We start from the raw sequence: 121640 nt of genomic DNA on the forward strand, positions 1-121640 counted from the left end.
CTAGCTTCCTTCTAAACTCGTGGCCTCAATGTGGGCGAGCTGTTCCTAATAAATATGATCACTGAGTAGTGATTCATGTTTATCATCACATGCAAATTAGCTGCAAGGACGAACTGTTAAGGGCAATTTGTGCCACTTGTGAAATGCATCCTGCTAGTTGCTGGCAGAAAACTTCCCTGGGAGGCTGGGAGCCATGAAACTCCTTGAGGAAGCACAGTCCTGGGACAAACCTTTCCTCTTTGCCACTTCATCCTCCTTCAGCTCCCTACTATTGCTCGACATGGGGCCAACAGATGCTGTGTGATTTATTTCAAGACAATGGGGGGGTGGCTTGGTGAAGCAGCCACATGGGAAAGAGGTCCCCACTTTGTAGGGAGGCCGGGGTTAGGGTGTAAATCTGCTCTGAATTCTAGAAAGAACAGGGACCAGGAAAGCTCTACAACTGGTTCCACTTCTACAGCCAGAATTCCACGGCCTGGGGAAGTCAGTTAGTTCATTTCTCTAGAACTCCATTTCCTCAGCAGTCAGATGGAGAGACATTAGAGAAAACCAGGGGTGGTCCATATTTTTCCGAGAAAGGCAAATTGAAAAGCAAAGAAATCTGGGTAGTCACATTTCATTCATTCATTTATTTTTTTCATTCATTCATTCATTCATCCATCCATTCAACAAATCTTTAGGAACATCTATTGTCAGACACTGTTCTGGACAGTAGGGAGAACTGAGGTTTCTGAAATCAAGTTTACAGTTTCGAGGGGGAAGTTAGATAACAAACCAGTGAACAAATACAGTAAATGAATGAGTAGATTCACCTAGTGGCAAGTGGTGTGAAAAAAAGTAACGTGGGAGGATGACTGAGATGGTCAAATGCTTCAGACTGGGTGTTCAGGGGAGACACGTCTGAGGAAGTAACATCTGAAAGCAAAGGCAGCTCCCTGCAGAGGGAAGAGCAAGAGAAAATCTCCCAAAGCTAAATGTCCCCAATGTCAGCTTTAAACACTCTCCAATTATTGAAGTGTCAGGCTCAAATACAAAATTTAACCTCTTGTACTTTAAACCGAATTAGTTAGGCAAGGGGCTAGCAAACGTTTTCTGCAAAGGACCAGACAGTAAATATTTTATTTATTTATTTAATTTTTTTCTAAAAGATGACCGGTAAGGGGATCTTAACCCTTGACTTGGTGGTGTCAGCACCACACTCCCGAGTGAGCCACGGGCCGGCCCAGTAAATATTTTAGACTTTGGGGGCCATACCTTTTCTCTGTCACTACTCAACTAAATTCTGTTATTGTAGCTCAGAGCAGCCATAGACAATATGTAAACAAACAGGTGCTGGCTATGTTCCAATAAAACTTTATTTACAAAACCAGGCAGTTGGCTGGCCATGGGTTTCCAATCCCTGAGTTAGGCTAAAAATCAATAGAAATATGAACGGGGAAGGAAGATCACAGAACAAGGAAGGAACCCAGGGGAAAAAAATAACAATGTGCACTGGCTGGTTCATTGCCATGTAACACATTATAGCAATAACACGGAAGGAAATCAAACTGCCAATGAGAGAATGGCCAAGCAAGCTGGGCGTTGTATGCAAAGCAAAAGGAAGTGGCCATGAAGAGTGACAGGTTACACAAAAACACGTAACAGCAAACCTGTTGAGGGAAGAAAGGACACACCTCAAGAAGGAAGTGCTAATTACAGTATTAAACTGTACATTCTTTGATCCTGGAACACGACTAAAGAGAGATAACTGGAGATTTAGGGCAAGGGGGGACACTATGTTTTTGTGTCTGTCATTCTGCCTGAATAGACAATCAAAAACAATAGAGACAAAACAGTTTAGAACTGAAAGGAACTGTAGGGAATGTTAGCTGCACCCTGTCACGCTAACATCATATATACTATGAAGTGTTTTGTTTGTGTTTCTTCACAACTAGAGCTGGAGACAAGGACTCTGTTTTGCTCAGTGTTCGATCCCCAGCTGCTAGTCCAGGACCTGGCATTCTGTAGGACCTAAAGTACAGCGTAGGTGCTCAAATATTTGCTGAGTGATTAAAAGAATAAACCTTCTCAATTTGACAGGTAAAGAACAAAATAAGATGATGGATATAGAAAGAGCCAGACACCCCCAGGCTGAATCCCACTTAAGGAGCTGGCTGCCCTTGGTGAAGTCACATTTCTCTGGTCCTGTATTCTCGTTCAGAGAAAGGAGGTGATAATACTTTCCACATAAGGTCATTGTGAAGAGTAAATGCAAAACGTTGGGTTACTGAGCTCAATGCCTGACACACAGTAGGTGGCCAGCCAATGGTGGCTCTTTCTTCATGATGACTTCACTATAAAGCCCCATATACATGATAACTTTTTTGTTTGTTTTGTCTTTGGCAGCTGGCCAGTACAGGGATCCAACCCTGGACCTTGGTGTTATCAGTACCACACTGTATCCAACTGAGCTATATAAAATCTAACGTACTCTTACTATTAAAGCCTTGTTCTTAAGACCAATCCACAAGAAAAGTAACTCAGAAAGCCAAGATTGCTAACCACTGACATTTGTGTTGAAAGAATTTTTTTTTTTTTTTGGTGGCTGGCTGGTTCAGGGATCCAAACCCTGGACCTGGGTGTTATAATACCACGCTCTAAATGACTAAGCTAACCGGCCAGCCCTGAAAAAATCATCTTAATGGAACCAAATACAAAACAATACCAAAAATATAAAGATTTGTTTGCCTATCACTGAGGGATTTTTCTTTCTTCACGCTATTTTTGGTTGTAAATCCAGCAACTAATAAAGTTGTAGTTGGAGGGTCATAAGTTGGTCACGGCTGGAGCAGATGGTCCAATGTTCTCTCAGCAAAAGAATTTAGTAATTCTGGAGATAAGAGTTAATATTATAAAGATGCTGAAGATGCTAAGTCTTCCCAAACTAATAATTCAGTTCAATGTCAATCATAATCCTAAATAGACTCTTAAATAGAACTTGACAAAATAAATCTAATGTTCACTGGATTGAGAAAATATATAAAAATAGCCAAGAAAATTTTAATAATAAACAATAATGGGATTATATAGGTATGTTCACTTTGACAATTCAAAGAGCTATTCACTTAGGATTTATGAACTTTTCTGTATACAAGGGTACTTCAAAAAGATCGTGGAAAAATACAATTAAAAGATAATATGAATCTTTCCATAAACTTTTTAAAGTACCCTCATATAAAGCACTTCTATAAGAGCTTACAAAATTGGGGGGAGAATATAGAAGATGAGAGATAAACTTGTCTTATGAAAACATACTATAGGGCTATAATAATTAAGATTGTGTAAAGCATAATAAGACAAATAGGTCGATGGAATGGAAGAATCTTGCTACAGAATTTAATGTATGAGACGTTGGCAAATTATGGATTATTCAATAATACTGTTGAGACAATTAGCAATCCATTTGGAAAAAAACAAACTTGGACCCCCTTCCACTACCTCTCATCATACACAAAATCAATTCCAGGGTATTACAGATATAAACAGCATGGTCATTCATAGATGGTAGAAGGATTAATTCATACTGCCTTTTTGGACAATTTGATATGTTCCATCATTTAAAATGTGCACATCCTTTGCCCCAGCAATCTCATTTCTTGGGCTCTCTTAGGTTGGCCTACTCATATATGTGTACATGGATTTTTTGCTGTGTTTTTGTTTTTTGGAGGCTAGCTGGTATAGGGATCTGACCCTTGACTTTGGTGCTGTAACACTGTGCTCTAATCAACTGAGCTAACTGGCCAGCCCTGTGTATGTGGATATATGTGCAGCTGTGTTCACTGTGGTACATATTATATAATGTGATAGTAGAAAACTGGAAGCAATCTTCATGAGCATCAGGAGGAGAATCATTAAATAAATTTATATATATTGATACAATGAATCACTATATGCAGCCACTGAAAGGAAAAAGACAGGTTCAGTCATTCATTAAACGAATACAAAGGATTCTTCAAGAGAAGCGCTGGGGATCTGGAGTGCAAGGAGCGGCTTAAAAAAAAAAAAAAGAAAACAAAAGTTCATGGAAAGATTCTTCTCATTATCTTTTTTTTTTTTGGCAGCTGGCCAGTACGAGGATCCTAACCTTTGACCTTGGTGTTATCAGCACCACACTCTAACCAAGTGAGCTAACTAGCCAGCCCCCTATTATCCTTTAATTCCATTTTCTCACAAACTTTCTGAAGTACCCTCATATTTATTGAGCACCTACTATGTGCCAGGACCAATTCTTGGCACTGGGGATAGAGCACAGAACAAAACAAACCCTCTCCCTACATTTTAGCGGGGTTGACAGTCAATGAACAAAGAGCAATAAAGTATAATAAGACTCAGTGAAAAATCTTCTGATGCAATATAAAGCAGGGCTAGGGGCTAGAGGAGGGATTTCACGTAAGACTGGGAGATCAGGCAAGGCCTCTCTGAGGAGGTAACATTTGAGCTTTATTTGAGGAAGCTTGTATCATGGGAGCCCCAAATCTGAAAGGGTACTCATATAGTGTTCACCTGTTCCAAAGAAACTCACCCAATATTGCAATAGGTATAGACATCGGTTTATTAGACTTACGAGAGGTGCTGATTGTAGCCAGTCAAATAGAAATCTGCATCGCCATGGGGTACATACAACAGTTATATAGTGAACGATCATAGGAGAGGTGTAAATCATTTGCATGCTTCTGCGTAGACCCTCGCCGTAGTCAGAGCTCACAGGAAATCTGGCTGAGTAGATAAGTTAACTTACTTGTTACCCCCCTGGCTCTAGAGTAGTTAACATCAGTGTTCTCACTCCATTTACATGACAATTCATTTACTCAGGGATCCTGCTTCCTACTGTCTTCCATTTGTCTTAAAGGAGACGTGCCTTTCCTTAGGTAAACTACCCTGTCCAGGGGTAGTTTCTCAGTGGGGAGGGAGAACTCTGGTATGCACGGGGAGGGGGATTATAAGTCTATGTCCAGTATTTACCTTACAAAGTTCTACAATCATGGAAAAGAGGTCTCCAGGACTATCAAGATAATGAACCAAAAGTAATTGCAGGATGCTGTTGGGTTTTAACTATAAATGTCTTTATCTACTTATACATACATGTAGGTATTTAGGAATAGACACAGACATCAGCCAAAGTGCTAACATTAAAGGTGAGAGAAATTTAAAACTTTTTTTCCAGGGCTGGCCGGTGGCTCACTCGGGAGGGTGTGGTGCTGATAACACCAAGGCCATGGGTTCGGATCCTATATAGGGATGGCCGGTTAGCTCACTTGGGAGAGCGTGGTGCTGACATCACCAAGTCAAGGGTTAAGATCCCCTTACTGGTCATCTTTTAAAAAATAAAAAAATTTTTTAAAATTTTAAAAATAAATAAAACTTTTTCCAGCAAGCATGTACTCATGTCTTACTTTTATAATAAAAATACTGTTTAACTGTGTCTGTGAACAAAAGCTATTAAAAGCACCTATGCAGAAAAGAACTTGGGTCAGAAATAGCCTCGGGGTTAAGAGCATCTTCCCTAGGGTAAAAATATCTGGGCTGACTCAGCCTAGCTTTGTGACCTCAGGCAAGCTCTATGGCTTCCCTTCCTCTAGGGCAGCTGTTCCGTGGCTCTCCCTGGGGTCATTTGATAATGTCTAGTGACATCTATGTTTGGCACCTGCAGGGTAGAGACCAAGGGTGCTGCTAAACATCCTTCAACACACAGGACAGCTCTCCCACCCCCTTACAAAGAATAATCCAGCCTAAAACATCAATAGCAAGGTTGAGAAACCCTGCTCTAGGAGAGGGGGAATGTCTACCTTGCAGAGTTTGGGACTAATTGTGCACAAATGTGCTTCGCACAGACCTGGTGCACAACAAGCACTCTATAAGTGGGAACTACTATCTTTATTACTGGACTTCCCCCAAATTAAAAACATTTTGACAGTGGGGAGGAAGTGGTAGTACAAAGAAACAATTCTGCCAAATCCCAATTCTGGTGACTGACTGGAAGGGATCCTTGCCCTTCCTAACAGCAATGCTTGTCTTCACAGGGTGTTCATGTCTGTCTATGAGATAGCATAGGAAGAGCTCCCAATTCCTCCTGTTGGGTTTTTTTTAAACCTCATTTCCTGCCACTAGTTCAGAACCCTGCAGGCTCCTTCCTTGTCTCTTGTATACATTCAGCTATTTTTTTCTAGTGGATACTCCCCTATGGTTCAAAAACACACTCAAGCCTCTCTTGTTGGAAAACCAAAACCCAGCCCCCCCCCCTCCCCGGGCCTCAAATCTTCCTCCAGCTGCAGCCTTCTCTCCACCCTTCACATGAAACATGAGGCAGTCTGCACTCACGGCTGCTTGCCCCCTCTGTCATGCCCACTCCAGGGTGGCTTCTGCCTCACCAGGTCAGCGAAACAGCTCTTGCCACATCACCAACACCATCCCCCCTGCCAACTCATTGTTTTTCATTCTTCTCCTGGGTCATTTCTTTGCTGCATTCAACACTCTTGACCACTCTCCCTCTTAAATTTCCCCTTGACCTTCCTGACCCCATTTCCTCCTGTCACTCCACTCACCTACCCTGCTCACTCACCCCCCCTTCTCAATCACTAAGAAAGGGAGTTGTGAGAGGGTCGGGCCAAGGCCACCTTCTCTTTTACACTATGCTTCCTGTTCTTAATCCCTGAGCAATGCTGTCCACTCCTGGAACTCCACTTACTTCCTGCCCCCGGAGACTCACAAATCCTTCTGTGGTCTGGACTCCTCCTTTGAGTCCCTAAACCAGAACATGTACAAATGCCCATTCGCTGCTTCTTGGTGTCTCAAAACTCCCCGAACTCAACGCAGTTGTAATTGATCTCATGATCGTCCCTATGAACTTGGTGATTCCAGTGCCCCATCTCAGGAATGGCCCTGATATCAAAGCATGTGGGGAAGCCAGCAGTTCAGGATTCCTCCATCCCCACAATGATCCCTAGCAGGTCTGGGGTCCTACCTCAGCATCTTCCCAGCTCCTCTGTCTTACCTGCACTCCCCTAACTCATCCCCTACTTCTTTGCTTCTCTATAATGCCTTGCTCTGCCTGCAGCAGCAGCCAGCTCTCAAATGCTATCTAATCACATCACACACAGCCCCACCTGCTGAAAACTCTTGAACCCATTGCTCTAAGGATAAAATCCAAACTCCTCACTTTGGCCTACAAGGCCCTGCACTGCACGGTCTGGCCCGGTCTCCCCAGCCCAGCAACACCCGTGTGCCCTTTGGCCTTTTTGTCCCTGCTCCTTCCTCCCCACCACACACTCACTGCCTGCAGCCTTCTCCTTTAGAGCACTTATTATGGTTGTAATTTTAATTTAACCATGCCACACACAGGACATGAGCTTTATGAGGCCACTCATCCTGTCTAATTTGCATACATTATGTCCCCCAGCACCTAGGCATAGAACTTTACACTCTGTTAAATATCCTGAGTGGTAAAAATTCAATAAGCAGAAGCTTTGATTACAATCTCTGAGCAGAATCAGGTCAACAGCAAACTCTGGACTGGCCCCAGAGAACCTTCTGGGACCAAATCCATTGACCCTCATTGCCCCTCTTCCCCAACTCCTCTCATCCAAGTGATCCTCTCATCCTCTCATTCAATTTTATTGCCATTACCTGGGTGACTGACCCTTGAAAGAAAACCCAAGTGTAGGGGGTGCCTGGACGGCACAGTGGAGCCCAATGTTTCTACTACAACGTGGCAGCTGGCCTGTCTGCAATAGTTGCTCAGGCAGTATTTACCATGGGGACATGCAGGGGGTCAGCTGAACTGCTTAGCTGAACTCTCAGGAGAAGGGAAAGGAAAGGGCCCCAAGGAGCCAAACTGTCATAGACAAAGAGAGACAATCACCAAGGTTTGGTTCTTGAGTATGTATTTTTTACTGAAAAAATCATTCATAAATTAACATACAAAAATGTACAAACACATGAGTAAATAATGCAATGACAAAGGACTATTTTTGTGAAAAGTGTTTAAAACATCTTTAGATTTCAGTGCAAAAATGTACCCCTGGCACCTCTTAAAACATAAGAGCAAGCTCAAAAAAACGCACTGATGGGAGTAGGCAAGCTATGCTCAATGCCATTGTCACCGGTGAGTGGATACAATCAATACATGTGGCTGTTGCTCAGCTATTTATTAATGTCGGTGACAGAGAAACTCTGACAAGAGTCCCTGTTATGTCAAAATGAATATTTTTGCAAATGACCCCCACAGAAAAACAGCGTGAAAGGGGGAACCTTTCCCTGCACACAGCAATCAAAGACAAGATTGACTTAAGGACTCACTTATCAGTGGCCCTGAAGAATTTCAGCTGCCAAAATATGCACAAGGTCACATTTGGTTCTTTTTTTTTTTTTTTTTTCTTAAACATGAGAATTACACACTATTAACAGCGCATGGGCCTGGCTGTCTGTTTTTAACTATTATATTTCCCATATGATATTCAACTCGGTGGATAAGTGACGCAAGAGTGCACATTAAGATTCCACACTAATGAGATAGATATGATTGGAAAAGAATCTAAGTGGCCCTATTTTAAGCAGTGAAAACAGACCTTTCCTTTTGTCCTCAAATTAGCATTCTCTTTTTTAAATCAGGTGTTAGCCTTTTGCCAACAGTCTGTGCTTGGTGGTAATTTTGGTCATATAGAGCTTTCATATCATCTTACACTACGGCCGCATATACACTCATCATCCTTAACCAATAATGAGTATGTCCCGGCAAATCCTTCCAAATGACATCATAGTTTTGTCACACTGAAAGCAACTCACAGCCTTCAGTGACAAAAGAGAGGAGAAGGAGGTTGGCACAGAGGCCGGGGGGTGGCGGACAAGGTGAGAAAAGCAGGAAAAAATCTTTATTGCTATATGCACCATAAAATAAGGAAAATCAAATGAACTTCTATATGTAATGTTCCCTCGTGAAAGTATTTAAAAGCACAAAATGCTTAAAATTCTTTTAAAACATGATACAGCTTACCAGCATTCTCAAGGGCAGGAGCCTGCTCTCTCATATGAGCCGATAAGAGCTTTGCAATACAATTTATTTTCTAAATATCACTCTATTCTTCAAAAGAACAAAAACACAAAAAACAAGGCCTGGCCAATCACTCCCACAGTTTGTGGGGATCATATGTCCACAGAACCAGCACATGCAATGGAAAAAACCCAACCCACACATATATACACATACGCCCCTACACACACACCCATGTAAACCATGAAAATTAAGCAAGTTGAAGGCAAACAAGGCAATTAAAAAAAATATGAAGTACTTTTCCAAAAGTACTCCTAATCACAATATATAAATATGTTTTATGAAAAAGGAAGGGGAAAAAACTGGCATTCTCCAGAATTCTGTAGAAGCTGACAGGGACTATGACTTGAGGGCTTTGGCTCAGGGAAAAACCAAGAGGCACAAATTCAAATGCAGTTTTGAACCCAACTTCAAAAAGCACGTGAGGGTGTGAGCAGAGCACTTGAGCTCTTACATTCTAGAGCTTTGCTGGTCTAATTTCAAAGGTTTGATTTGGTCTTATCCGGATTCCGGCAGACCCACAACACACAAGTGTCACCTGCTCCCTGGCTGAATTCTTCCTAATTTAATTGCTCATTAGTTCTATGTACTAGTTAATAATGCTGACAAAGAATCTTTCCAGAAAACAAAAAAAGAAATAGAGGAATCACTGAAGTCAACTGGTAATTTAGGCACAGCTTTCAGAAATTGTGGCCAAGTTCCACAAGAGAAAGAGGACAGGAGAAAACTCCACACACCCCTCTCTCTTTATGATGATGAAAGGACAAAAAATAAAGTCCAGAGAGCCAGGGTGTGTGCACAGCAAGCCCTGCAGGGTTTGCTTTGAGCAGGGAGAGCTCGCTCCACAATAGCAGGAGGAGGGTGCACGTGACCACCAGGGAAGAGAGAAAGGAGGGCAAACATCAAGATTTGAGGGACGAACACAGAAGGAATCAGCTAACTGTGATAAAGACTGCATTATTTTGTTCTTTTGTGATGTGCCCTACATCCACTCCCTTCCAAAGTGACAGCAATCTGGGATATATTCTTCAATTGCATTTTCACTGAATTCACTGAATTCCTGCTTTTACCAACCAAATAAGTGATCTGATGTATAAATCTTCGGTTTGAATTGGAGCCAGCTATAAAATTAAATTTAAAAAAGGCATTTTACATGGCTTATTTACAATTATACTTCTTCAAGAAGTGATTGCTATATATTTGTCTATTTATCTTCCCCAGATCCCTCCCCTCCACCCTCAATCCCCACCCAAAGCAGGTAATTTTTTCAAAAAATGAAACCAAAAAGAGAACACCACAGATGTAGAAGACTGGTGTGTGGTGTTTCATTTCTTCTTCCTAAGACGCAGCTGCCCTGTGGTGGGTTTGCCTCTGCTCCGAAGGCCCAGAGGCTCCAAAGGTCAGGCGTAAGGACAGGCTCCACACAGGACCATGGCAGATTACAGTTCATCACGGGTTCTGGAGGTTGTGGCTAAGACAGGATGCTGGGGTAGGAGACAGGGAGAGAGCAGCAGGACAGACATCTGTCTGGTGAAAATAGAAAGCCAGTGCTGATAAAGAAGTCCTCAAACTTCCTCCTGCCTCAACCCCAGCAGGTGAGCATGGAGAAGGCGATTTGTGCGTGTGCTCTGTCTCGTTCTTTCCTTTAACCCTGCAATCCTTCACGAGACACTGTTTTTCTATTCTCTTCCTGTGGAGTCCCCCAAAACATCTCCTCAGACCACTTTCTTGGTGGGGGTGGGTTAAGCAAATGCTCATCTCAGTACTCATTCACCTGAGCCAGCTCGGGTGTCAAGTTGACAGTTATGTTTTTATACAAGGCGTCATATGTGATGTTTGCAAAGTAGTTCAGGTTGTTGAGCCCATCCAGCCCTTGTCGTTCCTTCGACTTCCTCAGCAGAGCGTACCTGTTTAAGCAGAGAACAGAGAGGCAGCTCTGAGTGAGGACCCAAGCCTCCTCCCAGGGCAGCCCACAGGAAAGGACACAGCCGAGGCAGGACTTCTGAAGCGTGGGACCATGCACCAGCCCTTCTGCTACCGCAATCTAAACTTTATCATTAGAAACACCTCCTATTTCATGGCAGGTGCATTACTTATTACCTTATTTAATTTAATGTCTCCCTACACCCAAGCCAATGAAACTAAGGCTTAGCAATATTAAGTGACTTGTCCAAGGTCAGAGAGTGGGGATGTGAGAGGTAAGATATTAAAAAACAAATCAGATGAGAAAATTCATAGTTTGTACTCAGTGCCCTTTAACTCCCACGAAAGTAGAGTTTAAGCAATTAGAACTTAATTGCTAGAGAATAGTCCTCCCAAAAATTCACAAAAGACAAACAACAACAACAACAACAAAAACCTCATGCTTGAACGTGCGGAGACGTCGTTCGGTACACATGCCCCAGCCAGTACAATCTGGGATTTACTCATTGAAAGAAAAGGGGGTAACACAGCAACCGCAACCACACAGAAGCACAAGAACAGTTCGGAACTGGAGCTCACAGAAAGGGTGCCAACTCTGCTTTTTTAGCGTAAGACACAGACCTTTACCCAAGTGGAATTTTCTCTACCTCCCTAAAGGCTACAAGAGGAGACCACATGCTTAAGAAGAAGAAAAAGTGATTTCCTTGTAAGATCTTACTATATCAAAATTTTCACCAACGGTCAGATTTCACCCCCAAATGTCCACCTCAGAGTTAAATTAGAAAATATGCCGCAAATGTAAAACAGCTGTCAGCACAGGTCCTTGAGGTGGGGATGGGGAGTAAGACAAGGGGTTGTAATATGCTCTAAGACATCTGGAAATGCAAAGTACAGAGAATATTTGTAAGAGGAATAAACAAACTGCACCAACCTTCCAAGAAATTGGACCTCTCCTCGATGGTGATGAGGAATGGACTTGTACTTTCCTGTGTCACCTTCTGGCCGGCTCACAGAATAGCCTGCATTGTGCACTCTGTCCAAGACCAAGAGAATGGGCTTTCAGATACAATGGTCACATCCCAGCAGTGACCAAAGCCTAAAAGACACATAAGCTTACCCTGGCAATAAAGCACAGGAAAACTTTCTCATTCACCTCCAATTAACTGATCCACTGGGCCACTGTTTAAAAACTGAATTAAAACTCTATTGTAACTCAAAGTTTTTAACTGAGGCTCTCCAATCCCCTATAAAGCACACTGACTGATCTCACTGTGAGTGTTTGGTGTTAACAGGCCATTCTCTCATAGGCCTATACAACTCAGTTCCCACCAGGACAGCTGGATGCTCACCAAAAGTCAGCTGTACATCATCCTAAACTTTTTATTAACAGTTTAATTAAGTTATACATAAACTTACAAAATATAGCAAAAAGACTGTTTCCATGAAAAATAAGCTGACTGCTTTGGAAAGACTTGATAAAGGCAAGTTGATTATTTAAAAAATTCTAGTGAATAAATTAGGTATGGGTGAGACAACTATAAAAGACTGAAGGGAAAATCATAAATATTTAGAAGCATTTGACACTCCTTCTTTTTTATTTACTAGAGCCAAATGTCAGCTTATGACATTCAGATTCTTTTAAAGCTGTTCTCACTGTACTTTAAAGAGCCCCAAACTAGAAAGTGTGTTTGGAACATTGTGAGTTTGATTTCAACAGAAGAGAAAAGTCCAATCAGTGGAGCTGTGATCAAAGGAAGGGCCACAGCCCTAGATGAAAAAGCTGGCAAATAAACGTATGTGTATAAACCTGAAGTGGAAATAAAATACTTATGACTCCTTTACTTAACCAACTGATTAATTTAAACCAGCAGTTCTTAATTAGGGGTTGGGGTGAGACAACATCTTGAGACATTTCTGGTTGTTACAGTGGGGGGTGGCTACCGGCATCTAGTGCATGGAGGCCAAAAACACTGCTAAACAACTCATGCTGCACAAGAAAGCCCCCCATAACAGAGAATGTTCCAGCCCAAAACATTAATTGTGCCAATGGTGAAAAACCCCAAATTGAACAACAGAACAACTTCTGCATCCAAATATTCAAACTGCTTATCCTCTGGATAAATTTGCAATTTAAAAAAAAAATCTACAATACTTAAAGTTTTGAAAAAGGAAAGAAATTGAAAAGAAACAAAATTCTTGGCAGTGGGGTTTAACTCAGGGTCTCTGTGACAGGGAAAACAGTAAGTGTCCCCAAAGTGCACACGCACTCCTTCCTCTTGGCTGGCTTGCTGGGGTCCTTCCTATCAAAACCATTTTTCTCACTGGTTTACAGCACCTTTCCTTTCCACATCCTACTATAAAGCTATTCAGGAAAGCCAAAATCAAAATGTGTTTTCCTTACAAAGTAGAATTTACATCTCTCCCACCTCCCCCATCACCACAGGGATGAACTAATTTACATGACATGCTTCCGATCTACATATCCAACGTCACAATTTCTGAAAAGTCACTATGCACCAACCAGAATTTAGAGGAAGTTTTCAGGATATTCATCCTTAATATTATAAAGGGAAGATTTCCCAAGCTGGGTTTATGGGAAACTTGATATGGCTCTAAGAGACAACTAATAGATGCAGGTAGACTGGATATCTATGTGAAATTTATGGACGTTTTCCTAGTTTAAAACTGTAGGAGATTATTGTTTCAAGATCCTCCTCTACACTCCCAACCATACTCTCACTTTGACACGTGAAGATGTGTTCTCACTCCAGGCTACTGTGTGCTTGGAATTGTGCAGGGTGCTGGAGAAAACCAGCCACAGTCCCTGCATCCAAGGGGCTCCGCATTGAACATGATGACATCTATGACAGCTGGCTTGGAAGAGCTCAACTGGATCTAAGGACCAGTCAAACCCATTAAGTGTATGGAAAAAATGTTCATCCTCACTAAATTTCTAAGAAGTACAAATGAAAATGAGATGCTATTTTTACCCATGAAATTGACAAAAATGTAAAAAGTTGTTTACATTCAATGTTGATGGTAGTGTAAGAAAATGGGCACACTAATGGACTGTTGGTCGAAATCTTTTTCACAGGAAAATTTGGCAAAAACTACTCAAATTTAAAAGTGCATGTACTTCTTGACTCTGTAGTTCCACAACTAGGAATTTAATTTAAAGAAACACTTGTACATGTGAACAGAGATTGTTCAAAATTATAAACAGCTGATGTTCATCAACAGAAGAGTAAAATAATTTACTGTATATTTACATAATGGACTATCATGTAATTGTTATTAAAAAATAATGAAGTAGCTCTCTCTATACCAAGACATGGGTGGAAGGGTAGAAGGAACATGTCTTAATTGTCTACATGTAAATAGAAAAAAGTGTAGAAAGAAACAGCTTGTTAAAATGGCTACTTCATGGAATGAGACAGGATGGCAATGGGGATTAAGACTTGTATCCTTTGGTTTATGCACTTTTGTATCCCCTGAATTTTACAATGATCATATTCTTTATTATAAGAAAAACTGTGAAATTATCATTTAAGTTTATTTTTGCATGTCAAGGGAAAAAAAATAAAAATAGCTGCCTTGGTGGGATGTAGAATTTGTTTTTTTAGGATGGTAAAAGATTTCTGTTTTTAATGTTATAACTGCATAATTTTCTAAATGAATAAAAATCATTTCTATGATTCCAAATACTCTAGTCTCTGTCATAAAAGATAACTAACAGCTGCTCCTAAAATCCAATCTGAGAAAGAACTGTAGGAAGCTGCTGTGTCCAACATGGTGGCCGCAAACCACATGGGGCTACTAACAGCTGAAATGTGACTACTCAGAAGTGAAATATGCTCAGTGTAAAACATTCCAGATTTTGAAGACTAAGAAAAAATGAATGTGAAATAACTCATTAATATTTTATGTTGATTACATGTTAAAATGGTATTATTTTGAATATACTGCATTAAACATATTAATGAAATTAATTTCACCACTAGGGCCGGCCCGTGGCTCACTTGGGAGAATGTGGTGCTGATAACACCAAGGCCACAGGTTCGGATCCCTATATAGGGATGGCCGGTTAGCTCACTGGCTGAGCGTGGTGCTGACAACACCAAGCCAAGGGTTAGGATCCCCTTACCGGTCATCTTTAAAAAAAAAAAATAATAATAATAATTTCACCAGTTTTTTTAATCCATCCATCCATCCATGTATTTATTTATTATTTAAAAAAATTTTTTTAAAAGATGACCAGTAAGGGGATCTTAACCCTTGTCTTGGAGTTGTCAGCATCACACTCTTCCAAGTGAGCTAACTGGTCATCCCTGTATAGGGATCTGAACCCATGGCCTTGATGTTATCAGCACCACACTCTCCCAAGTGAGCCATGGGCCAGCCCTTTTTTTAACCTTTTAAAACGTAGCTACTAGAATATTTTAAATTACACACATAGCTTGTGTTATATTTCTATTGGACAGCACTGGTCCAGAGGGCTGAAGGCAGCATTTCTAGAAGACACCAGATGAAGGACAGTACCTGTTCCAGAGGTCATCATCTTCTCCACCCCAACCCCAAAAAGCATTAGGAAAGCCATTGATTTTCCGAAACTGTTCCACCGTTAAGCCGCTCACTCCGCCAAAGAACTCAGTATAAGGAAGCCTAAAAGGAGATATAGAATGTCAATCACCTGTGTGTTAAAAGGTGATTCTTTTTTTCCTAGAACAGACCATCTCACTTGAGAACTAAAAACAATTCTCTGTGCCACTGCCCTCAACCATCTGAATTGTTTCCTCATGCTGACATGTATCAACCAAAGTAGCTAACTGAATTTTTCCTAATTGATTTTTAATAAGTTTTATTGAGATATAATTGACACGCCATACAATTCACCAACTTAAAGTGTATAATTCAGGGCTGGCTGGTTAGCTCAGCTGGTTAGAACGCAGCCTTGTAACACCAAGGTCAAGGGTTCAATTCCCAGTACTGGCCAGCTGCCAAAAAAAAATAAAGTGTATAATTCAATGGTTTTTAGTATATTCATGGAGTTGTACAACCATGACTACAATCAATGTTAGCACATTTCATCAGCCCCCAAAAAAGCCTTGTATGCATCAGCAGTCACCAACTCAAAACAATTCTCCCCTCAAACTCCCCAGCACTAAGCAACCACTAATCTAACATTCTGTCTCCATAGATTTACCTATTCTGGACATTTCGTATAAACGGAATCATACAATGTGTGGTCTTTTGTGATTGGCTTCTTTTGCTTAGCATAATGTTTCAAGGTTCATCCACATTGTGACATATATCAGTATTTCATAGTATTCCATTGTATGGATATACCACATTTTGTTTATCCATTCATGAGTTAGGTGATGTACTTCTGGGTTGTAGCTAATTGGATTTCATTATCTTTGCATCTCTCACCATCCTTTTAGATTCAGCCTCTTTAAGAGGAAGTGATACTCACAGATACATATACTTATCCAATTTTGTTGCAAAGTGCCTCGGCATCTGTCCACATCCATAATAGTTACGATCACTTTCTGGTATATGATCCACATCATGAAAAATCAGACAGTCCCAATCTAAGTCCTTCATTGCTTCTTGAAAACCAACGTTGAAAAGCATGGCTCGATTAAAGGGTTGGGTGCCAACCTAAAAGAAGAACCACTTTATTTTTAAAATGACTCTTGAAGCAAAATCTTCACTGCCTTTGCCCTGCCTAAAGAAGACTTATTGGAACCGACTGGAAAACATCACTGGACTAGTGTGACTAGGTCCAGCATCACTCACCAATGACTCACTCATGGTATGACCCCAAAATTGCTTTGACCTCTGGCCTTGATTTATTCAGAAATAAAAGAGCTGAAGGAAAAAATAAAAAATAAGAAAGAAAAGTGGTAAAGCCAAGCTCCGCAAGGCTGTTGAAGGCAGAAATTCAACTATATAACAGCAGTTAGAAGAGTACCCAGCTCCACAAAGGTAAAAGAGAACATTATCATTTCTACTTTTTATTACCACATGACCTGATACTTGCCAATCATTCTCTTCAGCATATCAACCAATCTTTAGCTGTTCTCTTTTATAAACCAATCCTGGTTAAAAAAAAGAGAGGTTTTTGTTTCTTCTATCTTGCTTTCTTGTGAAGGCCCAACTAAGACAAGTCACTGAGCACACCAGGGACTCATGCCTGTGCACAAAGAATTCAGTGGCTCATGGAGAAACCAGCTCAAATCAGTTATAGCCTAACTAATCTAAATGCTAACACTGACTCACCCTTGCCAGTATCAAAATACCCAACTTAGGATAGGCATATAGAGTGTGATATTTAATCAAAGAGAAATATCTGATTTGATATTTAATCAATAGGAAAGACTTTATAATATAATCTCAACAAGCCACAGGCAAAACAGAAATGAAAATTACTTTCTAGAGAGCTTTGGACTACTTTATCTCATTCCCAGATGCCTTCTCTTTTTAGAATAGTGGTGCTCAGACCTTTTTCCCTCATTACAGTATAAGACAAGCCACACAATGACCACTTAGAGCAGCTCAGGCAATGAGTCTCAAAAGTGTGCCCGTATGGAGAGGTAAGTTTGCAAAAAGGTCCTCAAAGTTGAGAATCAAGGTATTAAGGGGAATCTGTGAACCTTTCATTTTTCTATAGAGCCTCTAGTTCAAGGATCACATACTTAAAAAATGCCTGCAGAAGCCAGGTCAGCAATGTTAATATGTGAACTAGGCCAGGCAAGGGACAACAATAGTAGTGGGGACTGAGGCCAACTGGACAGTCATGTTCCATCTAAAGCCAAATTAAAAAATACCATGCAGGACAAAAAAAAAAATTATAGTCTGAATTTGCCTTATGTGTCTTCAGTTTGTGATCTCTATATCTAGTTCAATCCCAATACTTTTAAAAGTAAAATAAAACCAAATCCTGAGGCTTACAGAAGTCTCAGAATGCCCAAGACCACATGGTTAGTTAATAGCAGAAATGGGACAAGAACTGAGGTCTCCTGACTCCAAGGCCATGTCCTCTGTTCTGGACCCTGATGCAACTCCTTTCCTTAAGGAGATAAGGAGTTGGGTCTGGAGCCTGAAGACACCACCCAAAGCAGGCAAAACCACCATATAAGAGGCCTTTGTTCACAAGCAAACAAAGCTCCCTCCTGGACTCAAATTTGCCAGTACTGGGCAACACCTCAAACCAGGAGCACAGAATGGCTCTCAGCTCCCCTTCCCACCTCAGTGCAACTCAATCCTCAGATTTATTTTACTGGCTCTTCACACTAAAGATGGATTAGCCTGCAGCATTCTAAATTGCTGTCTCAGAAGAAACAAAAAGGACCACTCACTTGCTCAACCACATAAAATGCAAACCGCAGGCGCTGGCGCTGAAGCATGGGAATCAGGTGTCTGAGCAGGACTGGGAGGTGCTCATGGCGGTTCCGGAAGGGGATAAGGATCGCCACCTGGAGTGGATCACAGCAAAAGAAGCCACTCAGTCCCTGAACTTTTGCTTCACAGCAGGACACCCCTGCAAAATTGATGACCAACCTTCAGGGAGTTCTTGGAGGCTGGTTGTCTAGTTCTCAACTTCATCTGAATAAGATCTACATTGGCAAGTTGACCCTGGGAACTAAATGGATCTTTTATTCTTACACACACCATACTTTGTGTGTAAGAATAGAAGGCCTGTTGAATGAATTCATTCTAGACCACAACCCATAGGAAGATATACATTCTGCTCAAATACATCTATAGATATATAAAAATACAATTAAAATAAGCTTCACAAAACAGAACTTCCTCTTATAATGTGCGATGTGTGCGCACACACACACACACACACACACAAAGAAGGGGTCTAAAAGTTCATGGAAAGATTCGTATTATTTTTTAATTCTATCTTTCCATGAACTTTTTGAAGTAGCCTCATATGTATGATTGCCGCTATACCACCAGTATCTGACAGGGCTGACATAGAATAGACACTTTAATAAATACTTGTTGAAAGAATGAGGTTAAGCCGGTGTCATAAGCTTGATCCACACTACTGATGTCTCCTGACTATGGTCACACAGAAAAACACTAAACAAATCTCAGCTAGCTAATTGCTTTTTATTTCACTAATCTTATAGTAACCAATGGAGAATAGGCATAATGCACTGACTTTGTGGAGATGACTTCTGCAAATATGTCACTAGAGACCTACCAACCTCCCTACCCTCCTGATTTGCTAATATTTCTGTTAGAAAGACAAAGGGTTTTGCTCAGTCATCAGAACGAAGAAAATTTCTGTGCCTACAGGAGAGTCCTTGGGGAAACCCATTCCTCCAAAAAGTTCTATGAAATGCAAATACTTTGCATGGAGGGGGGGGCAGTGGGTGGCAGGGTGCAAATTACAAAATTCATACTTAGTGAATGGCATGTTGATTCAGAGCAATGGCAAATCCCAGGTGGGTTTCGCAGCACTTCGAGTCTGACTTCACACCCTACCTTCCATCGAGGCATGCAGTCAGAAGGCTTCCAGTGACCTCCAAGCTTGATGGCTGGGTCTTTGGAGAAGATTTCATGAATGTAATCCATTCCGATTTCACTCATGTTTATGTCTACTGGGCCCTCTAATCAGAGAGGGGAAAAAAAAGATTAGGAGGCTAGAAAATGACAGATTCTTTTCCCTGTGTCCAGGGTTTTATTCTCTGAAGAAGTTTGGTGCTTCTTCAGCAGACTATTTTTAAAAGGGACAGGAGTCTCTGGCTGTGCTTTCTATCTCACTGCACTTCAGTTCATCACTGCCAACTGAGTAAAGAAGCAAATCAAGGACTTAAGACTTTAGAGTTCTGCTTTTACCAATGGTGTGGCAAGAATTCAAGACTTCGCGTAAAACAGCAGCTGAACTTCACAGAGGAGAAGGAAAAAGGCAGCCAAGCTTGGCACCATGTCAGTTTCCTCCTGAAGCAAGTACAGATAAACTGTCTCTCTCCATTCACTCGCCAGTGAGTTGATGGCTCTGACTGATCATGTCCAAACTCAGAACACTAGCCACGTCTGACTTAGCTCAAGAAATGAAACTAGGTCAGAGCATGATGCTGGTAACACCAAAGTCAAGGGTTCGGATTTCCATACTGGCCAGTGGAAAAAAAGAAAAAAAAGTGGAACTTAAAAAAAAAAAAAAAAAAAAAAAAAAAATCAAAAAATGCTTAAAAAAAAAAAAAAGATGGCTTGATAACATTAGTTTTTGGTTTGTCAACAGCCTATTTCCTAGCCTTCCCAAACTAAGCTTACTTGTAAATACAGACAAACAGATTTTAAAGGGAAGACCTGTATATTTCATGTGGTGAGACATGCAAATGAAACAGCAAAGCTTCTAACACAACTTAATACGCATAATTAATTATTCATGTATGGATGAAAGTATATCCAAATACCGTGCATGACTATTTCTAACACTTCCTCTATTTTCACTATGATTGAGCATAAAAGTCAACTCTGCAAACGTAAGATTCTCCTTTTCCTGCACATTTCTTTAAAAAAAAAAAAAAAAAACTTTTTAAAAGAGTGGAACTATCTAAAAACTCAAAAGTACAGAGAAGGTATAAGTTTACTGTCATTGTTTTAGATTACATGTGGGATTCCAAAAAAGAAAGAAAAAAAGAAAAAATCCAAGAATATTTTTAACCAGCACTTTGTTAAGAAACTGACTTCCCTAATATGAAACAAGTAGAAGATTTATATTAAAAAGGCAAAGCTGGTTGCCTATACTTTCTGCAGGACACCCTAACAGACCCCAAGTTACAAAAGACGGACATGTACAAAAGAAAGAGTGAAAATACAGAAAAGGTAGAAAACAGCACCAAAAAACATAGGCAACCTTACAGGAAGCTGTGCTGATGAGCAGCCAGGAGCACAAATGACTTTCACAAACCCTGTTTCCAATGGCAGGGAAGTGTTTACATTCTCTACATAGGTAGAGAGATCAAGAGCACTCTCCCTTTTATTTTAATCAAAAAAAAAAAAAAGTCTGTTTTAAAAGCAGAGGAAGATAAGCTAGAGCTCTACTCACTCATGGAAGGGAGCCTTTCAGGGCAGGTATGGTTTGCAAAGTAGGTGAAGTCTTCAGGAAGAAATGTTGTGGTTTGCAGAAAGGTTTCATTGTGGTTCAAGTCAAGAGGATAATCTAGGGAGGTAAGGGGAAAAAGGCAACTCAGACTGGTACATGAAATCAATCCTGCAGTTTTCAGATACCTACCAAAGAAGTGTTTTTCTTAGATGTCAATTTGGTGGAAGCAGGTCACTATAGCTAAAAATTTAAACCCATCAATAATGTTAACCAGATGATACTATTTTAACCAGCATTCCTATTCTTATTGGTATTATAGGCTTATGTATACTCAGTTTATAGTCAACTGTAATTAAACATAATTTAAAAAACCAGCAGTCCCCCTTCTCCCATTTCTTATTCTCTAAAACAACTATTCTCGCCTCTTTTAGCCAACTATTTTAGCATTTATATTTAGTATTCAATCCCATCAGCCTGTATAGCTAAGCTAGTCTTGATGTTTCCATCTTAGGTCTTATGGGGGTGGGGGGGAGAAGAGACAAGACATTACAAACTTTAATGATTCTACTATTTGGTGTTTGAAGACATAAAAAAATCCTTCCTACTTCCTTTAAACACTGATATAATCCTGGTAGTAACCAGCATGAACTAAAACACCACTTATTTTTTTTTCTGATTACTAAGTTAATAACAGGTCTTTTTTTTTTTTTTAACCCTCAAACGCACAACTCCAGAGTGAAAGTCCTCCATAACCTTGCCCTACACCTTGGAGGGAAACAAAACCCTAGTTTCCTCATTTCTAATTTTAAATTATTTAAATAAAATTTTTAATGAAATAAAATCTACTTTCTTAGTAGCAGTAGAAACCTTTTAAAGAAGTGAAAGAGGCAGAGGAAATTAATTGCTCATGACCGGGTAAAACTGTGCATAGTTACTAAGAGGAGTCCTAATTTTTCTCCTCCTCCAGCTACCTACAAATGGGCAGGTTACACTGCATACTCTCCCCAGGGGTTCTGAACTTTAATTTCTTACTCTTTTAAAGCATGTACTTACTGAATGAGAGAACTGCTGAGAGAAAAAACACAAGCTTGCTGAATATCTAAAGCTATAGCTTTTTTTTTTTTTCTTTTAAACCGAACCCATGGCCTTGGTGTTATTAGCACCACACTCTCCGAAAGCACGGGCTGGCCCCTCTAAAGCTATAGCTTTACTTTACAATTTAAACAATCTATTTCAAATCAGGACATGTTCTAGCAAGGGAGGCAGAAGGGCAAAGAAGGAAGCTGCTTTTATACTTATAAGATGGGAAAACAACAGGCCCCCTACCTATAAATTCAAATGGCCATAAAATTCATGGGGCTCATAGGCCAACATTTCTGTCCACCAGCTGCCGCTTCTTCTGCTTTGCTTTACACCAGTGGCTTGGTAGCCTTGGTTGTACATTAGAATCATCTGGAAAGTTTTTTAAAAATCCTAACTCCCAGGCTATACCACAGACCAATTAAGTAAAAACCTCTGGGAGTTAGGTGCAGACATCAATACTTTTCAAAGCTTCCCTGGAATTCTAATGTATAGTCAAAGTCAGTATAGCTACCCTAATACATGGCAGTGGCAAAAATCTGTGTTATCCCTTGTATTACCACATCCAATTGAGTAGGGACTGGAAAGTACTGACCAACAGATTCTAGAAAGAACCACCTCTTACCCTTCCCATATGAGAAAAGATCAAACACTAGCCTCTCTGCTTGAAAAACAAACTGTGGAAATTTACACAAGTAGAAAGATGTCACTGGGACAAATATCTGTGAAATATGAAGAATTAGTATTCTTCAAGAGTCGTTAGCATGCTTAAGAATGACAACCTACTGGAAGAGTGGCCACAATGAAGACTACGGACTGGGCACCTAAAACCAGAGAGACAGAGTGTGATGTTATAACACCAAGGTCTGAGGGTTCGGATCCCCACACCAGCCAGCTGCCAACTGCCAAACAAACAAAAACACAGAGAGCAAGAGATTAAGAATATACATCTCACTGACTACATCACAAGCACACTGGCATGACTGCACTCATTTTATGGCAACAGACTTGTTTTGAAGCTTGTGGGCAACAGAACAGTTTTCTGAGTAGGTGACTAGAAAGGGAACGGGACCACACGTCTGGGGAGGTGTGTGTGCATGTCATATGCATGTGTGTATAGAGGTACAAAATTCTCCAACACCTCAGGTTAAAAGTTACTAAGGAGAATGGCACCTGGAAACTCATATTAAGAATGAGAAGTGCCAGACCACTCAACCACTCGTTTCATCTGTAAAACTAAGTGGCTGGACTGGGTGAAACCAGAGAATTCTCTTCCGATGCCAATATTCTTTTTGAGCATTCCCCCCACTGCTCACAGTTAAGTTTTGAAGATTCACAATCTCACATACCAATGGCTTTCAGTGACAACAAGAAGCTTCTCCAGGTCCCTCTTCAGGCTTATTTCCAGGCTCACAATCCTGATTCCCTAAAGTACATTCTTACTAGACAATTACCACTTTAGCTTTTAAGCTTAAAGAAACCAACATCACTGAACTGTGATACTAAGATTTTTAGCTACACTTGGCCTAATGAAGGCTTTTGGATGTGGGTACGTGCCTCAGCACTATTTTGGGGGGTGGGGGAGCACAGTTTAGGCCATCCTCATCAAGCCAAAGGTGCTCCAGGCAGGAATGGCCAGGTCAGAGGTGGCAGTCACCTGCCTGTCTCAGCAGCTTTAGGCCCAGAATACCCTTTCTCACTGAGCTAGGCAGAGAAATGCTTTGAAATGAATTAAAATGGTGGGTTTTCAATGGAAACACTTCAAATGAAATGCTTACTCACCTTGGATGTGCTAGTAACACAGAAGCCAGTCAAGATAATAATCTCATTACAAACATGCTACAATACGTAAGATGTGTTTTCTTGTTAAACCCATTCACTCATGCTCTCCAAAATAATTTTCCAAGTGCCTCCTATGTGCTAGAAGTACACAAGACACTAGGGATACAAAGACAACAAAGGCAATGAAGGTATTGCTAGGATCAGAGGACAGGCATGAAATCAGATAGTCACCAAGGTCTGTCACTTCTGTGTGCCTTGGTCCCTCCATCCCTACAACAGGAACATAGTAGCTATCTTCCTGAGTTCTTGTGAGGATTACATGAGATAATGCAAATAAAGTATCTAATACACAGCAAGACAGTCCCTGATGGCAAAGATTTCCAATCTTTAACATTAAACACAAAATAGGTGATTAACTACTCCAACCAGAGGGATGCCAGAAAGAATTATTTTGGTGTATGATATTTGAGAACAAAAGCATGCAAAGTCAAATAAAAATGGGTCACTGGATAGACCTTCGAAGGATGAAACTCATTAGAGGAATTAGTGTTGTAAGACCAGCAATGGTGTGGGGATGGGGTCCTGCCATGTGCCCATCTAGTTTCTGAAAGAACTGACCATCTCACCAAATGCCCAGATGGACGTTATAGCCTCACCTGACCTCAGAGAAGCACGAACATCTGAATTGGATAAATGACTTGAGAGCACAAATGCTCCTTTATCCAGAGTGATATACAGGGGAAAGAGCTGTAGAGTAGCAGTCAAAGACTCCCTAATTTCATCACTTAACTAGAAGCAAGTTTTTAGCAGCGTTTAGGGAAAGAGTCACACAACCAAGTCACTCCATCTCCCCCCAAATTAGTTGTACTACATGTGAAAAATGGAAGTGACTTAAAATCCTGCCTTACCTGACAGAGCCATACCTGAGCCAAGTGAGATAACAAGTGTGGCCATCATTTTCAACACCTAACACCACACACAATGAATTAGGACAACAAGAATGTCCTCAGCGTTCACATCCGGTTCAGAACTCAATTTGTCCCAGTGTGACTGTAATTTATCTAAAAAGCTCTGAAAAGTCCTTCACTTGCTCTTTGCAAACAAGAAGAAAGGAAGTATCAAAAGCTTATCAGTTTGTTTACTATGGTCCTTTGTTGCTGCTAAACTGGCCAGCGGGCAGACTAATAAATTAGGATGTGGTCAATTCTTTTAAGGATTTAACTTCCCTTTGAGAGGTAATGCTTTCTCTTGATTTCCCATGAACCACAAAATAATTCTCATCTGCAACCTTTGGAAAGCAATTTCACATTTATAGTAAACTTCGGACAATCTTAGAACTTATTACAGAAGAAGAGAGGACTGATTTAGAGGAAGGAATGTTTTCAAAATATGCATATTTTTAAATACTGGCCTTGGGTGAAATCAGTAAGAAGCCACAGATAAGCGCATTACATCCCAGTTAAAGAAGTAACAGGCAAATCATGAATGCTTGGTAAAATAAAATCTCAGAATCTTTTTAAAAAAACCATCTCTGGAATGGAAAAGCCTCATGGCTGTCCCACTTAACCACATGGATATACTTCCTATATTCGGTTTTTGGAAGAGTTAAAAAGAAAGAGAAAAAGTTTTATCTCAAAGGTGTAGAACTTGCCTTGCACAGTCTTTTATAAAAATAGCTTAAGTCAAAACCATGATTCAGAGGGCTGGCCTGTGGTTCACTTGGGAGAGGGTGGTGCTGACAACACCAAGTCAAGGGTTAAGATCCCCTTACCAGTCATCTTTAAACAACAACAACAAAAAAAACATGATTCAGAAACAAGTTCTTATAATGTTGGGCAGGCCATCTAACCTCTGTGTTCTTTTTTCCTCTTTATACAATTAGTGCTTATAAGATAATAAAATACACAGGTAAAAGTCCCAAAGACTGAGGCAAAAATATTTTCTTGTGTCCATCACTGCTATGTTCAGTTGAATGGTCTGAAAAACTTTCTTTTTTTTTTTTTTTCTTTTTTGTGACCGGTAAGGGGATCGCAACCCTTGGTTTGGTGTCGCCCACACCGCGCTCAGCCAGTGAGCGCACCCAGGCACCCACACACAGGATCAGAACCCGTGGCGGAAGCGCCGCACTCTCCCGAGTGAGCCACGGGGTCGGCCCTGAAAAACTTTCTTAAAAGAGGAATGAGTCTGACCACCAAACTCAACCATGTAGCTGGGATTAAACCACAAGATGAATACCATACCTAACTAGGGAAGGTAAACCAGGTATCTATTAAACGTTCCTTCCAGAAGTTGCTTTATAACTCTTAAAAATTGTCCCCAGATTACATGATCATTATAAAATGGAAATTTGTTTCACAGAAGCATTCATAAACAATGTGGAAAACAAGTCCAAAGGGGTTGAACAAATCCAAGTGGAGTGCAACAGGAATAACAGAGTTGGAGCAACTCTTCTTGTACAGCAACCAGGGTCTAATTATGACTTAAGTAAACTTTGAAGACATTGTGGACCATGACCACTACCCACCAGGTGTAATTCAAAAAAACAAAACAAACAAAACCCACAAATGTTAAGCAATGAAATAAGTGTAAGGAAATCCAACCAAGTTCTGTTTTGCCCCTCTGGCTATACGAACACATTTTTAAAAATTAAATATCAAATTACCTCCCCAAACACCTTCTGGTGCTTCTGTTTTGCTGGTGTCCTAAGTATATGCTTAATCTACCTACTGGCGAGATACTGGTGGGAATTACATGAAAAAAGGGATTTTGAAAGATACTCTGCACCTCCCTGAAAAGTATCAGGAATGAAAATGGAGTCATCCAGTCACCCTTAATAGATTGTCAGCAAAAATGAACAAGGATTCATTTGGCAAGAGCTTCTTTTTTAGTAGTAAGGTAAAATTCAGCCAAATTTTTCCTCTTTAACAATGCACTTTATCCACAGAAAATAATTATTCAAACCAAATCTACCTCTCTTGGGAAGAGACTTTCTAAACAGACCAACTCTTTACTAAAAATATACCTGAGTCATTTACGCTGCTGTTCCTCTTGGCATAAGCACTCCGAAGCACCTGCTCATAAACCTGAGCACCTATTGTTCTCACGTTGTCCCGGATCAGAATGCCTTGAGCTTGCATCATGAAGAGGTAGGTATTCACTGCGAAAAACAGAAGGGAAGGGGAAAGAGAGATGAATTCCAAAGCAATCATAAAATAAATTTACAACATAATTTTGCATTTCTTTTGGACCTTTAAAACCTCTTTCAGCTTTAAAACCCCACAGGGCCATAACTCTATTTTCCATACCAGGTTTAATGTTTTCAGGACACCAACATTCTTCGGGCAGTAGTAGGGCTCAGGGGCATTTGTCAATATGCAGCAATTTTAGAAAAACCATAAACTTAAAAAATTATAGTTCACCTGGTCTCCAAATATCCAATCTGCATTCAAGCACTGAGATGATCAGAAAGACCTTTATGAATCAATTAAAACATTTTTTAAAAAGCTTCTGCTCTCTTTAAGTTCCCCTTTTCAATACTTGATGTCTATGCTCAGAGAAAGGAAACAACTGACCGCTGTACTTATTGGAAACACTTAAATCTAGGTCTGGTCTTGGCACCTTTTTCAAAGTGGTAGACTAAGGCTTCAACCACTTTCCTTTGGGGTATTTGGAGAGAAAAGGGAGATAATAATGAAAGAATGTCAGCAGTCCTCACTACATACCCAGCACAGCCCAAATGTCCAAAGCAAGGGGGAAAGAGCAGGCGGCATGATCCAAGTGTCAATTAAAACACACTCTTAACAAATGAGTATTCAGACTAACTGGCCAATCATAGTCATTTTTGGAGTGATCTCCACTTGGATTTTCCTGAAATCTCTCTCTATGATGCAAAACTAGGAGGTCATATACATATCAGAATGTAATTCTGTAATTCCTGTATTCCATTTGCAACCTCAAGTACTATGCCATCTATTTTCAAGAAATTGTAAGGTTTAAAAAAATTTTTTTTAATTTATGCGAGTCACAGTGAAGCAGTGTGAGTGGAGAAAGAACAAAGAAATCAGTAATTGGCTGTGATCACTTAGTTGTAAACACCACCACACTTGGACCTGCCTAAAAACAGTTTCTTAAACAGCCATTCTAACTTACTCACTTTCCTCTGATCATTGTGAAAAGGGAAGCCTTACAGCAGCGGCACACTTACAAACTAAACTCTGTGGGTGTTTTGCGGTGGAATCATCTAAATACTTGGCTGGCCTCCAACCAGGCCCCAGGCAGTCCAGGACCTAATGCCTGGGCCACTCACCCACACTCAATTTACCTGGGCATCAATTCTGGCTCTTCAACAAGACATGTTCTGTTTTCACATTATTATCCTAATGTCCTGTACATAACAGGGAGTAAATAATGGCTGAATGCATGAAGCTTAGAAGTCAATTTTCTTTATTTCACGCTATTATGTTCAGTGCTTATACTGGTAATGGTGACAGTGGTGAGATTGGGGAAAAACCAATTGGCACGATGTCAGAAAACCCCAGGTAGCCAACATCGAACAAAGACATAAAATCTTACAAAAGGTAAATCATCTCTAAGGTATATCCCAAGTCGTGAAATAACAAGCAGAAGTCAACGGTCAGAATGCTTTCAGAAATGAGGTAGTGGTTTCAGATTAGGCTTTGCACTGACTGGAAGACAACCACATGCTTAACTTCTGGCATTGCCAGAGAATAGATCAGATATAGTGTTTATTCTTCTCTAGTAGCTAGAAAAAGTTGTGAAGGAAAAAAGATAGCTTCAAATCCTTAAAAAAAGTATAATTCTGTGAAGCCTCTGAAAACAACAGTAATACCTCATTTTCTATTTCCAGCATATAACACTGTGCTCAATCACAGTAGGTGGGCAGTCCATAAATATTTGTTAAGCAGATTTAAGCTTCATCTAATATCAAATCTCCAATTTGGTTCTGTGGTATTTTTATATCATTTGGGCTGTACAGTATGTTCCCACTACCCTGAGATTGTCTTTTCATCACAACATACTACTAAATAAGTGTCCCTATTAAAAGTCTTCAATAATATAAAAACAAGAATTTATTGAACATTGTGTGCAGAGCTTTTAGTTAGGTGCTGCAAAGAATTCACTACCTCCCTTCCTCTGCACTGCAAAGGACACAGTCGCTTAGTCCCTCCTTAAAATACTTTTTCTTAGCTTCACGTTCTAAATCCCAACTGTAGGATTCCTCCAAGGCAGTTTTTCTCAAACCTTTCCTTGCCTATTCCCCAGAGGGCTTTTTGAAGCCCATTTCTGCGACCCCACCCCCAGAGACTCTGATTCAGCAGATCTGAGTGGGTGGGGGTGGGGGTGGTGAGGTGTCCATGAATTTGCACATGTGATACCAATGCTGCCAGTCTGAGGACCATACTTCTAAAACCACTGCTTTAGGGAACTTCAGCTATGTAATAAATAAGAATAGTAACCAACATTTATTTAGCACTTAATTACATAATTCTTTATCTCATCTAATCCTCATAATTATCCTAAGAGGCAAGTAATACTATCCAATTTACAGTCAACTTCTAGGCTTGTTTCTCTAAGTATTTTTACCAAGGTCATCTGAGAGCTGGGACTTGAACCAGGTGTGTCTGTGCTCTTAACCACTAAGCTTTAATACTTCCCTCATCTATATTCTAGCCACAACCTATCCCTTTAAGATTTCAAGCACCCACACGGTTTAAATGATTATTCTTAAGGAGATAGCTCTTGAATCTTTTATCTCCTGCACAAAGCTGCCAGACGGATCTTTCTTAATTACAGACTTATCCACACTGCTCCTGCTCAAAAGCCTTCTACGTCTCTTGCCTGCATCCCTGAGCTGCTACTGACCTGCAGTGGATCTGCTCTTTCTACCATGCAATTCTGATTAATCCTTCAAACTCCAGTTCATATACTTCTCAAGGAAACCTTCAGTACCATGCCAGTCATCTCCTTTCTCAAATTTATGTGATAGTCTATTACAGACCACCAAAATTTTGGCTTTTGTTTACATTTTGTCTTAGTTTGCTAACAATTATCTCATATGTTAATCTTGTCATTCAACTAATAAATTCACACAGACCACATATTATTAATGCTTTTTCTAATTTCCCACAGGAACCAGCACAATGCTGAAAAAGTAAAAAACTGATGAAATAAATACTGCCAAACAAAAGGAAATAATTACAAATTCACAGACTTGGGATTGGACGGGGTTTTCAAGAATACTCTTCTCAATACTATCTACCGCTTCCACGTTACCCAGAAACTATGACTTCAAAGAACACAGAGTAAATTATATGTAAAATACAGCCATCGGCAAAGAAAATTCTACTTTGGGATGGGTCCGAAATGTCTCCCAGTCACTTTTACCCAGTGGTTCTCTTTCTTCAATCTTCCCCTGCCACCAGCCCCTCCTGCCCCACTTCTATGTGTGCCCCTGCCATGGCATCATCACAACTTCCCACCCCATCCTGGCTGCTCTCTCTGACTACTGGCCCTGTTGTCTACACTTGCCAAAGGGCAGTGCCCATGCTGACAGAGTGGTCCAGGTGCAGTTGGATGACCAAGCGAAACCACCAGCAGCCCTGTTCCAGCTGTTAGCAAAGAGCTCCCAGAATAGAAATGTCCAATTATCTCACCCACCCACCATTTCCCAAACTGGAACTTTTGCCCCACATAATACATAGTAATATCAAGTGATTCTCAGCAGAAATCACTATGGGAAATTCCGTTTTGGATATTTCTATTAATAGATTTTAAAACTTCTATTACATGGTTAGTAATCAATCCGTATTTGCTAAATGTTGTTGGTAAACAGCAATCACACCACATTATTGATTCATATTAAGCTTGCTGAAGGTAAAATCTCCTTAATTTACTAGAAATGTAGCTACCAAGCTGCTCTTCAACTGTTCTGTGCTCATGCAGTTTGTTATATAGCTCAAACTGTAGGACCTTACAAGTTTCCCTATTAAAAGTCTTGTTACTAAATTTAGCCCACGGCTCTGGCCTAAACTAGGAAGTATATATGCATACACACGTTGTCATCTCTGTGGAACAGATTATCATCTTGATTTTTTACTTTAGATAAGTCAAGTTCTCCAGAGGTAATTTGCTCAAGGTCATATGGTTAGTGAAATCAAAACCAGAGTTTTGCCAAGTTAGGTGTTCTATAACATTTTGATGAGCTTTAATTTGAAAATTTTGAAAAAGCAGCACTTTCAAATAACGTTGTCCTATAAACAGTGGCTGACTTACAGTTTAGAAAAAAATTTTTTTTTTTAAAAACTGGCAAATAGTTGTTAAATGCTCCACTGTTTCAATAGTTATTTGTTGAGAATCTACTTCACTGTGTGTTTTAGGTACAGTACGAGGTCACTGGGGGTCAAGAATGACTAAGACAAGACAAAATAAGGTGCAGACAATTAAATAATTATAATGCAGTGTGATAAACACTAAAATAACATTTAACACAAATTCAGTCTAATAATTTTTTTTATACTTTAATGAGACACTGTAATTGTTATCCAGTCCCAGTATCTAGACTGAAGGATCTCCTATAACCATAATTCAGGTGAGAAAAATAAGCCCCATTCAGGTTTATGGGATCAGAAATTTCCATCCTTGGGCCGGCCCGTGGCTCACTCGGGAGAGTGCGGTGCTGATAACACCAAGGCCCCAGGTTCGGATCCCATATACGGATGGCCGGTTCGCTCACTGGCTGAGCGTGGTGCTGACAACACCAAGTTAAGGGTTAAGATGACCCTTACCAGTCATCTTTTAAAAAAAAAAAAAAAAAAAAAAAGAAATTTCCATCCAGATGCCAGTGTTGTACGCAGCCTTGGGCCGTGGCTTTAAATGGAGCATTTCCTGGTCTCCTGCCCTTCGGTCACCTCTTTTCCACATGACAGAGCCTTTCCTCCTCTTTGTCCATCATTCTAACAGGAAGACATACTTTTCCTCTCTCCACTGGAATTCCAGTCAGCCTCCATATCCTTGTGAATCAGGTAACACAATTTTCACTTGCACACATACATTAATAATGACTATGACTCATAAAAATTCCTCACAAGATATGAAATCTGACTGTCCAGATTACGAGCAAAATAATCTGACACAATGAACCCAAGATTCTATATACTTAAGAGTTCATAATTTTTTATCCTAAACATGTGTATCATTATACTGTTTGTTGCAGTTCGCTTGGTAAGCTGAAAGAGTTCAGAAACAGAAAAGAAAGCCATTCCTATCCTGACCACTCTTTATAATCTGTGTCTTGCCCCCAACATGTGCCAACATACCACACCCACACATGTATATACATACCTGCACACCAATCACCCTTCTCTGCTTTATTTTTCTATTTAACATACACTTTTTTTTTAAAGATGACTGGTAAGGGGATCTTAACCCTTGACTTGGTGTTGTCAGCATCACGCTCTCCCAAGTGAGCTAACCGGCCGTCCCTAGATACTATATATTTTAAAATTTATCTTGTCCCCACTAGTAGAATGTGAACTCCAGGAGGACAAAGACTGTTGTCTACTTCCTTCAATACTGTAACCCCCAGTGTCTAGAACAGTGTGTCTGGAACATAGGAGATGCACAATAAATGCTGTATTTGAATAAAAAAATAAGTTGAGACAACACACAATTGAGTCTCCTGAACTCAGAACTCAGCTATGCTCAAGGATATGAGATTTGAAGCTTTTCTCTTTATTTTGCATTAGCCTCCTACTGCTTTCTAAGAGTAACCCCAAATGCAGCAAGTTAACTGTCTTCACTGCACTACCCTGTTCTAAAAAAAGCTCAGCAATTCCTTTTCATCAATCGAGCAGTGCTGTCAAATAGATTAGCTTCCCCACCCCCAAAATGTTCCCTGCTACTCTCATTCCTCTTGAGACTTTAATAAAAAATGTTCCTTACTGTAATATACAAGTTTATTCAAAACCCTGTGCAATGTTACTTGTAATAGAAAAACACTGGGGAAAAAACAAAATGTCTATCCAAAGGAGACTGATTGAATAAATTATTGTACATGCACATGGATGGAGTACTATGAGACCATAAAAAAGAATGAGGAACCATTTATAATAGTCCAAAACTAGAAAGAACCTAGAAGTACATCTGTAGTAGAACAGATAAAGTTGTAGCTTATTCCAATCTTGGAATATACAGCAACAGGAATAATGGAAAGGAAATTCATCCAAATGGGTGAATCTCTCATGCATCACATGGAGTAAAGAAGCCAGACAGAAAAGAGCATGTGTGGTATGATCCCGTTTATAAAGTCCCAAAACAGACACAACTAATCTACAGTGCAGAAGTCAGGAGAATGGTTACACTTGGGTGGGGGAGGGTTGAAGGCAGCTTCTGGTAATCTTGACAGGGTACTGGCTATACAAGTACAGTCATTTTGTAAAAATTCACCAAGCTGCTCACTCACTTGTGCACATTTTAATACCTGTGTTATATTTCTCTTTTGGGGGCAGCTGGCCAGTATAGGGATCAAATCCTGGACCCTGGTGTTATCAGCGCCAAGCTCTAACCAACTGAGCTAACCAGCCACCCCTATGTGTTTTATATTTCAATAAAATGTACCAAAAAAAAAAAAGGAGGAAAATCTATGCACTGATTTCCAGGACATACTGTTAGCTGAAAAAAAGCAGAGCAATAGCATGGGGGTATAGGGGGTATATTATGCTACTTATTGCTTAAGAAATACAGTGTGGAAAATAAATAAGGAGAAATTTTATATGCACTCACATATTTTTACAAAAATAAACACAAGAAAGGTAAACCAGAAACTAATGAGAATTATCTATAGGGAACGGGTGAGACAGGGTGAAGGGGAAAGGGACAGGATTGAGACCTGAGTACATCTTTCCATATTTTGGACATTTTACACATTTAAATAAATTATGTATCAGAAAGGGAAAAACAAGCAAACCCTAAAACTGAATACAAACAGAAACAAATAATTCTAACTGTATATCAAAGTAATTCAAGTAACTTTTGAGATAGTACCCTGTTCATTTTTGTGGGATATACTCTAGAACCATAAAGAAACTGGAACTGTGATTTGTAGGTGTGTTGTTCGCAGTCATATTTGGGTCATAATCATGACACGGATATCAAAGGATGCTAAAACCCCCAGGTGAAAGGGTTGCTGGAGAAGAAGACAGTCACACACAGTCTTAATGCATCACCTCACATACTATGTGCTGATTACAAAGGAAACATGTAACTGCGCTTAAAAGTAGAGAGATCTAGCAGGTCACCCTTTTACCAAATGTTCCATCTCAGCAATCCCAATATTAGAACAACCTACATTTGTGCCTCCTAATGTGGTGCAAATAAGAGAACCCAACACCTCCTATATAATATGAAGTGTCTCCAAAAGTTCACAAAAAAATTCATATTATCTTTTAATTCCATTTTTCCATGAACTTTTTTAAGTACCCTTTTATTCTTGCTAATCTACTTGAGAGGAAACAAGAAAATATAGACTGTGGGTCTTTTTTTTGGTGACTGGCTGGCAAGGGGATCTGAACCCTTGACCTTGGTGTTACCAACAAAGTACTCTAACTCATCGAGCTAACTGGCCAGCCTGTATGTTGGATATTCTACAAAACAATTTGTCTGAACTAAAAAAAATAAAAATAAAAAAATTTGATTGTTCTAGCTTTACCAAATGCAATGCATGAACTTTGATTAAATCCTTAATAGAAAAAAAAGGAGGGGACTAAAGCAGATATTTTTGAGACAAGTGAAAAAAACTGAATGTGAAATGTATCAGATGATATTACTTTAATTGTAATTACTTTATGATTAATATGTATTCACAAACGTTAAGGTTCTTAAGTATAATCATAGTGTTGTGATTATGCAGCATGCCCTTATTCTTAGGAGATGAATATTGAAATATTTAGGGGTCAAGCATCATGTTGCCTACAACTTTACTTTCAAATGGTTCAGAAAAAGACATGTGTATATGTATGTATATATGCGTGTATATAGGTACATACATGTATACATATAGAGTTAAAGCAAATGTGGTTAAATGCTAGCAACCGGTGAATATAGGTGAAGAGTATATTCACTGTACTATTCTTGCAATGTCTCCATAGATTTGTAATTTTTTTCCAAAAGAGAAAGTTGTTGTTAATTAAATATGTTGCAGTTGTCAGGTTAAACAGGTTACTTTTCTGCTGGACTTAGAGCTTTCTCTAAGAGGGGAGGATATGGAAAGCAAAGGTTCCCAAACATATTTAATGAAGAAACCTCGTGTCCTAAGGACTTTTTACACTTTAAAAAAACATATAGAACACCAGCCACAAAGAGATGATGAACTTTTTTATAAATGTTTCAAATTGTAAAAATACTCTCAGAAGAGGTGACTAGAGTATAGCTGTGAAGGAAGAGCAGTGAAATAGGATAGGGAAGAGCAAAAATGAAGACAAAGGGGCATAAAAGGGGAAAATACATTTGAGAACTAAAACCAGTTTGGTGTGGCCAAAATGAAGGGTAGATATGGAAAACTGTGAGAGGGGACGACAGCAAGATCACAAAGGGCTGTTTGTGCTGTATCTGGGGGTTGGGCTTCATTCTGAAAGCCACGACACGGAAGAAATATCCACGACTGGATTTCGAGTGGGCCAAACAGGAGGTAACAATCCAAACAAGGATTCACCTCTACTCAAAATTCAAGGCTCCTGATAAAGGACTGAGCTTTTCAATATCCAGGCCTAAGTTCTTTGAATTAACTGAATAAGGTTCTGTGTGCAGCATCCCATTTGGTTACTAAAAGTTGGGTGCCCAAATCTTATCAAAGACTGTACTTTCTCTCTACATTTAGTAGCAGGAATTCCATGTCTTCCAACTCCTGAAGATGTGAGCAGGAGTGGAGTGAAGATATCAAGATCAGCCAGAGAGAACTCCGGGTAATTGGGGGGGTGGGCTGGGCGGGGAGACAGGTTTTGACAGTCGGCAAAGGCGCTGCTTAGTGTACAGACCTATTGGGCTAGGTTTTCTTTCCCTGGATTTACTCACATCGTATAGCTTCATCCTCAAGACCCCTTACAGACTACTAAATGTGTGTTTTATAATATGGTCAAGTAAATTACAGGAAACATTGGTGCCCATCTATGGACCGGGGGTTATACCTCATTCATATGTCTATACGAAATAAAATAAATGACACAAAGAGGGAGAGCATACAAAGAGAACAGAAGCAGAAAAGGAATAAATAGAAGAAAACAGGGGAAGAAGGTTGCTTGCTCTCACTCTCCCAAATGCTGGCTCGTGCTCTCTCCCTCCCCCCATAGGATACACATACAGGATACAATAAACATTAAGGGAAAAGAAAGAGCAAACTGTGTCCAAGGAATGTTGAAGTTTGATTTTTGCCATGCTAGAATATCTGCAAAACTTGCACTACCTTTTTTGACCAATATTTTTTGAGAAAAACCAGAACCTGAAAACTAGTTGAACCCTACCCCCAAACAATCGAAGATTATCAATGTTCACTGCTCTGCACAAGTGTTCTGTAAAGAATGAAAACATTTATTCTGCTTATAAAGAGATGGATTACTATAAAAATAATAATACATTTATTGAGTTCTAGGTGCCATTACCTATATACAATACCTGTGTGTGTTATCTCATTTCATCCTCACAATAACTGAGAGGCAGACTGTTGGGAAAATAGAATCGTTTGGTCAGGACCCTCGCCTCAGGTCCAGTTGGGTGTGGTCCAGCACATCCTCTGTAGGCAAAGAGTGTGTGAGTGTGAGTGTGAGTGTGAGTGTGTGTGTGTCATGTGAAGGGTTTGTGACCCAGTCTGTGAACGGGCTTGAGGGGTCTGTGAGCTTCAGACCCAGCCTGAGCCCAACAACTGGTGTAGTCGTTTAGCTTTACGCAGGTTGTTACCCTCATTTTATAGATGGGGAACTGAGATCTGAATAAATAAACCTGACCAGGTGGAGTCAAGATTTCACAACAGGTCTTTGTCTTCAGAGTCCAAGTTTTTAACAAATACGTTCTATCATCTCACAGCTCACAGGTTCTGAACCCACAGCTATTAATTCCCACATTTTGCTTACTGATTCCCTTTATCTGGATCTTTACTGACAATATCTCACACATTAACTGGCTTCCAATTTATTAGTGGGTGCCAATATTCACAACATAGTATGGTGCATCCAAAAATTTTATGTTTTATAAAATTTTATAAAAAAGCTTTAATGTGAATTTAGATTAGTAAAGGTAAAATTTTCCTACTTAAAATGTTGGATACTCATACTATGTATTGGGAGTTATCAACACATTTTAAAAAGAAAACATAGCTTTAGTTTTTTAAAGATGCAAAGAATTTTTGGCAACAAAGTTTACACCCATTGTCACATCTATTTCAATGTTTTGGAGCAACTACGTGACAATTTTACACAAAAGGTGTTTAAAGAAAATTTGGGGATGGGGAGACTCATACACACACATTAACAGAGTAAAAATCCCAAAAATTATTTTGGGGGAAAAACTCGACCTGGTGTATCTCTTGCTTTCCTAGTCCTTCCCATTTGAGGTAGAAGAACCACCAAGTCAATCATGGGTTGTTTTCCACCCTCTCTAATTATTATTCCCAGCTACTAAAAAAAAAAACCACACACACAAAAACCCAAATGGTAAAAATTAACAGCAGAGAAGTACCCTCTGAACATTTCCACTGACCTGTTAGCCTATTATCTGTTAAATTACTAAACAGTACATGAGATTAAACATGAAAATGCTGTCTAAACAGATATTAACTGACTGGGTAGTCTATGATAATCTAAGCTTCAGCTTGGTGTTTCCCCCAAATTCCTAATAGCATGAGCAATTACCAACCCTCAGAAGTACCAATATCCAGATACACACACCCTACAAGAGAGGCTCAGCAAACGAAGATGCCCAAATCACATGCCACATGACTGGAGGAACCCTGGGTCAGAGTTTCTTGTGTTTTTGGCATTGAATGCCTGCATCCACCAAAACACACCCTGCCAGCACTGGGGAGAAGGTCACAGTGTGAAGAGGCCCATTACCAGTGACAATGTGCTAGAGGCAAAAGACCAGCAGAGAACACTTCTCTCCAGAGCTGACACTAGAACAAAGGCTCTACCCACCTCTTTGGCCTAATCTCTCCCCCTTCCCCAACCGCGTCTCTGTCCATGATTTGCCTCGTGATTTCGGCTTCCTGCCACTGCTGACATGTCTCCTCTGTGTGAATGCACTCTGGCCACTCACACTAAGCTATAATGTCATTTTTCTTAGCTTTTCCTGATATCATCCCACCCCCAAGATTACATACAACTGTCCACTCCCATCTTTGGGCTCTTTCCCAACTGATATGTAAACTTCTATCCATGACCACTATAAATCTGAGCATGTCTCTCTCTTCAAACAGGCTGAAAGCTCCTTAAGAGTACAGACTGTCTTACTCCATTTTCCATCTACAATGTCTAATGAACAGTAGCCATTTAGCTATTTATTAAATTAATGAATTACATTTAGCACACAGCCCACTGCTATGGCCACTCAGTGGAGGTGCCTTGTCTTCTCTAGTTAGAAGTGTACTGGTTTTTCTGTAACTACACAAGAAAGAATCTATAAGCCAGAAAAGCGCGCAGTGAAATGGGTGCTTTACTAACTTTGCTAGTGTAAGTGTAAAATTGGTATAACTCTTTGGGAAAACTTTGCAAATTCAACAAAGCCATAAAAGTGCTCCTACCTTCTGATCTAGCAATTTCAAGGAAATTACCCCAAATATGAAGACATTCTATGCACAAAGTTATTAAATTATTTCTAAAAGCAAAAGCCTGGGAAACAACTCAAAATCAAGAATAAAATAACAGCTAAGTAAACTGTAATATACACACTTGATAGAACCTTACATAGCTTTAAAAGTAAGAGTACTGATAACTCCAGGGTCCAGGATTCGATCCCTGTACCAGACAGCCACCAAAAAAAGAAAAGAAAAAAAAGTAAAGCTGTGAAACCTTATAAACAGAACAAATGTATTATACCTAGCATAGACTTTCACACTTTTAAGAACATGAAAAAACTTCTGTTATATTAGCTATCTACTACTAAAGAATAAGCACATGCATAAGGCTAAAAAAGACTAGAAGCAAATTTACCATAAGCTTAGGTGTTAGGAGGTAATAATGATGTTAGTTGACTTTTTTCCTTTTGTTTCCCCAATTTTCTCTATAACAGTTTGTTGTTACTGTTTTTTTAATATACAACAGGGAAAAAACAAAGGACTTTGCCAGCCAGACTGAATTTACCTAACATGACAATCAACTTTAATAAAACACTCACAATTCCACTTTTACCTGTCAGGGTTGGAGGGCACGGTGAGTATATAAAGTGTACAGCTGCCACAATGCAATTATCTCCACATCAACACTATTCTGGAAAGGGTGCCAATAGTGGCCACCACATCCTCCTCAATTCCTCCCCTATCTTAGAAGCAGAGCTGAGTAACATATATCTACACTGCACAAAGAACAGACATGATGGGAGGATATGAAATCACTCATAAAAATCTCCCTTCTAAGGGAAAAGGTGGTGTAAGACCCGTGCACCAAGCACAAATCCTACACGCCGGAGTGGCTCGCCTCACAAAGACCACAAGACCAGGACCGTTGCAATCAGCAAGAGGAATTTTATTTTTCCAGCATGCTGGGGCGCTTTGCCTTTCGGAAAAGCGGCCCCCAGTTTACAACACAAGCACTTTTTATACAGTTTTTCCTGAACAGATCTTTATGACAGGATGAGTTGTCGGTTATCTGTGGCGCCCTTGGATTTATAGGCAGACTCTAGCAGGCTGGTACCCCGGTAGATCTGTGGTGCCTTTAGATTTACAGGTGGGCTTTAGTAGGCTGGTACCCCCGATAACGGCGCTTCTTTCAATCGTATATCTTCCTTGGTGCCTGGCAAGGAGGCTTTTAGATAAGGAACCAGCCAGTTCTTGCGACCGGGTGAGGCCATGCTCTTCTTGGAATGTTTAGTGTACTTGGGCCCCCTGCTGCTTAATAGCCTCTTAAAAGCTGCTTTACATTTCAATAGCCCCTTAGAAGCTGCTTTACTTAAAATGCCTTTAGATATGTTTCCCCGTTTTAGCAAGCGTTTACAGAAGCAAATTGTGTAGGTTAAAGCTACACTAGCAAATTGTGCAGGTTAAAGCTATATTTCCATTACAGTGGAAGGGGAATTCCTGGACTGAGGAGACCAACAACATTGCCTCAAGTAAGTCCCGTCCCTGGCTCGGTGATCCTCTCTGGACCTCAGCTGCCCCATCTGTACAATAGCATTATTGAACTAGATATGATTTTCTTAATCTGTTCAAACAAGCCCCAAGACCCAACCCCCATCACTGATAGCACAGGAGATCTTCTGCACATAGCTACCAAATTCATTTTGTTGTATTACAAAAAAGTTTCCTAAATAAAAAATGTTATCAGGGACTTCCGGTCAAGATAGCAGAACAGACGGTCCCCAGCGTCACTCTCTCCCACAAATCAACTAATTTACAACTATAAAAAAGCAATGATAGGGGCTGGCCCATGGCTCACTTGGGAGAACATGGTGCTGACACCACCAAGTCAAGGGTTAAGATCCCCTTACGGGTCATCTTTGGGGGGCGGGGAGCAACAACAGCCATGCTGCAGCCACTAGAGCTCAGGGGAAGAGGAGGAGAGACCTATGGAGTGCATCAAGGCAGGAGAAGCCACGATGAGAGAAAGAAAAAACTACTCCAACTGTTTCCAGCCCCGGCCGCTTCCAGGCTGGAGCTGCTGAGCACACAGAGTGGGAGCTGGCAGAAGCCACAGCTGTGTCTTTCAGATGAAGTTGCTTGGAGGCAGCAGGGGAGAAGAGGGCCTTGGTGGCCCCCAGGCCAGCAAAATCACTAACAGGGTTCCTGTGGACCCACACAGGAGTGAGGAGCCACAGACAACTGATAAATGGAGCCACTCAGAGGCCAGTGAGTCATCACAAGGGATCAGAGCACGGCCCATCCCATGGGAAGTGTTTGGAGCACAGGTGGTGGGAGAGACTGACACACTCGGGGAACACTGGGGCACAGCAAGGACAGCTGATCTGCCCCCCAATCAGTGTAGAGCCACTCAGAGGAGACTGGTCAGGAATACAGAATTGTATGGGGTGCAGTTTGATGAAAAGTCTCAGGCCCAGACCAGAGTTTCTATACAACCCAAGTACAATGGATTTCACTAGAACTGGAAGTAACTATAAAGTCAACCATTAAAACCTGAGCTGCACAAAAAGCCTTCCCTAGGGAATCAGCAGCAAAGCAGCAATTTAACTCAACCACAGAGCTCAAGTACCGATCCTCACAGGAAGTTCCCCCATTTTAGAAGTAAACAAAGGACAACAAATTAGTTCCAGTGCAGAGTTTGAGTGGTGGGAACAGCAAATAACCCAACACAGAACTGAAAGAAAAAACAAAGTACCCACAACCACAGACACAAAGTTTGATATTAACTAGTGAAGGTATCATTTCACCAAAGAACACCTATAACACCTAGAAGGACCGGAAGTCCCCTGGGCTACCAAACCAGAAATGGGGAAGATAGGGGGCCTCAGCCATGCCTCCCAACACCCACAACCAGTCCCAAGGGTGGGGGCCTCAGGCTTTGGCCACACTCCCCCAACAAGCACAACCACCTCAGCAACAACTAGTGAGCTGCCGCAGGAAGAGCCCCAGGCTCTCGCGAGCCAGGGTGGTGGTGGGGGGGACCTCAGGCCTCGGTCACACACCCCTAACGTGAGCCCAGGCTGGCCATGACCTGGGGCAGTGTGGGGCCGAAGGCTTTGGCCACACCCCTCCCAACCCGTGGCCAGCCCAGTGACAACCACCAAGCCATAGCAAGAAGGGCCCTGGGTTCCCAAGGTGGGGAGGTAGGAGGCAAGGGCTTTTGCCACACCTCTCTGACATGTGTATCCAGCCCAGCAATGACCAAGCCACTGCTGGAAGCCCCCTGGTCTCCCCTGTGAGAATGTGGGGGTTGTCACAGGCCTCAATCCCGCCATTCCTCCTTCCTCCTTCTTCCATTACATTTCCTTCCCTTTCCCCCTCTCCCCCTCCCTCTCAACTGCTCTGCAACATCGTAGAATGTAAAAAAAAAATGATATTAATAAAAGAAAAAAATGTTAGTTTATATTTATACTGAATGTTTCAAATATAAAAATCACATAATATTGAATGAGCTTTTACAAATTACACAAACCCCTGGAAATTCTGATTCTTCTCCCTTCCCCCTGGCCCTTGAGAATCACTTGATTGCAAAGTCTCTCTCAACTCAAAATCCCACAATCATAAATTCACTGTTTTTCTCCTCTCTTCCTTTCAGAAAAGCAGGCTTACATAAACCTCAGGTTTACAATGCTTTGTCTTCTCTCTTCCACCTCTCCGCAGGGGGTTCAGGTTTGACCGTACTTGTTGCTGGCTTTCCTTTCCAGAATGATAAAACCCCTTCATGACAAAGCTGGGGAGAGGGGTCTGAATTAGATGGATAAGCACATTCCCATAACCACTGCCTTCTCCTTACTCACTGGTCAGGAAGTCATGCTGGAGCTACGTAGGGCGAACATGGGTCATAACAGGGCATCTAATTCTCTTACTCATTTGTTTCCTCTCTTATCATGATAAAAAAAAATTCATTTTAATGTTTACCCCTTTGGTCTCCTGTTAAGTTCCTCTTGATCAGTGATGATTTAAAAGAATGCAATTCTATAGGAAAGAATTGAATTTCTTCAACTCTGAAATACTATCTGCCTACAAGAAAGTTTCTTCTAACCTGCTGCAAACATGTAACACAAAATTTTAGGATGAAGCCAGAAGTTGCTTGTCGAACTGATTCAAAAGACTGATGATAATGAATGTTGGTGATGATATGCTGGAATAGGCCTTTCATACCTTATTGATGGGAAAATAAATTGGTATAACCTCTAGAAGGCAACCTGGCAATACAGATCAAAATAAAATGTTATACTCTAACCCAACAGCTCCTACTTTCATCCTAAAGAAATATTACAGTCGAGTAGAGAGCTATAATTAACAATAATTTACTGTATGTTATCAAATTGCTAGAAGAGAGATCAAATGTTCACATCACAAAGAAATGATTAAGTTTTGCAACGATGAGTATGCTAATTACCCTGATTTCATCATCACACTTTGTACACATGGATTAAAATATAATGCTGTACCCAATAAAGATGTATAAACAATGTTTCAATAAATTTTTTTTAATTTTAAAATTTTAAAAAAGAATGGACAGATAAGTGTGTTCAAGGATGTTATCTCAGTATTGCTTATAAAAGCAAAACCTCAAACCTATCTAAATGTGTAACAAAAGGGACTAGGAAAAATAAATTATGGCAAACGAAACAATCATTAAAAAATAGGGCTGGCCTGTTAGCTCAGTCAGTTAGAGTGTGGTGTTATAACCCCAAAGTCAAGAGTTTGGATCCCCATGCTGGCCAGCTGCCAAAAACAAACCAACAAAAATAGTTACTGTTAGGGCTGGCCGGTTAACTCGGTTGGTTAACAGTGTTGTAACACCAAAGTCAAGGGTTTGGATGCCCATACTGGCCAGCTGCTGCCAAAAAAAATAAAGTAAAAAAATGGTTACTGTTTTAGAAGTACCCACAACTTAATTTAAAAAATCATACTCTAGAACAGTATATATATCATGTTTCTGTTAGCAAAAGACACCGAGGAACATATACACATAAAACAGTTTTAGAAATTACACATCAAGATATTCAGTATTTATGGGCCGGCCTGTGGCTCACTCGGGAGAGTGTGGTGCTGATAACACCAAGGCCCCGGGTTCGGATCCCATATAGGGATGGCCGGTTGCTCACTGGCTGAGCGTGGTGCTGACAACACCAAGTCAAGGGTTAAGATCCCCTTACCGGTCATCTTTTTTTAAAAAAAAGAAAAAAAAAAAAGATATTCAGTATTTATCTCTGCTTAGTAGAATTATGGATCATCTGCACTTTCTTTTCTTTGTTACAATGTAGCATTTCTATGATCCTCAGAAAAAGCCTTGTATGATAAAGGGGTTCTCTGTTCCAACAGTGAAAATTCTTGCAGTAACCAAATCCATTTCAATAAACTGACCCAAAATTTCAAAGCATCCAGAGTTACAGAGAACCCGTTTTCACACAGCACCTATTTAATATCTATGAACACACTTTAAGAATGCTGCCTTAGTGCTGGCTACTCCTTTGGTTACAGTGCAGTGTTGTAACACCAAGGTCAGGGTTCGGATCCCCTTACTAGCTGCCAAAAAAAACACCAAAAACAAAAAAGAATGCTGCATTAAGACACATTCTTTTTCTTTCTTTACTTGTTTTTAAAACAATGATCATACATTTTCATACTGGGAGAAAAAAAGCACAAAACCAAAACCAAGCTTTTACTTTATTAAGGATTCCCCCTTCTTCACTGCTCCAGACCCAAATAACTCCCCTAATCCCAAACCATTATTCATTCCACCTTCACCTATCCTCAAATGATTCATAATTATCCTAATGCTTCTAAGCTTTAACTTCACCAAGGAAATTTCCTCTGCCTAGCCTACAACTCCAAGTATTCTTCCATAGACTTTTCTTTGGTCTCTATCCTCATCCTCTTTTGGGAAGATTATTCATGTCCTATAGGGATAATATATTATAATCATATTATTGTTCGCCTGGAAGACTGTAACAGACTAATGGAATTATCTACTCACTGGGAATTTAAGTGTTTCCAAGAAGGCATCATTTCAGCTGATATTAACACCCAAATCGTCAAACACATGAAATGAGAGCCATGCTTTCCATAGGAAGGCAAAAGATAACAGAAAAAGCACTTGAAATTTTCTAGCCTCTAAGGAATAAATAGTTTAAAAAAAAAAAAAAAAAAAAAAAACAAGGTCTTCCCTTAACACTGTATGGGTATTAGCCCCCCTTTTCAGTCTAGATGACCTGTCTTTAGCAACATCAAATTGTAGTCCTAGAAACGGGTTCTCTGAGCCATGCAGAATACTGATCTATTTTTCTGTAATCTATTACATCACTCTTTCCCTTGATCCAGAATAATCAGACATTAAGTTTTCTTCTTTAGCTAAGTGATATTCACATGTTAAAGCAATTCAAGACTCACCAAGTCCACAGAACATAAGGGCCAATCGACTCTACAAGGGAATGCTGGAACAGCATAATGATTGGTCAAAATCTGTTTAAGACTGCACTCTTGAATATTAAGAACAAATTCTTCCCACAGATTACTTAATTGCAAAGGGGAAAATGTACATTTACAATGGAGAGATCAGAACAGTGCCATTTAACCAAGAGATCAAAGAGGTGTCACTAATGTTGTAACAAGCTAATAATACCATCTGAGTATTCTTGCCAAAAACTTGTACCTAAATCTAACCAAGCTTTAAAAACTATCTTCCAGTTTACAAAAATACAGGGAATTAAGGAGCACATCAAACTGATACTGAGCAATTCCAGAAGGTAGGATTTTCTACAAAACAACTGTCTTGGACTCTTCAAAAATTTGCTATAATAGGGAGCAGGGGGAGATGTGGGAAGGCTGCTATAGACTAAAAGATCAAAGAGACAAAACAAATAATATATGTGATTGGCGGGGGGCAGCTACAGATAATATTTTGAGCACCACTGGGGAAATCCAGATCAGAATGGATATTAGAAGATATTATGAAAGTACTGTTAATTTTTTTAGTTGCAATAATAGTACTGTGGTTATACAAGAGAATATAATTTTAAGAGATGCGTGCTCAAGTATTTAGAGGTTAACTGTCTGAAATCTATCAACAATTTAATTTCACACAGCTCAGAGGAAAAAAATAGAATCAGAGTTAAAACAAAGCAAAATGGTAATAATCGTTGACTCTAGAGGGAGGGTAATGTTCACTGTGTTCACCATTTCGCTTTTCTATATGTTTGAATTTTTTCATAATAAAAAGTTGTGGGAGAAATCTGGTTTTGCATATATCTAAATTGCCAACTAAATCTAAATCAAAGTACATATATACTAAGAATCCTGTAAAAGGGTCAAGAACTGTAATATAGGAAATAAGACCTTAGCAATGTTCACATGACAAATCAAAGCATACAGTGGCTATTCTCTGCCCTACAAAATTTGGTTTTTGGAATCAAGAATTGCATTTACTCTTTACCTATAAGAGAGCTAAAGGAAATTACAAATAAATCCTCCTATTGCTCCCTCACTAAAACTCTCTGAATCACTTTCAATTCCCCATGCTTGGCATGACTTACAAGAGTCCATAAAACCTGGCCACTGCCTCTGCCACTTCGGTTCTTGCCACTCCCAACTCTAGACATAATGGACTACTAGCAGTTCTCTAGAACCAGGCAAGATTTCAGAAAATGCTGCTCTATTTCCTAAACTGAAAGTCATAAAACCCAAGATTTCAAAAAGGAAAAATTCCCAGGAAAGATCACCTATCATTAATAAAAGCATGGGCTCAGGAAGAAAAGGGAGAAGAGGGAATAAGAGGAGAGGAAAGGGGGAAAGATCCCAATGAAGACCAAATCCAGCTGTGCCTCCCCTTCCTTTACAATTCCTATGGGTGGCTTGTTCTGTGGCTCTCTTCAGTAACAACTGTAGACTCACCAAACACAAATGACTAACTCCTAAAATGGGTGTTACTCTCAGACAAAAATCAACTTCCAGGTCTGCATACCCCAAAACAAAAAAAACCTGAAGAGGTTAAAATTCAGTAAGCCCAAAGACCTTATAATACTGATCCTATGCTAGCAACAATACAGCTCTGAAATGCAACAGAAATTAAATTAGTGTTCTGTAATAGATTTAGCACTTTATTTTTAAATATTAACAAGATCGCCAGAGGGAGTAAGTTTATCAAGGGATAAGATCCCTAACACTACCTCCTAGTTCACTCAGAGGCCAATTAACATCTCCCACCACACCCAACAACCAGACTCTCTGGGTGTTCAAAGCTTCTTATGTCCATGTGGATTTATCAGCAGATGCCTCTGCTGCAGAAGCAATTACGATCAATACACTAGGGGTTCAGTGTGCAGGGAGGAAACATCTGACCTGTTATAACTACCTGAGTAAACCTAGCATCTTCATATTTTGTTTTGTTTTGTTTTTGTTGTCTGAAGATCCAAAACCTAATGTGGCTATTTTATTTTTAATCTCTCTTCTCATCTTGGTTTTCCCTTCTCACCGTTATTTTTTAAATCAGCAAATGCCTAACATTTGAAAACTGTCAGTAGCCAACCTGTGCTTTTCACAATTAGATCACTGTTAAAAAGGAGCAAAATTTTCAGCTCTAGCCTTTATTTCAACAATCCAGCAAACTGTTAAAGGGGTGAGCGATTTCATCTTTAGAGCAGGGTCGCTGCACTATCAGACTACCCTAAAATATACATAATTATTGAATTCTAACAATTGTAGGCCCTTCCTGAGTCTTCAGGTTAGAGTTTTTATTATTGCCTCTCCTCGCCCCACCCCAACCCCAGCCCCCACAAACAAAGGCTTGGCATTTTCTGGATCCCTACCCATAAAATGACTCAGTTTACTAATGGGGTAATTGAAAAATCTTTAAGGGATTAAAATATTATCACATAAAAAGTGAATTTAAAAATATATATAATGTTATAGGGAAACTGTTAATTATATTTAGAATAAAAGAAAAATTCACCTGAAAGAAAAATGACCAACTACAACCTCTACCCAAACTATCCCTCCGAATAAATCCACAGAAAGACTTTCTTGTGCTAATTTGTGGTTAGAACACAATAGACCCTAGAAAAATGATGCTTACAGCAGGACACTAATATTAAATAATTTTATGAGATTATGACCGCATTTGTGCTAAATAATTTTTGCTGGATGCAGTAATAAAAGCAGAGATGACATTATGCTATTAATTGAAGACTGTACTAAACTTTCTCCCCACCTCCAAAAAAGAGAGAAGGATAAATAAATACCTTCAATACCCAGCTCAAGATATATCTTGCCAATTGATCTCCTCCTTTAGAAAGACCTGCTGCTCTTGGCCTTTGTGCAGGCTCTGTGAAGTTTGTGAAGGCCCCATAGTACTAGTAGGACCAGAGTAAGTGCACACAAACTACTCAGAAGCCAGCTGAAGGAAAAAGAGTCACAATTGGATAGAAGATGGTGAACTGCCTATCTGGCCCATTGGTGGTGGGGTGGGGAGGTGGGGGTGGGTGTCTTAGGCAATAAGACTATAAAGCAAAAGTTTACACTATTTAAAAGAACAAGCTTAAATGGCATTCATCCTCTGTGGTTAAGATGACTAGTACCTGCTGTTTTCTGGGGAGTAATGAATGGGAGTCATCCTGAAAAGTAGAGAATTGCTTCTGTATTCCTCTGCCTATATAATCATTCCAAAATTATGGGCTTGGAGCATTCCAATACCACCCTGTGATGTGTGTGCGTGTGCTTATCTTTTAAACGGTGTTATCTTTTTGCTGACTTCTTTGTTCCTTGCGGTAGTTCTCCAGTCTTTTAAGGAGCTGAGAGTATTAGAGGGTGCTATGACTTTTTAACGGCACCTGGGGAGCATGGGCTGGAAAGGGAACCACAGGGCACCAGAGCTGTAGGTAACCACACGACCTATTGTGCAATGATGACCCACATGCAGACTAAAAGTACAGTTCATCTTGAGGGTGAGAAGCCTTGAAGTGCTCATGCTCCCAAAAGTCTAGCCAAAAAATAACACCACAGATACTGGGCCTCATAAGGTACTTATAACCTCCTTCCACCTGTACAAATCCACCCCCTTTCTCACACCCACGTCCCCCAGCACCATGTCCCCAAAGCAGCATTTCCAGGACAGCACTATTCTTCAATCCACTGACATTTTAGCATTGGCCAAAGTGTACTATTTTAATTTTCCCTTTTTCACACCATTTAGACTGTAAACACACCAATCTCTGAGCCCAAATGCTAGGTGCAAATTTTTGTTGGTGATTCTTAAAGTAAGGCTTCCTAAGAACAAGTGGTAAAATGAGTAAGTGGAAACTTTGGTTCTATTCAATCTGTTTCTGATTTCTGAATTGGAATTGTCTGCATGCGGCAAGAGTATAAATTGCTTTTTTCTTATGCAGCTGAATGGATGAAGCAAAAATTAATATATAATCAGAACACAATATAAAATAAGGGTCATAACTCCAACACTATATCTGTATTTTGCTGATGTGACAGGTGAAATACCTTTTTAAATCATAGGTTAGCGTGTACTCTAAAAACATTTTCCACCTTAGGACACAGAGTAAACAAATTTTACCTTCTTCACAGGAGAATGGCAAGGTAGAAAATCAAATGACACTGGTAATGAGCCTAAATCTTACTACTCCTGATATGCCCTCATACTGCCTCGGGGTCCTGGGCTAAATTAAAAGATGACGGTCAACTTGATTACTAATTTCCCAGAGACAGGCTAAGGAAATCAAAATAAAAAAGCAAAACCAACTCAGGAACTCAAACAGGATTGGATTATATGTCATGGCATTATTTATAGTCCTGGACAGTTAATAATTTGGCTGGACAAGAGTTTAGGCCCTTTTCTGAGTTTCTTCACCTACTGTTACAAGAATGTAGATGCCTTCCTATCATATTCACAAGACAGGCACAAATCCTTAAGTGGATACGCACTGGTGTGGGTGCCACATCTGAAGGGCAAGCCTCTAATCAGCTGGCCAAGAGATCTTGAAAAAAGCCTAATGTGTGCTTGATAAAACACACCATCACTGAGCCCTGGAACTCACCCATGAGCTCACAGGGGCTTTGGGAGGATCAAATGAGACAGATGCGTAACAAGGACTCAATCTTTCCCAAACTTCCTCCTTGCACAAGCCTTGATCAATAAGAAATTTAAGAGTTAAAAAGTTTCATTTAATTTTGATGAATTAGATATTATTATTCCTATGTTATAGAAAAACAAGTTGAGAATCAATCTTTGCTCTGATCTGGCTTAAAGGCTCACTAATAAGCTTTCTACTAAGACCTTGGAGATCCTTGGCATTCATATCCACTTCAATATAAACATTGTTATTGCTGTTACTGCTAACAGGCAAAAATAAAAAGTCCTCAGGGTTCCTGGAGCCCACAGCAAAGTCCCCTCAAATCTCCTAGATATATTAATTTAATTCCTTGCCTACTAGAGGATTATATTAAAGGGGGGTGGGGGAGACTTAATGCCAAGACCCAAAGCTAACCACAATACAAAAGCAGAGAACAATGGACACTCTGACTTTTGGTCTTCCTTTTCAACTCTGATTACGGCTGACTATTTTCAGAACTGCTGGAATGACTCAACAGATTATGGCAAATGATCTGAAAAGTCTACTGGAAATAAGATTAAACCATGACTGCATCTTAAAAATAACCTCTTGCCTCTAATTTTCTTCTACCCCAATTTTTTTTTTTAACTAAAAAGGTGAGGGGTTTGGGGGGTTGGGAAGGAGTTGTAATTGCCTGTTGTGAAGTGAAGCTAAAAATTAATTTTCATTCTATCCTTGGTCACTTTCTACCACCACAGTCAAGAATATTACTGAGCCTTGTCTACAATACCAAATGTTGGTTAAACAAACAACACCTTGTTCGCATATCAGCTAAGCTTTCACTGGGTTTGACTCCTAAACCCCAAAGGACAGCCAGGTTTTCCTTCAGTGTATATCTCTACCAAAAATATTTTTGGTATCAGGCAAAGAATAAATAGGTTATTTAGGAGATATGGCAACTTATTTTTTTTCACTACACCTGCCTTGAAGCAATAGGGAAGTTCATAGGACTTGCTCCCAAATTCAGCAATTTGTCAAATGAGCAAGCTGCAAAATCATGCTCCCCAAAAATACCTCCCACTAAATCCATTTATCCCATTTCCAGAAGAAATCTATTCTGACTTGATTACTACCTTTAAGCTTCAGGTTTTCTATTTCAAATGAGACAGGCTTATTCTTTAATTAAAAATGCTACAGTATCATAAAATCCATCAAATATGTTAGCCAGAGAGTAAATCATCCAGCTACTTAATATCATTGTCATTATTTTACTTGTAGTACAAATAAGAAAGAGGGCTGCATGGGCTGAGGAACCACTACAAACTCTTAAATCTTCCTGGACACACAGACCTGAGTATTTGGAACACAAGGCCAAGTTATGGAGACCTCTTTGTAGCAAAGAATTCCTCTTAGAAATAATACTCAATACAAGAGGTATCAAATAAGTTTTTTTAAAAAATAATAAAGCACTGATTTTTGCTGTAACATAGATGAACCTTGAAACATGCTAAGTGAAATAAGCCAGACACAAAAGTATAAATATTACAGGGTTCCATTTATATGAAGTACCTGGAATAGGCAAATTCAGAGACAGAATGTGGAATAGTGATTATCAGGGGTTGCAGGGATAGGAGACTGAAGAATTACTGTTTAATGGGTGCAGACTATCTGTTTGGGATGATGAAATCAAGTTCTGATAATGGGATAGTGCTGATGGCTGCACAACATTGCGAATGTACCTAATGCCACTGAATTGTACACTCCAAAAGGTTAAAATGGCAAATTTTATGTCATGTACATTTCATCACAATTTTAAAAAGCTGTATGTAAAAACTAGAATTATAACTTAATAAGATTATAGATAGTAAATAATAAACCTAATTCAGGGGACATAAGGTTCTGTACCTAAAATCCATTTAAGAGTCACGAGTGCCACATGTGTCCATAATCAGAATCAACATTTCCTAACTGACAAAACAGTCCAGACAAAGCTACAGCTGTTCTCATTTTAATGCTAGAGGGCCCCAAAATTCAGACCTTGGACTTCTTCTCTATCTACATTCACTCCCTTGGTGATCTCATTTGGTCTCATGATTTTAAATACTATATATAAGCAGAACACTCTCAAATTTATAAATCGAGCCCTAACTTCTACCCTGAACTCCAGGCTTACAGACCAACAGCCTCCTCGACATCTCCACTTGGATGTCTAACGGTTATCCCAAACTTGTCCAGAACCAGATTACTGTCCTTCCGACCCACAAACCTGTTCCACCTGCAGTCTTCCTGTCCTCGGTCATGGTAACTCTACCGTTCCACCCTCACTGCTTTCACAGTTCATTTGCAACTAGGCAGCCAGTGACATCCTTTTCATATAGAAGCCAAATTATCCATTCCATAAAATGAGTATAACAATATCCTTATTTCATTTAGGATTAAATGAGTTAATATTTGTAAAACATTTAAGAATAAAGATTGGAACACAATAAGTACTATATGTACTTAAGTGTTTACTGTTATTATTCACAAAAAAACCCAGATTTCTAGCCGGCCCGCGGCTCACTTGGGAAAGTGTGGTGCTGACAACACCAAGGCCACAGGTTTGGATCCCTGTATAGGGATGGCCGGTTAGCTCACTTGGGAGAGCGTGGTGCTGACAACACCAAGTCATGGGTTAAGATCCCCTTACCAGTCATCTTTAAAAAAAAAAAAGTAATAATAATAATCCAGATTTCCAGCTTCTCTTTAAATATGAAAGACCTAGAAACAATGGCCATACAATTCCCACCATAATGTAATCACCAGGTGCTGAATGGCTAGAATGCAATCTTTTCAGTTGACCGTAAGTCCTCACCTCACCAGGGCCCGCCTAGTGCTTACAGACAACCAGCAGTTGAGAGTTTATGCCCTCCGATCACAGTGAAAAAGGAAAATACTTTATAAAATCAGAATTTCATTGTTTCCACCCACCAAGAAGTTGCTTTTGTATTCATTAATTTATTAATTTGTTCATCCATCAACATGTGAATGTCTACTGTTTTAAGCAAAGAGGATCCAAAGACATTAAAATGGGAATACAGCTTACTGGTTAAGAGCCTGGCCTCCAGAATACTACTACCTGGATTTGACTGCTGGCTTTTTCTCATAGTAACCACATAATCTTATCAAGTTACTTAAACTCACTGTACCTCAATTTCCTCATCTACAAAATAAGGAAAGTAACAGCACCTACCTCACTGAGTTAGGAAAACCAGCAACACATGCAGTGCTCTAAGAACAGGGCCTTGATTAGCACTCACATGTTAGATCAAAATATATTTTAATTAAAAAAAGAAACAGTTGTTCCCTGAACTGAAAGAGACCACATACGGACACAAGCATGCAAATCATAAAGTGCCACACAATATTACTGGTGCTATAACAGACAGAAATCAAGGCATATTTGTAGAGTTAAATGACACACTGAAGGGCCACTTACTTACCTGTTCAAAATAATTCTATCTCAATTGGTGACATCAGGTAGAATCAGGCTTTCATTCGGCTACAATGAGTCTGATTCCCCCCACCCTGCTCAGCTCTGCGGTCTTAAGCTCATGACTGAACTTCTTACAGTCTTAGAGTTAGAAATGACAAACGTAAGACCCATAACTTAGTGATTAGAACAGAGTAGGCCTCCAGTAAGTCATAGTTATTACTTTTATAAGCCTTTATTTTAGAATAATTTTAGATTTATAGAAAAGTTGTAAATATAGTACAAAGAGTTCCTGTGTTATTATTATTTATCTATATTATTATTTTGATTGTGAAGAGAGGTAAACAATTTCTAAACAACCTTTAAAATCCATGACAACAGGGCCAGCCCGTGGCTCACTTGGGAGAGTGTGGTGCTGGTAGCACCAAGGCCACAGGTTCGAATCCCTATATAGGAAAGGCCAGTTAGGTCAATTGGGAGAGCGTGGTGCTGACAACGCCAAGTCAAGGATTAAGATCCCCTTACCTCTCATCTTTTTATAAAAATAAATAAAATAAAATCCATGAAAACAATGAATACTGTAATCCTAGGAAAATCCTGATTTAAGCACTTAAACAAACCATCCCACATTAGGTGAGTTGACAGTGAGTTTGTTAAATGTATCATAGTTTAAAAGCAAAGGTAAATAAGAGGTTACAATGTTCAGCACAGACCTAGTAACACTTTCTCCATGATACCATCTCCAAAAGGAGCTCCAGCAGCTGCAGAGGGTGCCTCTCAACTCATACCACAAACCCAGGAGCTTCAAAAATTCCTTTTTCTCCCAAGGCCCATCACAACACAGTATTTCCTATCCAACAGAAAATGATAAACTCTATGGCTCAGACAGACCTATATTGGAAAGCAGCAGGGATAGCAGCTGCTGAGCTCTCGAAGGTCAGACTCTGTGGCTCAGACAGGCAAAGGTAGGGGAGAAAAATGTTGGATTCAAGCCTGGATCCCAGTGCTCACCAAACAATTATTTGTCCCATTCTCTCATATCTGTTTGTCTTCTACAGTTGTCTATCATAAAGGTGATGTGAAAATATTTTAAATTTTACAAAACAGAAATCAGGGACTTAGAAGAGACATATCCAGATGATAGCTAGAAAAGTGGGAAAATAACAGCTATCACCCCAGAAACTGAATATAATTCACACTAACATTCAGACCCACTTTTAAGAGTTCTCAAAAACCTCATGTCACACATTTTGGATAGTTTTTACAGCCTTATTCTTTAAGAGTAAGAAAAAAGTAAAACTGAAGCTGTAGAGTATTTAAAGTGAAAAGCTTGCTACAAAATAAATGTGCAAGAAAAATGGCAGTAATTGAGCACTGCAGAGGGATTTCTCCTCTTAACTGGTCCTGAGCTGCTGCTGTAACAATCTCCTCTGACTCAGCATTAAAAGGTGTGATAGGAAGAAAGTACCATAAAAAAGCCATGCAATATTAATAAGACCTTTGGCATCAAAGCAAAATGACTTGGAAAACCGGAAAATAGGTGCAGAATAAGAGAAAGAGCAGCTAACAGCTTAAATCATTTCTGGCAGTGTCATACCATTCAGAAATGTCCACTCCAAGTCGTTTTTCTTCTAGGCTGTCATTTTGTCTTTTAACCCTTACTTTTAGCCCTAATTCTGATCTCTTTATATCCATCCTACCTTAAATTACAATGGTTACTTACATTCTCTAAATGGACTTCTCCATATTGATTTGCTCCTGTCAGTTTTAAAGAACTACTGTGCATGTATCAGACTGCAATGAAGACAGACTGCAACAATACTGCTCTGCAGAAGGCCAAAGAAATACCATACACAGGCTGTAACACTATCTCCTAGAAATCAAGAGCCTGTCTTATCAACCCCAGAACAAGTTTACAAGTGACCTAAGCTAATGGTAAAAAACAATCCCATTTGCTCTTATAATCATTTTAAGGCCCCAGGATTTACCATCAAATTGTCAGTCAATAATGAAGCTGGCATATAATTCAATGGTGAAAGACAATGACTTGAATAACTCAAATTCAATTCCACTTCTCTAGTAATATATTAAATTAGGAAAGCCAATCCCTCCTTTTAGACCAGTAGTTCTCAACTAGGGGTGATTCTGCTCCCCAGGAGACATGTGGCAATATCTGGGGACATTTTTGGTTGTCGCAATCGGGAAGGAGATGTGCTTCTGGTATCTAGTGGTTAAAGACCAGAGATGCTGCTAAATATTCTCCAATGCACGGGACCCAGCCCTCCACAGCAAAGAATTATCTCCAGCCCAAAATGTCAACAGTGCCTAGACTGAGAAACTCTGTTTTAGACAAATCATTTAACTTCTCTGTGCTAATACTGACTTTTAAATTAACCATTAATCTTGTTAGACAAAAAGTATAGTAGTGATGCATAAATGTTAAGTTTATATTGGTTGGTTCACTTCTAAATTAATAAATAGATCATATTTCTTTTTAATTCCCTATAAACTGACTAAAAAATGGAGCATGGACAAACATCATCTTTTCTGCAATATAAGGAAGAAGGCACACGTGCAAGATCTGCATAAAGGAGCTCCTCCTTCTGGCTATGAGTGTCCAGTTTTCAATCATAATTACCAAGCACACCAAGAGACAGGAAAAAACGACAGAATATCAAAAGAAAAACCAAATGATAGCAAAAGATCCATAGGTGAGGTAGATATCTATCACTCTTGAGTTTTAAAAATAACTATGTTCAAGAAAAGAGCAGGGGAAATAAAGAAAAAAAAGGTGGGAAAAATGGAGAATTTCATCAGAAAATTGGAATCTATAAAAAAGTACCAAATAAAAATTCTAGAACTGAGAAATACTGTAGTTGAAATTAAGAACTTAATAGATGGGCTTAATATTGGTTAGAAAAAGCAAAAATAGAGAATTAGTGAACTAGAAGCCAAGTCAACAGAAAATATCAAGACTGAAGTTTGGACAGTAGAGGAGCAAGAATAGAAAAAATACAAGAGTGTACTGAGAGCTAGCCTTAAAAAGTTTGTTGGCAAGACAGTGTTTATATAATCATTGAATATTATATGTAGAAATTAACACAGGTCTACCTCTTTGACAATTATATGGGTTTTACATTACTTGATCATTTCCAGGAGAGTACGATACTCAGAAAAATAATCTTTAGACTTACTGAGAAAGACACTGAGAGATCCTTAACATAGTAAAGATGAAGAACTTGACAATTTTTAGCTCCCTCTCTATGAATCTCAAAGTTAAAATGACCAAGGCAGTAGTCACATTCAAATGGCTCCATTTCTGTCCTACGGTAACTAGAACTTTAAAGATACTAATTTATAACATTTTTGGGGGGGCGTGACTGGTTGGTACTAGGATCAAACCCTGGACCTTGGTGTTAGCACCATGTTCTATCTAGCCAAGTGAGCTACCTGGCCAGTCCCTAATTTATAACATTTTAAAACCAACTTTTTTATGAAAAATTTCAAACATACAGCAAAGTTGAAAGAATTTTACAGTGAACACTCACATACCTACCATCTTGATTCTATTAACTTGCTTATTGCAAATCTGTCTGTCTATCCATCTATCTATGCATCAACTTTTGATGCATTTCCAAGTAAACTGCAGAGATCAGTATACCTCGTGGTAAATACGTCGGCACGCATATCATTAATTGCTCAGTTTTTTCCCCTTTGAAGTAAAATTTCATACAATAAGTTAAGTGTACTGTACGTATGCTGTATTTTAACACACCCACCTGTGTAACCCAAATCCCTATCAAGATAAGAAACACTGCCATTATCCCTGAGAGTTTCCTCAAGCTCCTTACCAGTCAATCCCTATCCTTATTTCACCCTCCCAGAATATGTGTTATTTTTAACTCACTGCATTTTGAACAATCTTCAAGTGTCTGGTGTGAAGTCAATCTTAGAAAAGTAATGTTTAAAAGGGACAATTCTTTTAATTATAAAATATTAAATGAAAGCGCATTCCTGAAGCTAAATATATATACAGTAGAAAAAAGAAGTTACATCCTTAAATTCTTATAAGCCATTTAACTGATTATCAACCTAACAACTAATTTACTTCCAGTATCTTTCAATGGAATATTTAGTCCCAAAGGCGGCACACTGATTGATATGTCCAACATAAGAGTATCCTTTATTTAATAACTATTTTTTGTTTCCTGAAATTCTATATGAATTCATGGAGGCACAAAATATTCTATGGAAGAATCCCTATTCTCAGATAGATTTATCTATAATTTATATTCCCGGAGTACCTGGTTTTCCGTTCAACATATAATCAAATTTAATTCTCTCCTGGCAAGAATGGATTGCCATCTCTACTGGAAACTGTAGTTACCTGGCTTTATCTGGCAACCAGTTATTTTAACAGAAATTATCAGATTATACCTTTACTCTGGTCCGAGAATATTATTTAACAGATAGCAGATAAGAGCTGTAAATGATCAAAATGGTGTTTGTTGAAGCAGGCAAAACCTCCTTGAGGATTAAGTAATTTAATATTATTTTAATTTCTGTGACTACCTATGGATGGGAAAATATGAGTCATTCTGATAAAAACAAAGGTACAGGACACTAAACCAGCTTCAGACACTACTACTATATAAAACACACAACAAAGCATGTTCTTCTAAAGTATACAGTAGAGTCCACATTTTCTTACTGGGATAAAAACCTGACAGTCACTTTGCCTCTATATTATACTTTAACATTTTTAGTTAGTATATAAAATTGCACATAATATGAGCTCAATTATGTTTTTGAAAAATTATACACATACTCCCAAAAAAGAAAGAAGGAAACAGCACCAATATGTTAATAGTGTATTATCTTTGGGTTATGAGATTTTAGGCTGTCTTTATTTTCTTTATGCTTTGCTGTATTTCCCAAATTTTATACAATTAATAAATATTATTTTTATAATAAAAAATAATAAAAGTTACTGGGGAAAAAACAAAACTCTAGCCAGTAACTGACCTGTAATGATCCCAAATGACTGATTTTACCACATTCTGACTATGGAACTACAATGCCCTCTGAACCTGATTTATCCTTGCTGCCACTCCAGAGATGCATGTAACCTGGTTCTCCCAGCAACAAAACACCTTGACATCCCATTTACCCCATGTTTGTCAAGAGGCCTCAGGTAGTAATTCAACTGTTTTAAAACTATGCCCACTATGATTATGCTTTCTTACTATCTTCAGTGTATTCTCACCTGCCAAGTCTTTTTAGACTTATTCATTGTAGTCTGTTTTATAAAAACAATAGGTATGTTGAGTGTGCTGTTTCTATTTGTATAGAAGCCTCTCTCTGCTTTACCCCCAACCAACAAAATGTCCTGGTATTATCATACCATCATCATCGCCATCACCCAACACCAACTTTATGAGAATATCTGATATATCTGTTGAAATTTCTTGGTATAACTAGACTGGGATTCAGTTTTAGTCTTTTACTGCCTTAGAGGCGGAGTATATATCTTTTAACATCTCTAAAATTCCATTTCCACATCTGTAAAATACAGGGGTAGGCCCAGTAATCTTCAATATCCTCTCCACTCCAAAATATTGTAATATTTCAGATCCTGTTATATCTCACATACGTGAATTTGTCTTGAAAACACATCTAAGATTATATTCTCCCAGTAGGCAGAATATCAACCATAGCAGCAGCTAACATTTATTGGGTATGCCTGCCACGGCATGGACCTTGTTAAGTATTTCACAACTAGGTAGAAAATATCAGGAAACTGGGCCGGCCCGTGGCTCACTCGGGAGAGTGTGGTGCTGAGAACACCAAGGCCCCGGGTTCGGATCCCATATACGGATGGCCGGTTCGCTCACTGGCTGAGCGTGGTGCTCACAACACCAAGTCAAGGGTTAAGATCCCCTTACCGGTCATCTTTTAAAAAAAAAAAGAAAAGAAAAAAAAAAAGAAAATATCAGGAAACTGAAGTAGGAACAGAATGGTTCAGTAACTTGCTCAAAGTCACAAAACCAGCAAACTGCAGAGCTAAGACATGAGCTCAGAAGGTGTGGCTCCAGAGCTCACTGCACTTTCTGTCTCCCAGGTGCTGGCAAATTCCCTTTGTCTTAAACAGAGCAAAACACAGTAGCATATGACTTGCTAAGTGTTTCTAAATGCCCGTATGCCAGATGATTAAGCAAGCTTTCCACACCTTGCATTTTTAGAAGTCTAGAAATTCTGAGTATAAATATCCTTACAATTCTCATGGTTATACATCATCAAGAAACAAGCTCACTTTGCTCGCCACTTTTTAAGAGACTCAAAAAGCGCGGCTGACAGTGCATGCTTGTCTCAGAAATTAGCTGGGCTCCACGGTTAGGGAGTAGCACAAATGAGGTTAAGGTGCCAGTGTGACTCCAGGGCAGGCCTCCGGCTTTGTATAAAGAACAACTGTGCATGAGGAGTAGCCTCGGGGGAGGTTCCCTAATCCAAGACAGCTACCTCACAATGCCTAACACCAGCCACAAGAGACAGCTGATGTGAAGGAGACAAAGGCACATTTAATCTCTGCACCTGGAAAATAACTCAAAGCCACATGATGGGCACCCCACTTTCAACACATCATTCGATTCACAAAAAATAACAGAACTGAGATGAGCTGTTAAACTGAATAAGTTCTACAGAAGTCTAAGCTGCTCTTCCTTAAAAAGCATCAGGCAGCTTAAGTACGCTTTTTGTTAAGACCCTAATTTTCACATTAGTTTCCAAACAGAAGTTAGAAAAGTTCTGTTCCTCGTAATTCAAAGTGCCCTTTCTGTATAAAGAGAAGAACTGTGCCTAGACTGGAAAGAAGTGGGCACCTACCACTTCTTTTGGCCTATTCCAGTAACAGTAATTTAAGTGTCAGTGTTTCCAGACAGTAATGGCATCTATTTCTTTCTCCAACTGTAACTTTCAAGAATTTACACTTCTTCTTCTTAAATCAAAAGAAATCAAAAACATTGGTGCTGATAACACTAAGGCCCAGGGTTCAAACACTGTCCTGGTCAGCTGCCAAAAAAACAAAAGAAATCAAAAACAGTGAAAATATGCCTTGGGTCCAATGTCTTCCCCAAAACTTACTTAATTGCCATTGTAACTGTTGAGGGTGGGAAATCCTATTATGGTAATTGAAAGGTGGGGCCTTGAAGAAGTGATTAAATGGCAAGACCACGCTGTAGTGAATGTATTAATAATGGTGGTCAGGGGCATGATTCTGAGGGCTTTAAAAGGAGAGTGCATGAGGCTATCTCTTTCTCTGCTCTGCCATTTTGCAATGTGATTTCCTGCTGTAACTGAAGTCACCACCAAGGAAAGCCTTCACCAGATGTGTTCCCTGGACTTTCAATTTCCAGCCTCTGAAACTGTAAGCAATAAATTTTATTTTCTTTACGAAGTACCCAGTTCCAGGTGTTTTGTTATAAGCAACAGAAACGGACAAATACACTGAAGAACTCGGTATAACCAAATTTATCTTAATACTAAATAGGCAGCATAGATTTACTTAAGAGCACAGGCTCTAGGGGAAAAATAACAAAACAAAAAAACCCCCAAAAAACACAAACTTGAGCTCAAATTACAGCTCTTCTCCTTACCAGTTAGGTGACCTTGAACAATTTATTTATCCTTTCCAAGTCTTGGTTTCCTCATCTGTAAAACACCTAAATCTCAAAAAACTACAATGTTAATTAATAGGACAACACATGCAAAACACTTAAGTAAGGGCTCAACAAATGGAGCAGCACCTGCCAATACTGTCACTTTGGGAGGGAGAAGACAGACAAACAACTGAGCTAGAGGAAAGGGATAGACAGAAATGCAAACTACTGACCAAAACAGTCACTTCTGGGAAATAGGGTTTCTCAAATAGCACAGTCCCTATTTAAGTCATGGGAAAAACTGAAGAGAGGGAAAAAAAGACTGATCATAATTATGTGGGTTAAATGTTTCACTCTGTCACCCCTTGGCTAGCTAAAAATGAGCAGTCTATGAGAAGAAATCAAACATACCCTGTGCATCAAGAGACAAAGAAAATAGTCTAAAAAGAATTTCAGACATGTATGGTGACTATATTTTCAGGATGCAAAAGTGGGTGACATGGTCAAGGCAAATAAATTTTTCCCCCAAAATGATGTGAATTTACTTATCAAAAAGTTTTATATAGCCTCTTCCCCTTTTCTTCTGAAAAAATTCAGTCCTATAGCCATTGTTGGGGGTGCAGTGGAGAGGAAAGTTTGGCAGGTGTCTGTCTGTGCCAGCGGTAGGTGGGAGAGACACAGTGGCCCAAAGGGCTATGTCTGAGCAAAGCAGGATGAGGACAGCTGCCCTACATGGAGTGTCAGAGCCAGGAAGGGTGAGAACATCCAGCAGGGTGAAGGGGGGATAGTAGGGTGGGATGTCAGAACCTAAGTTGGGTGAGGAGGGAGGGCAGCCCAGCAGAGAAATGAAGCACATTTGGGGAGAGAAGGATGTTCCAACAGGGGCTGGGGCACAACAGCATGGTTACATACAAGGGGATTTATCAAATAAGTAAATAAATTAGGGAAAATGGGAGCTAGCACTGGCAGAAAAAGGCGTTACAAAATGCAAATGGAGAAAACTAGAATGAACCCTGAGGTGATATGTTAAAAATGGAAGTACTGGTGTGAATTCATAGTTTTCAAAACATATATATAGAAGTAAATACATATGTCAATGGTATATGTGTGCATGCTTATACATAGTCCAAAGCTCTTTACACTGAAAAGGCCTAGAAGCCACAACATCCTAGGCACCCAGATCTTTGCTCCTAAATACCCATTCTCCACTAAAAAGAATCAGAGTTTCTTGGAGAAATAGCTAATTACGGGTCTGGGATAGGGAAAGCATAAAATATACCCAGAACACCTTGTTATCCCAGAAAGTAAGTGTTCAAGAATGATGAGGACATGTCAAAAGCATGGATGCCAGGACAAAGGGGTTCCCACTGGCCTGATCAAGACAATCGAGCATGAAAATGATAGTAATGGATTAAAGCTCTAAGTCCATACTGATTTTTAAAAGTTAATTAATTAAAAAAAAAAAACCCAAGAGTTCACAGTGATAGAAAAATAAACATTGACTTGTATAGTTTTAAATTACCTCCCCACAAAATACTTCCTAATTACAAAAGAGAAGAGTTACTTTACAGTGGAAAAACTGAGCAGACACCTCCTCAATCAAGTGACCAAAATGAACATCATCAGCAACAAGACAAATCACAATCCTGTGTCACCTGACAGGCTGCATCAAGAAGAATATAACATCACTTCTGTGATTTTGCTGCTAAAGATGCAGAACCTGAATCTAACCATTAGGAAACATCATACAAATCTACAGTAACGGACATGCTACAAAATAGCTGGCCTATATCCTCAACAGTATCAAGGTCATAAAAGTCAACTGAGGAATTTTTGTAGACTTTACAGAAAACTAAAGAAATGTGACAACTAAATACAATGGGTGATTCGAAAATGAATCCTTTTGATATAAAGAACATTATTGGGGCTATTAGCAAAACTTTAATGGGGATCTGTGGATTAGATGGTAATAAAATATCAATGTTAATTTATTAACCTTAATGATTGGATTGGCCTTTTTTTGGAATATCTTTGTTTGCTGGAAAAATACACTCTAGTATTTGGGGGAGATCATGTTACCAAATGCTTCAAGGAAATGTTGCTGTATACGCTTGAAACTTTTCGGTAAGTTTGAGATTTCAAAATCTTAATAGAAATCATGTTTTAAAAGTTCACATATCTAGACAAACTACATCACATTTTGTCTTACACAGTCAGTTCTGCTATAATGTTTGTCTTGAAAATGCAAGTTTTTCTAACACAATTGTATACTGGGGAACAATATGAGCATAACATGAATTCTATGTGCAATTTCACCCATAAGGAACACCCAGAAAACTATACCCAGCTGAAAAGACACACGCACATATGTACACACCTCAAACATCCAACAGCTACTCAGTTCACCAAGTGGGTTCCACACCCACCCGATGTTACAACTCTCAGTGCTGCTTCAGATAACTCTCCTCCCACTACTTCACAGTAACTCACAAGCTGCAACCCTTCTAATGCCCACTTCTACAAGCACACTTCAGGTATTTTTCAAAGTAAAGTGGCAAATTTATGATATGTCTTAACCATTTAACATGAGTAAAATGTACTATTTTCATTAGGTTCCCTTTTTTTTTTTTTTTTTGGTCTTTTTTCGTGACCGGCCCTCAGCCAGTGAGCGCACCAGCCATTCCCATATAGGATCCGAACCCGCGGCGGGAGCGTCGCTGCGCTCTCAGCTCCACACTCTCCCGAGTGCGCCACGGGCTCGGCCCAGGTTCCCTTTTTTTTTTTAAAAAAAATGTGTCACTACATGGTTTTTGAGTGTTATGTACCTAATCCCACTTTCTTCATAAGCTCTATGGCTTTTATTGAATGATTTTGCATGGCATGGTGAATGTTAGGAATGCTTATATATCGTTATAGCAAAACTAACTGTATTTAATATAATACTTTTACAGAAAAGAATAAATTGCACGACATCAATGGTATTCACATTCTGTAAATGTAAATATTTTTTAAAAGGCGGAGGTGGAGGGCCGACCCCGTGGCGCATTCGGGAGAGTGCGGCGCTGGGAGCGCTGCAGCGCTCCCGCCACTGGTTCAGATCCTATATAGGGATGGCTGGTGAGCTCACTGGCTGAGCGTGGTGCGGGCTGGTCACAAAAAAGACAAAAAAAAAAAAAAAAAAAAAAAGGGCGGAGGTGGAAAAAAGAGAATATCACATTTAGTTTCAACCTAATCATTTCCAACAACTCAAGCAAAGAAATATCCTGAGTATTTATTATGCCTAATGCTTCCTGGTGGGATCTTCCAAAGGGTTAGGAAAGCTCAGGTCAGCCTAGAAAAGGCCACACAAATTAACTTTAACTACAGATTTAAAAGAAAAGGTAAGCTATGCCATACAGCTATTTATGAAGAAACAAAGGAAATAATGCCAGTAATATACATGTTTAATGTGACCAGGGCAGTTCAACCCTTCGGTGTCTGCTCAATTGATTTGACCCATCTCTGAACAGATTCTCAATCATTCAATGTTTAACTTACTATTACAAACTAGGAAAAAAATAGCATCTGAAGAAAAATAATCACTAAATCCAAATAGGTTTCTGAGAAAAGCTTTATCTCTACTTTGTGTATCCAATGAAGGGAAGAAATAAACTATTAAGCTCTCACATTAAATTAGCCATACTGTTATAACAGTTAATGAAATTTGAAATTCTTCTATTTAATTTTATTAATAATATTTAGGAATAAGGTTAAACAGGTTTAACACCAAAGGGGCTAGAGTTACTCATCAAGTTTTCCACATATTGGTAAAGACAGAAAGTATGTTTTCTTTCTTTCTTTTTTTTTTTTTTAAAGATGACCAGTAAGGGGATCTTAACCCTTGACTTAATGTTGTCAGCACCACACTCTCCCAAGTGAGCCATGGGCTGGCCCAGAAAGTATGTTTTCTTTATAGCTTTCTTTTCAAGAATCCCTTGCCAGAAATAATCTTATCAAGACACTGTTTAGTTATAGCGGGGGAAACAGAAGTAGCAGGAAAAGATTTTATAGTAAAGAAATTATAAGAGGTTATTCTAGCACAAACACAGCATTTATTAAATTGCTGCTATCCTTCTCTCAGCCTAGCAATTCCTAAGGTGCAAAATTTTCATATATCTGTGTATATAAACAGATGAGAAGGAAACAAAGAAACGAAAACATTTGTGATGAAAAGACGATTATGAATAAATTATAATTCCTATTTATTATTCTTAAGGTTGATTTAATAGTTTAAAAATATTTTTGAACAAGGGGGACATTATTAGATCCTAATTAAACATGATTCATTTTGGAATGTTTCTGATGACACAGCTTACATAAATAATCTACTGGTAATTTTGCTTAAAATTCACAGGAAGTCAGTTTTTCACACATACAACTCAAAACTATATCTTCAATCTATCCAGACTGTTTTACTATTTTAATTATAAAACTAATAAATTAATGGAACTAATAATACTAAAATTAGATCAGAGTTGTTTAATTTGTGGCTACTGAAGAATGTTACTAAACACAAACAACAAAATCTATGCCAAAACAAGTCCCTAAAGGGGTATTTTTGCCATCCTTTCCCTTGGTCAAAGCTGATGTAAATAGCTTCAGAAATTAGCAATAGATTCTCAGGAAAAAAGGCCAAGGGAGTTAAAAGGACACAGGTGCTCTATACTATAGTAGTAATCATCTGCTCCCAGAGTGCTGCAAGGACTGCAGCAGCAGCAGCAGCAGCAGCCACGGCGGCCGCAACACCTGCTCCCCAAGCCCAGAAGTGCCTTCAAGGTAATGCCACAGCAGGGGAAGGTGTATCCTTTGCAAATGTGCTTACTCTCGGACTTTCAGCTAAATTTCGAGGGTTCAAATGAAGGACAGGGTAATGGAAAAAATTAAATCCTGTGGAAATTTCATTGCATTCAACTGTTTCAACCGTCCTCTACCATGTATCAGTTCATTGGAGGTGCTAATACTAACAAAGTTTCCTTCTTTACCTACATGTCTCTATTCCAGTTGAGTACTGTGATTAAAGGATTGGGAAAGGGGAAGGGACATCTATCTGTGGAGTATTGAATTGGTATAGTACCAGGCCCTGCAAACATCCGACAAGTACGAGGGTACTTCAAAAAATTCATGGAAAGATTTGCATTATGTTTCAATTCTATTTTTCCATGAACCTTCTGAAGTACCCTCATATCTCTCCTTTAATCTTCACAGTAATCCCATGAGTTTGTATACTGTTTGACATTCATTTTTAGAGATAAACACTCATTTAGGTATCTGGGTTGGCAACGTAGCTGAACAAAAATGAAATCCAATTATCCAAAAGCTTTAAAAATCCAAGTTATGAATTAGCCTAAATCTGCTTATGAGTTCTGTTTTGTTTGGAGGGAGGGGAGTAGAGTCTATGGCCTTTATATTTTTCATGATAAAATCTTGAAGATTTTAAAACCACACATCAAGAGATTACTTTTGTTCATGGAGGTCCATTATCCTAATCACCTTACTTTTGTATGTTTAAAATTTTCTATAATAAAATAAAATAATCATTAAGGAAAAAATTACCTTAATCATATAGCTGACCCAAAAAGTAGCTCTTACCTAGAGTTAATTTCCCCTAATGCCAAATAAAATTCAAATAAATACAAATTCTCTAATTCACACAAATCTTAAGATTTCTAATACTTAAAACCAGAATGAAAAAGCCAAGTATGCCAAGTCAACAATGAAATAGAAAAGTAAGCCAACACCAAAACCAAAACATTTAACTTCCTCCCACTCTCACATTCAGATACACACAGGCACGAACTGCATGCTGAAGGATTCCAATTTCCCCTTCCAGGTAATGCAACTGATAGGAGCTGGCCTAGCTTTTATTTACAAATAAATAATCTTAGCAATAGAGGCAAAATTATTTCCACCTTACATCCAATAATATGAAGCACAAGAGACCATTTATGAATAACAGATTTAGTTTCCATATCATCCATACGAACTTCAATTTCAGAAAGTGTTTCTTCCTCCGTCCTCTTTAGAAGAAGCAAAAGATGAGACAATTTCTCATGTTCTAAGCAAAAACTACCTCTCAAAGCAGAGATCAGTGAGCATGTTCAAAGCATAAAGGTATGGCTTTTATCATAAATTTGAAAACAACATGAAAGCCATTATTAACCTAAATCTTTTTCCAATTAAAAATTAAAAACAATGTTCATAGCAATATATTATTAAGAATTACCCAAATACTCAATTCTGAATCAATACTAATGGTTTCTTATGTTTATCAGCTTTTTTCTTTTAATCTAGATTTCAGGTTTAGGTTCAAGACAAACCATCAATACATTCATTTGTGACTTGCAATTTCAAAGCATTAACATATACATACTATATAAGATACAAAGCACTTTATTGTAACTTAAAAGGTTAAAATCCATCATGAATCCTAAATGCCTAAAAAAACTCCCACTTGTCATTTGCCCACAAACTGGGCCCCCATATAGCCATCAAACATCTGAGTGTGTTAGTCATGATTTACGTGAAACTGTGCTATGAATAATATAGGAGGTCTTCCCTTATCCGCAGGGGATATGTTCCAAGACCCCCAATTGATGCCTGAAACTGCAGGTGGTACTGAACCCTATATATACTATGTTTTTTCCTATAAATACATACCTATGATAAAGTTTAACTTACAAATTAGGCATAGCATGAGATTAATAAAATAACTACTAATAAAATAGAACCATTATACAGGGCTGGCCCATGGCTCACTCGGGAGAGTGTGGTGCTGATAACACCAAGGCCATGGGTTCGGATCCCATATAGGGATGGCCAGTTAGCTCACTGGGTGAGCATGGTGCTGACAATGCCAAGTCAAGGGTTAAGATCCCCTTACCGGTCATCTTTTGGGGGGAAAAAAAAAAAGATAGAACCATTATAACAATATACTGTAATAAAAGTAAAATAAGGGTTACTTGAACATAAGCATTGGGATACCAACAGTTCATCTGATAACCGAGATGGCTACTGAGTGACTAATGGGCAGGTGGTGTATACAGCGTGGATACACTAAACAAAGGATGTTAGCAGAAAAGAGCGACACAATGAGAGTTCATCATGCTCCTCAAAAAAGCATGCAATTTAAAACTTATGAATTGTTTATTTCTGGGATTTTCCATTTAATATTTTCAGACTGCAGTGGACTGCAGGTAACACACGCACACAGATGAGGGTGAACTACTGTACTATTAATCCAGGTGATTAAGGATGGTTAACACCAAATGAACACCAGCTGAACTGATCCTCAATTAAACATACCTGTCCAAAAGTATAAAATCACTCAAAACTCTGAAAATTTATAAAGCAAAGATACGGTATCTGCTTTGTTCTTCACCACACCCCCAAGCCTGGCATGCTGTAGAAGTGTAACACATAAAGATTCAAATAATGAATTTAGGTGTAAGAAAATAGCCCAATGAGGCAAATGCAAAATCAAGTTTGCAATTTTTTTCTTTTATCATTGGCCCCCAAATATACAAATTTTCTGAGTACCCACCTGCTTTTAATCACTGTTATCATTCACATTAGAGAAATACATTTGTAGTTCAGTTGAGCCTAGGAAAAAAAAATCAAATTGCCAAATTTACCATGTCAAAGTTGCAGGAGTCCAGCAGGTTTTAGATGTTAGAATTGTCTATTTCCTCCTTCATCGCATTTAACATCATTTTCTGATGATGTTATGAAGGAAATAGGAAAAAAAAAAAAAAGAAATCCTGTGCTTACATCACACCCCTCCTTGTTGTCCAGGGGCCATCTTGGCACCCTGTTTCCTGTGGCCACCTGCCACGCTAGTGCCTGTGTTATGGACAGGGGAGTCACGAGGACATACAATGTTCTGAAAAACAAAGAATTACCAATTCTCAAAGAATCAGAACACACACACAAAAAAACCACAATATCAAACTCAAAGTCATGCCTCAGGGTCTTTATTATAACCACCACTTATTATCAAATAGCAAAATATAAAAGGAGATTTGGGGCCATGAAAATGCCAAGTAAATTTTATTTTTCCCTATTTTCAAAATCATCAGGTGCTTTCATTTCTGAATGAAAAAAAATGAGCCCAGTGCTTCACTACGTATGTTCTCCAATCAGTATTTCCCAAATTTCTCTCTCTCTCTTTTTTTTTTTAAAAGATGACCGGTAAGGGGATCTTAACTCTTGACTTGGTGTTGTCAGCACCATGCTCACCCAATGAGCTAACCAGCCATCCCTATATGGGATCCAAACCTGTGGCCTTAGTGTTATCAGCACCACACTCTCCCGAGTGAGCCACGGGCCAGCCCTCTCTTCTCTGTTTTATGTTTAACCAGTAAACTGTACTGTCTCCCACCCCAAAAAACTGGTGTCCCAACATCTGGCCCTGTCTTACATGCACTTTTAGAGAACTGTAATTAGAAGCAAAAAACTTTAGAACTTAAGTTATATTTCAGTCCCACTGAACAAAATAACCAACAAACAAAAAACATCAAAAAAGATATGGATAGTCCCTCTTTCATCAGAAGAGGTCATAAGACTCTTCAAGCATGATACATTTAACAAAATCTGGAGATCATTTTAAGTTCGGCAAATACAGTAACCATTTCAAACACAAAGAATCGTATCAAGAAACCAGCACCAAATGTAAACAAGTTATAGCAAGAGAAACAAAAAAATTTTAACTCCTGTTGTCTCAAAAACCAGATCAGTAGCTTATAAAGACCTTCATGGGCAGAAAAAAGAATGGGCTTACTATGGGCAGCAAAAATTAAGTGATAATACTTACCGAGTAGAATATTAAAGGAGTACAAACAAAAGAAAAATAAATAAATTGGACCTCATTAAAAATTAAAAACTTTTGTGTATCAGAGGACACTATCAACAGGGTAAAAAGACAACCCACAGAATGGGAGATAATATCTGCAAATCATATACAGTCATGCACCACATAACGACGTACCAATCAGCAACAAACCACATATAAATGATAGTCCCATAAGATTATAATGGCTATACCATATACTCTAGGTATGTTAGTAGTAGGCTATACCATCTAGGTTTGTGTAAGTACACTCTATGATGTTCACCTAACAACACATTTCTCAGAGCATATCCCAGTTTTTAAGCAACACATCATTGTATCTGATAAGGATTTAATATTATCCAGAATATACAAAGAACTTCTAATAACTCAACAACAAAAAAGACAAACCACCCAATTTAAAAATGGGCAAAGACATAGACAAAATGGGCAAATGCACAGACATTTCTTCAAACAAGATATACAAATGGCCAATAAACCATGAAAAGATGTTCAACTTCATTAGTTTTTAGGGAAATGCAAAAAAAAAAACTGCATTGAGATACTATTTCACACCTAGGATGCCTATACTTTGAAAAAAAGAAAGAAAATGACAAATGTTGGGGTTACTGCTTATGAGAAAAGAGTTTCTGTTTGGGCTACTGAAAACTTTTAGAAATAAAAAGCACTAAAAAATAGAATAAGAAAACACCCTAAAAAGAGAGAGAGAGAGAGAGAGAGAGAGAGTTATGCCTCCAGCTTTATTTTATTTTTTTTTGCTCAGGATTGCTTTGGCTATTCAGGGTCTTTTGTTGTTCCGCATAAATGTTAGGATTGTTTTTTATATTTCTGTGAAGAATGTTATTGGTATTTTGATGGGGATTGATTGAATCTGTAGATTACTTTGGGTAGTATGGACATTTTCACAATGTTGATTCTCCCAATCCAAGAGCATGAAATGGTCTTTCCACCTTTTTGTTTCTTCTTTAATTTCTTTCAGCAATGATTTGTAATTCTCATTGCACAGATCTTTCACCTCCTTCGTTAAATTGATTCCTAGGTATTTTACTTTTTTGGTGACTATTGTAAATGGTATTACTTTCTTGATTTCTCTGTTAGTTCATTATTGGAGAATATAAACGAAACTGATTTTTGGGCTTTGACTTTGTATACCATAACAATAATGAAATTATTAATCATCTCTAAGAATTTTTTGATAAAGTCTTTATGTTTTTCTATATATAGGGTCATGTCATCTAGAAATAGGGACAGTTTGACTTCATCTTTTCCAATCTGGATGCCCTTCATTCCTTTCTCTTACACAATTGCTCTGACTAGTACTTCAAGTACTATGTCAAATAAGAATGGTGAGAGTAGGCATCCTTGTCTTCTTCCTGTTCTTAAGGGAAATGCCTTCAGTTTTTCCTCATTCAGGATGATATTGGCAGTGGGTTTGTGATAAATGGCTTTCCTTGTGTTGAGATACTTTACTTCTATACCTAATTTGCTAAGTCTTTATCACAAAGAGATGTTAATTTTGTCGAACATTTTTTCTGCACTATTGAGATCATCATATGGCTTTTGTCCTTGATTTTTTTGATGTGGTGTATCACATATACTCCCTGACTTCAAATTATACTACAAAGCTATAGTAACCAAAACAGCATGGTACCGGCATAAAAACAGACACTTGGACCAATGGAACAGAATTGAGAACCCAGAAATCAACCCACAGACTTACAGCCAACTGATATTTGACAAACGCAACAAGAACATACATTGGGAAATGACTGCCTCTTCAATAAATGGTGCCGGGGAAACTGGATATCCATATGCAAAAGAATGAAACTAGACCTGTATCTCTCACCACATACCAAAATTAACTCAAAATGGATTAAAGACTTAAGTATAAGACCTGAAATGTAAAACTACTAAGGGAAAATATAAAGGAAACACTTCAGGAACTAGGACTGGGCAAACACTTTACAAATAAGAGCCCAAAAGCACAAGGAACAAAAGAAAAAATAAATAAATAAATGGGATTATATCAAACCAAAAAGCTTCTGCACAGCAAAGGAAACAATTAAGTGAAACAATAATCTACAGAATGGGAGAAAATACCTGCAAACTATACATCCACGAGGGATTAACATCCAGAATATTATATAAAGAAATCAAGCAACTACATGGTAAAAAATAAATAAATAAATAAATAAATAACTCAATTAAAAAAAGGGCAAAGGAGGTGAATAGACATTTTTTGAAGGAAGACATACAAATGTCCAACAGGCACTTAAAACACAGCCTGAAATCACTAAGCAGCAAGGAAATGCAAATTAAAACCACACTGAGATATCATCTCACCCCAGTTAGACTGGCTATAATCAAAGAAACAAAGAATAACAAATGCTGATAAGGATGTGGAGAGAAGGGAATGCTCCTACACTATTGGTAGGACTGTAAATTATTACAAGGACTATAGAAAACACTATGGAGAAGGCCAGCCCGTGGCTCACTCAGGAGAGTGTGGTGCTGATAACACCAAGGCCACGGGTTCAGATCCCTATATAGTGATGGCCAGTTAGCTCACTTGGGAGAGCATGGTGCTGACAACACCAAGTCAAGGGTTAAGATCCCCTTAAAAAAAAAAGAAAACAGTATGGAGGTTTCTCAAACAACTACGGATAAATCTACCATAGCATCCAGCAATCCCACTTCTAGGTATATACCCAAAGGAATAGAAATTATCATGTTGAAGTATACCTGCACTCCCATGTTCAATGCAGCTCTATTTACAATAGCCAAGATATGGAACCAACCCAAATGCCCATCAACAGACAGCTGGATAAGGAAAATGTGGTATATATACATCATGGAATACTACTCTGCCTTAAAAAAGAATGAAATTCTGCCATTTGCAGCAACATGGATGAGCCTAGAGAAAATTGTATTAAGTGAAATAAGCCAGTCACAGAGGGAAAAGTACTGCACATCTTCACTCATAAGTAGGAGCTAAGAAAGAAAGAAAGAAGAAAAGAAAGACCACAGTGGTGTGCTGGACTTACAGAGGGAGAGATCACACCTAGGTTTAGTGGGCCTGGGGGGCTCAGGGATTAATTGGGTGGGGGACATGGGGAAAAATTGTAATTTGTGGTGATGGGCACGCTGATAGCATTGATCTGATCATCGTATCTTGGGCACAGGTGTAATGGTCAGCTTTGTACCTAATGAATATGCATAATCAATTTTAAAAAGAAGAAAAATTTTGGAAATAGTGATGATGATTGCATAACACTGTGAATGTAATTAATGCCACTGAAGCATACACTTAAATTACCAAAATACATGGTAAATTTTATATTATATTTTACCACCAAAAAACCCAACCAAACAAACAACAAAACTGTAAGAAAAAAAGTACAAAGTAGACTTGGGCAAAATGAATTCAGTCACTTCAAAATCAGTATTAATTCATTCTTTCCCACAGAGTAAATGCAATCCAACAATGAAGAGGCTGGTTTGCCCAGACAACAGTTTTCTTCATTCATTTCATTAAATATTTAAGTGCATACAATACGTTAGGCACTATCCTAGGCACAAGAAAAATTACAATCCAGAAAACCTCCCTATCAATACTCCATAGATTATGAGAATATGGATAAAATTAGTTTTTCTAAAAAAGTTAAAAGATTAAAATGCTTATTTTAAAATACACAGATTTAAAATAAATACATCATGAATCCTAAAGCCAGACTACTATCAAAACAAAAGGCTACTTTTGTTCTATCTGGTTAGACTTCCTGAAGTTGGCAATTTTGTCATTATTCTGAACAGGACTGAAGAACTTTTCCTTTTTTAATTACACAAACATGACCACAACACAGTATTTAGGAAAATACTATATTCAAACCTTCAGAATGACCTAATGATCTGAAAATATATACATCTTAATCATGAATATAATTTAGGCTTGGTGCTTAAAAGCAGAACTCCTCAAAATGGGATAATTAGTAGTTCTGTGAGGAAAAATATACTCCTGTTTTTCCATCTTTCCAAGTTTATGGTTGTTCAACACATGAGAATTAAGCAAAATGTTTAAATGTCTACTAATCATACTTTTACGGCCACCCGGAAGGTGAAAAACATTCTCCTTACTGTCATATAAATGTCATACAGAGCCGGCCTATGGCTCACTTGGGAGTGTGTGGTGCTGATAACACCAAGGCCGCGGGTTCAGATCCCTATAGGGATGGCCGGTTAGCTCAATTGGGAAGAGCGTGGTGCTGACAACACCAATTCAAGGGTTAAGATCCCCTTACCAGTCATCTTTAAAAAAAGAAAAATTAAAAAGTCTTAACAACTTTTTAATAAAAATCATAAGCAGTTGTGCTCACTAGTATGCCCTATATTAAGTTTTAAAAACACAACACTGTGCTTGCTTTCTTACAACCTACACTTTCCTGTACCTGATACTCCACAACTTTTTTCATCATCATAATTAGGCCACTAACCGCCTCAGAGAACTGTTCATAATTGATGACAGTAACTAAGGCACCTCAGAAACAATGACCAGGTTCCCTCTGGTCGCTGCCTAGTACCTGGATATCTCTGTAACCTGGAGGGGAGGAGGAACAATAACCAGAGTCTGCTTACTCAAGCTAACAAAAGGAGGAAGAAAAGGGAGGAATTTGAGAAGAGACAGCACTCATATTATTTAATGTGATTCCCATCCTTGGGAAAACACCGAATTCATGAGATCAGCAGGAGTCTGAATGATCCTCAGAATAAAGCCACCAAATAAAAGAATTAATGGATCGAAATGTAATATTCATTTTCATTTAACATCCAGCTACCTAGAGGATTGAGGTAATGAGTCCAAGGGCTCTATTTCATGCTTAAAAGCTGAAGTGTGAAGCTAGAGGAAAGGACTGACTTCAACAGATTAAAACTTAAAAGGATTACCCAGAGGACAAAAAAGGCTCCCAAAAAAGGGAAAAGAAAAAATGGTCTTAACATCCCAAGATATTCCCATAAAATTCTTTCAGTTTTTTTCCTTTGACCAAGACAATACAAATTTATTTTTTTTCTTTCTTTGTCACAACGATTTCAAAGATAGACTTCAGTATAGAAATTCTAAGTCATGAGCTCCCAGGCAAATGTCCTAAAGTAAAAACACTTCACAGAGTGAAACTGTGAAGTCTGATGATTACACACAAATATGTCACCATTCCTGCAGAACAGAGTCTGGGGCTCAGTAATTCACTAAAGGGAGGAGATGAAGTCAAGAAGAAATCTGAACTTTAAAAAATGGGGCATCTTTCTTTGACAGAAGAAGTCACTATTCCTTTTACTTCAAGGTTCAATTCACACTTGCTCAGAATCATGTAACTTGAGATCTGAAAGGAACCCTAGAATCTATACTACAGTCCAGTTTTCTCAAGAGAACTTGAGAAAAAGTTTTTCAGATGAAAAAATGGAGGGAAAGGTTTCATACCTAGTTAATCGTAAAGTCAGAGTGGAACCCAATCCTAACTCTAGTTTTTAAAAAACTAGCATTAGACCAAGAGTACATCTCCTATGGTTATGCCTGCTAAATTCTTTTCACAACACCACCCTGAGAAAGGTAGCATCCCCTATTTGACAAATAAGAAAATTAAAAATAATTTGCCCACTCAGTCAGGGTTGATTGGACCCTAGGTCTGGATAATTTCTAAGGTAATGTTCACTCCTATGCTGTAGTCTTTACCATGGTCTATAGAGTCCTATTTGGCTGATCTCTTCTACCTTTCTGAGCTAATCCCTACCACTCTTCTCTCACTGACAAAAATCCAACCTTCACCCAAGCTCATCTCTGTCTTCACTTGTGCTGGGCACGCTCCACTCCCAAACCGTCCCCAACCCCCAACCTGTGAGTGACCAGCTCCACCCCTTGTCAAATACTGCCTCTCAATGAAGCTTTTCCCTAATCACCCAATCTAGTACATTCATTCCTACCTAATCACCCAATCTAATAGTCACTCCTACCACTATTTAAAATTATCTTGTATATGGCTGTCTCCCTAGCAGAATAAAAGCACCACAAGGGCAAGAACCTTCCCCTAGAATGAGAGCACCATGACGGCAGAAATGTTCTGCCTTAGTCACTTCTAGATTACTCAATTCCAAAAGCATATCTGACAAGAGGAGGTGCCCCCAAAAACTACATATTTGTTGAATGAATGAATGAACACCTCTCTACATTTCTCTCTCCTATGTCTGAACCCTCATCTCATTAAGGGCCAGTATCACACAATTTAGCAATTGATTACATTTTGAATTCTATTTTTCTCTAATTGCTTCTTATGACTAATCTTGTCTTTTCAGCCACATTGTATGTGTCTCAGGGATATAGTAATAATTCTCAACTTTGGGCAAGTTAATGACTCAACCTGGGTTTGTATGATCATCTATAAAACAAAAGAAGCAGTCAAAAGTTTAGAATTCAAAGATCTCTCAGAGGTGGTAACACAGATATTCAAATGGTAGATTATTATTGACCCACAGATCTTAAATTCCTTTAATTTTCTCACAACTTTCTACAAAAACACACCTAGTGTTTGAAGCAGGTAGACCTTTATTTGGCTGTTACTAAAAACTGAAGAATAACTGTCCTTTCACTGAGAGTACACGTAGGCCTGCCTCTTTTCTTTCAACCTCACACCCAATCTGTTTGTCTCCGATTACCCTTTATCTTAACCAATGTTAACCTCCACTTTTCTGTTTCTTTGACAGGCCTCAGCAGCATTACATTCCTTACCGCTTGCTTGCTAAACTTTTTGCTTGCTTTATATGGTGGGATGTGCCCAGCAGAACTTCCATGATCTAAAAAGCTGCAAAATTTCAGGAAGCAAGTAAGTCAGTAGAATTTTTGGCCTTCTACCGCTTTGAAATTTCTCCTCTCTCAAAGAGCTCTTGAGAGTCATGGCAACAAAGAAACCCTCCTTCCTGGTGATTATTATTTGCTGCTCCTACTAGCCAGTCCAGTTCAGGGGGTAAAAATGACAAGATTGGAGCAAAATCATCTATTGGCTAGAATATTAATGTCCTGGGACAGTATCTGATACTGTTTGAAAGGCTGCTTCCAAAGATTATCCAAGACTAGCATATTTTCACTATTAAAGAAAATTTCAACTCCAAACCCAAGACCTTGCTTCCAATATAGCAAAAACTCTGCAGAGAAGACATAAAACATCACCAAAGTCCTGGTCAAAAGCGGTTCTGTTCAGTTTTATAACTTCAACCTGTTCCCCAAATATGGATTCCTTAAGAAAGAATGCACATCTCTATACTTAAAGTAGTATGTAAGTGAGAGCATGGCGGGGAGGGGATTGAAAAGAAGGTTTCTAACAGGATGAGGCTTTTTTATTTTCTAAAATAAAATAACCCACCACTTCCCCATATGGACTTCATTCTAGAAAAGCTCAGGAACTATGTGCACTGAGGAATTCAGAGGGCATTTTCATGTGAGGAACAAAAAAAGGGGGGGAGGGTAATTTTCAGACTATACTTGACTGGGGGAAATCTGAAAATTTTCTGTGGTTATTAGAAAAAGTTATATTTGATTATGTAAACATGCATCTTCTCTAAAACCTTAGGTTCAATATTTGTACAGAATGTAAGTGAAATGAAATGAAACTTTCTATATAAAAAAAATTTCACTAGTTTTATTGATATGATTTTTTTAAAAACTCACTAAAAGTTTGATTAAGATGCAGTTCTAGTTTCCAAACAGCTTTGTTTTTTGAAAGTATCACAACAGATCAATCAAGTGACTTGCTCAAGGTCATGTAATTATATCACGTGGGATTAGAATTACTGGTCCCTGCCTTCCAAAACCAGGCATAAATAAAATTCTTCTTAGAACTTTTTAAGCAGGCCAAGGGCTGGCTGGTTAGCATGGTTGGTTAGAGCACAGCTTGTAATGTCGAGTTCAAGGGTTTGGATCACCCTACTGGCCAGCCCCCCCCCCAAAAAAAAACCAAGCAGGCCAAAATGGAAAAATCATTTCACATTTCCTTTCTTTGTAATCAAAAGGCAAGAGAAAAATTAATTTAAATGGTAGAAGAGAACTTTAATAAATTTCATCAATGTATAAACTATTATTACCCCTAACCATGCACAGGTACCTCCCTCAAAATCAGTAACTGTTTTAACAATTTGCAAAGGTCAGGCCTCTGTGTAGCCTTGCCATATGATGGCACCATAAACTTATTAACATGTTTTAAAATCAGCACTTCATATGTATATTTACAAATAGCTCACTTCTGTTATCATTCAAATGACCTGGTCAGACTGGAATATGGAAACTCTGAGCTCTTAGATTTTTTCTTTTAAGTTCAAGGGTCATAAATAAGTTCAAAGTTTTCTTCAGAACTCTGAAAGGAAAAGGGATATTTTAACACCGTCCATCAAACAAGTGATTAAATAAATAAGAATCATGCAGGCGGGGATTGGGAGAAGAGGGTTGAAGAGAAGGGGCAATCTATACATTTTTACATACAATACCAATTTCCTCTTCCTTTTTCAAATCCACCACTTCTCTCACACTTTCTGCCCCATCCTTTTAATTTCTACTTTTAAATTGCTGATATAAAACACTACTTCTGAATTAATAACTACAACATAACTTTCAGTGAAGCCATTTTTTAAAAATATTAACCGGACAGGGATGGAGATATTACAGCAGCTAAGAACACTTTGTTGCAAACACACTATAGTCATATTTAGTAATTTTCGTCACACTCATTTTTCTAGGTCAGATGGTACCATTATCTCCATCTCACAGATGACCCTCAAGTTCAAGAAAATTGCCCTTTGCTCTTACATTATGGTCACTGATATTAAAAACTGGCATTAGATCTCAAAAATACTAAGTTAATGGTTAGGCTGAAATTTTCTCTGGGTTATATTATATATGAACAACTTTAAAACATTTATAACATGATTTTTCTTATTTCAAATTCAAGTCTACCTCTTTCTGAATATAATCTTGAAGCAATGATTTCTCTTCAGCCCTTAAGTACAATGTGGTCACAGGGTATTCAAAGCAAACCAAAAGCAAAGACTGGGAAAAATTAAACCTGGAAGGAAATAAGACTACAAGTCTGACACTTTCCATTGTGCCAGAAAACAGATGTCATTATCTGGAAATGTATTAGACTGAACTATATGAAATTGATGATATACAACGTTTTCAACCTGCAAAAACAAATCTCATATAGTTCAACCTAATATTATTTTCTAAGCTCATCTTCACAACTGTCTCAAATAAGGTCCTATATCCCAAGGCACATAACGCCTTATGTCTCCAGATTGCCTCAACCTTTTGAGAAGATTTCCCACCCTGTCCAAAGCTAGACATTTGAAAAACTAAGTTCATTAACAGAAAAAACTAGATAAGAAAAACTGCCAAACAGCTAAATGTAACCACGGTTATGTGAGCCTTAAAACTACTCCACATCCTTATTAGAATTCCCCTTTCTCACCAACACAGCATTTGAATCCTAAGTAGATCTGCCTTTTAGAAGACTTACATATAAGGAGATACTAATGAAAATTTAAGTGCTTTGCATCTTTTCCAGCAATCAGTAAAAGAGGATTCTAAACATGTAGTAGCACACTTTACACAGGGGTTCCACTAACCTAAAAATCTATTGAAGAATCTTAAGTTGATAAGTTCCATTTCTGTTGGAGAATCTGGCTTCTAATCTTTCTAATCAAAAGGGTGATTACCATCCCAGTGGGATGTATTTTTCCATTGAGATATGTTTGATTTACGGACCCAGAAGAAATACCTGACACTTTCACAAAAGGAGGGAAAAAAAGAGGTTTTGGCTCTAAGACTGCCTCTGGGTCCAAATCCATTATTTCACACCCATTTTTATTAAGAGTCTAATATCCATAATGCTAATGAGCTCTTTTCTCAATTAATTCCACTAATGAGTTATCTGTTCTTATTCTGCCAGAACTCCTATCCTTTACCATCTACTCATCAAATCCATCAGGCCACATATTGTACCTTCCTAGAGGGATGTTTTTCCCTAGGATACTTTGTAAACAGTTAGGGCAATCTGATGTTGCCTGTTCTATCTTCCCAGACCTAGTTAATAGTACACAACAATATTAACCATCAAATGCAATATGCTTTAAAAAAATAATCAGAGGAGAATCTCCTGCTCTATCTGGAAATTTCTCTATTCAGCTAGTTCAATGTTGACAGGTCAACAGAGAATGGCACTAGTTACTACTACAATCCCTAAAAGGCATTTCCCTCAGCTAAACCATCAACCCTTTCCTAGCGTCCAAATAATACAGAAATTATTCTCCCTGCCCCACCCTCAACAGCAGTATCTTCTGATCATTTTCATCCTAAACTGAGGTTTTCTCTAAAACCCCATGTGATGCCAAGTCAGACAAATACCCCCTTCTGTATACTCACTTCTTTCCTGGAAGTTACATATAATAGCTGCTTTTACTTTATTTTGAAAACTATGCATGAGGTATAATGATAAGAGCTTTAAAGGTTAGTACCCCCATTTTACAGAGGAGAAAAGCTGAGGCTTAGTGACTTGCCCAAGGTCATACAGGGCAGGGACTGGAATCCAAGTCCGACCTCAATGTCTCTGCCTTTAACCCTCACGCTGTCTTTCCTTCTCATCTCTTGTCCTAAACGTCTGCTCCAAGGTCTTATAAAAGCTCTGCTTGGGGAGGGTCCAGTTTCTCCAAAGGCTGTATTTCCTTTAAAAGATAAGCCTTGGAGAAGAATGAATGCCCATTCCATCTTTTGCCCATGCCATCTTTTCCCCATGCTACGCCATCCACGTGGCACTATTCCCAAAGGCCCTTTCCCCTCCCTAGGGCCAATTTAAACTTCCCCTTTGTCCCCAAAACAGGCACCATCAGATACAGAAGAGCCACCTTCTACCCTCAAGGCTAGGCGAGGGCCGAAGTGGAAGAAAGAAGAGGGCCGACAGCACCCTTTCCCCAGGCCTTCGATACAGGATACTGTGGCTGAGGGCTGCGGGTCTGGGGACAGAGAGAAGGGAAGGGGGCGGAGGTGACAAGAGTGTGCCCTTGGTGGTAGGCAGGGCGGGTGGGGGGAGGGGATGGGAAGGAGGCGTGGGACACTCTGGGGGTTGGTAGCTTGAACAGTGGATGGGCCTCAGTAAAAGGCAGGGGGGTACCACCCAGAGAGGAAAGGGATCAGGCCACTTGGAGGAAAACGTGTGCTGGGGAGGAGGACCTGAAGGTGGAGGTAACAGGGGATGGAGGGAAGAAAGGGCAGGAAGGGGGCTCACGGGAGCAGGAAACGGTGGTCACCGGGGAGGATGGATGGGAGCTGGGAAGGTGGGGCGCCTCGAGACCCGGGCGCAGGAGCTAGGCGAGGAGGGGCGGGCGGGCGCGGGGGTTCGGGGTGTGGGGAATGCCGGGAACGGGAGCTTGAGGAGACCCCGGGGGAGGGGAGGCGGGAGTTCTCGAGCCGAGGAGCGGGAAGCGGGGTTCCAGGGAGGCAAGAAAGGGAAGGGGGGGGTCCCAGCGCTAAGAGAAGGGCGTGTGTGAAGGCATCGCCGGGTTCGCGAGGGAATGGGGTCAGGAGGGCGAAGAGGGTGGGCCGGAGGCTCGCGGGGGAGGGAGTCGGGGTGCAGAGAGCGGGAATGTCCTGGAGTCCCCCGAGGGTCGGGCGTGGGTCCCCCCGTGGGCTGAGGTGGGGTCCCTGTAGTTTTCTGAGGGCCAAGTTCGGGTCGCCTCTGGGTCGGGAGTCTTCTCAGGGCCGGGGCCCCTCAGGGCGGCGCGAGGGTTCCCCGGCTCCCCTCAAGGCCAGGGCAGCAGCCCCTGGGATCCCAGGCCCCCTTCTTACCTATGCCGGGCGCCACATAGACGAAGTAGAGCAGCGAGGACGACAGCGAGAAGAAGAAGAGGGCGGCGAGCAGCGAGCGGCGCGGCAGCCGCAGCAGCCCCCGGCGGACGCGCATGCTGCAGCCGGGCGGCCGCTCGAGGGCCGGGCAGGGCCTGCTCCCGCCGCTCCCCGTCCGCCGCCTCCTGTGCCGCCGCCGCCGCCTGGGCCTCGGCCACCGCCTCCCGGGCTGCCGCTCGCCGCCGCCTCCTCGCCGCTCCCAGCCGCCGGCCGCCGCGGGCCGGGCCACATGAAGCGGGCGGGGGCCAAAGCGGCCCCGAGCGAGCGCAGCGGCAGGGGCGGGGCCGGGCGGGCGCGCCGTGGGCGGGGCTGGGGGCGGGGGATAGCGCCGCCGGGCACCGTCGCAAAAGACCCGCTTGCGCACGCTCGCTACCAGACTCCCGCGCAGCCCCTGCGGTGGCGCGGTGCGGCTCCCCGCAGGGAGGGTTGCCAAGAGGCTACGGCCCCTCTCCCGGCGCGGCCACCGCCCGGGCTTTCCGGGAGCGTCTCTCAAGTGCGGGTAGGCTCCGCGCGCCGGCCCACCCATCACGGGGGCCAAGGGGCCATCTGCAAAGTCTGACCGGTCTCGTTGCCCACTGCGGCAGAAGAACGGGGATTGTAAGGCTTGGGGGCTCGTCCTCGTATACACCCTCATTCATTCAGTTCACCATTTACTTATCGAATGCCAGACAAGGTTGGTGGCTCAGGGGATGCGACGGGGAACAGAACAGATAAAATCTGTGTCTTCTTGGAACTTACATTCATATGGGAAGAGAAAGAAATCATTAATATCGGATATTGATAACAGATATGAACACAGTAAAACAGGAGAATGTACTGTATTAAAGGCAGGCTAGAATTGTAAAGGAAGGCCTCACTGAGCAGGTGACATGAGCTGGGACCTAAAAGGGTGAGAAAGAGCCAGCTTTGGAATAAGGTGAGGAAAGAGCATTCCCACCAGAGGGACTAACAGGTGCAAAGGCCCTAAGGTAGAAAAAGGCTTGATCTATCTCTAGGTTGAATCCTACGTGATAAAATAGGGAGAATAGGGATGAGCTTGAAGCTCTAGGCAGGGTCCCACATCCTACAGAATCGGAAAGAGCATAATGATAACAGCTGTCAATGTGAAGACTTGTGCTGAAAGACACTAGGCTATATTTATCCCCAGCAGTCCTGAGATGTGTGCTCTTATTATTCCTATTGTGCAAGAGGAAACTGAGGCCCCTAGAAGGAGACACAAGTCACCCAAGCCTTGAAGTAAAAACTCAAATCAAAATTGGCCTGTCTGCCAAGGCGGATCCTTGAGCACTAAGTTGTGACTGCCCCCACATTCCACCTGGCCCATGAGTCTCATCCTGCAGGCAAATGGGTATCCTCCTTCCACTTCATCAGTATAAGACCACACCCAAAACAATATTTTAAGATCAGCCTCAGTCCAGACGACCTCGGAAGGCACTGAACAGTCACTAGAGATTCATGGTGAGGGGCAGTAGCACCAGCACCAGCTTCAAAGAGCTGCCAGCTGAATTGGGGAGGTAAATGTCCCAGGGTAGACACATCTGAAACCAGGGCACTGTCTTAGAATCCCAGAAGCAATGGGGAAGGGGAAAGGACTTTGCAAGTGTTCTATGAGAACTAACAATAATCCTGCTTTACATTTCTAAAGTGACTTATGATTTTACAGTGTTTCTTTGACCCTTTAAGTGGGGGCTACAGAGCCAAACTGCCTGAGTTCTCTGATTCCGAGCTCTTTCATTCTTAGCTGTGTGATTTAGGCAAGTTACTTACTCTCTTTGCCTCAGTAAAATGGGGGATGTTATTAGCAACAACTACATTAGGTTGCTGTGAGGATTTGAGTAATACGAGGGTACTTCAAAAAAATTCATGAAAAAGATGGAAATAAAAGATAATATGAATCTTTCCATGAACTTTTTGAAGATCCCTCATACATGCAAAGCCTGGCACATAGTAAACGACCATAGCTTTCACCTAATCCAACAACCCTGGGAAATTAGATGAGAGAGAAGAGGCTTAAACAGCAGAAAAGGAAAGCAGAGAATTTTTTTTTTTTAAAAGATGACTGGTAAGGGGATCTTAACCCTTGACTTGGTGTTGTCAGCACAACGCTCAGCCAGTGAGCAAACCAGCCATCCCTATATAGGATCCGAACCTGTGGCCTTGGTGTTATCAGCACCGCACTCTCCCAAGTGAGCCATGGGCTGGCCCTAGCAGAGAATTTTGACTCAGATAGATATGGGTTCAAATCTTGGCTTGGCCTCACCTGACAATGACTTTGCGCAAGTCACTTTCCTCTCTGAGCGTCTGTACATCACCTGTAAAATGGGCCCAGTGCTGCCCAACCCACAGGGATGTGATGCAAATTAGGTAAGATAGTGCAGGTGAGGCCCTGGACCAGAAATCTCAAACTAGCTTGACTAATCTGACTTGCAAATACTTTTTGTTAGCCCATACAATGGCCCCTTACAACCCTCTTGTTTAGGATACATTTTCAAACATACAGAAGTTGAAAGAATATTACAAGGAACACCTATACACTCTCCACCTGGATTCAACAATTTTTATTTTTATTTTTTTGCTGAATTACTTAAAAATAAGTTGCTGCCTTACTGTACTTCATACCTCAATACTTCAGCAGCAAATCCTAAGAAAAGCAACATTCTCCTCCATAACCACAATAATATTAAGAAAATTAACAATTGTAACATAATATGCTGTAATATCCAGTCTGTTCTGTGTAGACTTTCCACATCTAGACTATATACCAATGACCAATCTGTGCTTCATGTCCCATCTGAAATAACAAGGCATCAAAATAATTTTTTTTTTTAATGAAAGAAAAAAAAAATGTCGGGAGATCCCTACTTCAAACTCCTCCACACTCCTTTTTCATCTCCGTGTTAGATTTCCAACTCATTCAAGCATGGGTACATGCATGCATTCATTCATTTGACTATTTAGTCCCTCCATCAAACAAACTCACTGCATTGTGATCTCTGCTCAAATGGTACCTCCCCAAAAAGACCTTTGTTCTAAAACAGCTTCCCTCTCACCACTCCAGCACTCTCTGTCCGTACCATTACTCAGCTTTATTTTTCTCTATAGCACTTTTCATCCTCTGACATTCTATTTCACATTCTATGTGTTTATCTGTTCATTTTTGTTTTCCATATCAGAACATAAGCTCCATAGTGCAGGGATTTTGTTTTATTCTCTGCTGTATCTTTGCACCTGGCACAGCGCCCAGCAGAAGTAGGTGCTCAATAATTGTTAAAGGACTGCTGAAAGAATAGCAACTGTGCACTGAGCACATACTGGGCATGATAGATACAGGGATGGCTATGTGGAGGTTCTTGCAGTCCAGTGGCAGGACCAACAGGGAAGTAAATAACTGTGGGACAACATGATGAGGGCCGGACTTCATGTGGCTGGCAGTGGAGAAAGGTATCTGGTGAGAGTCTAGTCTTTGAAAGGACATTGAGACAGGTTGCCCAAGGGGGAGTTAGAGGAGGCCTACCCGGCTGGAGCAGCTGGTCCCTCTGAAGAAAAGGAAAAAGTGAGGGGTAAGACTGGAAGGGCCTGACCCTGTGGCTCAGTGGGGGCCCTGGGGTCAGACAGATCTGGTGACCAGCCAGTCCTGCCTCCTCCTCACCCTCACTCTGTCATCTTGGCAAGTCACTTTACCACTCTCAACCTCCATTTCCATACCTGTAAATGATGTAAAATGGAGATCATACAGTTCCTCCTTCCTGGGGTTGCTGCAAGGATTCAGGATAATGTCTCTGTAAAATGCCTGGTATGTCGCAGGTGCTCAATGAATGGGAGCCATTGCTATTCTTACACTTTTTCCTGTGAGCCATAGGAAGCCCCTGGAGGTTTTAGAGCAGAGGAGTGGCCTGAAGAAAAGGAGGTAGCTGGAGAAATCACAGGAGAGCACAAGTTGGGCCTCTTGTGCTTGTCAACACCCAGTTGCAGGCTGGCCCAAATCAAACACGTCGAGAAAAGAATCCACAGCCTAAAGTTAAAAAACAAGTAACACTATGCTCCGTTCATCTCCTCAAACTCTATTGGGAAGGGTTCCAGGCACCCGCCCTGAGTAAGCCGTTGCACAATCCATAAACAGTAATCATCAGTAGTAAGATAACATTGCAGAGCAATGACTATGTGAGTTCAAATTCCTAGAGGCAATGAGAAATAAAGAGCACAGGCAAGTGTGTAATTGCTCGCCAAGTCCCAAGAGCCTTGGCATCCAGTGCTTCCGGTGCCAGGAACTCCTGTGGACTGAGCATTGACCATGAGGTTCACCCTGCTAGCCCCCAGCCAAGCTGTGGTTAATCAGCTCCTTTTCAGAGGAAACAGGCTCAGAGCAGAAGCAACAGGTATCACTTCCTGCCAATGGCTTTAAGAACCAGTGCATCCTTTGCCACTCTTTTCCCTCTACCAAATAACCATCAATGTTCCACAAAGTAGCTGCACCACCAGCTGAATTCCAGAATGAGAAAGAAACTCCTACAACCCCATTTGGCCAGGGATGAACATGTAGCATGAACAAGAAATAAAACTTTCTTTTAAGCCCCTGATATATAGGGGCTATTTATTACTACAGCATAACCTGGCCTGTCCTAATTAATCATGAATATACTCTTCTGCAACTTGCTTTCTCTTGACATGATTTTTATAAGATATATCTATAATGATCTATGTAGTTCAAATCTATTCATTTTTACTGCTGCTTGACATTTCATCACATAACTAGGCCATACTTCTTAAAATCCTTTTTCCTGATGATGTCTACTTATCTCCAATTTTTTGCTCCTACGGGTCCATAGATCCTTAGCTACAATTCAAAATCCAGAAAACCTAAAAATCTAAAAGCTTTTTCATAATTTATTTGACACAAGACCTGACCTGACCGAACTTCTTTAGTTGCAAAACCTGACCTGAATATACAGAAAGCTATTTATAATCATTATCCCCCTTAATGTGTATTTTCATAGAGAAAATATTTAGATTTTTGCTTACAGGGTGAGCCAGCCCTCTCAAAGGGTATGATACAATATTCATTGAAAGCACTGCTGCAATAAACATCTGTGGCAGAATGTATTTTCCACAGATGGCCTCAACAATATTTCCCATCCCCGTGCTCCATTAGAACTTGCTCTAATCCCCTTCCCTTTGAATTCAGATGGAATTGTGAATAAAAAGAGATAGAAATGACACTGCCTACCTTCTGAAGTAATGCAGCTTCTGACTTGGTTGGGACACTCACCTTTGGAGCCTTGAGCCACCGTACTGTTAGGAAGCACAGGCCACAGGGAGAGGACACATATAGGTGGTCTAGTCAACAGCCCCAGCTGAGGTCCCAGCTGACAGCCAGCATCAACCACTAGACATGTAAGACCTTTAGACATCTCAGCCCCCAGCTGTCAAGTCATCCTCAGCCTTTAAATCTACACAGCTTAAGCTACAGACAAGCTGTCCCTCTGTGGCCTTTCCAAATCTATAAGCATAATAAAATGGTTATTGTCTTATACCACTAAGTTTAGGGTGACTTGTTATGTACCAGCAATAGTAACTGTAACCACATACTTCTATAAGTATCCTGGGCATAGGAGCAAGAATTTCTCCAAAGCATATATATACGAGTGGATTTGCTGAGCAGTCGAGGTATGCAAATCTGCTTAACTCACTATTTCCAAATTGTTCTCCAAAAAATTGAACCAACGTACATTCTCGGCAGCAGTGAATGAAGGTTTCCCATACTTCCTACTTCACTCACAGTTGCTGTGATCAGACTTTTCTAGGGCTCTGTCCCTCTGCCACAAAGTTTCTCTGAAGAGAGAGAGTTAAGATATGAGGAACTGCTATAAAAGAGTTAGCAAAAGTCCTACAAGGGTGTTGATTCTATAGAGGATGATGTCTTTGCAGTCAAAAGAATAATTTATATCCCTTTTCTAAATTCTGTCCACAGTCTTTCCTATCCTAGACAGGAACGGCCTAAGACATGACATTACTCCTAGAGAGTATTACCTGATAGAACTGATTCTCTCATTCAACAAATACTTATCAAGTACTAAATTAAGTGCCGGGCATTTTTCTAGATGCTAGGAGAAAATAATGACCCAGGCATTTTTTAACTTTTTAAGCCACTCAACATTCATTCACCTGACTTCTGCAACAGTCCCAATTTCCTTCTCCCCTTGCTTTCCACTTTTTATGGTTCTTTGAGGTTGCTAACTCCATTTTCACCTCTAGACTTATCATGTGAACCAGCCTGGCCAGTCTGAATATTGTATTCAATGGGCAGAATTTAGAAAAAGTTCAGGAATGAACAGACCACTCAGAGCCAATGAGACTCAATTCCCAGACTTTCTTTGTGCTTTTGGAGAAGGCAACTTTCTCTTTTATGCTAGACCTAAGTAAAATCTGAGAATGAAGCCAGCATATGGAGAGATTCTGATGCAAACAACCAAGAGAAATTGAGTCCTGATGACATAATTTGAGTCCTGAATCCACCTAGTCCTGATCTATCACCCTTTCCCCCACACTCAAGTTTTATACCTGCTGAGGTTTTTTGTTGTGTTTTGTTCTGTTTTCAACTGAAGTATAATACAGAAAAATATACATATCACAAGTGTACAGCTTGCTAAATTTTAAAAAACTAAATATACCCATTTAGCCAGCATTCAGATAAAGAAATAGGACATCACTAGCATTCACCGTATATAAGTAGCATCATAGGGTATATACTGTTATTTCTGGCTTCTTTTGCTTATCTGTTTTGTGAGATTCATCCGTATCAATGAGTGAGGTTGTAAGCCATTCATTTTAATTGCTGAATAGTATTCTGTTGTGTGAATACACCAAACTTTATAATTCAGCCAACTGTTGTCTGGGTTTTGGATAGTTTCTAGTTGGAGGCTGCTATGAATAATGCTGCTATACACTTTCTAGTACAGTGGCTCTCATACTAGTAAACTTCTCTCTTAACATAGTGTATCAACTCAAACTGACTTAGCAAAAGGGGAATTTATTGTATCAAGTGAGTATAATGGCCTGAAGCAGAGCTACGTGGCTTCAGGCATAGCTGGATCCAGGGGCTCATATGATATCATCAGCACTCAGTTTCTCTCGATATTATATCTGTGCTTTCCTCTAGGTTAGCATCATCAGATTCACCAGCTCCCCCTGACCAGGTGGTTCCCAGCTGTTCCAGGCTTTGGTCCCACAGCCACATTACCAAAAAAGAGCTTTTATAATTAAGTCTGATTGGCCAGGCTTAAGTCACATGTCCCTTCCTGAACCAATCACTGTGACTAAGGGGATGGATGTGCTGATTGGCCAGAAGTCAGGTCACATGCCCACCCCTGGAGTCAGGGGGCAAGATCACCTTCACATGATCCACATGACTGATAGTGAGGAGGCATGGCTCCCCAAAGTGAAATCAAGGTGCAGTTCCTTCATTGGAATGGATGCTGGGTAGGCAAAACCAACAGATATTTATGAACCATCCCAAGTTTTTTTTCATGCCTTCATACCTTTACATACTCTGTTTCTGCTGTCTGGAAACCTTGTGTTTTCTTTCTCCTCATGTTCTAAGATTCAGCTCAAATATTTTTCCCATGATAAAATCTCCCAGAATTTTGAGCTGGATTCTTGGATGAATGCTTTCAAACTTCATTCACTATCATATTGGAAGAGGCCCAAAAGCTTACAATGGGCTTCCCTGGACTCTCTTACAGCTGGGAGACCAAAGGTAAATTAAGTTCTGTCAATTAGGTGCACTTGCAAGAGGTCTAGCAGGTGGAAGAGAGGCAGAGGTCATCTTGCTGAGGTTGTGTCAGCTGACAGACCAGTTCCGGCACCCAGAAGGAGCATGTGCACTGTCTGATCCCCAGTTTGGAGAGTGTGAGGCAGTAGGATGGTGGCTGTGGTGATGGCAGGGGCAGCAGCAGTTTGATAACCTCTGGAGCATGGCCATGAGGGAGGAACCTTGAAATCAAAAGTCAAAAATGGCTCCCGACTTCCATTCTTCAAGCCCTCCTGATGATTTTGCAAGCACCTATATCTCTCTGTTAAATCCTTTTTTGCCTAAAATACCTGGTGTGGTTTTTATTTCCTGAACTAAATCCTGACTGATAAAATTCTTCTATGTACAGGGTTTGATCCCCGTACTGGCCAGCAAAAAACCAAAAAACAAAAACCTCCCTCCTATTTGGAGTAAATATAGACACTTGTCACACCATTGTATATATACATACATACCTAGCATGCATGTATATGTTATGTGTGTATTTAAACAAGTGCTTGAGTAGCTTGAGTAATACTTACTGTGTGTCAGGTACTAGTCTAAGCACTTTATAGTAGTACTTAATACTATAACAGTATCTTGAGGTAGGTACTATTACCACCCTCATTTACAAATGAGGAGACTGAAGTCTAGAAGGATTCAGGAACTTGCTCAAGGTCACACAGCTGGTTTCTTGTAAATCATGTGAGGTTATGGCTAGATTTCACATGTCTCTGAGGTCAAGAACTGTCTCTTTATTATCTTTGCACCCCCAGTGCCTGTATCAGTGCCTCATACATGGTAGGTGCTTAGTAAATATTGGTTGAATGAATGAATAATCTATGAATTCAACTGCATCTTCTGTGAGGAAACAAAAAAATTCCAGCTTAAAAAAAATTTCCAAGTATTTTTTTCCCACTGGAGCACAGGTAAGCAAACTTCTTTTATAACGGGCCAGATAGTAAATATTTTTAGATTTACAGGTCATACAATCTCTGTCACAACCACTTAATTTTGTCATTGCAGCACAAAGGCAGCCATAGATGATATGTAAACAAATGTGTGTGGCTATGTTCCAATAAAACTTTATTTACAAAGACAGGCTGTAGGCCAGATAGTTTTTGTTTTTTTGTAGTTTGCTGACCCCTGAACTAGCGAATAAATAACTCTTTATTTTATCACATATTTACTATAGATTACTGCACTTAGTAAAATCAATGTTTCGCTTTGTTTTGAAAAAATTATTTTTATAAACCACCAGCCTTCAGTTAATTATCTACTTCCATTACCAGATTAAGCTTCCTAAAACGTAATTTTTATCATGTCACTCTTCTACCCCCCAAATTTTGGTGGTTCCTATAGCCTATAGAACAAAGCCTAATCTTCACTTGGCCTTGAAGACCATGACCTGACCATGATACTTTGCATCTCCTACTTCTCTACAACATGTAAGTGGGGATGTAGAGTTTGAAGATTTTATACTGAGGAATGTGCTTAATAACATTCCATGATTTTATGCCATAGGGGGCTCAGCTGACATTCTCTGATGCCACAAAGAAGGGGATCCAGCTAACATTCCTTGAGTCTACACAGATAAAGAAGCTCTGTAGATGTTCCACGATGATGAGCAAGGAGGTTCTGCAAACATTCAATGACTTTATACAAAGACAGGTGTTTTGCAAACAGTACAAAATTTAAGCCACAAGAAGGGGGTCTGTAAACACATGATTCTATATGCAAGAGGTATTCCTCAAAAACAGTTCATAATTCTATATACAAGAAGGAAAAGTTGTTCTAATAGCCCCAAATTCTATACACAGGAAGTGCTCTATAAACATTTTATGATTTCATACCTATGAGAAGGCTTTATAAATATTACATTATTCTGTAGATAGAAATGGGCTGTGTAGACCTTCCTTGATTTTACAATATGCTTTGTACACAGTTGGTGATTCTATAACTAGAGAGGACTCTTCAAGCAATTAATGATGCTACACAGAGGAGGGTGTTCATTTCCCCGATTCTACCTAGAACAAAGGCACTCTGTAAAGATTCCATGGTTCTAAACACAGGCAACTCTGCATGCAGCTGACGATACTGCAGTTAGGGGGGTGTGCTATAAATATTCCTTGATTTTACACACAGGAGGCAGCCATGGCTGTACGCACAAGATGGTATTCTGCAAATATGCCATGATTTTATATGTAAGAGAGGGTTCAGACAACATTCCAAGATTTTACCCAAATGAAGGGGTCCAACAAATATTCCTTGATTCTGCCAAGAGGAATAAGAATCTCTGCAAATATCCTTCAGTGCTACATACGAAAGGGAGATTTGGAAGCAGTCCATGATTTTTATTTATTTATTTATTTTTCTTTTTGGCAGCTGGCCAGCACTGGGAGCAGTCCATAATTTTAAACACAAGAAGGTGCTCGGGGAGTCTATGGGCTGTAGTGGGCTTGGCAAATCTGGTCTGATGAAGGAAAGCTGGTGGTTGGGCAGTTTTACCAATGGACACCGTAGGCCAGAGTCCAGAGTCTCAGAATGTTTCAAGCACACATAAAGATGTTTGAGACCTGAAAAACAGTATTGACTCCAAAATATAAAAGAAAACTGCAAAATTGAAATTAATCAATGTTTAATTAGAATGTCTACAAAATGTAATATCCAACCAACTAATGAAACTGCCTCTGAATTCAGATGATTACATCTAATTGTATCTAATGGGCTGGCACCTGAGGCCCCTGCTCCAGCCCAGCTCCTGAACACAGGGCTGACATTCCAAAGCTGGGCTCAGTTTATTCACTGCTGGGGTGAGAAAATATCCTGACTCTCAAGAGATGGGCAGGGCTCCCAATATCACCCACTGATTGGCGACAGTGGAAGCCAATTAGCCAACGATATTATGCTGTGGCAGGTGTCTGATGAAATCAGATACTGTCATGGGCTCAGGAAAGAATAACAGCTGTTTCTTCTTCTCTCCCTCTCTCCCCCCAGGTATCCCCTGAGTCCTAGGGGAGGGCTTTGAGGCAGCCAGAGCAGAGTAATGGTGGCAAGAGGGAGGAGCTGTGGCCACAACTAAGCCCCAGGGTCACAGTATGGAATGAGGGATGATGATCAAAGGCAGGGAGAGAAAATCTGAGTCTGGGGTTTTAACATCCCAGAGCTCAGCCATAATCAATCAACCCCACATGACAGCAAGTATAATTTTGGCCTTCGCCAGAGGCCTTAGGGGAGGAAAAAAATCTTTTCCTCTACCCATCTTAGGTTCTTCAGGTTGGGCCTGTAAATTAGACTGGCCAAAGATGGATTAACAAGACAAAAACAAACAAGTTTATTAACACGTTCATTGTGTGTGTACACATGGGAGCACCCAGTGATGAGTAACTCAAAGGAATGTTAGAACTTGCGTTTAAATGCCATCTTAGGCTAAACGAAAGAAAAGGGGTTTTGGGCTTCTGGGTGGGGGAGGCAAGTTACAGGAAGTTGATCAGGAAAGGTACAGTAAACAAGGGTTTTTTAATAAGATTTGTTTTGTGGATTTAAGCTGATGCCTTCTCCACTGAAAAGAGTTGTTAAGAGTCATACTCTTCCTGGTACAGGAAAGGGAGGAACTTTTTACAAATGTAAATTTCCTTTACAAAAGTAAAATATGTGCCCTGTTTTTAGAGCTTTTCTGCTGGTTTTCAGTGATCTTTAGCTCAAAATAATTCATATGCTAAAGAGTCATATTTTAGGGTAGCATATTCTGGTACCCTTCAGGCCATAGGATGGGAAGAGGTTAGAGCTATGTTTCTCAATTTTTTAAATCCATACCTCTTTCAGGAAACAAAATCATTTTACAGTCTCCTTTGGCATAATTTTAGAGTTAAAAAAAAAGTTTTTAACTCTGAGATGATTAAAAGAAGGAAAATAGCGAAGACTATCTTTATGATCTCAGACAGAAAGGAATTTCTTCAACCAGGCACAAAATACTCTATAAAGGAAAAGATTAATATATTTGTATTTGACTACATCAAAATTTAATATTCCTCTACAACAAAAGACCTCTCAAAGGGAAAAGAGAAGTGACAAGCCAGGTGAAGATACTCACAACCAATATAACAAAGGAATTGTTTACAGACTGTATAAAGAACTCTTATAGATCAATTTTTTTAAAAAAGGACAATCATCCCAATGAAAAAGGAATGAAGAATTTGAAAAGGCATTTCTTCTGTGAGAACAGGAAACCCAAAGGGCCCATAAACATATGACAAGATGCTCAGTCTGGGAAGTACTCAGGGAAATGCAAATTAAAACCACCATGAGATACTGTTTCACATCCATAGATTGACAGAAATTCTACTTCTAGATATGAGCTCCAAAGAAATTCTGGCCAAGTGAGCACAGGCAGATACACACAGGGTGTTGACTGCAGCATTGAGTATAACTGAAAAATTACAACCAACCTAAATTCCATCATTAGAGGAACTAGTGAATAAAATGTGGTTTAGTCACCTGATGGCATACTACGCAGCAGTTAAAATGAATGAACTAGAGCTTCTCTGTGTATTATTAACAATGTTGTGAGAAAACAGCAAGCTATAAAATGAGACATACAGTAGGATGACATGTCGCTGAATATGTAAAACATATAAATGATGAAACTGTCAATGTTAGAAGAAAATATGAAAGAGGGCTTTCTAACTATGATGCAAAGTGTAGAATCCATAAATGAAAAGACTGATAAATTTGACAACATTGGACAAAAAAAAAAAAACCCTTTATGGCAAAGAAAAAAAGGAAAAAACCTCACCCATACATGAAGTCAAAACACAAATGACAAACCAGGAAAAAATTCTCGTAATTCATACCACAAAGAACTACTCTGCCTCATGTAAGAAGAGCTCTTTCAGACAGCCAGGAAAAATGGACAACAACCCAATAGAAAAATGAACAAAGGATGTTAACAGACCACTCAAGGAAAAGGAAATCCAAATGGTGGTTAAGCACTTGAGAAGCTACTCAGCCTCTCTCATTCTGAGAAATTCAAATTAAAATACAGGAACTACCTTGTTCTATCTGTCACATTGGCAAAGATCAAGAAGCTTGAAAACACACATGGGGTGGTAAGAGTTTGAGGCAATAGGCACCTTCATGATTCTTGGTGGGTTGTATAGATAAGACCAACCTCTCTGGAGCGCAATTTGGCATAATCTATCAAAACGATGAATGTATATGCCTTTTTGACCCAGTAATTACATTTCTGGGAATTTGTCTTACAAATACGTGTGAAATGACATTTGTATGAAATTATTTATTGAAAGCATGGTTTGTAATAACAACAACAATAGGAAGTTGAAAACAGCACTGTTTTCCATTGAGAGGAGACAAGTGAAGTAAACCGTGGCCCATCAAGTAATAGAATACTATGGCTATGTTCAGATCCCCTTACCAGCCAGTTGCCAAAACTAAAAAAAAAAAAAAAGAAGGATCAGAATACCATAGCTATGGCTCAAATGTGTCCCCAAAAGTTCACATGTTGGACATTTGATCCCCACCATAACAAAGGGCAGGAAATCCAATTATGATATTTCAAGAATGGTGCCTGTAAGAGGTGATTGGATCTTGAGGACTGTGCCCTCATGAATGTGTTGATCAATTCATGGTGTAATGGGTTCATGGTTTAATGGGTTGTCATGGCATGTTTCTGATAGCTTTCTAAGGAGAGCGAGTGAGATTAGCTCTCTTGCTCAGGCCGTTCTCCATGTGATATATTGGTCACCACAGGACTCTGTAGGTAGGTAGTCACCACGAAGACAAAGGCCCTCTCCAGAGGTACCCCGCTGGACATGGACTTAGCCTCCAAAATGTAAGAAGTAAATTTCATTTCTGTATAAATTATCTAGTTTCTGGGCCGAGCCTGTGGCGCACTCGGGAGGGTGCTGCGCTGGGAGCGCGGCGACGCTCCCAGCGGCCGCGGGTTCGGATCCTATATAGGAATGGCCGGTACACTCACTGGCTGAGTGCCGGTCACGAAAAAGAAAAAAATAAATAAATAAATAAATAAATAAATAAATAATCTAGTTTCAGGTATTCTGTTATAAGCAACAGAAATGGACTAATACAACTATGCAGCAGTAAAAGAAACAAGGATGAAACTCTTTACATTACTGATATGGAAAAGTCTCTAAGACATATTGTTAGGTTAAAAAACCAGTGTGATAGTATCTACCTTTTGTATAAAAACAATAGGAAAGCAAGAATGTGTGTTTGTATTTGCTTATGTATGCATAAAGAAACTCTAACATAAGATAATAAAAAAATAGTTACCTGCTGCAGGAGAAGGGAACCGTATTAATTATTATCCACTTAAGCATTAAGTATAAAAGTGACGGAAACATATACGTACATTCGCACACAGGCAAATCAGTTCATATTTCTTCCCTGCTTAAAAGCCTCTAAAAGGGGCTGGATGGTTAGTTCAGTTGGTTAGAGTGCAGTGTTATAACACCAGGGTCAAGGGATTTTAATCCCCATATTGGCCAGCAGTCAAAAAAAAAAAAGGTTTCTAAAAGTTTCTTGATGAAATCACAATAAAACCCCATACCTCACTGAGGCCTACAAGGGCCTGGTGATCTGGCACCAGCCTTCCTCTCCCATGCCACCTCTTCACACAATCTCCTCCTGTTCTCAATTCCTTCCATATATGCTCACACAATTGTCTGGTTCAAAAAACAAAAAGTACTAAAAGGTATCCAAAAACTGGAACCCTCATGCACTGCTGGTAGGGAACGTAAAATTGTGCAGCTACTTTGGAAAACAATCTGTCAGTTCCTCAAACAGTTAAATACAGAGTTACCACATGACCCAGCCATTCCACTCCTAGGTCTATCTCCAAGAGAAATGAAAACATATGTCCACAGAAAAACCTGTACACAAATGTTCATAGCAGCATAAGTCGTCATAGCCCCCAAATGGAAACAATCCAAATATCCATTGGATGATGAATGTATAAATAAAATGTGGCAGATACATACAATGGGATATTATTCAGCCAAAAAAAGAATGAAGTTCTGATACATGCTAAAACAGGCATGAATCTTGAAAATATTATGTTAAGTGAAATAAGCCAGACACAAAAGGTCACATATTGTATGTTTCCATTTATAGGAAATGTGCAGAACAGGTAAATCTATAGATTAGTAATTGTCTAGGGCTAGGGGGATGAGGAGAAATGAGTAATGATTGCTAACAGATAAGGTGTTTCTTATGCGGGTGATGAAAATGTTCTAGAATTGATTGTGATGGTTGCACGAATCTGTGAATATACTGAAAACCACTGAATTGTACACTTTAAGTGGGTAACTTGTATGATATGTAAACTATATCTCCATAAAACTGTTATGAGTATTTAAAAAAATTTTTTTTTTAGGGCTGGCCTGTGGCTCACTTGGGAGAGCCTGGTGCTGACAACACCAAGTCAAGGGTTAAGATCCCCTTACCAGTCATCTTTTTAAAAAAAAAATTTTTTTTTTTGGCTGCTGGCCAGTTATTTTTTGAATTTTTAAAAACTGTATTTTAAATTGACTCATAATTGTACTTGCTTATGAGATACAATCTGATGTTTTGATACATATATATGATATGAGTATATGTATAGTTTTAATCCAGTAAAATCTTCCTCCCACTCTTATTCTCTATTGAACTAGTTCCCATCACTACCTGCCCCTCACCAGAGCACACACACACACAAACACACACAAGCACTGAGCTAACTACTACTGTTAGTTTCTTTTGTTTTTATGTTTTTATGCATATAGAAGTAAATAAAAATATAAATGCTTCTCCCCCACTGTTACAAAAGAATAACATATTATAATACTGTTCTGTCCTTACTTTTTTCACTTAATAATATATCAGTGCATTTACACTTACCTGATTCTTTTTAATAGCCACATAATAATCAATTTTATGTATAAACCATAATTAAACTAGTCTTCTACCGATAGAAATTTGGATTGTTTCTGATCTTTCTACCATAGCAAATAGTGTTACAATGCATATACATTATTTTGCACACGGGCAGCTATGTCTGTGGGGTAAATGACCAGAAATGGACTTTCTGGGTTAAAAGGGGTGTCTTTGTAATTTTGACAGAACCTGCCAAATTGCCCCCAAGGACGTTGTGCCAGTTTACATGCTCACCAGCAGTGAGTGATGGTGCTGAGCTTTGCCAGCCAGATAGAGTGAAAGTTGTGTCTCTGTGTAGTTCAGTTTGCATTTCTTTTTCCATGAGAATTCAAAGCATCTTTCAATATGTTTAAGAGCTATTTGTATTTTCCTGGTCATTTTCTTTGCCATTTTCCCACTGGGTGTGTTCTTTTCTTTCTATTTCTAGAAATAAAATGCCTTATCTATTAGTGAGACTTTAGCCCTTTGTACATGAGTTGAAATTTTCACTGGTTTGCCATTTGTCTTTTGACTTTTTTTACTTATGGTGCTTTTTGGTCCCTGGACTTTCAGTGTCTTAGCTGGATAAGATCCCTCTTACCTGCTCCTGGGAACTGCACCTCCCCACCACGCTCACCCCTACCCCCATCTACTACTCGCTGTCTTAGTCTGTTCAGGCATCTATAGCAAAAAACCAAAAACTGGGTGGTTTATAAACAACAGAAATTTATTTTTCATACTTCATTCTCTCATTAAAACCTGCAGTTATTTCCATAGTTTGCCTAGTGAGAATGTTGGTGAATGGCCACTAATGAGTCAGCTCTGGGAGAACCAGGACGTGTCCATCACATTCATGGCTGTATCCCCATCCCGTGAGTCACTGCTTGACACCTAGTATGGGCCATTTAAATATTTATTTATGTATGTATTTATTTATGACTATTGGCTGGTACGGGGATCTGAACCCTTGACCTTGGAGTTACTAAATATTTATTGAATGAGTCGCTGAAGGTGAGTCTGAGGGTCACCCGTAGTCAAACCAGATGGCGAGCTGTGACCAACAAAGTGTCCCTGGAAAGACTGAGTGGGCTGTGAAGAGCAAATCCAAATGCATTCTTCCTTTTCTCAAAACCCTTCCATAGCTCCCCATTGCCCTCAGGAGAAAATCCAAACAGTCTTACATGCTTGCCAAGCCTTGCATGAACTGGCCCCTACCCAACTCTCTCACCCCTCCTCTGCCATTGTTCACTCAGTTTTCTTTTCTCAGGAACGAGACCTCATTGGTTTCCTTTATGTCCTTGGATGAGGTATGCTTGCTCACTCTCTCTGGGTGTCTCACCTTTTCCCTGGAACCCTTCCCTCCCCTACCCCCTCTAGGCTAACACCCTGCTGGGCTCAGTTCAGAGCTCACCTCCCCCAAGAAGCCTCCCTAGTAGAGGTTACAGCCCATGCAAGGACCCAGAGGAGGGACCACTGCTGGAGCCTTGGAGCAGCAGGGAGGAGGCCAGTGTGCCTGGAGTGGAGTGAGGCACACAGTGGAGGGATGAAATTGGAGGGATGAGATTGGAGGACATAGGAGTGGGGGTGGTCATGGAAGGCTTTGCCGATGGGGGCCATAGGAGGGTTGTCAGCAGAGAAACATGGTCTGATTTAGGATTCCTTTGGCATCTGCAGAGTGGCTTGGCAAGGAAGAATGGTGTCTGCAGAGTGGCTGGCAAAGAAGCAGGAAGACCCCAACACCTAGATCAGAATAAATCCCTACTTGGTCTGTACACCCAGGACACATGCACAGATAGCTTTAAATAAGCAAAAGCCTTGATTTCTTCTGTTTTATGTTCTAGTTGGCTATACACAGCAGGTGCTGAAATGCAGTGGTTAAGACTGAGGGCTCTGGAGTCTGGCCTCTGGGTTGAAGCCTGGTCTCTCCACTTAATAATCAGGCATTTTTTAGCTTGCTGAAACCTCAGTTTCTTCATCTGTAAAATGGGGGTGATAAATTGTACTGACCTCCATAGGGTTATCATGAGGATTAAATGAGTTAATCTGTATAAAGGGTGCCCAGCGCACAGTCAGTGTTTAGTAAATATTAGCTATTATCGTGAAATGTCTGTCTGCACGACATAACAGGAATGTGTCAGGAATTCTGTACCGTATTGTTTAACCCAGGTATACAGAGGCTGCCCTCAGGCAGTTTGCTGGAGATTCAAACCTCTCCTGGCTGCTGAAGTTTACTTTTCCTGCTCCTCCTCCTTCTCCTTGGTTTGTTGTTTCAGGTTTCTGCAGAATCTTGCCATGTTAATGCTTCCAAAGGACTCCAGTGATCTGTGGGACAGGTGGAAAGACTTCACAGAAGCATCTAGTTGCAGGAGGGCAGGGCTGGTGGGCCTTAGAGTCCTTCTCGAATACACATTGGAGATAAAAAAAAAATAAAATGGGGGCCCAGAAAGGCTAAGTGATGTGGCCCAGGGTGCACAACAAGTTAGAGTCAGAATCGGGTAGAAATCCAGGATCCTCTCTCCAGGCCTGGGGTTCTTTCATTGCCTTTTATAAATTTTTAATTACATGAGAAAGGAGGTTTCCTCATCTAAAAAAAAAAGTGAGTAAATGAAAAAAGTGGCTTTAATGATCATCCTGTGTCATCTGCCAACATTCTTTATCAACGCCACCTTCTCTGTTTTTTGCCAAAACACTTCTTTCCACTTGACAGACCACCTCCTGGAAAGGAAACTTCCAGAAGGCAGGAATTTGTGTCTGTTTAATGCATAGCTGTAGTCCCAGTGCTGAGGATAGTGCCTGGCACAGAGTAAGTACTCAATAAGTATGTGTTAAAAGAATAAATAGAGCTGGCCAGTTAGCTCAGTTTGTTAGAGCACAGTGTTATAACACCAAGGTCAAGGGTTCAGATCCCTGTACGGACCAGCTGCCAAAAATAAATAGATAAATAATGTCCTGCAGTCCTTGCTCCCCCATGCCAAGGTAATTACTATTATCAATTTGGCTTTTTTATCCATCTAGACTAGTACCATCCAACAGAATGTTCTGCATTGATGGAAATATCCTATATCTGCTTTGTCCAATATGAAACCCACTAGCCACACTTGAAGTGTGGCTGATGCCATTGAGGGACTGAACTCTCTATTTAATTTAATTTAATTAATTTGCATCTAAATGTAAATAGCCATGTATGGCTACTGACAACCATATCAGACAGTGCAGGTGCCCATTCTAGACTTTTGATTGTGCATTTACATATGTATATGTACTCGTGGACTATTTTGCATTTTTGTGTTTTACATAAATTTTCGTGCTCCTTATATCCTTCTGCTACTTTCTCTTTTTTCACTGAACAGTGTATTTTGGAAGTCTTTTCATATCGGGCCATATAAATCTCCCTCATTCTTTTTAACTGCTGCACAGAATTCCACAGTATGGATGGGCCATCATTCATTCAGCCACTTCCTATTGGGAAACATCTAGATGGTTTTCAACTTGCCTCTATGAAAACTAGAGCTGCAATGAATTTTACCATTCATACCTCCGTGAGCACATGCATGACCTTTTCTCTCTGGTGAATACCAATAACAATAGTTACTATTTTAATAATAATAATAGTTGCTTGTACTTATTGAGCCCTTATTATGTGCCAGGCATTGCTCTAAGCCCTTTACCTGTATAAATGATTTAATTCTTATTACAGTCAAATAAGAGAGATTTTATTATTGTCTCTATTGTACAGATACAGGACCTAAGGCTCAGTTGCAGAAATTTGCCCCAAATTAGCCAGTAAATAGCAGAGCCAGGATTTGGACCCAGACACTTGCCTCTAGAGTCTGCGTGACAATTTTCTGTTTTCCTAGCTCCTACCAAAGTAGCCTGCAGAGGGCTGTGCTAGTGTCCACATGGACAGGGCTCCTTCTCCCACAGAGTTGCCCGGCCACCCGAGGGATCACTTTTCAGGGCTGGGACCCTGGGCTTCTCAGTCTAGGGTAAGGCATGCATCCCTGGGGCCTTTGGGACTGGACAGAATGAAGTATGGTTCCATCCTGGAAGTGCTAAACTCCTGTGGACCCACCCTGGGTCTTGCCTCTTGCCCCTCTAAGTCCCACGTCTTCCTCCCCGGCCAGTGATGTGCCCAGTGTCCTATCACTGAGACAGTGTGAGAGCAACAGGCGGACTTACATAACCCAGTGAAAAGTGATACAGGCAGATTTGCTGATTAGAAACAAACAGGAAGGGAGTCAGGCAGAGCTTCCTGGAATCCAGGTCTAGGAGCTGCCAAAAACGGGCCTCCTCTCTTAGGAACAATTGAATGTCACTGGGGTAACCGAACACTGGCTGGCCAGAGAGGCCTCCTGCCCACAGCCTCACAGAGCAGCCTGTGTGAGCCCGGCTGGGCTCCAGAGGAGAAAAGAGCCTGGCAAGGTGCCCTGTGAGGCCGTCTGAGGAGATACACAGTCCCTTGCTCTGGATGGGCCTTTACTATAACAAGGCTGACAGGCCGTACGTAAACTGGAGGGATTCCCAGGGTGAGTCTCAGGCACAGAGCAAAGACGGCTCTAGCCCAGCAGTTAAATCCTCAACTCAGAAGCCAGGATCTAATTCTAGCGTTTTCTTGCTGTGTGACACTGGACATGGCATAGCCTCTCTGAGACTCAGTCTTCACCCGGTAGAAAGGGAGTAAAAAGAAAAAGAGTAAAATGGTACAGTAGGTAAAAATGGGAGTAGTAGAAAGTGGATAAAAACATAGTAAGAATCAGGTAAGGCAGAGGTTGACAAACCTTTCAGGTAAAGAGCCACATAGTAAATATTTTAGGTTTTGCAGACCATGCATGCAGTCTCCATGGCAACTATTCAACTCTGCTGTTGTAGAGCAAAGAAAACGAATGGACATGACTATGCCAACACAACTTTATTTTTGATCACTAAAACTTGAATTTCATGTAATTTTCAAGTGTCACAAGATATTCCTTTTTTGATTTTTTTTGTAAACACTGAAAAATGTAAAAAACATTCTCAGCTTGAGGGCCATACAAAAACAAGCGGTGGTGGGCTTAGCACAGAATTTAGCACAGTACCTGGTACATAAAAGTGCTCCAAAACATTAGCAATTATCATATAGAAGGGACACAGTATTTGTAAAAAAATAGGTGCAGGCGGCTGGCCGTTCATCTCACTTGGGAGAGTGTGGCACTGGTAACACCAAGGTCGTGGGCTTGGATCTCCTTACTGGCCAACCACCAAAAAAAAAAAAAAAAAAAGGTAATGTAATAGTAGCTAACATTTACTAAGTCCTTGCTGTATGCCAGGCCCTGTCATAAGCACTTTACTTATATTTATATGCTAACTAGTCACAATAATCCTATTATCAGACTCATTTTACAGATAGAGAAAGAGGCACAGAGAGGTTAAGTAAATGGCAAGGCTAGGACTCCCACCAACAATCCAGTTTTAGAGCTTACAGGTATCACCACTTGTGAGATAATTCTAAGCACTTTATGTTTTAACTCAGTTAATCTTCCCCCAAAACCTCATTTTACAGAAGAGGAAAGTAAAGCTCTTACAGAGATAAGTGAATTGACTAAGATCACAGAGCTAGTAAAGGGCAGAAGCAGGATTTGAATACCAACAACCTGATTCTAGAGACTATGTCCTTAACCATTACCTTACAATAGAAGGGGACTTCAAAAAGTCCATGGAAAGATTTGTATTCTATTTTTTTCGTGAACTTTTTTTCCTTTTTTTGGTAGCTTGCTGGTATAGGGTCTGAACCCCTGATCTTGGTGTTACAAACACCACACTCTAACCAATTGAGCTAACCAGCGAGTCCTCCATGAATTTTCTGAAGCACCCTTGCACATATTATATATATAGCTTTTCCTAGCACAGTCTATCATATCATATTTTATCTAAATCTCCATTCAGAGACATTTAGATTATTCCGGTTTTTCACTTTCAGTGCTGTGAAGCACATTCTCAGTTATTTTTGTCTGCTTGTTTCTTAAGATAAACATTCAGACCTGGAATTGGTCAGAGAGCATTAACTTGGGGACTTTAGATGCATATCATTTAGGTGGGGGGTTGTGCATAGGAATGCTCTTGTTGCTGGGAAGTACAAATGGTGGGTAAAGGCCAGGATTTAATCAGGGTTCAAATCCCAGCTCAGTGTTTACTGAGTTAATTGCAAACACCGGGATGAGTGCCAGTTTCAATCTTGGGCAAGCCATTTCACCAGTTTGGGCCTCAATTTCCTTATTTGTAAAGCCCTAGATTGATCCTCATCTGATTCCTGACCCTGAACTGCATTTCAAGATGGGGCTGATTGAAAGAAAGTGAGCCAAGATGCCAGGTACCCTTCAAGCTTTATTAAAGGAAAAGAATCTACCGGGCTGCGTTCAAAGTGGGGAACAGCCCAGGACTGCCCTGAAAATGGGGAACAGCACCAGGTGTGGGGGTGGTAGAGCTTATATCAGTATGTTGGCGCCAAGAGCTGGGTGATGTAATTCCGGGGTGGGGATTGAGTTAGGTCATGGGAATGGAGAGTTCTCTACATGTGGAAACGCCAGAAGTTTCATTTTCTCTGAAACCATGAGGCTTCTTGTAAAAGAGAACAGGGGAGGGGAGGGAGGGGAGGAGGTGGGCAGCGCCATTTTGTACTTGGGCTTGTCTAAAGCAGCACTGGTGGGGCTGGCCCGTGGCTCACTCGGGAGAGTGTGGTGCTGATAACACCAAGGCCCCGGGTTCGGATCCCATATACGGATGGCCGGTTCGCTCACTAGCTGAGCGTGGTGCTCACAACACCAAGTCTAGGGTTGAGATCCCCTTACCGGTCATCTTTTTAAAAAAAAAATAAAAAAAAAATAAAGCGGCACTGGTTATGTTGAAGATCTATTACTGATTATAATACCCTCCTCATAGGACAGTCGTGATGATTAAAATTATAATCACTGGGGCTTGTCAGTTTGCTCACTTGTTTAGAGCATGGTGCTGATAACACTAAGGTCAAGGGTTTGAATTCCCTTACCATCCAGCTGCAAAAAAATTGAAAAGTTAAAACAAAAATTGTCATCACTTGATGAATGGGAGTTCCCACTTCTTTTTTTCCCAGGTGTGTTCTCTGAAAGAAAAAGGCAAGAAAAGGAACCAAGGCCAAAAACTGTGAACCTACAGAATCATTGGGAATGAAACGGAAGTGTGGTCATCAGAATAGAGTCTCAAGGTCCTGGCTGAGGATCTCTGGATCTTTTGAAACAGAACCTACTCAAACTAGCTCCCGTGAAAAGGGGTGATTCACCATAAGGAGTATCAGTCAGGAGCATTTCTGTTGTGACAGAAATCCAACTAAAATTGGTTTAAGCAAAAAGAGAAGTTGATTGCTCACTTAATTGCAAACACTGGGATGAGTGCCAACTTCAAGCACAGCTGGATCCAAGGGCTAAAACGCTACCCCAGGGATATTCTCTCTATCTCCAGATGTGCACTCCAATCTCTGCGGTGAGTCTCCCCTCCTGGGGACAAGATGATGGTCACAGTGGCCTCTCAGCAACAGAAGGGACAAGACATTCTGTTTTCTCAGTGGTGTCAACAAAATGTCCCAGAATGGAGTCTCATTGGTTCTAACTGGGTCATGTGTCCATTCCTGAACCAATCACTGTATGGCCTTGGAAGACAAAATGCTGTGATTGGGCCAACCTAGAGCCACACAGAGATGGAATCAGCTTTGTCCGAACAATGTAGACAGAGTAGGGGAGGGGTAGCTCCCAGAGAAAATCAAGATGCTGTTTCCAAAAGAAGGGACATCAAGACCAGAAAGTCAAAGACAACAGGTGTTCCCTGTACCACCCACTGTCCTTTTGTGAGAGCCACTGTTACCACATCAAAGATAAGGGCAGGAATGCAGTGGCTTCACACTTTCTGGAACTAGCACCTGAAAAGTCACCAGCGATTGTGGCAGCTGTAACCCATGTGTCTTTATCACTCTGCCCGCAGGTTCCCTCATCTCTGTCTCTGCTTCTCTCTTTTCTCTCTCTCTCTTCTTCCCTAAGCCCATGACCAAAAATGGCCACCTCATAGCACCTGAATGCACAATCTCTTCCTTTAAGCAATGGCCCACAAGAATCACCAGGTCATGATCCCAAATTCTCAAGAGAGAGGATCTGACTGGCTCTTCCAATCAGGTGCCCATCTTTATCCAGACAGCTCTGGCTGGAGGACAGGGTTGAGCAGCTTGTTTGTAAGCATGGCTTCCTGAGGTGCCCACATCTGTTTTACCATGAATGGGACAGACACCACATAATGGGTCCATGATCTACAGAGAGACTGAAGCCAACGCCAGGCACAAGCCGGGCCTGAAGCTAAGAATGTGTTTCCTCAGGACGGGAACGATGCTTTCATGTAGAGGAGGACTGAGGCTGCTTGGATGGTCAAGTGGACCGAGCTGACAGGGTGAAGCTCTGAAAGGCCCTGGAGGGACATTCCATCAGAGCAGGGCCAGGAGAGCCCAAGCCCACCAGGAAGCCATAAGAACACCTTCAGGAAGTAATCATAATGATCATAACATGAAATAGCGTTAGTAATAATCCTCACTCAGTGCTAGGGAGCAGGCATCATTCTGGACACTTTAAATGTACATCGTTGGCTGACCTGTTAGCTCATTTGGTTAGAGTGTGGTGCTGATAACACCAAGGTCCAGGGTTCGATCCTGTACTGGCCAGCCACCAAAAAAACAACAAAAAAGAAAAATAAATAAATGCACAATGTTTTTAATCCTCACAATGATACAACGAGATGGGTACTTATCCTCATGTACAGAACATTTATCAAATGAATTAGCATTAACTGATCACTTACCTCATTTATTCATTCAGTCATTCCCTCACTCAGTGAACAATTAATATATACCAACTGTATGCCAAACGCCATGTGTGCTGGGTGTTGGGACTAAAACAATCCTGTCCTGATAAAGGTTACAATAAAATGTTGGAGGATCTGAAGGGTAAATAGGCATTAATTAGGGAAGAGGGGGAGGGAAAAGCATTCCACATAAAGGGAAGGGTGTGCTAAGGCCCTGTAGGAGGATGAAGGGTGTGGAGTGGAAGCAATTCAGCTAATGATGTGCCAGCTAGGCAGAGAGCCAAGCAATTTACGTCTGCTGACTCTTGACCCTCACAATAATCCTGTGAGATAGCTACTGCTATTGATACCATTTTGCAGGTGAGGAAACTGAAGCATGAATGTAAGTAACTTGTCCAAGGACACACAGCGCCATCAGTTGTCATAGAGCTGGAGTTAGAACCCAGGACCCTCTGACAGGAATCCTAACTCACTTTAATCCTTAAGTAAAGGAAGGCAGGAGAAATTCATCTATTTGGGGTAGTCTGGGGACCTTCCAGGACTATTTTCACTTGCAGCTGTAGCCATGAGCTTTGCGGTTTCCATAACGCAGAGGAAGACGGGTGCACACAGCCTTTCCCAACCACAGGCAGGAATCCTTGTAGGCAGTTATAGATGCTCAGCCACAGGAGATGCCACAGTGAGACTCAGAGGAGCCAGCCCAGGGAAAGACAGGTGACAAGGACAAGATCGATCCTGGAGGGATTCAGTTACCTTTCCAGCTCCATAAGGAGTGAGAGTAAAACAGAAGGAGCTTGGACTTGGGGGCCAAGCCAACCTTGGTTCAAAAGGCAGTTCTGTCACCCACCAGCTACATGACCTTAGGCAAGTTGTCTCTGAGCCTCCGTTTCTTTACTCAGCAGTATAAAAGTACCAGAAGAAGTAAGTCTTCCAAGTCTTTCTCCCACCTCCGTCGTACTATCCGCAGTCTCCCCATCCCCTGAAGCATGCACCATTACTAGTTCCATGCATCATCTTCCAGGTAAATTTTAGATAGATGGATGGATAGATAGATGGGTAGGTGGAATGGATAGATAGAGATATATGTATACGCATATATTATAGCCATTGGGATGCTTTTGGCTACAAGTACAAAAGCCAACAACCTACAATGTATGATTTACTTGCCAAGAAATATGGAGATAATGAATGCCTGCCTTGTGTGTCCGACTGCTACTTATTAACGTCTAACAGGAGTCTCAAATTTAACATGGCCGAAATTGAACTTTTGATTACTGATCCCCCAGATCTATTTCTCCCTTACTAAACACATGGTTGCTCAAGCAAAAAAACACCCTACAATCCCTTTGGACTTCTCTCTTTCACTCATTTTTTAGATCTGATCCATCCCCCAGTCCTGTCCAACTTTCCTGTAAATCTGGAGGTAGGTCCACCATGAAGTGAATGAAGCAAAGGCTCAGGGCCCCTCAATTGCACAGCCCTTTCCAAAGCCCTAGCAATGTGTTCACAGGGTCATGTGGTTCTGCAACACCTGTAAAGGTAACCATTAGACCACTGTTTCTCCAACTCCCCCACATGTCAGGTGGCACTGGGGGAGCCATGGGCAGGAAGGGATGGAGCCATGGGCAGGAAGGGATTGGCTAAGGGGCAACTGAGTCGGGGAATCCATTCAGTTTGGGTTTTGTGAGATGTAATCATGTAGGTCACAAGCTCTTCTGTGCATAATGAAGCTTCACTGTCCTGGCATAGGAATAGCTTCTAGGAAACTCCTGCTGCTTATGCTATTGACTCATCCGGTATCAGCACACACAAGTCATACTGCTCAGGATACCAAAGCAGAAGGAGGGAAAGAGTCTGGATTCTTGGTGGTATCATTGCTTTTCTATTTGAACCAACTTTGAAACCATTCTACCTCCAGACTTCTTATAAGCAAACCATACATTTGTAGGTTGGGTGTTGCTTTGTACTTGGAGCCAAAACATCACAACAGATACAACAATATATGCTTACATTCATCAAAACTTTACCTGGGAGGAGATATACAAGACTGGTAATACTGAATGCCTCTGGGGCGGGGTCAGGAGGAGTGGAAGGAGGATGAGAAGAAGATTTATTTTTCTGGATATTTTTATTGTTCTTGAATTTTGTTTATATTGGGCCAGCTTTCACAATTTCAAAAACTAGGTAATATAATTCGAAAGTCATTGGAACAATTGGGTTTTGCATTTCTTTTAAGTGTGTGAAATAAATACATTTAATGTGGCAATCCTGGTCCTTGCTGAAATAATTTCAGAGAGGCTGTTGGGACATTTGTGAAGAAACAAATGTCATTGACAAGTTCACTGTTACTAAAGGGTTGGAAGGTGATCTGGCGCTCAGCATCACGGAGCTCAAGGGACATTTAGAATCCTTCCAGCCTGCTTTCCCACCACCGAGCAGTTCCCCAGCCTAGACTGATGTTTCAAAGGATTTCCAAGAAGGGGAATGTGGCATTAACTATCTCCCCTTGAAGTTCTTTTGAAAGTCTACTTCAAATGTGTCAGCCTGTTGCTGCTGCTTTTTCTTTAAAAGACGGTAGAGAAAATGCTGCTGGAGAGCTAAGGGACCTCAAAGATGTTTCTGTCATTTGTTTTACAAGTCAGGAGGCTGAGGTTTTAAGAGGAGGAGGGATTTTTCTTTCAAGGCAACACACACAGTCAACTGGTGACAGGATTCTCCTGTCTGCCTGGTGTCCACTTTGTTTGGCTCCTTTATGCTGCTATTCTGCCCAGGGTCCTTAGCTTCTCCAGCCCCTCTTGCCCAAGGGGTCTCCCTGGTTCTCAAAGTGTTAGCACTTGGCCATCCTCTAAGAAAAAACGATCTGGGGAATGCTGCATTCTTTAGCTCTGTCCCGGAGATTTACAGAGCATGTTGGCCGAATAAAAGCTCTGAATAGTCCTGCGGTAAAGAAAACTACTTTTATTTTTTATTTTTTTTAAAAGATGACCAGTAAGGGGATCTTAACCCTTGACTTGGTGTTGTCAGCACCACACTCTCCCAAGTGAGCCACAGGCTGGCCCAGGAAACTACTTTTAAAAATTTCCCCCCAAACAGAAGCTCTGGAAACAGCCTGCATGAATTCAAATCCTTACTCTTCTACTTTCTAGCTAAGTGGCCTTGGAAAAATCACTCTGAATCTGAGTTCCCTTGTCTATAAAATGAAGATATTAATAGTACCCACCTCAGAGGGTTGTCCTGAGGAATGATATCACAAGTTCACAATCCCTTATTAGAAATCAGTGTTTCAGGGCCGGACCTTTGCTCACTTGGGAGAGTGTGATGCTGAGAACACCAAGTCAAGGGTTAAGATCCCCTTACTGGTCATCTTTTTTTTAAAAAAAAGAAAGAAATCAGTGTTTTAAAATTTAGAACTGTTTAGATTTTAGAAAGGAAATGTGGTTTATATGCCATATATTCTAGGGCATGCTATACTCCGAGACATTGATACAAAACATATGAAACTCAGACCAGGTGGGTTCAACAAGACTATAAATAACCTCAAATCAGGTCAGGATTTGCTCCCAAATGAGTGCTGGCACCAGACTTTTGGAAAACTGTTGCTTTTCATAGCCTTTTTTTGATTTCAGAATTGTGGATAAAGAAATGAGGACTTGTAATGAAAATAATAGCTACTATTTATTGAGCATTTCCTCAGAGTCAGGCCATGTCCCAATGACTTCACATGGATTAACCCATTGAATCCACAGAACAACCCCACATGGCAGATACTACTGTAACCCCCATTAAGCCAATGAGCAAACTGAGGCACAGAGAGGCTAAGTAGCTCACTCAAATGTCAGAGCTGGGATTAAATGATATTATATATGAATTGCTTATCACAGTGCCTGGCACATAATCCCTACTGTGACAAATTTTTATCTTCTCGTGCATATATGCAATTACTAATTTTACTATAATAAAAAATATCCATAAAAATGTGTGGGGAACTTTTTTTCAAAAAAATGAAACTCAGTTTCTAAGTTGAGTCTAATCTCTCAATATTTGTTCTTCTGACTCTCTCTGTCAGGTCTAATGCTGGTCTGAGTAGAAACAGATTTGTCACTTCAAAGTTGACTTCCTTGAGCATGGTCAGGCCAGACTGGGTACTTTGTGGCAGCCCTAAAAGAGCACAGCTTCAAGAAATAACTTGCCAAAGGGCTAGCCAGTGACTCACTTGGGAGAGTGTGGTGCTGATAATATCAAGGTCAACGGTTCAGATCCGCATACCAGCCAGCTGCCAAAAAAAAAGAGAGAGAGAGCTTGCCATTCCCCAGCAAAGAGGGTAGTTAGCTGACAGCCTTCAGCTGCAGCTCCTTAAGATCTGCCTCAACTTTCAAACTCTCAAGCCAAGGCTAGCTGTTCCTGGGCAGCCCCCGGACAATGACTGAGCATGGTGGGGGACTAGGACCTGGCCAAGTCCTGTCCAACATGGGACTCCTCTAACAACCAGTCTTTGCTCTGGAGCTCCCCACTGAGTTGACAAAGACTTTGTCAGCTTTGCACTGCAGTCTGAAGCCCCCTTGCTCCATTCTCTCCTATTTATCTTTCACAGGCATAAGACTCCTCTAACCCCCTATAATCCTCTTGCCCTCTTTTTTTTTTTTTTTTTTTTTTTTTTCCGTGACCGGCACTCAGCCAGTGAGTGCACCGGTCATTCCTATATAGGATCCGAACCCGCGGCGGGAGCGTCGCTGTGCTCCCAGCGCAGCACTCTACCGAGTGCGCCACGGGCTCGGCCCCTCTTGCCCTCTTAACTCCATTTTAGCATCTGCTTCCCAGAGGACCTGAACTGACACGCTGCCCTTAGCTACCCCACAGCCATTTTCACCCCACCTCCACATCTGCTCTGGCCAAAGAAACTTGATTTGGGGCCTAACTGAGGGGTAGAAATCTCTTTATCTCTGGAGGGTGGGTTGCTCTTCAGCCCCAGCAGATAAATCATGATCTGTCTTAAGTAGGGGCAGTAATTCCATTCCCTTCATCAGTGATTGGTCCAGGATGGGCACATGATCCAGCTCTTAGCCAATGAGAGGTCAGGGGAAATCTGGGGCTTCACTTCATTAATAAGATAGAACTTCAGGGCTGGCTGGTTAGCTCAGCTGGTTAGAGCATGGTGCTGATAACACCAAGGTCCAGGGTTCGATTCCTGTACTGGCCAGCTCCTGCCTGCCGCCCCCCGAAAAGATAGAGCTTCATAGGGTGAAAGCCTTTTGCCCCTACCCCTTCCTTCCTGCTTTGATCAGTGTCCTCTGATCAAATGATATGTGGCGCTGTAGTAGCTGTTTTGGGCAATGAGTCTGAAGACAAAAGCCAGCTGCTGGAGATGCCAGAGCAGAAAGATGAGAAGAGCCTGGATCCCTGAGAACATGATTGAGCCACTGCAATGACTTTGGAGCTGCCGACCTCCAGATGTTTTGTTATAAAAATGATTACATTTTTTCTTTGCTTAAGCCACTGTAAGTCAGGCATGCTGCCTCTTGCAGTTAAAAATATTATAACCAATGCAGTCACATTCCCAACCCTCTCTTCCCCAGATTGCCTCCAGAGGAAGGAAACCAAAGTTAGAAAACCCTTGAAGACACAGGGCTCAGTTTCACTTGAAGTATTTGGACTTTTCCTAGAAGGGAGAGGTTTGGAAAATCCTCCCTTCTCCAATTTGCTAACACTTAACTCTGATACTTACCTCTCCCTTGTTTTAAATCCTTCCATGGCTCCCCATTGCTCTTAAGACAGAGTTCAAACTCCTCACTTATAAAGACCTGCAAGATCAGCCCCTGCTGTCATCACCCCTGACCCTTCCTACTTCATACTTAGACACCAGTCAGACTGATCTACTTTTAGTTCTCTAGTATTCTATTTCACCTCTACACCCTTGCATGTGCTAATTCCTCTCCCTCTTCCCCAATTTCGTCTGGAACTCTCCTCATCCTTCAGCTCAAATATTGTTTCCTCCAGGAAGTCTTCCTTGATTTATAGATTGGATTTTGTAACCCCTTGAGACTCTCATTGCACTTTGTGCTTTCTTCTTATCAAACTAGATTATAATTGTCTGTTTTTATGACTGGTGGGCTTGTCCTTGCTCTCCACCATGCTGCTTCCAGCTCCTTTTCCTAACTGCTGACCCTGCTGACCGAAGGCTGGCTTAGGCCCATGGCCAGATGCTTGGTTATAGACTCACAGAAGCAACTGCTTCCCATAGACCTCTCCTCAAACTCCTCTTTGCAGTTTCACTTCTGTAGCTAGATGTGTGTGATTCCTCAGTTAGATTGGTGACACCTTTCTGATCCCCCAAATCCTCTTCTGAGCCTCTACTTCCCCACCCATCCCACAATTGTGGGAGGTCTAGTCCCTAGAATAAATCCCTTATTCTAGACACTCACAGTGATTCTGCTCCCCTGACTGATATGAAGTCCATGGATAGACACCATCTCCTGGTTTTGGGGGTGGAGACATGATCCAGGCCTCCAACCAGAGAATTCTACCCCATCCACAGTGATTGGCTCAGGCATGGACACATGACCTAGTCCTGGCCAATGAGAGTGTGCCCCAGGATTTTTGCTGGATCAGTTGGAAAGCAGGAGCAATCTTTCCATTGCAGTTGCTGAACTGGTTGTTTGTAAGCCTGAAGCTGCTGGTGATTATTGTCTTGCCTGTGTGGAAAGGGCCTGTTGGAGAATGAAGCCAACAGAGAGGAGAACAGGATGAAGCAAGGGAGAGGCACAGATCCCATGTGATATTGCTTTAGCACCTGCATCTAGCTTTGCCTAAAGCTAAACCTACCTCTGGACTTCTTCTTCTTGTAGCTAAAGTCAGTATGTGTTGGGTTTCTGTACCTTCTAATCAAAAGAGTCCTGACCAATATGGGTGAACAATAAATATCTGTTCAATGAATGGGTGAATCCTAAATTGACAGTGGCTATTTACTTGTATTTTTAATTCATTTTTTCAATTTTTTCCCCTTTTTAGAAGAAAAAAAGGAAAATATTTAAAGAGTTTGTGTCTTATAAAAAATGATAGTAGAACCCTAGGAAGGGGTTTTAATCATCATTTAATCCAACCAGACTCCAAGTCCAGCCCACTCTTAACCTCTGTGTTATGAATGCTTACACATAATTGCTTACATAGGGCTTCAGGCAACTTTCAGACTTACAAAGAAGTTTACAAAACTCAATTCATAGTGGTAGTGTCCTAATGAATTATTAATGATTATCATGTGCAAGAGCTTCTCAATAGAACACTCAGAGTGAAGTGGAAGAGGCTTGATCAGAATAATCTCAGAATAATCTCGGAGAAGTGGCAGGGTTTTTTGTTCTGCCCTCCTTGTCTAGGGGTGGGCCCATTAGGGTGCTTTGGGCTGCAGGTAACTGGATAAGCCTTAACTGCCTAGGGCATTTGTTATCTCAGGAATAATAAACCAATAGGTAGGCTGTTTCAGGGTTGGATATTTCAGTATCTCAGTATTGGAGTAATGAGTCAGCATCTCAAGGATTCCTCATAGTCTCAAGATGGCTGCTGCATCTCTAAATATCACATCTTAGTCCAGCAATGTCCAAAGGCTGGAAGAATGTATATGTGACAGAAAAAGAGTAGGGGGAGGAAACATCTCCTCTCTCCTCCTTTTAACATGGAGGAAAATCCATCCCAGAAGCCCTCAGCAGACTTCCTCTGATGCCTCAACAGCCAGGACAGGGTTCCATGCTTACCCTAAGACAGGATTGCCATGGCTGGCTTTGACCAATGAGAATTTATTTTGTGGGTCAATGTGTTGCTCTTCATCCCAACGAAATTAGTTTCTGTTGACAAGGGAGAAGGGGAGTGAAGCAATCAACAGAGTCTGTTCCGTGGCTTTGGTGGTTTTTCTGAGTAGGTGACTTGGATCTCCCTTTGTGATCTGGACCAAAAAGCAACTTGGACCCTCAGGGTGCCAAGAAGTCCACAGCCCTGGAACATGAGGGGGAGATTTATGGCCTACACCAGTGTTTCTACACTTGACACTGATGTCCTTGTCTGTCTAACACTCATTCCCCATGTATCTGCTCACAGCACCCAGTATTTCTTTGGGAAACCCCCCTTCTCCTCACTTTCAGTCCCTGCAGTTCAGGTGGGGCTCTCCCTACCCCTTGGCTCCACCAATAGGCTTGTGACCAGGCCAGGACAATAAGACCACTGCCTTCCTCGAGTGACAGTGATTGGTTCAGAGATGGGCCACAACCTGAGTTAGTCCAATCAGAGTGAATGCTGAGACTTCAGCAGAATTTCTAGGAGATGACTCCCTTTCCCACCAGACTCATACCCAGCAGCATGCAAACTCGGAGCAAGAGGTTACCATCTTGGGCCGGCCCGTGGCTCACTCGGGAGAGTGTGGTGCTGATAACACCAAGGCCCCGGGTTCGGATCCCATATACGGATGGCCGGTTCGCTCACTGGCTGAGCGTGGTGCCGACAACACCAAGTCAAGGGTTAAGATCCCCTTACTGGTCATCTTTTAAAAAAAAAAAAAAAAGAGGTTACCATCTTGCTAACAAATAGAGACTGAGAATGGAGCTAACTCACTGAAGAGTAAAGTCAAGAGATGGCAAGAGATTGTGTCTGGTAACCTCATTTGAGCTTCTGAATCCAGCCAGGCCTGAAGCCAGAACACTTCAGTTATTTAAGCCAATAAATTGCCTGTTTCGTATAAACCAATTTCAAATGGGTTTTCTGTCATTAACAAATAAATGCTCCTAAATTTCTCAACATTCAGAGAAGCATGTTTGAAAGGCAAATTGCCCGGTTCTGTTCCCAAAGATTGTAACTGAGACACCTGGGCTGGTGCCACCTTTGGAGCAAGCTCCCTAGTATAGGTGGTCCTGTCTACCATAATCTGAGACTCTCTGGCCTTGACCTTGGGGAAAGATGGCCTGTTCATTCTGCCTGGGGGTAAAAAAAAAACAGACCTTTAGATCAAAAGCCCCACTACCTTCTTAGCAAAGAGGAGGGGAAATACCTTTCATTCTTTCCCAATGACCCTGGACTTAAGAAAATGAAAAGCAGTTGATTTCTCAATCAGGTTATTCTGGCACATTGCACTTTCTGTAACTCTCCTTGCTCCACGGGAAGAGTTGCTACAGCACTCTTCCCAACCAAACCCAGAGACTGTAAACCCACAGGGCTTCAGGTGTCAGGCAGGGAAGGCAAACCTGTGAAAGAATAGGGAGTAGTCCTGCCTGTGGGGAGCAGGAGAACTCATGCCCCAGCCTAATAAATGAAATTTAAAATTATTTATACACTGTATTGGACCCAGGTATGCATATAAAGCCATCAGGAGGGCTGGCTGGTTAGCTCATTTGGTTAGAGCATGGTGCTAATAACACCAGGGTCCAGGGTTCAATTCCTGTACTGGCAAGCTGCTTTAAAAAAAAAAAAAAAAGCCATCAGGACCTAGCTTCTTTTTTTCTTCTCAGTGCTTCTGTCTTCTGATGTTGCTTCATTCTCAGAGAACTGTGGGCCCCAATGCCAACATCCTGACAGTTTAGGAACCACAGCAGAAAAGTTTCTCTTTCTCAATTGTTCCAGCAGAAATCCTGGAAGAAGCTGCCGTTGGACTTCTTTGGGGTCACATGGCCATCCCTGATTCAACTGCTGTAGCTAAAGATCTATGGTGGTGTGATCAGTCATACCTGAGGCATGTGTCCTTTTCTAGAGTTGGGGGGTAGGGTTCAGTCCCCCTTTAACAATATAGGCTGAGACTAGGGAAGGGGAAGGATAGTTTTGTCCAGTAGTTTGGGCTCCCCCAGAAGTAGACCCTGAGGCAAAGATTTGAGGTACAAGTGGATTATTTGGGAGATGATCCCAGAAAGCAACATTAGGGGATCGAGGGAAGGGAAGGCAGCCGGTACAGGATGCATTATCAAGCAAGTTACTATTGCGGACAAGTGGAGCAATTCCATCAGAGGACTCTGGCAACCAGTGTAAAATATGAACTTCAGAGTTATCCCATCTTAGGGTTGAGGAAGGTGAGGTATTTGACCAACTCCTGTCAGTCATTGTCTGCTTCCAGGAGTGTTAATTGCCCAGAACTTCCAACATGTAAGAGCAAAGTGATCCCTTCTGGTCTAAAAAAGTCATCAGACAAAAAGATAAAGATTGGGCCAGCATGCATTGAAGGTGAGGACAATGACCAGCACACTGATAGCATTTGCTACATTCTCCAAACAAGAACTGGAGCAATATAATGAGAAGGCACTGATACTGGGCAGACCAAACAAACAGATGTTCATCTAATTCAACTGGTTGGCCCACTCAATCAGAGTCCATTGACCAAGCAGTGGCAGGGTAGCACATAGAGACCTGAGTTGGATGCTTGTCAAATTCTTGTACCAGAAAAAAAAAAGAGAGAGAGAGAAAGACTTGAGTTGTAATCTTGCTTGGTCATTTCTAGCTTTGTGACTCTGGGCTAGTCCCTTGCCCTCTCCAAGTTTTTGTTTCCTCATCTATAAAATAGGGATCATAACTCCCATCTGCCAGGGGTGTTATGAGCATTAAATTGGCAAAGGGTGTCAAGTACCTGGTACACAGCAGGAGCTCAACAAATAAACAGTAGCTGATTGTGGCAGTCAGTACCAGTTACATTCCTCCCCCAGTCCATTTTCTTCTTCATATGTATAAGTAATAAGAACCCCAAATTTAGTTGGACTTCTGACTCCCTAGATACTTGGTCTGGCCAAATGGGATGTAAATGGAGAGAATGTGTATAAGTTTTAGCATGTGTCCTTAGAGATGGTGGTGGGCCTTCTAACTGTTGGCAGCAATGTAAACATGATGATGAAGGAAACCAAAATTATGCCACCCCCAAATATACTTCTTTGACATGTTTCATGATGGTTACTCAGAGGGGCTGTAAATATAAGAGTAGCCCTGAAAAGCTATCTTTTGTGGGAGAGATTTGCATTTGTAGAGGAAATCTACATTAGTGAAATCAGAAGAAAACAGCTGGCTGGACATTTCTCCAGAGCTGAGACGGTGGATGCCCTCTGAGATGCCTGTGGTCAGCAGAGGGCAGAGGTCATGGCACATAATGGGGCCTTGGGAAATACCACTCCTGGCTCCCAAGTGATCTCAGGGACTACTTGACCTGTCCAAACAGACTTCAGGTTTTTTCCCCTCTCGGGCCTTTTCCCCTACCACTCCCTGATAGCTGGGGGTGGTTTTTAGGCCCCGATAACAACATTTTGATATAACCTGGGGTTTCTCAATACCTCTTGACATTTTGAGCCAAATAATGCTAGGGTGGGGTGGGGGTGGGTGCCATCCAATGCACTAGGATGTTTAGCAGCATCCCTGACCCCCACCCACTCTGCAGTTGTGACAGTGTCTCCAGACATTGCCAAATGTCCCCCAGGAGACGACATCACTCCTGGGACATTGACGTAGACAGTCGATACTGTCTTAGCATTATATAAAATGTAGAAACAAGCAACTTCAGAAAATGTAGGCACATTCATTCTCGTCACTGAGCTGTACTCACCGTCTTTGTAAATACCTCCAGCACACTGTCCAAGTGCGGCTGGGAACAAAGGCCCGGGCAACCCCCGCTAGCCAGTTGGCTTCTCCCAGTGGGTCACACACAGAGATTCTGGCACCACTGCCATGCTCCCCAGCCCCCTCTCACTCAGAACAATGAACTCTCTTTGGCTCTCAGACCTTCTTCACACCCATCTTGGACTAGGAAAGGCCTTTCTGTTGTGGGCAATTTTGTTTGTGCTAAGTCAGTAGAAAATGCTGCTTGGCCTCTGCCCTTCTTAGAGCACATGGTACTTTTACACATTTATCCCAGAGTTTCTCATCCTCAGCACTATTCAAATTTTGGGCCAGATAATTCTTCTTTGTGAGGGTGTCCTGTGCATTGAAAGATATTTAGCAACATCTCCAGCCTCTACCCATTAGATGCCAGTAGCAATATCCCCCCAGTTGTGACAACCAAAAATGTCTCCAGACACTGCCAAATGTCTCCTGGGGGACAAAATCACTCCTAGTTGAGAACCATTGTTAACCCGTACTGGGAGCCACCAAGGTTGGTGATATTATCGCTATTTCACAGATGAGGAAATCGGGACTTATGGAAATAGGATGACTTGTCCAAGGATAAGGAGTAAAGTCAAGGATTAGAATTTATCTCTGAAACTGATGATTCGCATACACACCAGCTGATAAAAATCCACTGGGGCCCTTGTTAACAGAGACCCAGGCCCTATCCCAGACTCATTGAATGAGAACATTTAGGAAAGGGGCCAGGAGTTGTGCATTTACTATAAGATGGCTTTCCAGACCAGTGAGTTTCAATGTTTCACAGCCAACATCCTCTGTCCTGACAGCTTTTCTCCTCACGTGCACCCCCACTGTTTTGAAATTATCTTGTGCAGCCAACAGAATCTGCTTTTAATATAATAATTCACACATTTTCTAAATGGGATTAGCTAGGTTAGCAAACCTAGTTAATAATGAAAAGAATAAGAGTATTCTCCAACTGAGAATTAAGCAACCATGTGTGTCTAAGAAATGTTGCTCTAAGGCTGGCCTGTGGCTCACTCACGAGAGTGTGGTGCTGACAACACCAAGGCCACGGGTTGAGATCCCCTTACTGGTCATATTTATTTAAAAAAAAAAAAAAAGGAATGTTGCTCTAACTCTTGCTGTATCATGGGTTCCTTAGAAGGATTATTTTTAAGCCCTACAGCAAACATGGGAATGTAAGAACCATCCCCATTTTGGAGAAGAAACTGAGGCACAGAGAGACTGTGATTTGTCTAAGGCCACATAGCAAGTGAGAAGAATAAATAAATAAATAAAATTTAAAAATAGCAAAAAAAATAAGAAGTAAAAACACAAAGAAAAAAGAAACAAACAAACAACAATAAACAAAATAACAAAAAAAAGAAAGTGAGAAGAACATCATCATGTGCTGAAACCCACCGCAGGCAAGTGGATGTAATGGAGTTATTATGATTCACTTACACTAAATAAGATTTACACATTTTCCCCTGTGCTCATAGAAAAACACACACATACACACAAGTGTATGCATGCACTTGGACACACAAACTTTGGGGCTGGTGGGTAGGCCCAGGCTCCCCTTAGGCACATGGCCACACAATGCCACTCTCCCCCAGTTGGGGTTCTGTAAGCAAAACAGAAGGGGCAGGACGTCTATGCGATAAGCAACCATCAGTGTCTGCCGTGTATCTCATTTCATTTTACAGATGGGAAAGGCCCCACAGCAAGTTCATTAGCAGCACTAGACCTTGAACCCATTCTCTGGGTCAGCAGACTCCACACCACCTGTTGCATTTGAGGACTGAGTGTCTGCTGGAGGCTGTTTCCTGGGGAACAGCAACCAGCTGCTGGCCACACAACAACCCTTGGCCCCCACCAAACCACCTCCTAAGGAGTCTACCTAGAAACCAACTGCTTTGAGTAGCAGGAGGTGACTCTGTGGTCACTAGGGACTCACTGTCCAAGCACAACCTCATGAGTCATTCTCCAAGGTTCCATGGAAAAAGGACTCCCAGATAGGGGCCCATCCCAGAAAGAAATAAAACCTTGGCTCAAAGCCCAGACTTTCAGGGAAATCAACTGGTCTGTTTGGCGTTAGGGATGGAGCCATCACCTTGAACTAAAGTCTCTCTGGACAGAACTGTTTCTTATTTAATCATTCATTCATCAATTATTTATGGGTATGACATTTATTCATTTATTCTACAAATATTTATTAGGAGGGGCAAGGTAACTCTCTTTCAACTGCATGCTTTTGAGTTATTTGCATTCATTATGACAACAAGTATGTGCTGCTTCTGTTTTGTTAAACTTTGTTTTTAATTTATTTTTAATAAGTGATAAGTACATTATCCTTGTAACCACCACGATGTGAGGTAATTTACACCTTGATGCACGGCAGTATCTTTCCAGATGTTTTTCTATGCATTTCCATGTGGACCCATAGCAAAGGTGTAGACTTGTTTCATGTGTGTTTGTGTAAATGCTATCATGAATTAATTAGTAATTTTTTAAAAGGGGAATTAAAATTAAATTCATTAAGGTGTTATTCTGTGCCAGGCTAGGTGCTGGAGAGATAGAAGTAAACAAGGTAAAACTGTTTCTGGAGTCTAGTAGGAAATACAACCAAAGAGATGATTTCAATACAATCTAATAAGTGCAATGAAAATGGAGATAAAGGGGCTGGATGAGAGGCCAGAAATATACCCACCCCGGTTCCAGGCAAAGGGAACAAACAGCATGTACACAGGTCTGGGGAGCAGTTCTGGAAAATGCAAGTGATTTGGACTGCTAGCGTAGGAGGAAAGAGAGGAAGTGATGAGGTCAGAGAGAAGGGCGGGATTGCCATTTTAACCAGCCCCCTCCCTCTCTTCTCACCTCCCCACTCCATTCCACACCCAGGACCATGACTCAGTCATGGGGTTTTCACACTCTCAGGCTTCAAGCTTGGCACAGTTTCTGTATCTCAGCCAATGTGTCATTCATTTCACCCCACTGATCCACACCGTAGTTCTGGAATGTCAGCTGACACTCACAGATCCAACCACAAATTTTCCAGAGCTTCATAAGGTGAAGGAATCCTAACTTGAAAATCAAGGGCACATTAATAAATATCCCACCGGGTGCATAGCCCATAGATACTCAGGCCAGTTTTGTTCAACTGGAAAGAGGAGAACGACACTGCAACTAGGTCTACAGCCTCTGTACCGATGCCCAGAGAGTTGGAGCAACTTTCCAGAGACACAGCAAAAGTAAGGTGTGCTCATGCACTGCTGGTGGGAAAGAAAAGTGAGGCAGCCACTCTAGAAAAGTCTTGCAGTTCCTCAAAAGGTTAAACATAGAGTTACCATATCACCCAGCAATTCAAATTCTAAATATATCCCTGTAGGGGATTGAGTTATGTCCCTCCAAAACTCACTGAGACTTGAATTGTGTCCCCCAAGTTTTATATATTAGAAACTTAGCCCCCACTGTGACTGTTAAGAGGGTGGGAGATCCTATTATGGTAATTGAAAGGTGGAGCCTTGAAGAGGTGATTGGATTGTAGGACCATCCCATAGTGAATGGATTAATAATGGTGGTCAAGGGTGTGGTTCTGAGGGCTTTATTTTTTTTTTATTATTATTTTAAAAAAATATTCCATAAACTGTAATGTAAGAAGTTGGAGCCTTGGGCCGGCCCGTGGCTCACTTGGGAGAGTGT

General features: G+C 40.5%; 1 protein-coding gene and 1 non-coding gene across 2 annotated transcripts; one reads left to right on the forward strand and one right to left on the reverse strand.

Annotated features, from left to right (window-relative positions):
- Positions 1-10323: 10323 nt before the first annotated feature.
- Positions 10324-82009, reverse strand: B4GALT5 (beta-1,4-galactosyltransferase 5). The gene is made up of 9 exons (XM_063112384.1): positions 81743-82009; positions 26962-27096; positions 21081-21194; positions 19514-19638; positions 18370-18486; positions 16482-16669; positions 15548-15670; positions 11940-12041; positions 10324-10992 (listed from the first exon to the last, which is right to left on the reverse strand). The coding sequence occupies exons 1-9, from the start codon at positions 81855-81857 to the stop codon at positions 10845-10847; spliced, it is 1167 nt and encodes a 388-aa protein (XP_062968454.1). The 5' UTR covers positions 81858-82009; the 3' UTR covers positions 10324-10844.
- Positions 82010-111490: 29481 nt separating this feature from the next.
- Positions 111491-111564, forward strand: TRNAI-GAU (transfer RNA isoleucine (anticodon GAU)). Its single transcript has one exon. It is a non-coding gene; the product is annotated as a tRNA-Ile (tRNA).
- The last annotated feature ends 10076 nt before the right edge of the window (positions 111565-121640 follow it).

Source organism: Cynocephalus volans, chromosome 1 (genome assembly GCF_027409185.1).
Source record: "Cynocephalus volans isolate mCynVol1 chromosome 1, mCynVol1.pri, whole genome shotgun sequence".
NCBI classification, from domain to species: domain Eukaryota; kingdom Metazoa; phylum Chordata; class Mammalia; order Dermoptera; family Cynocephalidae; genus Cynocephalus; species Cynocephalus volans.

Coding starts and splice junctions, on each gene's coding strand:
- B4GALT5 (XM_063112384.1), bottom strand. CDS start 81,857: ATGCGCGTCCGCCGGGGGCTGCTGCGGCTGCCGCGCCGCTCGCTGCTC. Junction 16,670..18,369: donor CATTTTATGTGGTTGAGCAA/GTGAGTGGTCCT, acceptor TTCTTCTTTTAG/GTTGGCACCCAACCCTTTAA. Junction 15,671..16,481: donor TTGGATAAGTATATGTATCT/GTGAGTATCACT, acceptor ATCTCCTTTTAG/GCTTCCTTATACTGAGTTCT.